Consider the following 144179-nt stretch of genomic DNA (forward strand, 5'->3'; position numbering starts at 1 on the left):
AAAAATCACGAGAAAAACACTACCCATGCACATGTAACCGGTTATGAAATCCCTCGTAACCGTTTACATGTGAAGGAGGCAGAATGGGCAGCTCAAAAACCTGGCAGCAGGGGTTTTTTCGGAAAAAATGGAAATTTGAGGGCCAAGATGATATTTTCTGGAAAAACTCAAAGAAAAAACCCCCCCTCAAAATTGAGTTTTCTATGTGAATCACAAGGAAAATAGAAAAATACGCAAAGGGAAATGCCCAAAATGCCCTCCCAAGAAAACTGGTCCAGGGGGTCCAAAAAGCTGTTAAATTTAAAAACTAAGAGCTGAACTTTGGATGCGATTTCCGATGCCAAGATGGCATTTTCTGGAAAAACATAGAAAAGAAACCCCCCCTAAAATCACATTTTCTAAGTGACTATGTGAAGAACAGAATTTATTTCCTAAAGAAAATTCCCAAAATACCCTTAGGTCAGAATATGCAACAAAAGTGTAAAATGAGTCCGTAGGAGGCTCATTTCACCAAAGAAGAATCTTTGCCTAGAAACGACCATGCACACAAACGTAACTTGCCTAGTAAGATGTGCTACAATGGTCCATGGCCCAAAAATATGGCCAAAGCAAAATATGACCCCCCAACGGCCAAAATGCCAAAAATGAAGTTTGGAATGAAAACTTGAAACCTAAAATCATGAAATGGTTTTAAAATGCCATTTGGCCCTTGGCCACACTTCATGCATGTTAAATGAATGCTAATGGAAGAAGTTCATACACAATACATGCTCCGGTGCAAAATAGCATACTAAAACGCATGGTTTTCCATATGTTCTCGTTGAAAGCAAAAATTAACATCCATGACATAAATGTAATTTCAAAAGGAGTTTGGCCATTGGCCTCATGTCATATACATAAAATGAGAATCAAAAAGTGTGCTTAGGCACACATTACAAGTCTAGAAAAAAATATACACATTTGACATATAAGGTTACAAATGGCTTTTCAAGCCAACCTTCACAAGAATTGAACCCTTCAAGTTCCCAATCATCCAAGCATGGTGAGAATCTCTAACCTTGAATCCTGTACCTAAAATATGCCCCAGTATCGTAGGGGTGAGTAACATAAAGCTACTCATAGGAAATGAGCATGCATCGACCTATGTTTTACAAGTTTGCATGATTAATTATTGCGGTTCATTCCACCTAACGTCTATGTCAAAGGTGGGACTCAAGGAGCATCCTAGCTACCTAAGATCATTTCTAGCATCAATAACCTCATTCATGAAATTTTAGCAACATAGGGTCATGCTTACACGAAGCAACAACATAGGAGTATACTTACATAAAGCAACTAACATAGATTCTCAAAGTCATCAATTTGAAATCTAGAGAACGAAAATGACAGAAGTGATCATGCCACCTAACGTCTATGTTCCGAATGAATCTATAGGATCATTCCTACTTTACATTTGAACAACACAACATGAATGTACTTGGCAACATCAAAAGCTTAGAATGATTCATTAAAATCATAAAACAATAATGTACTTAACAACATTAAAAGCTCACAATGATTTATTAAAAACCATGAACATGAATGTACTTAACAACATTAAAATGATTTATTAAAATCATAAAACATGGATGTACTTGGCAACATCAAAATCTACAAAGATCATAAAGCATGGATGTACTTAACAACATCAAAATCGCCGATAACCAAAACCACAAGTCACAATATAAACATGATTGCTAACTTGGAATTGAATGCGAAAATAAATAATAGAAGACTTGGACATCTAGACTCAGAATTCTGCCAAGATCAATGGTTGTTCCGGGCACTAACCCGCAGGGAAAACCACCCGAAGTGCATACTATCTCAATTGGGGAGAACTCATACCTCCCGCACTAAAGCTGAACTTTAGCCATATCATAGTAACCATGTCCCAAATGACTCCAAAATAAATAAGTTAACAACTTATATATATACGAAACCACATCCCATGCACAAGTAGTTTATAACCACACATTACATGCTCTAAATCCATAACAACTATAGGATGACAAATGTCGAATCTTCAGAGCGCGTTTCGTTACGTGCTATATAACATCACATGTCAAATCTTTAGTGTGCGATTCGTTACACGCTATGGCAATATAATCTAATATTGAAATCACAAATTCATGAATCCATTACAAGTCAAAAATCATGCTTTAAACATACAACCATTATCAAATACATGATCAAATCATTAATGCAAAAGAAATGAAAATTTATCAAATAACCAAATTAATTTCCCTAAGCTTCATACCTCAACCAAATGGTCCCTAATTAAAACATGTTATATAACATATCATGGTATCCACATATATTCACTAAAATCTCAAGTAGGACAATGGTACAACAAGCTAGAATTTAATTATATCATGATAATTAAACTTCTAAATTTCAAGCAACTTCAAATGGTCCCAATTTAATACATGCTAGTACACAAGTCCTAGTCCTCATGATTATCAAGTTAAAAGCTTAACTAGGCCTAGGGAACCATTAAATAGATTTTAATTAATCATTTAAGTTAAAATCTCTAGATCTTCATACTTGTCCAAATGCTCTCAAATTAAAGTATGTTAACAAACATGTTTAGACTTAATTTAAAAGCATACTACAAGTTCATTTCATGCAAGGTACGGCCATGGAAATTTATCTTTCACAAAAGAAAAATATTAAATAAAAAGCTCAACTCTTATTCAAATAATCCGTATTTAATATATGTTAACAAACATATTAAAGCTTAATTTATCATCACGCCACAATTCAAATCTAAGCTATACACATCCTTGAAATTTAAATCTTACACAAAGAAATAAATAAAACTAGCTTTCTAGATTTGATACAAGGCATACATATGAGTTGTATAATCATGGAAAACACTCAATAAAACACACAAAAAATCCTAAAACATTCCCTACCTCAATTTGAGATGAAAATCTCAAAAGCCATCAAAATGTAACGGCTCCGAATCCGACGAAACTACTAGGTTTTGTCGGGGACTACACCGTGCACATAACCCCCATGAAAGCCCCATCAAAATCACAACTTGACCTCAAAACCAAACTCAAAATTTGGCTAGAAATGGGTTCCAATAAGGGTGAAAGATAGAGCACGGCGAGGGGAACAACAAATGTTAAGGCCGAAGACTTTCCATCAAGGAAAAGTGATCCAAAAGAGGAAAGAGAAGATGGCAGTACCCCTTGGGCTGCCATGGGAGCTCCAGGTCATGCTTGAAGAGGGGAGAAGATGAAAAATGAAATATCTCACCCCCCTTTTATAGAAATCTCAAAAAGTGCCCCGAACGGGCCCCGCCGGGTCCGAAAAAGTAAAATTTGAGTAAACGTGCTCAAATGGAAAAACTTTGTGAACAAAAAAGATTCAAAATGAGAAAATATGAACAACAAAAGAAATGGTGTCGAAAACAGAGTCCCAAGCAGAAAGTTATGCCCAAAACAAGTTTGGCACAAATTGGGGCCAGAAACCCTGAAACTGGAGAAAAACGACCAAAAGGAAATTTCATGAATTTACGAGTCAACAAAAAGTGAAAATGAATCCCGTACGAGGATCCAGGCTCCAGACGAGATATTTTGCAATAACTTTCATTAATTGCACAATGGCCCCTCTAAAAAGTGAAAACTGCGAAACTGCCCCAGAATAAAAATATCTTCCAAAAGATATTTTCTTAGGTGCCCCTGAAATAAAATATCTTCAAAAGATATTTACGAAAAACACCCCAAGAAATGAAAAAGATTATGAAGAATTGTGCATCCATGCCCCTATGGACACCGAGAGTAACCAGAGTACTTTCTTGCGAAAGTAAAGATACATATTTCGAGGAAACCACTCAAGATGAAGACACGTGAAGTCAAAAACTAACTCCGGACACGAAAAGTGAAGTTTTGCCAAACAAGCGACAAACGGGGAAAAGACAGAATAGGGAAAAAGACGAAATAAGGAAAAGGACGAAAGACGCATAGTGTCTTAAAAGTGAAAATGCAGAATTCACTCGATCCTCAAAGGAAGTTGTCAATCCACGGAAAAGAGTCTCGGAAACCATTTCCAAGCACTCGAGATGACACTAAGCGACAAGAAACCAAACTCAGAAGGGAAAAAACAACGGAAAAAATTTTATCCGAAAAATCCGGGTCATTACAATTTATAGAGTTTGCAAGCTTAATATAGCTGTTAGGAGTTGAATGCACAAGGGTCGAGGAGAATAGAGCCATTGCAGTTTGAAATATGCAGATTCGACAAGAACTGGTCAACATGTAGTAAAAATCAGTCGACGTTTTTGCTTAAATCGGTCGACGTGTGTACAAACCGGTTAACGTGAAAGTTATGTTCCTAAAATTTAGTACTGCCTAGATACCGGTCAACATGAAGTTAGAACCGGTTGACGTAAAACCTGGTGCATTGATAGTTTTGACAAATGGCAGCTTATGCATATGACTTTCAGTACAGGACATCTGCACACAGCTTATTTGCATTGAAAACATTTAAGTAAATGTCTTTACAATATTTATATGTCCATTTAATTTAAGTTTACAATGTAAAAAAGGAAGTACCCCCCATTTGGATTCAATAAAAAATACTAGACAATTGAAATCCAACTAAATCAAAATGTAGAAATTTAGTTTTAGTACAAATTTGGATTTCCGACACTTTTGGTAAAAATGAATCCTTATATTGAACAATGTAAACTTAGTAAAAAATTCTAATAAAATCAGTTTAGGCTAGTTGAAATATAAAGAGTTGCTACCCGGAAAAATTATTTTGAAATAATCATTATTTCAAAAATCCATTCACACTTAGCCAAAAACGCAATTTTTCATGACGCGCATTCAGGGGTCCTAATGTCCGTTACCAACTCATGGTAATGAAGGCTTCTCATGCCTTAATTGTTAACTAATATGAATATTATGATTGATGTGCATGGTCTCAGCATTTCTAGCATAAGTGATGAGTTCTTTCAAAGCTTATGCAAGCTTAAACTAACTCACTATTTAGTAATAACTTCATGTACAATTATATATGAATGAAGTGCATTGTCTATTGCTAATATATATAAGAACATATGAATGATGATATGATATGCACGGTTCTATAAAGATAAGCTTCAAATAGATTCATAAATACTTTGACATTGAATCCTAAACACTCACCATCCTATTTACCCATTTCTTCAAGCTTTGTCCATGATCTTTAGGCTTTAAGGTAGTCTTACTTTCTTCCTTCATTTGAGTTACTTTCTTGCTCATTGTAGTCCAAGCTATCTTTGGATGGACTTTGCATTTGGTTCCTTGCAACTTCAACTCTTCTTTGTATTCATTAATGTCATTGATGTGATCTTTAATAATGGAATACTTGGAATGATCTTTATAGCTTCATTGAGGTCATTCTTTGAAAGTGAATAATCTATATAACACTCAATATAAACATTAGTTCTTAAACACCATTAATGGTTTGTTATCATCAAAACAACTAGATTGTCCTTGAATGAAATCCTTAAGGTCAACAATCTCTCCCTTTTGATGATGACAAAACATTGATGTGTTCATAAGCAAACGGAGTAGCATTTGAAAAATGCTCCCCCTATCAAAGTGCATTCATTGAAAATAATGTCATAAAATAGCATACTTGAACATTTTACAATCATTTTTGACATTTATATGCATTTACGATCATTTTAAGCTCTAAGAGATTTCTATAAATCTCCCCCTATCAACATGCTTCCATCAAAAAGGATATATCATGTAAATATAAACATAATGATATATATAACACCAAATATTTGATTGTTAAGCATTTGAATCACATCACACATATTTCTCCCCCTTTGTCATCTCAAAAAGGTGGGAGGTCTAAGCAACTTCATTTAGCATAGATCATTTAATCAAGAAATGGCAATATAATATAAATGACTATAATGTGCTTTAGAATGAAATATATTAGCAATTATATCATAAGAAGCCAATTTCATTGATAGTATGAGTTCAATGCATCATTAAGGTTCATGGCATATACAAAAGTATACCCACATATATATAAAATGAAACATGGACTAGAATAAGCCAAAAGGCAAACAACCTTTGTAAAGACAAATCTAGGAACTTAAGTGTGCTTCAATCCAAAAATAAATTTTCCCATTTAATATTTTCAAGAAAGAGGGAAAAATCATCAAAGTTATGAAAGCTCGTGAGTATGAATATAATGACCAACAAGTCATTTTGTAGCATGCTTGTCAATTTCAAGATAAGTCAATGAAGCTTAGCAAAACATGTAATATTCCTTCACAAGAGATTACCAATAATCTCCCCCTATCAACATGTTTCCATTTACATCATATATCATTCAATGATTATACAACTAATGGAACAATGAAGCAACAATAGGTAAAGTATACTTAAGATATATCATGAAATAAGTCATACTTTAAAAACCTAAATTCATTAATGAAAATGATAAGATGTATCATTTGAAGTTTATGGGTTTCCCAAAGGTATATAAGCAAATAACAAGATGTAACAATTCATGAAAAAAAATGTGAGATATTACAGCCAAGATTTGCAAATGCAAGTATGGCCAAAATCATCAATAATAAGGCCTTGATACCGAGCGATTTTCTTTTATAAGCATATGAGTGAAAGATAACAATTTTACATGGCATAAAAAATATAAAGTATATACGAGTAATGACACTACTTCTAGTTATATGCAATGATCTTCTACTAATACAAAAACATATTTTCTTTAATATATATGATTAGAGATAATTGGCTACATGATTTTCCATGTGGATGAGCTCAATAATGATCTTAAACATATTTCTTAAGAGGTGATGACAACGCATCTCATGAAGTTCTAAAGTGCACAAAATAAATACATCTAAATAGAGTAGCACTTGATATCACATTGGTCATCTAAACTTAGAATACCACGTGTTCTTCGAATGATATATTCCCAAGATTATTGTATCAACTAAATGTATAAAAATTAATTTTCATGACACTAAAGGAGTTTCAATCCTTAGAAGCAATCAAATTTACTTATCATGCTAATTTCAATTTATTTGCATGCTTGAGGTAAACTTCTTTGTACAAAATATAAATGCTGATTTAAAAACAATATCATCCATGTAAGTGTAATCAGCATAATGTCATGAGTGGTTTTGAAAATGATGAGATATATATCTATATATATTAATTTGTCAAAAACCATCACTCTTGAGAAAACCACAAAGCCTTTTGAAAAGAGCTCTAGGAGCTCATTTTTTTTTAACCACATAAGGCTATAGATCATTTTAAACATGTAATTCAAAATATATGCATATCAATTTTGAGTGATTTTTCCTAGAAAAACCTTTTAGATATAAAGTCATATGCATAAAGATGTATATTCAATTCCTTCTTTTTGGTGTAACCTTTGGGAGTACTCTATCTTAGTTACCAATGATAACTCAAGATACTTATCATGATGAGATTACACGGTAAAGGAATATGGTTAAAAGTATATCAACGTTTAAGAAAGAATTAATTCCTTTAATTTGCACAATAGAGTGTTCACCAATGAATGATCAATTAGATGGTAGTGAACAATTCTTCAATTCTTAGGAAGGCATCATAAATTCTCATTCTTCATTTTCATGAAATGGCTCTTCCAATGAGATTTGTTCCTTTAGGTTTTCAAGTGAGAACTCATTTGATTTTTCATTACCTTAAGTCCATCTAAACCTTTTCAAGACAAACAACCTCGTTTTCTATATGTATGGAAGTGACCCAATAAAGTGGATTAAGCATTTAAGATCACAAAAACATATAGATGATTTTTCAGACATTGATAATTTGATAGATTTGATAAGGTTTAAATGAAATGGCATTGATGGTCTACATGAGATAGTGTATGCTTTCCTTTGATGGCATATCTTCCAAAAAACAAATCTTTCACAAAGATTGGGCATAGTTAATCTAAAGATCATTTGAAAGATAGAAAATCATTTCGTGTTAACATGTTTATAACTCATATGATAGAACAAACTACTTTTATGCAAAAATATCAAAATCTATAATATAGACATTTTTACAATAAGTAACATTTATATCAAGATAACCGACCACATTAATTATACTATGAAAATAATCATGTACTACTTTTTATCTAGCATAATCAAGTCATATGCAAGCTAATTAACTAAAATCATATTTGTGATGAAGAATGAGATATTTACCAAAGCAATTAATTGCATTAGCTTTGGCATGATTTCTCAATGTAGTGTATCCTTCATCCTTTTGTTAGTAATGGGAAATCATGACTTAATTTCTCTTCATGTGCTTTAGTCATCCATATTTGTGAATCCACTTGTTCTTGAAGGAAGAGGTCTTTAACCTACAAAGCATACTCAAGTGGCATTCTTAGGTACCTAATTCTTTTAGAGTCCTCACTAGTTAGTACACATGATATGGTTCCTTTCAGAACTTAATTCAATAAAGCACAAATGTGGTACTCTCATTAATTAACATGCTTCAAGTAAAATTAGAATTTTAAATGTCTCTAGCATGCTAGTATATTTTTCAATTCAATAAGTATGTGTACTTATGGCAAAATACAACCTAATGAACTAATATGAAAAGAGTAATTGAGTGGAAAGTATAATTTCATATATGGATCATAATGTAAATCCATGAGCATTATCTATGATCAAATTTAAGACTTGACAAGAAGGAACAATATTCTTCCTAAGTAGGCAACATTAAATAAAGTGCCCCTTTTCGAAATCCTTAAAGGATTCAACAATTTGAAGGAAGATGCACTTCTTTCCATAATCAAATTTATTTTCCAAAGAATACTAGCTCATTTAAAAGCGAAGTTCTTTTTTTATTTTTTATTTTAATTTAAGATACACACTTTTTAGAGAAATTTTCTTCTAATTCAAGTGAAAATTTTCAAATGCAATTTCAAGTAATGTAATACATGAAGAATTATTTTACAATCAATGAAGGCATGTATTGAAACAAATTGCATAAATAATGAGTAATTGTACCAAGAAGATAAAATATCTACAATGTATATCATCTTCAATGGTCTAGTATAATTCTCATTTTAAGGATTCTTCATATATAATGATCATTGGCATAAGAATACATTTTCATTTTTGATGCTCATAGATGATTTCAACACATCATGGAAGTATATAGTCAAGCAATTTTGAGCATGAAAATATCCTTAAGCATTTACCAATTACCTTACCCTTAGAGTTGTTCCAAGGTGTGATGCTTCCTTCATAATCCTTGAATAAAGAAGATGCCATCAAGTAACCTTATAAGGAAAGGTTACAAATTCTCCTTTTGGTACCCAAATTTTCTTGAGTCCATATGAGTTAGGCAATGGAATATAAGTTCCTTTTGGAACCCAAATCTTCTTTGACCTCAACTTCTTTCTAAATGGACAATCATTAATCTTATGCCCTAATCTTTCACAATAATTGCATTTAGGATATTGAAAAGAACTATTGTCAAATGAATCATTTAAGAACTTTCACTTTTTCAAGATACTTGCATCTTAATTATAAGAATCATATCCTATCCCATTTTTGAAAAAGACACTTCTTTGCTTACCAAGCATAATACTTAAGTTCTCCTTTTCGTTGGTAAACTTTACTAAAATGTCATTTTGATCATCAATGATTTTCTTTAAAGACTTATTTTTGGAAATAAGATCAATTAATGACGACTCTTTAGAGAGTACACATTTCATTTCATTTTTCAATGACTCATTTTCACTTTAAATCTTTTCTAATTCTTGCACAAGATAATGATTTTCCTTTTTCAAAAAGTGATTTTCCATTTGAACTTTTTCATGTTGTTGAGAGAGAACATAGTTTTTCTTTTTAAAAGAAGCATATTTCACAAACATTTTTTCTAACACACCTTGTAACTCTTTAAACACATCATGCAAATCATTATGTTCATCAACTAATTCATTATAGGAAGTTTCTAAATCAAAAGATTCATGATTAGAATTTACCTTATCCTGGTCAGTTATTAGACAAAGAGCAATAGCTTTATGATACTCAACCATCTCTTTAATGCGACTTAATTCTTTGCTAGTAGCTTGGAGAGCTATACTATTATTTCGATTTGCTTCATTTTCTTCACTATATGAAGATGAGTAGGTTCTACCAAGAGAATTAGTAATGTTAGTAGAACTAGAGTGCATCTCACTAATTGATTCATTTTCATTTATGCTAGAAGATACATCTTTATCAACAATCATATGCATATATGATTATTTATTGCATATATGATTCTTTATCATGAATTGATCCAACATAGGCTAATTAAAGCAAGTTCCAAATTTCTTTAGCCGTTTTACAAAAGATAATTTTATTGAACTCATTTTTGCTCAATGCGCAATAAAGATAACATATGGCTAAAGCATTACATTGAATTAATCTATGATCATTTTCATCCCATTCACTTTTTAATTTAGGAATTTCATTTCATTCAATAACTTTGGTTGGGATATGACTACTATTTTCTACAACTTTCCATAAATCAATATCAATACTTTTAAGGAAGGCCCTCATTCTAATTTTTCAATAAATATAATCATTTCCATCATAACAAGGAGGTTTATCATTAGGTTGTCCTTCTAAGAGTGTGATACTACCATTGTTGGCCATGATCGTACTCTAAGATGGTTAAGTCCTTTAATAGAGTTTAGGCTCTAATACCAATTATTGCCCAAGAATTAACTCTAGAGGGGGGTGAATAGAGTCAATGGTCAATTTTTATAATTTATAGAAATACAATTTCTAATCAACAATTTAGCTAATTATGTAATAGTCAAGATATGAAATCAAGATATCAAAGTAAACAATTTATAGCAAAATTGTAAAAGAGATAAGGGAAGAGAAATTACAAACATTGACTCGGCGATTTTAGCGAGGTTCGGAAATTCCTACTCCTCGGCTCAAGACTCTTCTTGAGACTTCCTAATCCACTATGGCTTCTCTTTACGGGTGGAGAGCAAACCTTTACATGAAGCAAGACCTTACTTCTTTTCCTTGCTAAGAGAATAACCTTCTCTTAGTCTTCCTTTGGGTCACACCGACCCGGTGGGTTAAACCAACCCTTACAATAGATAGTAACAAGAACAATGAAGTACACAAAATATCTCTCAAAGATTAATATACAAACTTTAGCTCATAACTAGAGTATATATGAATATAAGTGAAGCTCAAACTCTATAAATGATATGAATGAGAGAAGATGATATAAGTGAAGAACAAAAGATCTAATGAACTTAATAAGATCTCTCAAGTGTAGAATAGAACAAAAGCTCTATGAAAATTCGAATTAGAGCAAAAGCCCTTTGAATCCTTAGTTAAGTCTCTCAAGATTTGTTTATGAGTGAATGAGAGAGATGAAGAGAAGATTTGAGAACAAAAGCATTCTTTAATGCAATATGAAGTCTTTCAAATGATGTCTCTTAATTATTCAGACATTCCCCACTCTATTTGTAGAGTTTGCAAGCTCAATATAGTTGTTAGGAGTAGAATGCACAAGGGTCGAGGAGAATAGAGCTATTGCAGTTTGAAATCTACAGATTCGACAGGAACAGGTCGATATGTAGTGGAAATTGGTTGACGTTTTTGCTCAAATTGGTCGACGTGTGTACAAACCGGTCGATATCAAAATTATGTTCCTGAAATTCAGTATTGCCTAGATATCGGTCGACGTGAAGTTAGAACCAAAGACAGCTTATGCATAGAACTTTCAGTATAGGATTTCTGCACACAGCTTATTTGCATTGAAAACATTTAGGGTTTGTTTGGATAAATAGGGGAGACAAGAAAAGAAAATGTAGTATTAGTTAGGAGAGAAAAGAAAAGAAAAGAAAGGATAGTAATAATTTTAAGGGAAGTTTGGATAGATAGGGGAGAAAAGAAAAGAAATAATAGTTATTCTTGTTTGGATAAGATAGAGGAGAGAAAAGAAAAGAAAGGATAGTGACCAAATTACTATCCTACCCTTGCAGGTCAATAAAATTAAAATTATACATATCATGCAATTAAATGTGTTTCTTTGGTGGTCAACTGCCAATTATATTCAAAAAAATAAATGATTAATACTTGTACGAATAGAATCAGCCTTATAGCAGCAAATAATTTCAAGAAATTATTTAATCTTCTTAAAAGTCCTCGTGTAGTTGTGATCCCTTCTGGTGATTGTATGCTAACCTAAACCCTATAAAACTGTCCCTTAATAGTGTTAAAATTGAACACATTTATAAGTGCAGTAGTATAACCAGAAATAAATGCACATAAATGAGTTGGGTTGAAACTAAAAGTTGTCAACTCCACCAAGTATAGCTTTACATTCTTGCTAAGTTATCAACATCCCATGAACTCCAGAATGAAAAGTAAAAATGAAATCAAACTAATCAATTGAGAATACTTTTGGTATTCTTAAAAGCTAGCAATTAAGACTATTTTGGACATTCTTAAAAGGGTAGTTTTTAGGATTTCTATACATACATAAATATTAGTTATAAGTATTTTGAAAATTATCATTATTTATTAATAAGAAATCAATTTTCTTATTACTCAGCTTTATAAATTCGAAATTGTCCGAGTTGTTTGCTTGCTTTCACATGGAGAAAAGAAATGAAATACACTGGGAATGTCTCAAGAACACCACAAACAGCCCCACTGGGAATGTCTCACATGGAGAATATGAAAGCTTTCATATGGCACAACATTGACAAGAATGCCTGAGCAATGAGGAAAGTGAACAACATGTTGGTGCTCACAGCAAATGCAAACCCTGATGTTCTCGTCTCCAATAGGAATGTCTCACTTGGTATCAACCAAACTAGAGGTCCCAAGATCATGTGTGCACTAATGCATGGTTTGGATGGTAAATTATCTTTCTTATAAGTCCCATATACTTTAAAAGCAACCTGTCACTAATGTATACAAAAGACTCAACCCTGCTAAATTCAAAGCATGAAATTTCTCAGATAAATGATAATAACAACTAAAACATCCCCTTAGAATAGGACAGAAGACAAAGTCTCCTGCTCCTAGATAATATCCACATATTGTCATCGGTATGCAAAATAGGAAAAGAAGTAACAGAAGAAGATATGTATACATCATCTACTAGTACAAAATAAACAGAATTAGAAGTATTATTTTTACTTGGAACTACAAGAATCTCATCATTTTTCCCATCAAACAACAATAGTAGAAGGAACACAGCCACATAGCCACCAGAATGGAACTCACAAAATGCTTCCACCACATAACAGAGACACTAGTAGTGAAAAAAAAAAAAAAAAAAAAATCAACCCATATCAAGCATTCCATAATAGATAACAAGCAGACAAAAAAATAAAATAACTTATATCAAGCATTCCAAAATAGATAACGCATTATAATGTCTCATTAAAATAAAACAAACATATGGTCTCAAAGTTAATATCCCAAAAGCTATATTAGGGTTAGAGAAACATAATATAACCAAACCTAGAAATAGTAGAAAGTTCCACCAAAAAACATCCCCAAAAGATAATATAACTAAAACCATAGTCAACGTCTAGAACCAGCGGACATCAATTCCTCCAAGAGTTGCTTGTGATGATTAAATAGACAACCAAGAAATTGTGTCATTCTAGCAAGATGGTCATGCGTAGTTAAAAAAATGAAAGCCTTTACAATTGCATGTTCCTCTATTCCAATTGCTGCCAACTCCTTCAAGATTTCTTCTTCATATTTTTTCTTTTGGTTGCACTTCTCATAAAGATTGTTGAATGTTTTCTGAAGATCATTTCCCTCTTTAAGAAGTTCATTTCCCTCTTTAAGAGATTCAGCAACACTTCTCACTACTCCAATCATTAGGTTGTCTTGATCAGTAGTCAAAGATTTCCTTTTTCTTTTTCCTTTTGAAGAAGAAGTAGAATGGGAAGGTACACTAGAAGGTGTTTCAGGAGACATCATATCCATATCTTCAAACTCAATATCCAAAAAACCTATATTATCCAAACTTGCTTCATTCCGTGACACCAAGTGATCAATACCATAAATGTTATCCATAGGATCATCATTATGAGTTAGCACCCATTCATTACTCCTCTCACTAGCACTTGCCGCTGATTCATTATTCTTCTCCTTGTCATTTGTTGCTATCCATCTTCTCCTTAGCAGTTAGGGCATTAAACCCCCTTGCCCTATCCTTGCCAAATAAATCCAACAACTTATCATAATTGGAAATTGTAGCAGTCACCCATTTCTCAACAGCTGGTTTTGCCTGTTGCCAAAACATAAAAGAGAAAAAATATATATATTATCATTATTTCAAAATGAATAAATAAATAAATAATGTATCTCTTAATAGTAAAATAATAATAGTAATAATCATAATTAGAAAACCAACCGTAATCAAATCAGCCCAAACTTCAGGTTCAGCATTCCACATTTTTGTTTCTTGACTCCAAGCAAACCCACTTAAACCATTTTTGAACAAGTCAAAACACTCGTTAAAACAAGTCTTGGTTGTCTTCAATCAATTCTTTACTTTAGCTTTGTTGATATCAATTCCAAGTTTTTGTTTCAATTCTTCAACAATTTCATGATAAGCTCTTGTTGTGAATGTCCCATTAAGCATATTTCCCTTGAGATATTGATTATGTAATGCATCCATAAATATATCATCCATTTGTGCATTCCAATCCAATCTGTCCCTCTTCGACACACCACTTATGGTTGATTCTTTACTCATTCTTATGTCTACATAATAACAAGTATAATACAAAAAAAGAGACAAAAAATAAAATGAAAATTGAAGATAGATAAAAAAAAAAATGCATGCAAAGTAGGAGTTTAATTATTAACATTCTATATCTCCAAATTAAAACAAGTACTCTAACATAAAAAGACATTAAGTTTTTTCAAGCAAATAAACATATGAAATATCACATTTGATTAGCTACATAGTCATGCCACATATGGGAAGCTATTGAATCTCTCAAGTATTCCCCCAAACTATAATCTTCACTTCTCTCAATTGGACCAGCCTCTTCATTTCGAGTTTCATTCAACAGCTCCCGGTCTACTTCAATAATAAGGCTTTCATCAAGATCCATGCCAATTAAATAGTTATGTATGATGCAACATGCTAAAATAATATCAACTTGAGTATTAACATCATATGTTGGTTCAGTACTACATCCTATGATAGGAAATCGTTTCTTCAACACACCAAAAATTCTCTTAATAACATTGCATAGTGATGTATGTCGAAGGTTGAATAACTCTCGAGGATTCTCCGGTCGACGTGAGGACCATTCTTTTAAATGGTAGCGCACACCTCTATAAAGCGTGATAAGTCCAGCCTTCAATGGGTATCCTACATCAACAAGATAATATTTCCCTATTAAGAACAATAATAATTAATATTGGCTTCCTATTAATAATTTTTTAGTTAATATTAACAAAATTTACCTTGAGGAAGTTTTAGTTTATCTCCATTTCTTTCTAGTGCACTAGCCATAACTCTTGAGTCTGAAGTGGTACCCTCCCATCTAGGTAAGACATGGGTAAACTTCATGTCAAATGAACAAGTAGCTAACACATTTATTGTTGGATAATTTTTCCTACCACGATATCTTGGTGCATCTTCGTTAGATACTCTCACATGAACGTGTGTTCCATCAATTGCCCCAATGCAATTTGAGATAAATAATTATATAAAAATTTACATGTAATAGTTGGTGAGAAAAGAAAAATTGAAGTATTGAGGGGTACAAGTAATAATCATGTTTACCTTAAAATTTGGATGAAACCTATCGTTATTGAGTATTTCTGGGGGGACGTCCGATCCATTAGGTTGCTTAAGGAACTGTCCTTCCAAGCATATTATTGCTTTTAACACACTATGAAAATGACGGCTTATGGTTTCACCAGAGCGACAAAAGAAAAATGACATTGTCCGATTCCTCACATTGTGTGATATAATGTGAAGAAACTTGGCAACTTGCTCTTCAACACTTACATGTCTTATGGGTCAAAGACCACCATCTCTCATAAACAGCTCACAGAAATTTTAAAAAGCTTCTGGTCCCATACGAGTAATGTTACGACATTTCAATTTCTGGTCCCTAAGCTCGTTCATTAGTTTATCCCGTGTTATTTGCCTTTCAATTTCTGGTTGTGTAATAGGTTTATCTATATAGTTTCTACGTTTTCAACGCATAAACCAATACACGGCAATGGCCATGACTAGAGTTGCAATTTTACATCATCTTCGTTCCCACATTATATGTAATTTTCGTATCCTATTTCGTTGTCTCTCCATCTAAAATTGTAAAATGCAAAATGATATATTAATAACCAAAAATAAATAAAATTGAAAGCAATTAAAATTGATGAATAATCTTAAATATGTTCAACTATACAATACTTGATGAATTAAAATTGATGAATAATCTTAAAATTGGTTGTAAGTTATGAAATCTTTTAAATTTTTCATTGAAATGGTTGTTTATTTGTATCTAGAGCGAACTTGGAACATATCTTCGAAGGTGATCGATAATCTTAAATATATTCAACTATACAATACTTGGACTGATACAGGGAAATATGGTACTTGGTGCTGACAAGATAAACAAGCATTTAGGATATAAAGTCAAGTAAATTTGAATCTAAAAAGAAAACCCAAGGTTCACACAGCTTATTGTGGTGTCCTTTCTTCTCTATAGAAATTATGCACAGTCTGTGTATGATCCAACATATAAAATGAAGGGATTTGTGACTTTACACTTTACAAGATACTTAGTTTTGAAGTTATCTTCTTTCATTGGAAATCCTAAAGAGTCCATATAGTTTTCACCTTTTTGACTTCACTCCTGTACCGGTCAAATACTTTAAAATTTTAAATGCAATTGTGCCAATTACCATGCCACATAAATTAAAGAACTAGTTGCAATTAAGGAATCTTATAAATTATTGTAGATCAGTGGGCTAGCCAATTAATTCATCAACTTTATCTAATGAACTTTCATAGTAGTAGTCTATGATGCTTCATGAATCATAACTCCTCCTTTTCCCTTTCAGAATTTTTTTGTCCTATAATATAAGTTATGTTGTAAAAGGAAGGAGGTGATGTGGGTGGGTAAAGAAAGTGACTCTTGATATAATATAAGTAACTGGAGACAGAAAGGTTCTTATAGAGTGGTCATATATAATAATAGACCAGAGAGAGAGAGAGAGATTAGAAAGCTTTGTACTCAGATATATATTACTAGTACTAAAAAGTTAAAAAGTAGAAGAAAATGATGGAGCTTTTAAAAGCCCTACAACTCTAACTAGGCTCTATTGGATGCAAAAAATATTTATTTTCTGGGCACATGCTCCGTAGCACAAAGGACTGCACTGCATGCATATATCAACTGTGTTTCTTCATCACCTCTCTGTGCATTTACTTATTTTTTTTGGCACTATTTTTCTCTCTAGTCTTTACTATAATTACTCTTACTTGCATTTTGTTTCATTTATATAATTTTTCCTGGGGAAAGTATATAGGAAATATTGTTGCTTTGAGCATATATTGTAGCTATGATTAAAACTTTATCATTGTTAAAAAAAATAAATAAATAAATCAAGGGACTAAGGATTTTAAACTTTTCTCTTTGATAATCCGAGAGTCGTTTGTGCGCTATAAGGTAAATATATTTTGAGTGCGGCATTTGCTTGAACTTTTGAAGAAAAAGAAAGAGGAAATAAAGAAGACAAGTACGAGTTAATTTTGAAAAAATAATTTTCAGGAACTTTAAAAGCAAAAACTGCATTTTCTGAAACCGATTTTTCTATGTTTTTCTTCTTCTTTTTTGGTTTTTAGGTAACAGGTTTTCTAAAACATTATTCAGATGAACTTTATAAATACCATTTCCAAGGAAGTATTCATGTTCATTATATTTCCTATTAACCCTCATCTTTAGTTAAAATTAAGTTAGTCTCTTCTTGATCGATTACTGTCCAACAATTAAAATCCTTAATTATCAAAATCATTATTATTAACATCATCACCATCTTCACTCCTTTGATGAAAGTGCAAAGAAATTAAAACTAGGGTTTACTAAAAATTAACAAGAAAAACAAATCCAAAAATTGATTCAAAAGCATCAATTGATTGAGATAATACTAACCTAATCTGATTAGAGGAAGATTTGTGGTGATGGCCGAAGCTGGAGAAGAGAAAAAAGCAGTGTCGCCCTTGCCCGAAGCTGGAGAAAAGAAGGAAGCAACGTCGCCTCTCAAGTTAATCGGTTTTAGGCAGTGTCGCCTCTCAATAACTATCCCTCCCTTTCTCTCCCTATCCCTCCCTATCTCTCCACTTAATCTACCCAAAACACACCCTCACACTATCCTCTCATTTTTTTTCTCTCCCTATCCCTCCAAATCAACCCTACCAAACACACCCTTAATCTACCCAAACACACCCTCACACTATCCTCTCTTTTCTTTTCTCTCCCTATCCCTACAAATCAACCCTACCAAACACACCCTAAAGTAAATGTCCATTTACTTTAAGTTTACAATGTAAATAAGGAAGTACCCCCCATTTGGATTCAATAAAAAATACTAGAAAATTAAAATCCAACTAAATCAAAATATAGAAATTCAGTTTTAGTACAAATTTGGATTTCCGACACTTTGGTAAAAATGAATCCTTATGTAGACCAATGTAGACTTGGTCAAAAATTCTAATAAAATCAGTTTGGGCTAGTTGAAGTATAAAGAGTTATTACCAGGAAAAATTATTTTGAAATAATCATTATTTTAAAAATCCATTTTTCACACTTAACCAAAAACACAATTTTTGATGACACGTATTCAGGGGTCCTAATGTCCATTACCAACTCTTGGTAATGAAGGTTTCTCATACCTTAATTGTTAGCCAATATGAATTTTATGATTGATGTACATGGTCTTAGCATTTCTAGCACAAGTGATGAGTTCTTTCAAAGGTTATGCAAGCTTTAACTAACTCACTCTTTAGCAATGACTTCATGTGCAATTATATATGAATGAAGTGCATAGTCTATTGCTAATATATATAAGAACATATGAATGATGATATGATATGCATGGTCCTATAGAGATAAGCTTCAAATAGATTCATAAATACTTTAACATTGAATCCTAAACACTTACCATCCTATTTACCCATTTCTTTAAGCTTTGTCCATGATCTTTAGGCTTTGAGGTAGTCTTGTTTTCGTCCTTCATTTGAGTTGCTTTCTTACTCATTGTAGTCCAAGCTATCTTTGGATGGACTTTGCATTTGGTTCCTTACAACTTTAACTCTTTTTTGTATTCATTTCTTTCATTGATGTGATCTTTAATAATGAAATACTTGGAATGATCTTTATAGCTTCATTGAGGTCATTCTTTGAATGTGAATAATCTATATAACACTCAATGTAAACATTAGTCCTTAAACACTATTAATGATTTGTTATCATCAAAACAACTAGATTGTCCTTGGATGAAATTCTTAAGGTCAACATGTATGATGTCTATCTTTTCAGACATAGTTGAAAAGTTTCTGGAGGTCTTTATAGATGACATATCTGTTTCCAGATCCACATTCGAAAATTGTCTCCAAAATCTGTCCCAAGTACTTCAACGTTGTAGGGAGACTAATCTTATTCTTAGTTAGAAGAAAAGCCATTTTATGGTTCAAGAAGGGATCATTTTAGGACATATCATTTCATAGAGAGGTATTAAAGTTGATAAAGCCAAAGTAGATTTGATCTCTAAATTGCCTCCTCCTACCTCCGTAAGGGGGTGCGATCATTCTTGGGCATGCCAGGTTTTATCAACATTTCATTAAAGATTTCAGCAAAAAATCTCATCCGTTGTGTAATCTACTTTTAAAGGACATTCCTTTTGTCTTTGATGAATCATGCCTGGAAGCTTTCCACAAGCTTCGCTCTCTTCTTTCTTCAGCTCCTATCATGAATCCTCCAAATTGGACTTTTCCATTTGATATCAGGTGTGACGCATCTAATTATGCTATGGGTGCTGTCTTAGATCAACGAGTAGATAAGCTTCCTCATGTTATCTACTATACGAGCAAAACTCTTTCAGAAGCACAATTGAATTATACCACTACTGAAAAAGAGTTACTTGTAGTTGTCTTTACTTTGGACAAATTTAGATCTTATCTGTTAGGTTCCAAAGTAGTGGTCTATTCTGATCATTTTGCTTTGAGACATCTTCTATCCAAAAAGGAAATCAAACCCCATTTGATTGGAAGGATCCTCTTGCTTCAAGAGTTTGATTATGGGATCCAGGATAAGGAAGGGTCAAAGAATGTGGAAGCTGACCATCTTTCTAGAATTCTTATTGAGGACATCTCAACTTCACTTCCAGTTGTGATACCTTCCTGGATGAACAGCTGTTTGGGGTTTCTTATACGGATTTGCCTTGGTTTACTGATATTGTGAACTACCTTCCAATAGGCAAAATTCCTTTATGTTAGTCAAAGTAGGAAGAAGATCGATTCTTCTCCCAGATTAAGATATACTATTAGGAAGTTCCCCAGCTCTTCAAATACTGTGCTGATCAAATCATTCGTAGATGTGTTCCTGAGAGTGAATTTCATAGTATTCTGACCTTCTGTCACATTCTAGCTTGTGGAGGTCATTTCAATGCAAAAAAAACTGCAGCTAAAATTCTTCAATGCGGTTTCTTCTGGCCTTCACTCTTTCAGGATGCATACTTGTTCTATAGGTTGTGCCTTCGATATCTACAGTTATGATCAATTTCTAGAAGAAACATGATGCCCTTAACTCCGATCTTAATCATTGAGGTTTTTGATGTATGGGGTATTGATTTCATGGGTCATTTCGTTCAGTCAAATCATAATGAATATATGCTTGTGGCTGTAGATTATGTGTTTAAAGAGGATGAAGCAGTGGCTACTAAAACCGCCGATCATGTAGTCATGGTTAAGTTCATTCAAACGAACATTTTTAGTCGGTTTGGTATGTCATGAGCTATTATTAGTGATGGAGGTGCTCACTTCTGTAATAGGTATTTCCGTACTTTAGTATAAAGATACTCCATCACTCATAAAGTTACTACTCCCTATCATCCCTTAACAAGTGGCCAAGTTGAATTATCCAATCGTGAAATTAAAAGAATTCTTGAAAAAATGGTTAAGCCGGATCGTAAAGATTGGTCTTTAAGATTAAATGATGCTTTGTGGGCTTACCAAACAACTTTAAAGACTCCGATTGGTATGTCACCTTACCATCCCGTCTATAGTAAAGGTTGTCATCTTCCATTAGAATTAGAACACAGAGCTTTTTGGGCGATAAAAAAGCTCAACTTTGATATGAACTCTGTTAGATCTAACAGGAAGCTTCAACTAACAGAGCTTGAAGAATTATGTAATGATGTTTATGAGAGTGTTAAGGTTTACAAATCAAAGACTAAGAAATTTCATAACAAGCATATCTTGCGTAAGACTTTTTAGCCCGGGAAGAAGGTTTGGTTGTTTAATATGCAATTGAAACTTTTTCCTGGTAAACTAAAGTCACGTTGGGAAGGTCCATATACGATTATTTCTGCTACACCTTATGGTGCGATTAAAATACAAGATTACAAGATTGGACAACTGTCCAAAGTCAATGGACAGATACTTAAACCCTACATAGAGGGTAATGTGCAGAGAGGCATAGTGGAGATAGTAGAACTTCATGATCCTATCGACGTTAAACTTAACATGCTATCGAGCTATTGACGTTAAACTTAGCATTTGTTTGTTGTACCGTAGTTGTGCTTTATTTTTAGTTTTTATTTCTGTTTGTGATCTAATTATTTTATAGGTTTAAGTTAATTTTTATGTCTATTTTATTCTTAGTATAGTTTAAGTTTAGGTTCAATATGAAAAAGAAAATAAAAACTAAAAAATAGAAAAATCAAAAAAATTGTCTCAATGCTCGAGCCTTCACATTAAAGCTCGAACATCAGCTACTAAAGGCTCAAGTCTGCACACGCTAAGCTCAAGCCCTCCATCATCGTTAACTTTATTTTAGTGGCTATGCTTGAGCCTCTGTACTTTAATTTATAAAGAAACCCTCGAGCCGAGGTTGAAACCCCTCGTGCCTCTTCTCATTTTTGACTCATTTCTTTCCCAAATCTCTACGAACTCTATAATTCATCATCCTCATCATTCTAGGCTTCGATTCCAAATAAAAAAGGTAAGAATCTCTCCATCCCTCTCAATTTTATATATATATATATATATATATATATATATATATATTATGTATATAGATGTATATATTTTCTATATAGACGAACTGATTTTGTCCTAAAATAATGCCCAAATCTCCTAAAAAATTACTTTTAATCTTTTATAACCCAATCTAATCATGAATCCATCATCCAACCTTGCAGAAATTCCAAATCTCATTTGTATTTGAAGAACACGGGTTCGGTAATTTTGAAGGGTTGAGGTGCAAATAGAGGAAGTTTGGGGTTATTGGGTGATTAAGAAGAAACTCGGGGTGGATTTGGAGTTATTTCTTATCGATTTTGGAGGATTTGTGGATGATTTGGCTTTGGTCGAAAACCAAGAAGCTCGAGCTCTCATAGTTGGGCTCGAGCCTTTGCTTGCAGCAAGCTTGAGCCTTGGTACTTCAAGTTCGAGCCTCAGTTACAGTAAAGCTCAAGCTATTGGATCTTAAGCTCGAGCCTTAGAGCACAGATTTGGGATTTTATTGGACAGTGTTGAGAGGTTGAGTTGGGGTGTTAGATATTAGCGATGCCTCGACGTCCGCAACAGAGAGTTATTTAGACTCCGGCGATGGCACAGGATGATGCATGGCGGTGTTATCCGCCATGAGATAGATTTTATGCTGGAGGACTTACAGCACCACAGAGATACATTTTGGATAATAGAGGCCCTACGGGCTCGATAGCTGTCTGGATTCTTACGGTATCCAGCATAGATTGCTTATCCTCGACTGGTGTGAGCATTCTACTGTATATTTTAACTACATACGGGCGATGATGCCCATGATGGCGAGGATTATTTTATCGCCACTGTCGAGGGTGTAGAGCTGACAGTGAGCAACGAGGCTATTGCACAGGCTATGGGTTGCCACCATAGATGCACGGCTGCACTACATGGCCAGTTCCCATAGATTCCCTCTAGCGTTTCTAGAAAGGCGATGATCCAAGCACTCGGCTAGGGGAGGCATTCCACCATTTAGGAGACGATCTGGAAGTCACAGCTTCTGAGATATTTCTGGTTTTTAGATATGGCCCTTGTGGCCATTGCTCACCCTATCGGACATAAGATAGGGCGATGCACAGAGATGGTGGATGCACACTATGCATTCCACGCTGGCTGCTGGGTGTCCATACCCTATGATGAGATGGGAGAGGCCCGACGCTCTTCTACCTACCACTTACATTTTCCCATGGTTGTTACCCTCCTGATGGAGATCTCGGGAGTTCCCATACTTCTGAAAGAGGCTACAGTTACAGTATTCACCCAATACCGTTTCACTCAGTGGAATAACATCTTTGGCCATATGCCTAAGACAAGGAAGGGTGAGTAGGGGGTTGACGATGAGATCCGAGAGGATCAACGGCACTTGGATGCCGAGACATGGGATGTGCCATATGTACTGCATATACCACATTATCCACCTCCACCTATAATTCTTTTTGCCGACCATGCTGATGTAGTGATGGTGGAGGAGGGCGAGGATGAGGACGATGATGAGGCCACAGAGGATGAGATGGATCTCTCCAATAGCTAGGCCCCACCTAGGTGGAGGCCCATTCCTACAGCCAAGCCTGAGAGTTCTTCTTAGGCTGAGATTAGAGTGCTATAGGCACAGGTTACAGAGCTACAGGATGGTCAGGAAGTGATGCGACAGATGCTGACTGCGCAGCAGAGCATAGTAGAGGAGTTATTGCGCCGCACTCTGTCTGCCCCTTCTACATCTACAGATACTCCTCCACCACAGATAAACTAGCTGACTAGGGCTTTTCTATAGTTCCTTTTGTTAGATAGACACTTTTGTAGACTAGGGTAGTCTTTTGGATGTATTTATTTCTTTATGTTGTATATCTGCCCTAAGTTTACTATTTTGAAAGCATTGTACTGATCTTCATCATTTATATAGATAGTTTTTGCCTATACTATCCCTGTGTTATTATTTGTGCTTCATATGATATTTTTCTACTCTTACTCCATATGTTTGATACTCTGATGTGTATTGGAGTTTGTTAACTTTGCCAGATAATACAGATTAAGTTTGGGGGTGATCTCTCCATTTACACTTCTGAGCTTCATATTGATCTATCTTTGCTGGTCTACTTGTATGGTAATATCTTTTTAACTCTCTCTTGTTCTCCCATTGAGGACAGTGTGCACAATAAGTTTGGGGGTAAGGAAATTATTGGGAAAAATTCAAAAATTTTGCTAACACAAGGATATGATATGAAATTTGATATGATATGATATTTGATGTTATAAGCATGAATTTGAGTCTATTGATTATCATATATTCTGCTGCAGTCTAATGTTGGTTAGAAATGGTTTATAAGCTAAAATATTATGAAAAGAGATTCTTGAGAATTTTGAAATCAGTTCGTGGCCTATGGTCCACTCTGTTAAGATTATCCTTGTATAATGAAATTAATCTTTGAGATGCTACGCTTTGCACATACTCACACTTGCGTGAATTCTGTGTGGTAAATGTTGGTCCTAAGTTGCCTTAAGGAATGTTTGCCTATTAATGTCAAAATGTATTGCTTCAGCCTCAGCCTCAGACAGTACTATAATAGTACATTGCAATGCTTCAACCACGGACAGTGAAGGTTCGACACTTCAATTTCAGCTACAGGTGCTCACAGGAGTACTATGATCTTTTCTCATTGACAATTCAGATATATATATGTTTGCTAAGGTACTTGCATAGCACTGCAATTGGACCTGTATTGTGTGGAATAAAGCCTCATCTCTGTCATAGTGCTGAGTAAAGTTAACTCTGTTTTTAGGGCGGTATTGTCTTTTCCAGCTATGCCCAAGAATGGGACACGTTTCAGTGGTCCTAGAGAAGAATGTGACATGTCTCAGTGGTCCTAGAGAGCTGGAATATGCATTTCTTGGAGGCTAAGTTTGGACAGAAATGGAATTCGGTACTCAAACCTATAACTTCTTGTAGCTAGGAGAACGATGAAAAATTTAGCAGAGGTGGTAGGCCTGCATTGGTCCATTACTCTGAAAATATCTGAACTGTGCTCTCCTAATCATTGGTGAAAGGTGAAAGGTGAAAGGTGTATATCCGTGGTATATGAGACCTTGAGTAATTTAGAGTCACTATAATTATGCTGCTATAAGGCTCCTTAGGGTTCAAACCTCTAAAATTCATATCGCACATTGAGTTACTCATGAGAACCCTCAAGCATACTATGTCAAGGAAGTTTTACTCTGCTATTTGATGATGATCCATGCAAAAAAAACTCATTGAATTAACTCTGAGGTGTGTTCTGTTTGCTGAGATGAGGTTGCTGTCAAATATACTGATACAAGGGCTATTTTGAAGAGTGATTTGGTGTTTCAAGCTTTTGTGGTCGATTCTGAGAGTTGACACAGGTATAATTCATCTTCTTACACTTATTCGAACTGCATTTGTGTTAAGAATATGCTGAAAATGAATTCAGATAGTGTGGTCACTAGTTAAGCTCAGGTTTCTGAAGAAATCTTGGATTCAAGTGTTATTTGATTATACTTAGCTATTTCTTGTTGATCTATGCTGCTAGCTAGTATATTTTGATGAATTGAGATTATTAAAGTTGAGTTTGTAGTAAAACTATGATATACCTTGATTTTGAGTATTCTATGCCTAAGCTATTATGTATTGAAGCAAATCTGTGCTGAGGCTATTCTGTACTGAGGGTATCTGTGCTAAGATTATTCTGTGCTGAGGCTATCTGTGCCGAAGTTATCTATGCTGAAGCTTTTTGTGCCGAAGCTAGTGTTTGCTGAACCAAGGACTTAGACTAAATTTATGATATACTCGTGTTGTGTTTGAGTATACAAAGCCATGAGCATGAGTACAACAGTGAAAGAAGACTGTATGCGGTGCTGGTGAATTGATCTCAAAAGGAATTTCCCATTTTACCTCTAGGACAACTTAAACAGTAGACTGCAGTTTTGAGGCAGTAAATTGGAATTTTGTGTTGTCCAGCTTATTTGAATTATATTTAGTGTGTTGACACTTGTTGTGAATGGCAGTGAGGCATGATCCCTCACCCCATTGTTGAGTGGCAGTGAGGCTTTACATCCTCACCCTATTGTTGTAAGCGTGGTTACTTCGGATAGGGGGAGTGCTTGGATGCACTGAAGTGTCATAGTGTGTGTGTGTGTGTGTATTAGTTAAGAAAACTAGTGTCTATTCTAGTGCATGGGTGTGTGCAGAGAGTGAGACAGCTGATTGTGTAACAAGATACATACAACTAGTGGATTGCTTATTGGCCGAGGCCAAGAACCAAGGTTTTCCCTAATTAAGAGTGTTTCCTTGTAAATCTTATATTATCTGTTCTTTGAATGCTTGTTCAGTTATGTGTGAAGGTTTTTGAAAGTAAAGATTTAACCAATTCACCCCCCCTCCCTCTTGGTTCAACAATTAGTATCAGAGCTTTGGTCTACATTGTGAGGTTCTAACAAGCCTGCAGTTGATCCCAGCAATGGATGATGGTCAAGTTATTAACAAAGCTCTAGGGTTTGAAGGTTTAAACTATGATTCTTGGAAAACTAGAATGGAAACCTTCTTAATGTCTCAGTCCCATGATGTTTGGGATGCTACCATACATGGTGTTGTAATGACCTGGTCATTTTCCTTCCTTAACTTTTCCTGAAATTTTACGGATAAATTTTTTTCCGTTGAATTTTCTTTTCTAAGTTCGGTTACTCATCACTTAGTGTCGTCTTGAGCGCTCGAAAATGGTTTCCTAGACTCTTTCCTTTGGATTGACAACTTCCTTTAAGGACCGAGTCACTTCCACATTTTCATTTTTTTGACACTATTCACTTTTCGTCTTTTTCTCGAGAATGATTTTCTTCGCGTAACCTCATTTTTTGTGCTCAAATTTGGTTCTGATTTTGCATGCATTCAGGATATTTAAATTACATGCTTTGTGCATTTTTACTTTTCTAGAAAAGTATGCTAGTTGTTTATTTTTACGTAAAAGGGCATGGATGCATAGTTTCTTTAGAAACATTATTTGTTTTTGGGGTTTTTTTGTAATTATGAAAAATAATTATTTTTCTTTTTAGGGACATTTTTGTAATTTATTTTGGTAGATATTTTCAAAAATGACCTTTTTGTAATTACCGAAAAAAGTGTGACAAGTGTCGCGCTCTTATTGGTCCACTTGTAAGCATCTCATTGGTTAGCACTTAGAAGCCTTGGATGATGACATGTGGAGGGTGGAGATTCACCCACTTGTTGGCCTAGCATTGGTGCACTTGTTGGCTTGGATTGTTGAAAAGTGTAGGCTTTAGATTAAGCCTAGAATGAACCATTGGATTAATGACAAGTGTAGGCTTCTAATCAAACTCTAACTTTTGTGTGTATGAGGGGATGGTGCAAGATTAGGTGTGTTTGACTTCCATTGACCAAGTGAGTGGAGGAATACACTAAAATGTTTTAATTATTTCATTTTACACATTAAACTTCTTCTTCCTCAGTTAGAACCCTAGCCATCATTGAAGGAAACCATTAACCTAGGCTTAAAACCTTGGTTTTGATCTCCTTCCAATCACCTTAGACCTAAAAGCTTGGAACACAAAACACTTGCCTCACCTTCCTCTATATAACCCTTGAAGGAAATTGTAAAATTCCTTTGTTTGCTTTGGATTCAAGAGGAACAATCCTCTTGTGAGGTAGGGGTGATTTAGGTTCTTAATCTAAGTGTTTTAATTGTTTTTATAACTTACAATAAATTGTTTACATGTCTTATACTTAATTTTTAAATTAATAGGCTATAGTACCTTGCATGAAATTAAGCTAGGACATGATATTCTTGAAGGCCATGACTTAATCTATAACTTGTATTAGTATAAAGTCATTTGGAGTTGTTTTTGAATCTAGAAATTTAATTATTTAGAATTAATTAATTTCAATTTAATTGTTCCACTTACTTAATTAAGTTTTTGAGTTGATATATGTGATTACCATGATAGTACCATTGGCATATAATTATTTGGAGTCATTTGAAATTAATTTAAATTCTAGAGAAATTAATTAGTTAGTTTAATTAATTTTTATTCAAGTGTTACATTCATTTAAATTGACATTTAACTTGATATATGTAATGAGTATGGTATGTTCTTTAACATATATTAAATTGAGAATATTTGAATGAGTTTAGGAAACTTTATTTAATTATTTTTGTACCCCAGAATGAAAATATCTTCCAAAAATATTTTCTTAAAAATCCCTGAAATAAAATATCTTCAAAAGATATTTACGAAAAACACCCCAAGAAAAGAAAAAGATTCTGAAGAACTGTGCATCCATGCCCCTATGGATACCGGTAGCAACCAGGATACTTTCTTTCAAAAGTAAAGATATGTATTTCATGGAAACCACTTAGGATGAAGGCACGTGAAGTCGAAAACTAACTCCAAGCATGAAAAGTGAGGTTTTTCCAACAAAGTGACAAACGGGGAAAAAACAGAATAGGGAAAAAGACAAAATAGGGAAAAGAACAAAAAGTGAATAGTGTCTGAAAAGTGAAAATGTGGAAATGACTCGACCTTAAAGGAAGTTATCAATCCAAATGAAAGAGTCTCAGAAACCATTTTCGAGCACTCAAGATGACACTATGAGATGAGAAACAGAACTCGGAAAGGAAAATTAAACAAAAAAAAAAATTTATTCGTAAAATTTCAGAAAAAGGAAAGGAAGGTGAATAAGTGGGTCAGTGTCTAGGCCAACAAGCTGGCCGCAAAAATAATATAACTGTATCAAAATAGCAGATATCACAGATATATAGAGCAGGTAAAAGAGAGATGTGAAGATCATACTGAGGAGGTAGGACGGGCTGGACGCGATCCGCATATGTCTCTGGAAATATCTCGTAGTGCAGCCATGACATTCGTACGTAGGGAAGAAATATCAGCTTAGATAGAGACAGTGTCTGCATGGATGGAGACTACAGCATCCTCCAAAGCCTGGATACGTTCTCCAAAGCCGAGTGTCGGTGTTGGAGCCTCAAGTACCACTGGATCAAGAGATTGATGTGCATCCTAAGCCTGCTCCTGGAAATGTAATGGTGACCCCACTGGAGAGTGATGCTGTAGATCCTCTGCAGGATACTGCTCCAAGTCTACATCTAAATGTACGGCAGCCGGATTGACTGCTGGATCGTCCGTTGCTGTTGGTGCGTCTGCCTCTGCTACCGCTGCTACCTCCTCCTCAGCTGCCTCCTCTATAGCTATAAGGGCATCCTCCTGCAGGCTCTTAATCAGGGCATTATAAGTCTTGTTCCAATCCTTCTGGCGAAAATAGTAGGCTCCAGACTCAGTATGTTCCCGGGGATGGAATGGGTAGTGCTGATCCCAGAGTATTTGAGTGATAAGATGGCCGAAGGGAAGGAACTTAGTCCGTTTGGGCTTGGCCTTGCTGATATAATCTATGTAGAGCTTCATTATGACGCTCCAATATAGGGCCAGAATAGAAAGCCAGTGCCCTGTGTAGAAAGCATAAAGGGCTGCCAGATAGTCACCGCGCTTCTGAATCTTGTGGCCAACCATAAACACATTTCAGTACAAGACCGAATCAAAGAACTACAGATCATCGGGCAAATAGGTCTGAGTAGCAACTGTCTCACCCTAATTGTAGTGGCCTGTAAATGCCACAACCATGTCTGCGTCAGACGGCCTCTACATCTGGGGATAGTCAAGCTGAAGATCGGGAGGGCATGCATGCGGGCATCTAGAAGATCGGGCTAGCGTTTCCACTGTAATACTGATAAGATGGCCATCTACGGTAGTGCGCAGCTCCGCCAAATTACTTGGGGTAGGGCAGAGGTTCTGGAAGAACATCCGCATAAGCCTCGGGTAAACCGGGTATGTAACTGGGGCTAGAATAGCAAAAATATCCCTGCGGTCTATATCATCATATGCAGCCCGGGTTAGGACAGACCGAGAAAAGAAGTCAATGTCGAACACCGACTCATAAGCCACTGAAAGGTCTGAATATCTCCGAGTAGGTCTATCCCTGACCCGGCCTGGCTTTGCAGGTGGCGGTGAAGAAGATGGGACATGCTCAGCCTCATCATGAGATGATGACGATGATGGAGAAGCAGAAGAGTGTAGTCTGCTGTCTGATGAGGACTGGGCTGGAGCTGGTGATGCAGGCTGCTCCTGAATATGAGAGGGCTCTCCTGGCTCTTCTATCCTCTACCTCACTCGGCGTGTATAATGCATACAGGCAACAGTCTTTACCCTAGCCATGGCCTGCAAAACAGAAAGAAAAACACTTGCAGAAGAAGTCAGTACAGGTATGAAGAATTAAAGCACAGTATATAGAAACATGTTTATCAAATAACATAGACAACACAGTATAAAGGATATGAATCTATACAAGTCATAAGGAATAAATGACATTAAGTGAAGCATGCTAAACAATATAAGTATGGAATGCATCCAATGTGGAAAACACAGGCATTGGACATGTACAAAATAGTATGGAATCACAAAAGATGGTGTGTGAAGTGTGGGATGCAAATCTGTGAAATTCGATCGATCACAAAAATGTGAGATCGATTTCTCAGATCAATCTGAGAAAAGTTCGATCGATCGAACTGTGATGTGAAATTCGAAAAGTCATAGATCTGTGACGTGGATGGCACGAGGGCCTCCCGAGAAAGCTTATGGGCCCTTCTACACAACAACAAAACAAGATTGGTCACTTTATTTGGCCCCGGACCACTAAATACATAATTTGAATCAAAATATATACAAATCTATATACATATATATACACAAATATAGAATCTTCAAATATGGCAAGGATTAAGCATGGCAACTCTAGATCTAACATGTAAAGCTCAGATTCATGAAGATTAAAACTCGAAATCAAAAGAAAAACTTGGGACATACCAAATTCAAGAGAGAGAGAGGTGGAAATTGAGAGAGATGATGAAATCAGAGATGAGAGATGATGTGGAAGCCTGGGATGGTCGCCGGAGGGTTCGCCGGAGTTGGGAAAGGTGGATCGCAGCGATGAGAGAAGAGATGGGTCTTGGATCGATCTTTGAAATCGATCTAATGTTTTAAAAATGATCTCTGCAATGTTCGATCGATTAGAAAAAAACTCAGATCGATCGAACTCAAATCGATCTGAAAAATCTTGAGATCGATCTCCCCTTACTAAACGACAAGTATTTTTTGAAATTTTTTTTTTTTTTTTTTTGAAAATTAAAAATTAAAAATTAAAAATCAAAGTTAAACAAAATATTTTTGGATTTTCAAAAATAAGATAAAAAGAAATGAAATAAAATAAAATAAAATAAAGTAAAGGAAAAATATTTTTGGGATTTTTTTTTTTTTTTTTTATAAATTTTAAAATTTTGAAGTCAAAACTCAATCAAAATCAACAGTGAACAGAACATAGATCGATCAATCCTAGATCGATCTCAAAGAGGCTCAGATTGATCGAACATGCAAAAACCTGTATACATGTTCGAACGATGGAACAGAGAGCTGAAATATACAGGTTTCCTTCGCACGATTAAACAGAAGGTGATTGGATGCAGGTATGGAAGTTAGATCGATCGAACCTCTTTTGAGATCGATCGAACAGGCACAAAATGCTCATTTTTAACCTGAAAGTGCATGTAATCCTCAATCAAAGTTCCTAGTCATGTATATGAACCCAAAACAAATATCTAGACGTCGCAAGGAATGAAAGTTAAAACAGAAATGAGGGAGAAATAGGGTTGTTAACCCTACAAAACGCACTAGTCTTTAACGTCTCTAGCAAGATGTTGGGCTCTTTTAGCCCGAATCATACATCTTGTAGTGCATCCCCTCCTTGACAAGGTGATAAGCACTTTGAACTCCACTCAATAAATGGTTCCCTAAAGAACTTGTTGGATTAGGTTCAAATGAGATTGTTCGTCCTTTGTCAATGTAATCTTTGAGTTTCCATGCCTTCTCAAAGCAAGTTTTTGAAACATCATTCTTTAGTTTCAAGGTCAAAGATGAACTTTTTGAAGTTTTGGTTTCAAGCAAGGACTCCATTCTTTCACATTCATTGTCATGACATTTTTCTATAACACTTACTTCTTCATGCTTGTCAAATGAATTTGGGGTCGGTTTGCAAATATTCAACTTCACCTTCATATGGCCAAATGAGATCTTCATTATCCCCGTCCTACAATTGATGTTGGTATTTGCAGTTGCCAAGAAAGGGCGGCCAAGGATAACGGGAATTTGGCTCTTGGGATTTGGAACCGGTTCCATGTCAATGACAACAAAATCAACCGAGAAGAAGAATTTATCAATTTTAATCAATACATCCTCAATAATACCCTTAGGCTTTTTGATGAATCGGTCGGCAAGTTACAAAACCACCGACTTCAATTTCAAAATTCCTAAGCCTAATTTGACATATACCGAGTATGGAAGAAGATTGACACTTGTTCCCAAATCAAGAAGAGCCCAATTAATGACATGGTCACCAATGATGCAAGAAGTAGTAGGTGAACCGGGGTCCTTAAATTTTGGAAGAGTGTTATACTGTAAGATTGAGCTCACTTGCTCGGTCAAGACTACTTTCCTAGGTGCTTGGCTCTTGTTTTTCCTCTTTTGAGTGCAAAGATCTTTTAAGAACTTGGCATAAGCCGGAATTTGCTTAATTGCATCCAAAAGTGGAAGATTAGCCTTCACTTGCCTAAACACATCTATGATTTCATTTGTTTTGGCCTTTTGTTTGTCAATGGAAATGGATCCTTTTAAGGCATCCGAAAATGGAGCTTTTGGCTCAAAATCTTTTTCAAAAGTTTTCTTTGAAGTTTCTTCAACACAAGAATTTTTTAATTTATTTTTCAAATCGATTTTGAACTCACTTTTGAAATCACTTTTGAACACTTTCTCATTTGAATGATCATGCATATGCAATGAAGAAGGAATAGGATGTGAAACAGGATGGGTGTCAACTCTTGGTTGCACCGATTCGCTCTCTTCATTGGACATACCCACTTGGTTGTCCACAATCTTCCCACTTCTCAAGGCTGTCACTACATTGACATGCTCAATTGTGTGACCTTCTAATGAGGAATGAGTCTCCACAATGCATTGTTGCTTTGGTGGGGCATTCAAAGGCATTTTCCCTTTCTCTCTAGCATTTAGAGTACTAGCTATTTGCCCTACTTGGGTTTCTAGCTTAGCAATGGATTGAGAATGAGAGTGAAGTAATTGAGTGTTCGTCTCTAGAGTGCCCAAAGCAGTTAAAATTTTTTCCTCAAAAATGGGACTTCTAGAATTTCCTTGAGAGTATGATTGATTTGGAAAATGAGAATTAGAGAATTAGTTTCCATGTGATTGATATGACGATCTAAATCCTTGAGATCCTTGGCTTTGCATTGGAGGTGGAATATACTTCCATTGAAAACCACCTTGGGGAGGGTTTGAGCCTTCCCCTTGGCTTTTCCAAGAGAAATTCAGGTGATTCCTCCAACTAGAATTAAAATGGTTTTCATAAGGATTGTTCCCTTGATTAACAAATGTTGCATTGACTTGTTCATGATGCTCATTTTGGACATGTCCATGGGGATAATTGGAAGTAGAATGTAAGACACTAGAACACGTCATGCACGATTCATTAGATGGATGATAAACATGATTAGGGGAGGAAGACACTTGGTTTGCCGAGTTTTGGTTGATCAAAAATTGATCAAACCTTTGAGATAAGGATTTCATCTTGGCAACTATTTCATTAGAGTTGTCGACTTGATATAAGCCAACATTCTTCCTTCCACTTGAATTTCTACCATTCTTGGAAGATAATGATCTATGCATTGAATTCTCGCTCATGCTTTCACAAAGACGCCACACATCATCCTCATGCCTTTCAATATAAGAGCCACCCATGGAAGCATCAACCATTCCTTTGAAATTATCCGACAAACCTTCAAAGAAACATTGAACTAATTGCCATTTGGGTATGTCGTGGTGTAAACAATTCCTAAGTAAGTCATTTAGGCACTCCCATGCTTCATGAAATGTTTCCCTATCCCCTTGTGAAAACTCTCGAATTGAGGTTCTCATGGCATTGGTCTTAGGAACAGGATAGTACTTCTTCAAGAACTCTTGTTGTATTTCTGCCCAAGAAGTTATCGAAAAAGGCCTAAAATTGTTGAACCAATATTTTGCCTGGTCTTTAAGGGTAAATGGAAAAAGTTTAAGTCTTAAAACCTCTTCTAGCATGTCCGTGTATTTCATGGTGGAACACATTTCAAGAAACTTATCCAAATGCTTATAAGGTTCTTCACTTGGAAGTTCATGATAGTTAGGAAGCATTTGAATGGTTTGTGGTTTAATCTCATAGTGATGTGCTCTAAATGGTGGCAATTGAATGCATGTAGGTGCATTATATTCATTTGGCACATAATGATCACGCAAAGCAAGAGGGGGATTTACAATTGGTGGTGCTACATGAGCACCTTGATTGCCTTGGATTATGGGAGGTTGTGGAGCATACATTGGTCTAGGCATTCCCAATGGGACTTGGCCTTGTTGTTGTGGTGGGTGAATGAATGGCCTTGGCATGCCTAATGGAACTTGGATGTTGTTATGATGCATATTGGGGTGGAGGATACCTTGTTGGTCTATGTGACCAAGGTCCTCCACATGGTCCTCATTATAGTCTTCCATTGATCAAATAGAATGACTAGAACTACCATTTCCCCTAGGATTTTGAATAACGGATTCAAGATGAAAATTAAGTGGGACAAGAGTAGGATTTAATGATCTTCGACCATGCATGCACACACAAAACACAAACAAGCAACGAATAGTAAGCAATCACTTCACTTTCGCAACAAATCAATCAACAAACTTCCTTTACATACAATGATCCCATACTCCCATGCTTTCAATAATTATGCAAGAAAAGTAAATTGCCTCCACGCGGGCTCACGATTTATCTAGGAATGTAAAAACAAGCCTCCACGCGGGCCGACAATTTAACTAGAGATTGAGTTTAGGAAGAGCTCACAAAGGGTCCTTAAGCACTTCAATTTAATTTTTCAACTTTCGCTTTGCAATTTTTAGATTTTTAGCTTTTTCCTTTCTTTTGCTTAGTTCCTTACTTAGAATGCTCCCTCGCTCACTTTCCTTAGCCCAATGTACCTAGTCAAACAAGAACCAACACAATAAGTAATCAAAAATAAAAATAAAATAAAGACATGATCAAAAGAGTAATAATTCCTAATTGTTTCCACAATACGACGTTGCCTAAAATCAATCCTCGGCGACGGCGCTAGAAACTTGGTGGTTACCGTCACATTGCACCCAAAGTTTACAAAGAGATAAACTAAGAGTGTAAGTGTGCAATGTGGCCAAGTTTTAAATTTATAAATGCCGTTACTACCTCTAACTAAAAATAAAGCTAGGAAGAGTAGGGATCGTCCCAAGGGATTGGTGGGTCGTGTTACTATGAAAACAAGATTAGGGTTAGTAGGTCGAGCGATCAAAATGTGGTTGGTTTGGTTAATTGAACAACAATTAAGACTAAACAAGCTCAATATAAAACAAGTAATTAAAGGATAGAGAAAACAAGAGAGAGAGGTCTTGGGACTTAGAGGTCACCACTAAGCACCACCTTTCTATACACTCAATTCATAATTAATGAGGGAGAAAACATATGTTGTAACAATAGTGAGTGTGTGTGGTTGTTTCAACAAGTATGGATGACCAATTAAGTATATATTGTCTAAACAACACAATGAATAGCACAATATATCAAACTAAGCCATTAATCCTTCCTTTAAGCTCACAATCCAAACACATCACCTGATTAGAGAAATATACTACTTGTATTCATAACTATGGAACATCAAACAACAAGCATGGATTGTCCTCCCATTTAACAACTAAGGTAACTACACTACATCTAAGCTAATGACATGAAAATTAAACTAATTAAACTAAGGGAGAGGCACAATCCATCAAGAAATGAGTCTGAACCATCAAATAAACTACAAAAGCATTCTATTAAGCACTATGTCTTGACAATTTCTAGATCTATAGCATCAATACACATAGACATGCATCAACAACACAAAAGCTAGAAATAAACACATGAACATCTATTCTAGCATACATAGACATATGGATAGAATGAAATGATCAATTGGAAAAATTAAACCACACAGATCATTGAATAAACAAGATCTATGTATATAAAAATGTCAAAACATGTATTACAATACAAAATCCCCTCAAAAATACATAAATCAAGGTAAAGATGGCATGCTTAGGGCTAACTCTAGCCCCAAGAGGATGTCTAGCCACTCATGGATGGTGTCCTCCGACCCTCAAGGGCTATCTCCGTGGTAGAAATGCTCTTCTTCTTGAGGTAGATGGAAGACTTTCCAAGAATGTGTCTCTAGCCTCCTCTTCTCTTTTCTTCCTCTCTAAGAATGATATCAAATGTTGCATCTAAAAAATATATATATGTAAAAGTGGCTTATAATCCTTATATAGGTAGCTCAAATGTCACGCCCAATGGTCTGGGCTCGTACACAAGGGCTCCTCCAATGATTACACCATGAGACAACTTTTAATGAGCTGGAAATTGATTTAACTCGCACTTGAGAGGGTCGATCGATCGAACCTATGCTGAGATCGATCGAACCTATGTTGAGATCTATCAAACTTTGGCTAGATCGATCCTCCCATGGTGGCGACTTTTTAGATAAAGACAAATCTGAGATATTTTGGGATATTTTCGGAAAGAGACAAAAGTGGTAGGTGGGGTGGTACAACAGGATAAAATGGAATCTTTTCGATCGATCTGATAAATGATTGATTGATTGAACATTGTGAGATCTTTGGATAAGGACAAAAGAGCTTGGATCTATCTTGGAGTACAAAGATCGATCTATGTCAGATCGATCGAACTTTGCTGAACTTCCACCACTTGCTTCATTTTGCTTCCACTTTGCTCCTTTCTTTCATTCATTTCAAGATTGGTTCAATTATGCTCTTATTTGACTAAATTAGCTTATTTTGGGGATAAGTGCTTGAAAACGGAAATAACATGAAATCAATCCAAAGCGGGAAAATAAGATAGATAAAGGTCCTAGAATACCTAAGCTTAACAAGTTTAAATGCGCATTTTTCAGCACTCATCAGATCTCACCATGATAATAATGACAATGAGTATTTGAAATTATAGTTTTGTTATGACCTTTCATAATCGCTTTTCTCATTAGCTACTTAAAGTCTCATTAATTACTCTTTCTCTATTCTTAAAGAATTAAACAAAACTCACCTTTTAAAGACAAAACTACCCTTTAAATCCTTTTTCATTACCTTTCTTATATCTCTTCTCTCAATCCATATACGTGTAGTATGTATATATTTTTTACTGCCTTTATTTCTTTCCTTTTTATTTCAATTGTCGCCACTAGTTATTTTTTTCCTTCCTTTTTTTCTTTATTTCCTTTTTTTTTTTTTCTAAATTGTTGTTGCCATTAGGCTTTTTTTCCGTCCTTCCTTTCATATATATTTTTTTTAAACCAGAACAAATAAGAACAGTGGAATGTTCACCAAATTTAGAAAAAAATTTATTAAACCAAATTGTTATTAAATTTTAAACCAGAACAAATAAAAATGGGGGAATGTTCACCAAATTTATAAAAAAAAAATTTAAGAACAAGGAAAAGTTCACCAACAAGAAAATTTCCACTAGTGAAAAAATGCTAGAAAGCAGAGCACGATTCAGGGCCTACAATAGGTTTGAAATAAACAAGCTAGGAAACCATCAGGGCCAGGGGCCTTGTCTGGATGAAAATCTATAATGACCTCCTTTATTTCTTCATGAGTAACTTCAGTGTCAACCTCCATAACATCTTGTAAATCCAACTGTTGATGATGAACAAACTTCATTTGAGAAACTTCTCTTCTGAGATACATCTGTTGATAGTATCAATGTCAGAAGAAGACTGCCCATTATCCTTGGTAATGTGAGTAACAGCACTCTGTTGGGGATAATTAACTCCCTTCAACCCACTCAACGGTCGGCTGTTATTGAGAGTTAAATCCCTCTTTCATCCCACATTGCAGAAGCATCATCACATCACATCAACACAAGCATATATGGAGATAACAATTATACACATCAACACACAACACAATATTTTACATGGTTCACCCAACTCTTGGGTTACGTCCATGGGAGAGAGAGATTTCACTATTATGAATCAAGGAAGATAATATACAACCACATGTCAAAACCCCACTCACTCACTCATTATCTCTTTGAGGTTACATGTATACACTCGGGAATTACATATACTCTCCCCTCTCCTCACAACACTCACCCTTAAACCCCTTACATCTTTTTTCTCTTCTCTTTCTCTCTCTAAACCCCTCACACCTGGCCATCTCTATTCATAGAGTCTTCAAACTCAATTCCTTGTTAGACAAAAATTCCCCAACTTACCTACAAAGAGTTACCATAATGATCACAACTCTAAAATAAAAGCATAATGGGATACAATTTCTTCCACAAATTTTAGCCTTCCAAAATGAAAAAGGAAACTAATTTTCTGCACACAAATTTTAAGCCACAAACCCAACAATCTCCACCTTGGCTCAAAATTCAATCTTTACGTGCTTCTCCATAGCTCTACCTCGAACAAGGATCTCTTCATAGCTCCACCTCAACTGAAAATTTCTCCACCTCAAATAAAGCACTATGATGAACTTGAGAAACACTCTAACAATCTCCACCTTTTCTCAAATTCATCATTCTTCATTTTTTTCTATCTTATCTATCCACCTCGTTGGTGTTCAATTGCTCACACATGGTAACCCACCAATCTTCAACTCATCTTCATCAATTACTTTTCTGGCTTAAAGTAACAAACCTCTCCTCTTCATATTCCCATTTGCTCTTTATCGGGCTTAGAGCAAACCCCTTCATTCTTCACACCCCTTGCCCCATCTTGAGAACTAGCACTCACTCTTAACTTGTCCTCAAAACTTGTTCCTCGTGGGCTTCACCTCTATCACCTTTGCCCCATCTTGAAAACGAGCATCCTTTGGCTTGTCACAAGACTTGTTCCTCATGGGCTTCATGCCATCACCTTCTTCATACCTTTGTGTCATCGTCAACTTTGATTGAATCTCCATAGCACCTCATTGTCATCCTTTGCTCTGACAAACTTCGCAGCAATCTTCTTCTATTAATCTTCAGGACCAATCACAGGCTCTGACCCACCATCGGCTTTGAAACCAGTTGTTAGGGATAATTAACTCCCTCTAACCCACTCAACGGTCGGCTATTGTTGAGAGTTAAATCCCTCATTCATCACACACAGCGGAAGCATCATCATATCACATCAACACAAACATATATGGAGATAACAATCATACACATCAACGCACAACACAATATTTTACATGGTTCACCCAACTCTAGGGTTATGTCCATGGGAGAGAGAGATTCCACTATTATGAATCAAGGAAGATAATATACAACCACATGTCAAAACCCCACTCACTTACTCGTCATCTCTTTTGAGATTATATGTATACACTCGGGAATTGCATATACTCTCCCCTCTCCTCACAACACTCACCCTTAAACCCCTTACATCTTTTTTTTCTTCTCTCTCTCTCTCTCTAAACCCCTCACACCTGGCCATCTCTATTCATAGAGTCTTCAAACTCAATTCCTTGTTAGATAAGAATTTCCCAACTTACCTACAAGGAGATACCATAATGATCACAACTCTAAAATAGAAGCATAATGGGATACATTTTGTTCCACAAATTTTAGCCTTCCAAAACCAAAAAGGAAACTTTTTTTCTGCACACAAATTTTGAGCCACAAACCCAACAATCTCCACCTTGGCTCAAAATTCAATCTTTACATGCTTCATCATAGCTCTACCTCGAACAAGGATCTCTTCATAGCTCCACCTCAACTAAAAATTTCTCCACCTCAAATAAAGCACTATGATGAACTTGAGAAACACTCTAACAATCTCTACCTTTTCTCAAATTCATCATTCTTCATTTTTTTCTATCTTATCTATCCACCCCGTTGGTGTTCAATTGCTCACGCATGGCAACCCACCAATCTTCAACTTATCTTCATCAATTGTTTTTCTGGCTTAAAGCAACAAACATTTCTTCTTCATATTCCCCTTTACTCTTTATCGGGCTTAGAGCAAACCCCTTCATTCTTCACACCCCTTGCCCCATCTTGAGAACTAGCACTCATTCTTGACTTGTTTTCAAAACTTGTTCCTCGTGGGCTTTACCTCTGTCACCTTTGCCCCATCTTGAAAACAAGCATCCTCTGGCTTGTCACAAGACTTGTTCCTCATGGACTTTATGCCATCACCTTCTTCATACCTTCGTGTCATCATCAACTTTGATTAAATCTCCATAGCACCTCACTATCATCCTTTGCTCTGACAAACTTCGCAGCAATGTTCTTCTATTAATCTTCAGGACCAATCAGAAGCTCTAACCCACCGTCGGCTTTGAAACCAGTTGTTGGGGATAATTAACTCCCTCCAACCCACTCAACAGTCGGCTGTTGTTGAGAGTTAAATCCCTCCTTCATCACACACAGCAGAAACATCATCACATCACATCAACAGAAGCATATATGGGGATAACAATCATACACATCAACACACAACATAATATTTTACATCGTTCACCCAACTCTAGGGTTATGTCCATAGGAGAGAAAGATTTCACTATTATGAATCAAGGAATAAAATATACAACCACATGTCGTGTAATGACCCGGATTTTCACGGATATTTTTTTTCCGTTGTCTTTCCTTTCTGAGTTCAGTTCCTCTTTGCTTAGTGTCGTCTCGAGTGCTCTGGAGTGATTTCCGAGACTCTTTTCTATGGATTGACAACTTCCTTTGAGGACCGAGTCGTTTCCGCATTTTTTGTTTTTCGACACTATTCACTTTTCGTCATTTTCCCTATTTCATCATTTTCCCTATTTTGTCTTTTCCCCATTTGACACTTTGTTGGCTTAACCACACTTCTTGTGTTCGGAGTTGGTTTTTGACTTCATGTATCTCCATCTTGAGTGTTTCCCACTACATACGTATCTTTACTTTTGCAAGAAAGTACTCTGGTTACTCCCGGTGTCCATAGGGGCATAAATGCAAAGTTCTTTGAAATTATTTTCTTTTCTTGGGGTATTTTCGTAAATATCTTTTGAAGATATTTTATTTCAGGGGTTTTTAAGAAAATATTTTTGGAAGATATTTTCATTTTGGGCCATAAGTGCAGTTTTCACTTTTTGGAGGGGCCCTTGTGCAATTAATGAAAGTTATTGCAAAATGTCTTGTTTTGAGCCTGGACCCTCGTATGGGATTCATTTTCACATTTTGTCGAGTTGTGTACTCTTGAAATTTCCTCCTGGTCGATGTTTTCCAGTTTCAAGATTTTTGGCCCCAGTTTGCGCCAAACTTGTTTTGGGCATAACTTTCTGCTCGGGACTCAGTTTTTGATGCCGTTTCCTCCATTGTTCATATTTTATTATTTAGAATCTTTTTTTGCTCACAAAGTTTTGCCATTCGAGCGCGTCTGCTCAAATTTTACTTTTTCGGACCCGACGGGGCCCGTTCAGGGCACTTTTTGAGATTTCTATAAAAGGGGGGTGAGATATTTCATTTTTCATCTTCTCCCCTCTTCATGCACGACCTGGAGCTCCCATGGCAGCCTAAGGGGTGCTGCCATCTTCTCTCTCCTCTTTTGGTTCACTTTTCCTTGATGGGAAGTCTTCGGCCTTAACGTTTGTTGTTCCCCTCGCCGTGCTCTACTTTTTCCCCTTATTAGAATTCAGTTTGACCATTTCTTGAGTTTGGTTTTGAGGTCAAGTTACAATTTTGATGGGGCTTTCATGGGGGTTATGTTCACGGCGTTGTCCCCAACAAAACCTAATAGTTTCGTCGGATTCGGAGCCGTTCCATTCTGATGGCTTTTGTGTGTGTTGTATTGAGTGATTAGCATGATTATACAACTTATATATATGCCTTGTATCAAATCTTGAAAGTTATTAATTTTTATTTCTTTGTATAAGATTTAAAATTCATGATGATATATAACTTTGATTTGAATTGTGGCATGCTAGAAAATCTAGTTTTAATATGTTTGTTAACATATATTAAATTGGGATTAATTGTATAAGAATTGCACTTTTTATTTAATATTTATCTTTGGTGAAAGATTAAATCCCATGGCCATACTTTTCATGAAATGAACTTGTAGTATGCTTTTAAATTAAGTCTTAGCTTGTTTGTTAACATACTTTAATTTGAGAGTATTTGGACAAGTATGAAAATCTAGAGATTTTAAATTAAATGATTAATTAAAATCTATTTAATGGTTCCCTTGGCCCAATTAAGTTTTTTACTTGATAATCATGATGACTAGGACTTGTGTACTAGTATATATTAAATTGGGACCATTTGAAGTTGCTTTGAAATTTACAAGTTTAATTATCATGATATAATTAAATTCTATCTTGTTGTGTCATTGGCCTAATTGAGATTTTAGTGAATGTATGTATATACTATGCTATATTGTATAATATGCATTGATTAGGGGCCATTTGATTGAGATTTGAAAGTAAGGGAATTTAATTAGTTTATTTTATTAAATTCCGTTTCTATTGCTTTAATGATTAAATCCTAAAATTGGCATTGATGGTATGTTTGAAGCATGATTTTAGACTTGTAATAGATTTATAAATTATGTTTTCAATATTGGATTATATTGTTATAGCGTGTAGCAAATCGCACACTGAAGATTCGACATGTGATGTTATTATAACGCGTAACGAATCGCGCTCTGAAGATTCGACATTGTCATCCTATAGTTGTTGTGGATTTAGAGCATGTGTTGTGTGGTTACAACCTACTTGTGCATAAAGGTAGTTTTGTGTACTGTTTAATACGTATATAAGTTGTTAACTTATTTATTTTGGAGTTACTTGGGACACTGTTAAGCTGTGATGGCTAGGGTTTGGCTCTAGTACGGGGACAAGTATCCTCTAAGTCAAAAGTTCGCGCGTTGGGTAGGCTGCCTGGGGGTTAGTAGCTCCAAATTAGCCCTATAAAGTTCGCGCATTGGGTAGGCTGCCTGGGAGTTAATAGCTCCAAATTTGCCTTGTCTTAGCAGAAATCTGAGCTGTGATGTCCAAGTCTTCCACTATTTGATTTCGCATTCAATTCCAAGTTGACAACCAATGTTTAATTGTGACTTGTGGTTTTGGTAATTGGCGATTTGATGTTGTTAAGTACATCCATACTAAATTGATATATTTAGTTGATTTCACACTTTTAGATTGCTAGTTGATAACTTAGAGAATCTATGTCTTGATGTGTGGTATTAGATATTCTAATTATGCTAAATTGTTATATTTAGTTGATGTTGCATTTTAGACTTCAAGTTGATAACCTTGAGAACCACTATGTTGTTACTTTGTGTAAGCATGCTCCTATGTTGTTGCTTTGTGTAAGCATGACCCTATGTTGTTAAAATTGAATGAATGAGGTGATTGATGCTAGAAATGATCTTAGGTAGCTAGGATGCTCCCTGAGTCTTACTTTGACATAGACGTTAGGTGGAATGAACCACAATAATTAAATCATACAACTTGTAAAACTTTAGGTCGATGCATGCTCATTTCCTACGAGTAGCTTTATGTTACTCACCCCTACGATACTGGGGCATATTTCAGGTACAGGATACAAGATTGGAGATTGCAATTGCTTGGGTGATTTACTGAGTTGAGCTTCTTTAGAAGCATTCTTGTTCACATGCAACTGTTAACATGTTCATGATTTGTCTATGAAATGTAATTTTTCTAACTTGGAGGTTTGACATGTCAAATGTTGTAAATGTATTGTAATAAGGCCATAGGCCATTGTAGCACATCTATTTTATTATATTACATACATTTGCATGCTCACTTTGGCAAACAATACCTTCCTTGATGAAACAAAAACCTAAAGTTGCATATTTTTTTATTTGACCCTATTCTGTTACAGGGGCATTTTGGGTATTTTAAATTGATTTTTTTTCATTTTTACTCAATAGTCATGTAGAAAACTTAATTTTGATGGGGGTTTCTTCTTTGTGTTTTTCCATAAAACATCATCTTGGCCCTCAAAAATCAATATTGTTCCGAAAAATCCTTGCTACCAGGTTTTACAAATTTTTAGTACAAATGTAGTTGGTACTATTCACCGACTTTTTTTTGAAAATCGCCATGACCGATCCAAAACTTCCGGAGGTCTTGTGAGTGCATTTTAAGATTGTATTTTCAATTTAGGTAATTTAAAAACCTCCCGAAGCCCTATTTCCAAAACTTGGGCAGTAGCTCGGATTAGTTTTTTTTTCCTCTTGACCTGATTTTCTTGGGGGCATTTTGGGCATTTTACGATGCATTTTTTTGTTTCCATTTGCAATCAAGGTAGGAAACTTGATTTTAGGGGGGGTTTCTTCTTTGAGTTTTTCCAAAAAAGTCCGTTTAGATGCCTGTTTTTACTCTTAGTTGCAGCAGTGGTGGGTTGTCCTCGTCGGGCCGCCACGACATCATTTTTGTTTTTGACCTTTCTCCCCCGTCCGGACTCCAAATTGAGTAAAAAAAATTTTGAACTTAGCTAATTTTTCATTATCTTTCCAGCGATGTGCTCGATAGCACATGAATCCACTTTTTTTCAAAATGACCATTTTGCCCTTAGGTTCTTTTTGTCCGTTTTTGAAACAACACTTCTGCATTTGTTTCCTTTGGGTTCCGTAACCTCATTGAGGGTCACATTGGTGTCTTAGAGACGCATTGTATCTCTAGAGACCGTTGTTTCACCTTTCGTTTCTACATTTCGGATCCATTATCAGGTCATCTTTTAGTCATCACTGACGCACCGGGTTTACAAAACTTGGGCCGTCACATGTCAAAACACCACTCACTCACTCATCATCTCTTTTGAGGTTACATGTATACACTCGAGAATTACATATACTCTCCCCTCTCCTCACAACACTCACCCTTAAACCCCTTACATCTTTTCCCTCTTCTCTCTCTCTCTCTCTAAACCCTTCACACCTGGCCATCTCTATTCATTGAGTCTTCAAACTCAATTCCTTGTTAGACAAGAATACTCCAACTTACGTACAAGGAGTTACCATAATGATCACAACTCTACAATAGAAGCATAATATGATACAATTTCTTTCACAAATTTTAGCCTTCCAAAACGAAAAAGGAAACTAATTTTCTACACACAAATTTTGAGCCACAAACCCAACACACTCATGTTTCTGTGTTGTTTCATCTTTTGATAAAAGAAGGCAGAACACCTATCATTTTTTGAAAGTCATAGAAGCCAGGTAGTCATCTCTTGATTGCTTCTCTAGAATAAAGTTTTCATCTGTAGGAGATGACAACAACTGTAATTGAACATCTTCCAATTTTTTTTTGGCCTAAATGACTAGATCTCCCACACTACCATAACAATTTTTATTCCACTCTTTAATGGCCTTCTTAACATTTCCAAGTTTCTTTAATAAGATATGCATAGGACTGCCCTGAACAATAACCTCCCAAGCCTATTGAACTAATGGTAAAACTGCCTCTTGTAAACGCCAAACTTTGAATATTTTAAAAGGTTTAGGTCCACTAGCAAATTGATTAAAAACATGAACCAATACACCATAATGATATGAGCAAAGTGCAGTAGAGTAAGATACCTTAGTCCCAGGGAATTTATCTAACCAATTTGCATTGATGAAAAATGCAAATTGCACCATGTGATCATTACAATTGTGATAACCATTTTTGTGCCTCTCTTCATATATGTAAAACAGAACAAATTTTGAAGGACTAGAGCTGAAATAATTAAGAATTCATTATCGACTTCTGTTGCAAATTAAAAAAAGAGTACCTATGCACTATGTTCCGGTTCACTGATAAGGAAGATAGAGTTGGGGTGGGGGTCTACGAAAAAAAAAAAAAAAAAAAAAAAAAAAAAAAAAAAAAAGATTTATGCTAATGTTGTCACAATAGATTAATGGATTACAGATTTCAAAACTTGATCATGAATTTCAGGTGGCTACTATGGGTTACTGTTGTGATGAATCATATCCATTCTTAATAAACAAGTAAAAAAACCATAGAAACAAAAAAGGATTATAAAGTTGAGGCAGATGCATATTACCACTGGAGAATTCTTGTATGTGAATTAAATTTCTACTCCATCAGAAATTCAACATCGAAGTACAACAAAGTTATATTTGTAGTCGTGTAAGTTACCTACACAGTTCCTTCTTTATCATCTACAACATTAACAGTATAAATAGTATACAACATCAACAATCTGTTTCTATCCATCCATGACCACAAGGTTACCACCTTCAGATGGACCAAAATCCTCTCCAGTCAAACAGTGCTCCTATTCTCACTGGTTTTCACTGTAATGGCACTGTAGCAGCGATAAAAAAGTAAAAAGGTTAAAATCTGTATTTATGGAAATATAAATTATATATGGATTATACGCATAATATATACGTATATCAGAACAGTATTGCAGCCATTTTGAAAATTAAAATTTCAAAAGCCCGCCCTTTATTGTATCTTCTTCTCCCAAAGCCCCAAAATAGAATCGGATTTTTATTTGTTACCAAAACAAGAGAAATGTCTCATCTATTTCCAAGAATTTGTTCTTCTTTTTTTCTTTACTTCCATAGATAATTGTTTCCAAAGAAACAGAGCAACTGGTACATACTGTGAATTCTCGGGTACATGAATGGCTGGAAAAGAAAAGTTATAAGAAGGAAGAGAGAGAAGAGAAAGACTCCGAAAGTGTCCGGCATAAATTATTTGGATTTACAAAGATAAAGACTTACCTATTTTCAATATTGTAAATTAAAGTAGTTTCCAATATATTAGTTTTTTTTTTTTTTTCTGAGTTTGTTGATGTATTTATAAGTTTCTTCCTTATCTGAACCACTATTAAAGGCTATATATATATTGTATTGTATCTGAACCCTAATTAATATTGCAAACAAATATTACATTTATTGTTCTTATGATTATTTAAGTTCGTATTTAAAAAAAAAAAAAAAAAAAATTGGTTCCTTTTTATTTAATTCTGAACCTTAATTAATGTTGGAAATAAATATTGCATTTATCATTGTACTGATTCTTTAGGATTGTATTTTGAAGAAAAATTGTTAGCCCTTTTTAAAGATTTTCTAACCATAATTAATGTTGCAAACAAATATTGCATTTATTGTTCTTATGATTAATTGGGTTCATATTTTGAAGAATAATTCTTAACATTTTTTTATGACATGTGAACATTAATATTGGAGAGGGATTTATATTTTTAAGTATCATTTTATAGTTGATAATTAATAAATGGATAAGAAATTGTTCAAATTTAATTGCTGATACATACTAGAAAAGAGTTGGAATATACTTTGTTATACAGAATGGACCATATGTTTTTGTTTGATATTGTTTGTAATGGTAATTGATAATTATGAGTGGTCGTAATAATTAGTAACTTAACATAGTTTTAATATTTAAGAAAATACTAGCCCCCATAAAGATTAAAAATTTCATGCCTTAGTTGGAAAAAGTAAAACAAAAAATTAAACTGTCACATTATTGTACGAAATTAAATATATTCATTGACTTTAATTTTTTCTATAGTCTTATGCTAACGTTATAGAAAATGGATTGGCTTTGGTTTGAATTTGGTTTGTAATTGAGGGCCTTGGATTCTTGATACATTGTGTTTGTTCAATAATCTTAATGGGTCACAAAATTGTAGTCATAGATTTGATGAGATGAATGCAATTTATAGTTGTGGTAAAGGCAAAAAGCAAAATTGGGGAGCAACAAAAGCACTTACAAAATCCCCAATAGCCTCAAGGGTAAAGATACATGTAAATGAAAATTTAAGAGGTTAAAACCAACCATAGAGCTAAAGAGTCACAATAAGATGAACTCAATGAAAGGAACAGTTTAGGTTGAGGTACTTTTCTCCCCTTACCGTTTTCCATGTAGTTTCATTAGTAATACCATTTGTCAATTAAATTATGCACACGTAATAAATCACATTATTATGTTACAGAATTTCACTGAAGCCCTTGTATCCGGAGAGGCAGGTGGTAGTTAAAGTTGACCAATCCCTTACTACCTATTCGTTATTATCAGTATTATTGCAACTATAAGAATTTTCATATGTGATGCCACCACCACATGTAATGCAAAATAGACAGTTTTCAAAACCGGCTTACAATTCCCCTATTAATGGTAGTGAACTCAATACTCCATTAACTAATTAGGCAAGTGTGCTATTAAGGTGGAACATGCATTTAACAATGACTCCAAATGTAAATTAGATTGCATTTTGTCCCATCATCATATTCAAAGATACCAGATGTAAAAAATTGCCAATTGACTGGCAGAATGCCAACGTCCCACATGCCAATTTCGGAGATGAGCCGACCAATTCAACGACGACTCTTTGATTCTTGATAGTCAGTCCAATATGTATTTGACTTTAATTTTATAATGTTGTTCATTTACGTCTGCGTACTTGTAGCCTTTTGGAATTTGCGTGAATTGTTTTATATGGTATGTACATTTTGGTATATTTGGAAATGTAGTGGTTGACCGACTTTTGATAATTTTGTGTATTATGCATGTATTGAAATTAGATTTTTCTTTCCATGATTAAATGCAGGTGACTGACCTATTTAAAGTGAGGCAAAGCATTGACATATTAACACAATGCATTTGGCATATAATACCATTTATTGCTCCTGATTTTAATTATTCCTTTTAAGTCAACTCATCAATTCAAGTAAAATTGTTTTACAACATAACTTTTTAAACTTATACGGGCCGATATAAATATATTTGCACAAATCATCCAAACTTATAATTTCATAGTTACATGCCTAAGTTATACATAACATCCTAATAAATTCATACCGAATAGAGTAGTTACATCCACACTACAAAAATAATTCAAGTGTTATCTAAACATGACTTAACAAATAATTCAACTGTTATCTAAACATTGTTCCATTATTTCTAGGAGTTATATACTTTTGCAAGTATATTTGTACAAATCATCCCAACCTTTACTTAAATAGTTTCATCCATAAATTATAAATAACATTCCAAATATATTCGTACGGAACATAGTAGTTAGATACATTACTTCAAAAATAATTTAAATACATTTGCAAAAATCATCCCAACCTTTATTTAAATAGTTTCATTCATAAGTTATAAATAACATCCTGATATATTTGTACCAAACATAACAATTACATCTACTTCAAAAATAATTTAAATACATTTGTAAAAATCATCACAACCTTTACTTAAATAATTTCAATCATAAGTTATAAATAATATCCCAAAACATTTTTACCAAATATAGCAATTGTATACACTACTTTAAAAATAATTTAAATACATTTGTACAAATCAGCCCAACCTTTACTTAAATAGTTGCATTCATAAGTTATAAATAACATCCCAATATATTCATATGGAACATAACAGTTACATACACTTCTTCAAAAATAATTCAAATACATTTATACAAATCATCATAACATTTTCATTCATAACTTATAAATAACATCCCATATATATTTGTACTAAACATAGCAGTTGTATACACTACTTTAAAAATAATTCAAATACATTTGTACAATCAAATTAACATTTACTTAAATAGTTCCATTCATAAGTCATAAATAACATCCCAATATATTTGTATGGAATATAGCAGTCACATCCACTACTTCAAAAATAATTCAAATACATTTGTCCAAATTATCCCAACATTTATTTACATAGTTTCATTCATAAGTTATAAATAACATTCCAGTATATTTGTACCAACATAGCAGTTACATACACTACTTAAAAAATAATTCAAATAAATTTGTACAAATCATCACAACCTTTACTTAAATAGTTTCATTCATAAGTTATAAATAATATCCCAATATATTTGTACCAAATATAGCAGTTGTATACACTACTTTAAAAATAATTCAAATACATTTGTATAAATCATCCCAACCTTTATTTAAATAGTTTCATTCATAAGTTATAAATAACATCCCACTATATTCGTACGAAACATAGCAGTTACTTACACTACTTCAAAAATAATTTAAATATATTTACAAAAATCATCATAACATTTACTTAAATAGTTTTATTTATAAGTTATAAATAGCATCCCAATATATTTGTACCAAACATAGTAGTTGCAAATACTACTTCAAAAATAATTCAAATAAATTTGTACAAATCATTATAACCTTTACTTAAATAGTTTCATTCATAAGTTACAAATAACATCCCAATATATTTGTACCAAACATAGTAGTTGTATACACTACTTCAAAAATAATTGAAATACATTTGTACAAATCATCCCAACCTTTATTTAAATAGTTTCATTCATACGTTCTAAATAACATTCCAATATATTCGTATGGAATATAGCAGTTACATATACTAATTCAAAAATAATTCAAATACATTTGTAAAAATCATCACAACCTTTACTTAAATAGTTTCATTCATAAGTTATAAATAGTATCACAATATATTTGTACCAAATATAACAGTTACATATACTATTTCAAAAATAATTCAATTAAATTTGTACAAATCATCACAACCTTTACTTAAATAGTTTCATTCATAAGTTATAAATAACATCCCAATATATTTGTACCAAACATAACAGTTATATATACTAATTCAAAAATAATTCAAATACATTTGTACAAATCATCCCAACCTTTATTTAAATATTTTCATTCATAAGTTATAAATAACATCCCAATATATTCGTACGGAACATAGTAATTACATACACTATTTAAAAAATAATTCAAATACATTTGTACAAATCATCCCAACATTTATTTAAATAGTTTCATTCATAAGTCATAAATAACATCATAATATATTTGTACCAAACATAGCAATTGCATACACAACTTAAAAAATAATTCAAATAAATTTGTATAAATCATTATAACCTTTACTTAAATAGTTTAATTCATAAGTTATAAATAATATCCCAATATATTTGTACTGAATATAGCAATTGCATAAATTACTTCAAAAATAATTCAAATACATTTATACAAATCAACCCAACCTTTGCTTAAATAGTTTCATTCATAAGTTATAAATAACATCCCAATATATTCGTACCGAGCATGGTAATTGCATACACTACTTAAAAAATAATTCAAATGCATTTGTTCAAATCATTTTAACCTTTTGTATTAGAAAATCTCAGTCTTTGCTTTGGATGTGTGCATACTTTAATTGTTACAAGGTTTTAAAAATGTGTCTGTTGGTAATCTAGAAATCCATACATATATATATATATACATATATATATATTCCCTTTTCCCAATGAGCGAGGGTTGAGAGGGGAAGCATCAATTTTAGCTTCAACCATCATTATTAAAAAAATTCCATCTTCTTATTGCTCCACTATTGTAAATTGTGATTCTTCAATGTGCAAAAAAAGGCAAAGAAACTTCTTTTTTGGCAAACTATTATTTAAGAGAACAAAACATATACTATGTCCAACCCATAATTCTGAAAACAAATTTCCAATGACCAGAAAACAAAGAATTTATTTGTAACAATAATCAATATTTAAGAGTCGGTAAATGGTTTACATGTTTGAACCCACTCATCACGGTGGGATTTTGAAAGGTGAGTTAAGAATTTGTTTTATCTATGAAATAGGAAACTGTCAAATAAATTCACAATCTCATTAGTTCTACAATCATATTTATACCTTACAAATTTAAAATAAATTGAAAAAGTGACACATTCTTTCCATTGCCAAATGTTGTTCATATATTAGCTTGTGTTCCCGGACTCTAGTGAAACGCTAGAAGAAGAACAACCATTCTCTATTGTCATTGGCTTATCGGGTGAGCAAAGAGCTTTTTGAGAATTGACAAGTTCCTCTTATATCTGGAAAACAAGTAAAGAATTGACAAGTTCCTCTTTTGAGGCTCTTCAAGGTGCTCATATACTGGCTGTCAATATCACTCTTTGAAACACAAGTGGAAGAACAATCAGAGTCTATATTAAGTGTATCCTCATAGGGTGGAATGCTTGCCAAAGTACTACTTATATGTGCATTCATCGAGTTCTCAAGGAGTAAGCTTAGATCACGCTGCGAATTTTCTGGATTTGATTTGGTTCTCCTTTTTAAATTGTTACTATATCTTTACACATCCTGTAGTTTGTCCACAAACATAAATAACACCAAGTGCAGTGCAATATGTGCTCAAATAAAATAATATTATTAGAATTAAATGATGATATATTAATAATAGTCACCATTAATTATGGAAATAGAGATTATGTATACTAAGGCAAAGTATCAAACAGGTGGTGAACTAAAATATCAGCCTGACAAACGAGTACTTAGAAAATAACAACAAATACAGAATTCCATTTCTTTAAACAAACATATGCTAGGAGAATCGATTTTGGAGCAATCTCACCGAGAAGAAAGATGATCAAATGATCACTTCATAACTTGTTCTTCAGAATTCTCAAGTGGCAGTAATTGCTGCCGCATTTTAAAATCTCAATTTCAACCACCACTTAAATTCATACTTGAAGCATTCCCTGCTCAAAATTTTTGCAAAAATCTATGCTTCTTTTATTAATAAACTTTCAACTGCTTTCCAAAAAAAAAATATTCACCCACTCTATACTAAATAATTGTCTAAGGAAAACCATGGCAAAGTCTTCATCTTTCTTAATATATGTTGTCTTCTTCAAGTAATTGGCATAAAGTTTATGTTTGGTAGCTAAGAAAGTTGGTGAAATGAAAAAAAAAATTTATATTGAAGTTGTATTCTTGGGTTCCACCAAGAAAATTGAAAGTGTATTTCCTCTCAACCAAGAGGGTTGTATTAGTTAAAGTAGAGTGGAGAATTAACTTTTTCTTCAGTTCCAAACAACAAGATTTTTAATTTCATCCACAACCGCAAACCCACATAAATTTAGGAACCAAGTGAATAAATTAAACACATAGCAGCAGTAGCTGAATTAAAGAATAATCAAAGTGTCTTAGCTGGCAATTCTACGACTAAATCTAGATAATTACAAAATAAATAAATATAATAAAAAGACTCAAAATTCATATTACATTAATATTGATTTTTTCCACTAAAATGGGTTTTGTTTGAAAATTAAACAGAGAAAAAAATCCATTTCACACAACTTGATTTGAATGATGGAGATCTAAAAAAAAAAAATTATTATGTGAAGAGATTAATTGGGAATCAGAACAGAAATTAGATGTGAAATAGAGGAAGAACAATAATACCATATATGGAAAGGGAATCGTCTTTGATGATCTTGGAAGGTGGCCTCCAAGCATTCCAAAGAACTAAACGATGGTCTAACCCTAATTATGGAGATGTATAAAAAAAAAAATTAAACAGAAAAAAAAAATCCATTTCACACAATAGGATTTGAATTATGGAGATCTATATAATAAAAAATAAAAAATAAATAAATAAATTATTATTTGAAGAGATTAATTGGGTCTCAAAATAGGAATTAGACGTGGAAATAGATGAAGAGCAATAATACCATAGATGGAGAGAGAATCGTCTTTAATGATGGAGAGAAAATCGTCTTTGATGATCTTGAAAGGTGGCTTCTCCAACTCCAAGCATTCCAGAGAACTAGACGATGATCTAACCCTCCCTAACGTTTCCTCTCTCTTTCTCTCTCTAAAACTCTCACTCTCTCTAAAACTCTCACTCTCTAGAAGTCTAAATGACAAGGGCAGATTTGACTTTTCCCTAAATAACATAAGGACCCTTTGGTAAATTTATTTATTTAGATAATTGTTAAAGTATTTCGTTGAATTATGGAGATCTATATAATAAAAAATAATAAATAAATAAATAAATTATTATATAAAGAGATTAATTGGGTCTCAAAATAAGAATTATATGTGGAAATAGATGAAGAGCAATAATACCATTGATGGAGAGAAAATCGTCTTTGATGATGGAGAGAAAATCATTTTTAATGATCTTGGAAGGTGGCTTCTCCAACTCCAAACATTCCAGAGAACTAGACGACGATCTAACCCTCCCCAACGTTTCCTCTCTCTCTCTCTCTAAAACTCTCACTCTCTAGAAGTCTAAATGACAAGGGCAGATTTGACTTTTCCCAAAATAACATAAGGACCCTTTGATAAATTTATTTATTTAGATAATTGTTAAAGTATTTCGTTAATATAATTCAAGCGTATATATACATGTGGGGCCCATTGCGGTTAAACATTTGTTACTATAATCAACAGTTTTTTAATTCACGTAACCTAATCATTAGGCCACACATCTGAACCGGCCTAACCCCTATTTGACAAGAGAGGATTTTTGTCCCCTTCAGATATAGCCAGACTCCCAGAAGAATCATGAAGAGGTTTGTCTCTGCTTGCGACACACACCACACCGGCTAATAAAACGTCGTTATACCAGATTACTACATATTCAGAGTCTTAGCATTTTGTTACATGAAAATTTAGAAGTAATCTAAGAATTTGCTTCTACCATGAAAAATTATAAGTTATTATCTAAAATTTTGTCAAACAACTAATGTGGCACTGTTGTAGATAAAAATGAGAAAAAATCAACTAAAGTGGTTTGTCCATATGTGCAGCAAAGACTAAAAACTGCACCAATGAGAAAGAATCATGTGGTCTATATTGCGAGTAATATAGGAGGAGAATTTTGAGATAATAAGAAATTATAGCGTACAGTTCAACTATTTTTATGTTGAACTGCACGCTTAGATCAGTCACACTAATTCTTTATTACCTGCTAAGTTAAATGTTTCTTTCTTTCAAACTTACCCTCACAGTATAAGTCATTAAGTCAGGTCTAAAAAAAACATTCTGAAAGACCATTTCAACCTTGTTTAAAAGTTGTGTTTGAACAAGAACTTTTCTAGATACTTGAAAATTTTTCACTAGCTACCACACAATTATCAATGAGAAAAATGTTCATCAAGAGGGTAGACGACGACCAAGTCCCTTGATAACTAATTCCCTTAAAGTTGTGTTGCGCCAAAAATTTATCCTTTTCATGAACCAGTGGAGACTGTACTATCAAGGGCCATTAATGAGGTGAATGGATGTAATTTTGTCCGTGGCTGTGCAGAACTCTAAACAGAAACAATAAAGTACGAGTACAAGGTTTTAAAGTAGATCCATTTATGCTAAGTTGTTGTTGTTGCCTTATGACTTAAAATTTGTAACACAGTTGGCTAATAAAAAACAAAGAATGCAAGATTTGAGTGAATAATACATAGAGGATTTTCTAAAAAGAGAAACAATGTGGAAGGATAAAGGCACACTCTTAGTTCTGAATAGGGTGGATGAAAACATTATGTAAAACAAAACTATATTATTTATATTTAATTAGAGAGCAATTAAGGGTCTATATAGTAAGAGGGAAAAAAAAATACAAGAATTTGCATGCTAACGACCGTCAATGATTGTAAAGGTTACATTGTTCACAGAATATTTCCTCTGGCTTTGTTGAGAAGACCGTACATTTGCGAGACCCAGTGTTTCAGTAAATGCAGGTTGCTTTGGAGTTGGAAGTTTTCCAACTTCACTACTAAGCATGAAAAGAGCAGTATTTATAGTAGGCCTATCAGTGACGAAATCTTGCACGCACAAAAGTCCTACATGTATATATCTCAAGATCTCTACTCGGAAGCATGCATCAGAAATTGTTGGATCTATTAGCATTGCAATCCTATCTTCATTCCACAACTTCCATGCCTAGACACAGTATAGAGTAACTCAGACACACATTCCATAACCACGAAATGTTAAAATTAGAAAGATAAAAAGGAACTGCATGGAGTAACTCAAGCAATAGTTAAAGTGAACTTACAAATCCCAGAAGGCTTAAAAAGTGCTCATCATGATAAAAGCTAGTGTTCTTTTGCCCACTTAAAATCTCTAACAACAATACCCCAAAGCTAAACACATCAGATTTTTCCGAGAATCTCCCTTTCATTGCATATTCAGGGGCCATATAGCCGCTGCATTGTGTCATTACAGCCCAAATGATAAAAATATTTGAGTTGAACTCTATACCATGAGAAAAAAGGATTATAACATGAATGATTAACCATTTTGGACAAAGCAAAGACTACTTACTAAGTTCCAACAACCCTTTTAGTGTTTGCTTGGTCCTGGTTCCCTCCAAAAATCTTTGCTATGCCGAAATCTGAAATTTTTGGATTTAGATCTGCATCCAATAGAATATTACTAGCCTTCAAATCTCTATGAATAATCCTTAATCTGGAATCCCTTTGAAGGTAAAGTAATCCTCGACCAATCCCTTCAATAATGTTGGCACGTTTTCTCCAATCTAAGAGTTTTTGCTTGATTGGATCTGAGAGAATATTGAAAAAAAAAAAAAAAAAAGGTTAAATTGATGTTAGGACGGAATTTAAAGTTTTAGTAGATCAGTATGTTCACAAACAATTCTGTCTTCTCAACACAACGAAGTTTCTACTGATGTTAAGGTTATGAAATTGAAATAACTAGAAAATAATTATGTCTTCTCAACAAATAAAGTTTCTACTGATGTTAAGATTATGAAACTGAAATAACTAAAAATAACAAGAAGAGCTTCTACTGCTGTTAAGGTTGTGAAACTGATATAACTAAAAATAACATCAAGAGCTTTTATCATGAACCAACCAAAGAGAAATGCATCCAAGCTTTTATTTAGCATGTATTCATAGATCAACATCTTTTCTTCTCCTTCCACACAGCAGCCAAGAAGCCTAACAAGATTGCGATGCTGGAGTTGGGAAATTACCACAACCTCATTCATAAACTCCTCCTGCCCTTGTCCAGAGGATCTCGAAAGCCGTTTGATAGCTATATCTTGTCCACTTGGCAATTTTCCCTGAAATTAAAGATGAAAATGATTTTTTTTTTTTTTTTTGGGGGGGGGGGGGGGGAGGGGGGGTGTTACTACCTTGTACACTGAACCAAAACCACCCTGCCCAAGCTTATTGGCCCCATCAAAATCATTTGTTGCAATTGCCAACTTCTCGAAACTGAATAGAGGTAGCTCTTCAAGTTTAATTTGGTTCTGATCATCTCCAAGCATGCCTTCATTTGAATAATCTGCATCGACTTCCCCTATTTTAAATAACTTACCACTTTTTTTTTTCCTTCCTGATTCAGAATTTAGTAATCGGTAATCCATATAATAACTAGAAATATGTGCTAATAATATATTAAGCTAATTTTAACGAGCATATACCTCGTGGTCTAGCCATCCACCTCAAGGAGAGATAGATACAGATTGCAATGGTTACTGATCCTATGAGAACTGCAATTGCGATAACTAGTTTTGTGCTTCTCTTTTTTTCTGTAAAACACAACAAACATTGAGAAAGTACTTGAGTTAATATGGATTTAACTCAAAGAACTGAGAATTTAGACAATTTCCATGGCTCTCCTTTTCTGTGGGCAAATGGGAAAATTTATTACACTTATACTATTAAAAAAGATTTAACCCTTTTCTAAATCAGTCCACGGATATCAGGTGGCTAACACGTTAAGTATGTGCATTGGTTTATTTTCTAGTGCTATAGTATACAGACGACATGTAAGGCATGCCAATAAAAATCTGCCCATTCCATGGACCACTCCGCCAATATGCAAGACTACCATTCCAAACATATACTTCTGGAATATTCGTAGGATTGACGCAAAAAGTGTACCTTCCACTGGATGGAACTAAAGGGCTTTTCCATGAGGTCAACTGAGTCTTCATTCATGTAAACTCGTTAGTACTAATTTTCATCTCCTGCAAGAAAGAATCAGAAGGGTGTTCAAAACTCTCCCATACTATGTTTCCATTGGAGTCATCTCGCAGCATAAGGTTCCAGAATCTGAAAGCTGAGCACTTGAATTCACCGAAGCATTTGGAACATCTGATGACCAAACACACTGTTTCTGTGCATTCAGGACCACAAGATTGCCATCCTCGGATATTGTCACAATACCGGAGGAGTCATTCAGAAGTGTATTTCGATTCAGCGCATCAACCCAAACTACAGCCTTGGCAGAGATGTTGTACCAGATACCAACATACCGGTTAGAGAGTACTTGAGTTAACATGGATTAGAAAAAATTGAGAATTTAGGCAATTTCCGTGGCTCTCTTTTTCTGTGGGCAAATGGGAAAAGGTATTATACTTGTGCTACTAAAATAGACTAACGCATTTCTGAACTAGTGTACAAATGTCAGGTGGCTAACATGTTTAGTATATGCAATGGTCCAAATTCAAGTGATTTATGCATTTTCTGAATCAGTAAGTAAAACAAACAGAATAAGCAAAAGAGGATGATGAAAAAAAACTTACCAAGTTCTAAATGTGCAACACGAATGTAAAGATCTGCTCCACCGTCGGAAAATTTTTGTATGTCAATCAAGTCCCCACTCCACTCCATACAACCAATGCCACTACGATATGCAAAAGCTATACAAGAGCAATCATTCAAGCACTCGCTTTTGCACTTGTCTTCTGAGAATGCAGTTGACAACTTGGCAAAGGTGGGCACTTTCATTGTCTTTAGCTTCAGAAACCCATCTTATTTGCCCTTTTCACCACCAGTACTGTTGTTTCTCTCGCACTGCAATTGACTCCTCCTTAGACATCCACCGGACCAATTTCCTTTACTCCATTCCTCCATATTCTTTGGATGAAACCCTTGTAAACAGGTGCAAATTGTTGAACCCTGCACAATATTGCAGCTTCCAAATGGACCACACTTGCCATATACATCACATTCAGTATGTTGAGCCGACCACATAGTTTCCCAAGTCTCCATTCCTTGTTCCTGATATTTCTGAACTAGAATTCCATCAGGAGTTAAGGTAATGTATGACACAGAGGACTTATTTTCATAACTATATCTTATTTTATCATCTACAACTTCAAATCTGTTATAGTATACAGCAAACATGTCAGGTATGCCAATAAAAATCTGGCCATTCCATGGACCACTCCGCCAGTATGGATCACTACCATTCCATATATATGCTTCAGGAATAATCAGAGGATTGATGCCACAAGTGAAGCTTCCAGTGGATGGATCTGAAGGGCTTTTCCACGATGTCATCTGAGTCTTCTTACTTGTACCAATTTGCATCTCCGGCAACAAAGAATCAGAAGGGTGTTCAAAACTCTCCCATATTATGTTTCCATTGGAGTCATCTCGCAGCATAAGGTTCCCAGAATCTGAAAGCTAAGCACTTGAATTCACCGAAGCATTTGGAACATCTGATGACCAAACAATCTGTTTCTGTCCATCCAAGATTACAAGATTGCCATCCTTGGATATTGTCATAGTCCCGGAGGTGTCATTAAGAGGTTCATCTCTATTGGTAACCCATACCACAGCCTTGGCAGAGGCGTCGTTGTACCAGATACCAACATACCGGTTAGTAGAATTAACACTAGCGCTAAAAAATCCCAGTTTGAAGGTGGTACCACTGGACACAATAGTTTGAGGGTCATGGATGGGTTGAGTTGATGTAATTGTGTCTATGGCGGCGCAAAATTCTATACTACAAGAACAGTAAAATATGAGAACAGGGATTAGAAAAAGAATCATTAAACTTTGACGTACCATGGCTGTGTTGAGTGCTTCTTGTTTGGTGAAGACGGAATGTGTGATCTCTTCTCAACTATTGCCAAAGGACTTCAACTCTCCATTTTATTAAAGCCCAAAACTTTGAACCAAATGGGGAGGCGGCCACTATATGGAGGACGCACAGCTGAAAATTCAATTTATCAGCTTTGAATTTTTAAAGCTAAAAGATGCTTCATAACCTGCCTATCTTCAACTTCTTTGGAAGATTCATGTGAAAGAAAGCAAATTAAGGAAAGAAACCAAACAAAAGAATGAAGTCATCCATGTGATCGAGAACTGTGATATTTTTTTTTTTGGGGGTAAATTGCAGTGACAGCCTCCACCCAGCCTATACAACTTAAGTTGTCATCTTTGAATAATGACATCTTTGAACAATGACACCCAAAGACACCCCAATCATGATACCTTTGATCACCTAAAATGACCAAACTAGCCTAAGTGAATATACATCCACATGTATATAATTTTCTATCAACCCAGCTCCAACACCACGTACCATCGCCAACATCACCCACCACCGGCCCCAACCTCTTTCTTTTTCTCCACTCACCGGCCACCACCACCGCAACCTCCACAACCACCCCAACTTAGGCCCACCACCACCCATCTTCACCTTCACCTTCACCTCCACCACCACCACCACGAATCAGCCAACACCAGATCCGAACCCGAGACCACCTTCACCTTCACCTTCACCTTCGCCCTCATCATCAACCACATACCCAACCTCTCAATCCTCACCAAAGCCCGAGGACATGACCATGGAAACCGATCTTGATCCGACCATAGAGCAGTTGCAGCTGTTGAAGGCATCATCTCCTTCTCACTTCACTTCTCATCACAGGAGAGCGAAACCTGTGTGTATATATGTACGGGGTTTCGGATTGGGGGTTTGAGAGATACTATGTGTCCGTCGCCGGATCCCGGTGAGGTTGTGGTAATTGAAGGGATATTTGAGGGTGTGTTAGAGGAGGAAGGAGGTGGAGGGACGCGGCAGCGCGCGGCAGGTGGCGTTGAAGGAAACTGGACATGTCTCTGTGTTGGGTTTTTGTGAAAATTATTGTAATGTATATGTGTCAGTCTAATGTATATTATTATGTACATGTTTTTTTTTTTTCCCCGAAAAATAAAGCAACTGATATAAATAGTAGTAAAAATGTACAAGACTTCAGCCAAAAATCCCACAAAGGGACAAAGCAAGCCCAAAACGGGGAAGGCAAGGAAAGCCCACTAAAGGACAGCCCAAACAAAAACCTATAGGATAAACAAAGAAACTGCAATTAAGGGAAGTCAAGGAAAGCCCATTAATGGGCATGCTCCGGTTAGAAACCCCTAGCCTGTAAGGATATGTCGACGGCAGCGACGAATGATGATCTCAATCAGGCGAACGAGGAGGAGGATGATAACAAAATGGAGGGAGGTTCCAATTGCAGAGAATGCATCTTGAGCTTGCACAATCTTTAAGAAATCCAAGCCTGGGAAGAGAGGGAATTGTGGAGCAAATTCTAGCAAGGACCAGTCTCTGTGATGATTCTTTCTGATGGAAGATCCTCTCATTACGTTTATCCCAAGTATGGTAAATGATTGAGGAGAAGCACAATTTGCGATACAGATTAGCTGCTGAGGAATATTTCCAACACAAGCTTACCCAATGAACCAGGGTATCCCAATTAGATAAAAGGGTGCAAATATTGCATTTGTCCTTGATGTATCTCCAAAGAGAAGAGATGAAAACATAATTGAAGAAGAGGTGATCATGAGATTCTTCTGAATTGTGACAGAGGGCACAAATGTTATGATGTTGAGACATTGACTTAGAATCCAAAGTTGGCAATCTAGATTACATTGCCAACCAAAGGTTGAACTTCATCCTTGGGATCACATGGGAATGCCATACCAGATTGCTCTATGTGATTATAGGGAAGTGGCCTTCTAAGAATATTTTGGTGCTCCTAAGAGTGTAGATCCCTGCAGGTGATGCAATCCAAAATTTCTTATCACTTCTTGAGGGACAAGGTGGTTGTAAAGACAGTAACTCTGGAATTTGGTTTGTTAAACATGAAGGAAAGGACCAAGTAGAGTTCACAATAAAGGAGTCAACAGTGATGGTATCAGAAAAACCAGCAGTGATTGTATTAAGAGGGAATCTTATGCGAAAGATCCTCCAGGAGCCAGTTGTCCCACCAAAATGCAATGCCCCTACCATTCCCAATGGTATGCTTGATTAGCATCCTTGTAGTGTGCCTTAGCTGGAGAATCTTCCTCCAACTCCAATAGCAAGGCTGAGGAAACTTGAGGGTCCATAGAATCCTTGATTTGATGAGATAAGTCCTACACCATGTAATCCAAATTCTCTTTGAGTTATTTGTTTGGATGTCCCAAATATATTTAAGAATTGCAGCTTTGTTGGCCAGCTCCAAATTTGGAATTCTCAAACCCCCAGCCTTCTTGGGCTTGCAAACTTTGCTCCAAGCCACCTTAGCTCCTATTGCTTTCAACTCTGGACCAAACCATAAGAAGGACTTGAAAATTTTGTTCAGTTCATTTAAGGCTCCTTTTGGTAGAATGAAGGTACTAAACTAGTAGAGTTGGGTTGAAACCAACACAGATTTGATGAGTTGTAGTCTTCCTTCATGGGATAAGGATCTAGATGACCAGTGGTTAATCATGTGGGTAATTCTATCAATAAGGAGACTGCAGTGAGCTAACTTAAGGTTTGTGGAGATCAAAGGAATTCTAAGGTATATGACAGGAAGAGAGCCAGCCTCAATGCCAAGTGTGATGCTCAATACCAGAGACGAAAATTGTGCTCTTGGTAAGGTTAATCTCTAGGCCTGACATGGAACTGGTCTAAAGCACATTTGAAAATGGATACAGAAGTGATATCCCCATAGCTTAACAATAGCAAATCATCAGCATAGGAAAGGTGTGTGATCTTTAACTCTTTACACCTCCAATGATACTTGAATGTGTGGGCTCTCTCAACATAGTTCTTGATGATTGAAGATAGTACATCCATTACAATCACAAAGAGGAGGGAGGAGATGGGGTCCCCTTGTCTCAATCCTCTTTTACCCTTGAAAAAGCCATGGAATTCACCATTAAGTGCAATGGTGAAGTATGGTGCGGAGATACAAGAGTGGATAAGGGAGATAAATTTTTCTGGGAATCTAAGCAAATTGAGGCAGCTTATGATATAAGTCCCACTTCACAGAATCAAAAGCCTTTCTGAGGTCTGTTTTGATTGCATATCTAGCTGGAGGGCTGTCTTCATGGTAACATGTGATAACCCGAATTTTTTTTAAGACTTTAATTTATTTATTTTATGATTTTTAGTTGTTTTATTTAATTTTAAATTGGAGATTCATGATTAAGCTATTTGATTTATTTTTGTTGCAATTGAAATTATATTGTTTTTCTTAACCTGATGGAGATTACAGCAAAATGGAGCAGCAGGTGGACGAAATTATGGGAAAAGAAATGGGTTTTGAACTTTTGATGTTTTCGTGGGGTCCACTAAGGAGCTTGATGTGGTCTTGTATGCATTTATATATATATATATATATATATATATATTGCATCTGCGTTGATATAAGAAGAATGAGTGCTGCCAGCTGAACATTTAGAGAAAAAAAAGAAAGAAAAGAAAAAAGGAAAAAAAGAACAAAGAAAAGTCAAAAAAAATTGGGGGTGGGACCCACCATTATTACACTTAAATGCTAGGAGACCATTTTTTTAGTCCCATTTTGCTCTCACCCTGGCGGCAACCTCTTTTCCTCTCTTTTCTTCTCTTTTTCTTTTTCTTTTCTCCACAAATTCAAGCTTTGATTTCTCCCTCATTTGTGGTATTTTTTGGGTGCCGTTTGCGGCAAATTGGAGAGCACAGCGAGATCTACGGGTGGGTGTAAACAATTCCTTGTTTGACCAACTCTAGAGATTTCGAAATTTTGAACCCATTTGGAGGTTTTTGAATCTTTGGAGGTAGGGGTTCCTAATTCATGTTATCTTGCACCTTTGTGAATTAATTCCTATAATTTGTTGCCTAGCATGTTACTTGTGTTGATTTTTCCTTTAAGGATATAAATTTTTGTTAATAAAATGTGTGATTATGTGTTCTATTTGATGCTACATGAAATCGCATACTTGAATGAGTTAAATTCATGATTTATATGCCTACCATGCTAGACTATGGTTGAATGAAAGCATGTTGTAATTTTTTTGGAATTTCTTGTAAAGCATGCTATGTAATTTAATTTTGAATTAGTTGTAGAATGATGATTATTGATATGGCATGATGCATACATGCATGTCATTAGGCATGGAATGGGAAATAAATGTTTTGGAAAAAAAAAAAATTGGGAAAATAAGTTTTGGAAAAGTTTTTTTGAAAAACTCGGACGCCAAGGGGGTACCGAGGGTCCATGGTGTTAATGTAGCCTAGAGGGAATTAGGAAGATCGCCCTAGTGTGGTTGAGGTATCTAGGCCCCAAATGACATCGCGGGGTTACCGAGGGTCAGAGATAGTAGCCAATCCTTCTCTCGTGTCGCCAAGGGATTATCGAGGGACGGGTTATATTAACGGTTTGAAAAGTGAGGAAATGAAAAAGGTTTTGAAAATGGGGAGCAACATTGCATTCCATAACATGGCATGATTTTTTTATGACTTGAATTACTGTTGTTAATGTTGTGGTTATATTTTTCTTGGAAATAACATGATCCCGATTCTTTTTCCTATTCCTTGATTGGATTCACGGGGTCACAAGAGGTGTATCTTAGGCACCCTTACTTAGCCATTGTACTCACCCCTTTATTATTAATATTTTTCAGGACACGGGAAGGAGATGGCGGATGACCATCCACCACAAGTTTAAACAGGATTAGAGATTTATAGTTTGCTATTTTTGTTTTAGAACTTTAATATTTTGTAAATGTAAATCTTGACTATTCTGTAAAACTTTAGTATAATTTGTATAATGTTGTAAATTATAGATTTTTTATATCAACTGTATTTCATGGACTGTAAATTGATGTAATTAGAGTATGTTCCTTGTAAAGGAATATGGGACTAGGTAGTGGACTGACACTTCCATGTTTTTTGAAGGAATTAGAGGAACAGGATTCTTTTTATATGTATGTTGTTGTTTTGGGAATGTTTTATATTATTTATATTGTACGTTGGGACATAATAGATTAGTTTAAGGCCAAGTAAGGCTATTACATTTTTTTTTATTTTTTATTTTTTTTATACATTTCAACAAGTTGTGGTAGGACCCTTTTAGCAGAGGTCATGCTGAATATTTTTTTTTTTTTTTTTTTTTTTTTTTTTTTTTTTTTTTTAACTGGTAACATATTGGGTCGTTACAAAATTGGTATCACAGCGTTAGGTTCAAATACCTTTCGGACGACGAGTAATGGCTTGCCTAGTAGGGTAGAGGGTTGACTTGTATTGATTACGTGTTTGTGTTTATGTAATTCCCATTTTTTGAAGCATGCTTACTTGCTACTTGTTTATATGTTTACAGTTTTGAAGGCATGCCTATTTGCTAAGTGTTTGCGTAATTTAAATGCTAAAACTTGTGTTACATGGCTATGCATGTAAAAGTATTTAAAAGTATGTTATACATGATAAGGTGAAAAGTATGTGATACATGACGATGGCAAGTAGTAGGCACGGTTGGTGCAATTTTCTTTCATAATAATGTGACAAGTAATGAACATGGTATTGTGGGCTTCATTCATTTTGTATGCATATATATATATTCTTATGTATATATATATACGGTTGGCAGTAGGATGGTTGCTAGTATAGTAAAGTACTTGTCACGGTATAGATGGTTGTGTAGGTTTTTGACTTGAGTAGACGAGGAGCTCAGTTGCTTCAGGGTTGTTTGGGTGCCGGTTCTTATCGAACGAGTGGCTTGGACTTCTAGCTCGTGGATTGAGCTATTTAGTAAGTAGTCATTTTGATTTTCTTGTTGCATTTTGTGCGGTGCTTAGAGCACAACTTCAAAATCGGTTCATATTTCATGGCATAGTGTCTTTGTTACGTGTGAGTTTCATGCATGGGTGGATGGATTTTTGTGACTGTGGAAGTCAGGTGTACGAGTGAGGGTTTCGAGGGGGAAAGGTATGACCTTAGGAGGTTAGTGTTGTGACTTGGGTCATGGTTTAGTACGGAGGTTCTTTTTGAACCGGTTGTGGTAGGTGTGACAGAAGTTGTTTCGGTTACAAGTGTAGTCTATGGGTTGTAAGAGTCTGTTTTAGATACTGGTTATCGATGAGTGATTCCGATTTCAGATAACTACAGGAGTATCCGGGTAATTGACTCTTAGTGAGTTAATTGTATGGCTCAGCGGATGAGCGGGATTATAGGTTGTCACGGTTGTCGAGAGAGCCTCGAGGTAAAGTATTGTGATCAATTTTAGCTGTGTAGTGCAGGGTTGAGCAATAAGGCAAGTAGTATGGGGTCATTAAATTGCTGGTCGGTTACGGATGAAGTGATAGATGGTGGGTATTGTGTCCCAAATGGACTATGTTTTAGAATTTGGAAGCTGTGGACTAGGGTTGTATTTTGTTTGCATCTAGGGTATTAGGAGATAGTGTTTGTTGTTTGAGGATCCGAAGAGACAGACTGATGATTAAAATGATTGGGACAAGGTTGATCTTGTAGGTTTAGTTGGTAACCCCATTTGATTTTTGTCAAGGCCAAGGATGGTTTAAGGAACGGGAATGAGGATAATAACGATGTGGAACTTAGGGTATAAAGTTTTCTTGTTTAGATGTGTAGATTGCTTAGAAAGAGTGGTTTGATGTTGTCGGTTAAACGTTAATGATTGATTGCATCGTTGATGGTTTTCAGAATAATATTAATAATAATAATAAATAAAAATAAAAATAAAAATAAAAAAGAAAGAAAGTTGGGTGTTGAGCATTCTAGTTTTCGTGCATATTTTCCCTTAGAGATGTGTCAGCATGACATTACCGTATGGAGGTTCTTTTCTAGTGGTAAATAGTGGTCATTGTGGGGAGTATCGAGAGTGGTGTTTACTCTATTGTGATAATAGTGTTATCTTGAGGATGTTGGAAGAAGAATTGCTTGGTAGTGGCTTGATGGTTCGGTGGGATGATAGTTTTGAACTGTTAATTTGGATGAGTGGCAGTGAGGGTGTTAAGGTGTGATGTTTAGTGATGATGAGCAGAACTGTTTAAGGTATGATCCGGATGTGGTTTAGGATTGTTAGTGTTATCGTATGTTGTCAGGTAAGTGATGGGATTGTGTGCCAATTAAGGCAATTGTGGTCAGTTTAGTCTTTAGAACCAGAGAGAGGTGTTGCCATGTAGGCATCTTTTTCTTTTGAAGAATTAGTGGGTTGTTGTGACTGACGTTACGGGTCTTATGCGTACGGTGATCGAGGCAGTGTTGCCTGGGTAGGTAGAGATGAAGTGGATGGTAAAGTATCGTTTTATGGCGTAGAGATTCTCGGTTGGGAGTAACTGATTCTAGATAAAACAGGACGCGGCGTCCAAAAAGCTGTGATCGTTTTTAGTGTTGGTATGTTGTGGGCATTGACGCTCTTATATGATGGTTGTGTTGTGAGTTGTATCTTAGTACTCGACGAATGAGTAGTATGGATCTGATTGATTTTGTTTAGCATGTGTATCGCAGTGTATCGTATGCGAGGTTTCTATATTAATAGTGTACGACGGTTTGTTGGTGGCGAGGTTGCCTAGAATTGAAGTCGTAGTCCCGCATGTGTTTCCAGTTGGTTATTCCCTTTATGTGTGGAGAGTTCAATTCATCTCGGGTGGGATTGGGTGTGGACGATTGGTGTGCAACGAGTGGTAGGGTGTCGGGTGCATTCAGGTGCGAGTCGTCAGTCTCTTGTGAGAGTGGGTTCATTACCCTTTCCATTTATTTTAGTCCTAGTAGGGACGTTATTCGTCTTGATCCATTTAGAAGTTGTGCGCGTCCGTTGGTGGACGGTCCTGTGTATGTGGTTTGTTGTGTTGTTTGAGATCATCGGTAAAGGTTTGATTAATTTAGCTGACTCACTTCCACGGAGGGAGATAAAGTCATTGGTTCTTAGTGGTGCTTGTTTTGAGAGTGGTTTCGACGGCACGAGTTGATGAATAGGGATTGTGTTTCTAGTGTTTGGAGTTATCCTTGATGGCTAGGGGATGTGTCATGAACAGTAGTTTGAGGATGATTAGGTGATGTAATGTGAGTCATGTACTCAGGTGTTTTTATTGATGTTTGATTTGAGTAGTGTCTTGAGGACAAATGTTGCTATTGTTTAAGTGCTATGCAGCTAGAGAGTGATTGCGTGATTCCATTGAGGAATAATAGAAGTGATTGACTTTAGTTTTGAGGTTTCAGGTATGAGATGGTCGTATTGTGTGTTTTGAAGAAGTAAGAATTGAATCGAAGGATGTTATGGAGTCGTTTACCTAGTCTGGGTGCTATGAAATCATTAGAGAAATTTTATGTTGATCGATGATTGTGTGCTGTGTCATTTTTAACTTATTAGGGGATTGTGTGACTATAGTATGATTGGGATTTTTAGAGTAGGTATGTGACTGTATAGTAGTTGTGGTTATGTAGAGCGATGGATGATAGTGAGTGAATCTCACGGTTGTTTTGTGGACTGTGTGTGACTATGTTTGAAGTTCAAACCTTAGGACAGGAATGACGTCTGTGCTGAGATCGGATCGAGGATAAGGATGGCCTGGCCAACCATTTCTCTTGAATCGGTCCCTCTTTAGTGCGATGTCGGGTCAAAGGTCAATGATTGTTTCGACTTGTCAGGGACAACAAGAGCATGGTACTGTGCGTTGTGTCGGTGTAATAGTGTAGATTCAGATGGTTTGTCTCGGGTAACGAGGTGCGTTAAGTAGGACCATGTGTCCGATAAAGGGTTTGCGGTACGATCATTGATTATTGAAATTCTTGTTTTGGTTTTTCCTACAAGGACTTTCCGTCTCACCACCTTCCAGTTTCAGGTACCGAAGATAAACGAGGATTGCTTGTTTCGGGCTTAGGTGGATGAGTTGGCATTGAGAGATTTAATTTATTTATTTAGAGAATTTTTTATATATTTGAGGAAATTGATTTTGTATAAAAGAGGACATTTTTCTTATGATAATGGGATTATATTGATGTATTTGTATCTAAATGAATTGAGGATTTTATTAGCTTATACCCAGCCGGAATTGTGAGTGTAATGATGATGTAGACAGGTGTGAGTGGATGAGTGTATAGTACTGGTTAGCTACCACTTGTAGCCGGGTGTGTGTGGGCAGATGGCGTTCACTGGTAGCTACTGGGATGGTTGGTTAGTGTGATTGGGCAGGTAGCTTGGGTTTGTTATTGTTTTTTTTAGAGGGCGGATAATGCATTGACTACCTACCACAACGGTTACAGAGTGTGTGGGCGGGTGACTAGCACTGACAGTTACCACAACGTCCTACATATCACGGTATCTCACATCGCCTGGGTAAGGATTTAGATTTTGTTTTGTAATTATTGGTGTTTTCGGGTATACGAAGACTGTTGGATCAGAATTTTGGGGACGCAATTTAAGTGGTGGAGAATATGATAACTCTAATTTTTTTTAAGACTTTAATTTATTTATTTTATGATTTTTAGTTGTTTTATTTAATTTTAAATTGGAGATTCATGATTAAGTTATTTGATTTATTTTTGTTGCAATTGAAATTATATTGTTTTTCTTGACCTGATGGAGATTGCAGTAAAATGGAGCAGGTGGACGAAATTGTGGGAAGAGAAATAGGTTTTGAACTTTTGATGTTTTTCGTGCGGTCCACTAAGGAGCTTGATGTGGTCTTGTATGCATTTATATATATATATATATATATATATATATATATATATATTGCATCTGCCTTGAGATAAGAAGAATGAGTGTTACCAGTTGAACATTTGGAGAAAAAAAGAAAGAAAAGAAAAAAGGAAAAAAAAAAAAAGAAAGAAAGAAAGAAAGAAAGAAAGAAAAGTCAAAAAAAGTTGGAGGTGGGACCCACCATTATTACACTTAAAGGCTAGGAGACCATTTTTTAAGTCCCATTTTGCTCTCACCCTGGCAGCAACCTCTTTTCCTCTCTTTTCTTCTCTTTTTCTTTTTCTTTTCTCCACAAATTCAAGCTTTGATTTCTCCCTCATTTGTGGGAATTTTTTAGTGCCGTTTGCGGCAAATCGGAGAACACGGCGAGATCCACGTGTGGGTGTAAACAATTCCTTGTTTGACGAACTCTAAGGATTTCGAAATTTTGAACCCATTTGGGGGTTTTTGCATCTTTGTAGATAGGGGTTCCTAATTCATGTTATCTTGCACCTTTGTGAATTAATTCCTATAATTTATTGCCTAGCATGTTACTTGTGTTGATTTTTTGTTTAAGAGTATAAATTGTTGTAAATAAAATGTTTGATTATGCCTAGCATGCTAGATTATGGTTGAATGAAAGCATGTTGTAATTTCTTTGGATTTTCTTGTAAAGCATGCTATGTAGTTTAATTTTGAATTAGTTGTAGAATGATGATTATTGACATGGCATGATGCATATATGCATGTCATTAGGCATGTAATGCGAAAGAAATGTTTTGGAAAAAAATAAAAAAATAAAAAATTGGGAAAATAAGTTTTGGAAATGTTTTTGTGAAAAATCCGGACGCTAAGGAGGTACCGAGGGTCTATGGTGTTAATGTAGCCTAGAGGGAATTAGGAAGATCGTCTTAGCGTGATTAAGCTATCCGAGCCCCAAATGACGCCGCGGGGTTACCAAAGGTTAGGGACAGTAGCCAATCCTTCTCTCGGGGTCGCCAAGGGGTCATCGAGGGATAGATTACATTAACGGTTTGAAAAGTGAGGAAATGCAAAAAGGTTTTGAAAATAGGGAGCGACATTGCATGACATTGCATTCCATAATATGGCATGGTTCGTTTATGACTTGGATTATTATTGTTGATGTTGTGGTTATATTTTTCTCGGAAATGGCGTGATTCCGGTTCTTTTTCCTATTCCTTGTTTGGATTCAAGGAGTCACAAAATGTGTGTCTTTGGCACCTCCTACTGAGTCATTGTACTCACCCCTTTATTATTAATAATTTTCAGGACACTGAAAGGAGGTGGCAGACGACCATCTACCATAAGTTTAGACGGGATTAGAGATATAGTTTGCTATTTTTGTTTTAGAACTTTAATATTTTGTAAATGTAAATCTTGACTATTTTGTAAGACTTTAGTATAATTTGTATAATGTTGTAAATTATAGAATTTTTATTTCAACTGTATTTCATGGACTGTAAATTGCTGTAATTAGGGTATGTTCTTTGTAAAGGAGTATGGGACTAGGTAGTGGACCGACAATTCCATGTTTTTTTGAGGGAATTGGAGGAACGAGACTCTTTTTATATGTATGTTGTTGTTTTGGGAATATTTTGTATTATTTGTATTGTGCGTTGGGACATGATAGATTAGTTTAACGCCAAGTGAGGCCATTACATTTTTTTTTTTTTTTTTTTTTATGTATTTTAACATGTTGTGGTAGAACCCTTTTTAGCAGAGGTCATGTCGAAATTTTTTTTTATGACTGGTGACATATTGGGTCGTTACATAACCTCTCAAAAGCTCATAAGCAACTAGGATAGGGTCAATGATTTTCCTTCAAGGAATAAAGGCAGATTGAGATGAGTCAATACTGTGTGGGAGGGCTATTTGTAGCTTGGAGGCAAGAAGCTTGGCATGCATTGTAGTAGAAAATAGGTCTATAATCATGTTGAGAGGTAGGGTTTTGAATTTTTGGCACAAGGGAGATGTATTTTTGGCACAAGGGAGATGTAAGTATTGTTTACTACAATGAATTAGGGATTCACCAGCGCGTTTTTATGACTGCTGGTGTTGTCTAATAATTACTAGGTATATATGTACTTTAACCATATTGTAGTAGAAAATATGTCTATAATCAGGTAGGGTTTTGAATTTTTAGCACAAGGGAGATGTAAGTATTGTTTGCTACAATAAATTAGGGAACCACCAACTTCTTTTTATGATCGCTAGTGTTATCTAATAATTACTAGGTATATAGATGTACTTTAACCAGCGTTCGCTAAAATGAATGCTGGTAAGTTCAAAATTTAGTCAAATTTTTTATTGCGAAAAATTTGACGCACTAATATTATTTCACTTTACTATTTACTTAATTTACTATTTGTTTCTAACTTTACCAATCTCATCCAACGTTCCAAAACTTCAGCCCTAGGCTTTCTCTTCAGCCTCCCCAATCGCCTCGGTCTCTATTCTCGTTCTCAACTCTGAAGTTGCCCTCTCACTGTCTCTGCAACTGCAAACTACAAAATCTACAAGAATCAGAAGTTCAAAACCCATATACTTCAGTTTATCTATCTGTCGGCTAGGTTCAAAACCTATTACCTATATCAAAACCCATATCTGTCGATTTCTCACCTGCAACATCTCTCGCGCTCTCCATCACTGGTAAGAGCTTTGTCCTACTTTGCAATTTGTATTTCACTTTCCCATAGTCGTTTTGCAATTTCACTTTCCCATTTCGTTTTGCCCTAACTGAGTCCCCTTTCTTACACAGCTCTCTCCTTCAGTGCCGTTGACAAAAGGTACCCAAAATTATACATTCAATGTAAACTCACCGAACCAGTGTCCCAAATAACTATATGAAACTTACAGGAGGCAAGTCTTGGTAGCTTCTCTAAGTATCAAGGATGGGCTTTGTTTACTTCTCCAGTTCCCAATTACCTGTTATGGTGGGTAACATTAACTAGTCTTTGAAAAATAAAAATTAAAAAAGATTTTGTGAAATCCAACGGGACTTTGATCGGACTCAAGTTTTATTGTTGTAATCAAACAAGTGGTAAAAGTCTCTTCCTCACCATTCCCGTCCCTCTCAATCCTCTCCTCTCCTCTCTTGATACTTCGCATTTTTTCATATTTTATATTTCTCTCTCATACATATCCCTCTTTTCGTCTAACCTCATACATATCTTCATCTCTGTGTTTTAGAGCCCATTTCGCCTAAGTTCTGCGGTTAGGGTTATAGTTGTGGCAGCTTTGACGATTAAGCATGCTTCCTCACTCATCAGGTAGCTTACTCCTTCAATTTATCTTCTTATTTTTTAATTATTTGCTAACACTTCTTTTATTTTATTTATTTTTTTTTTTTCAGGTTTTTACAAACTTTCTTCAAATTCTTCCACTTTCTGTTATTATACTGTTCTGATTTTATTTTAGGATAAGTTTTTCTGATTTTGTTTTTCATAAATAAGTTTCGATTTGAATGCAAATAAATTTTTCAGAAGTTCTGTGACAGTTTAAAATTTGACCTTTTAATATAGGTTTACTTGTTACAAGGGGAGAAGCTATTTGGAATGAGTAATGTCGGTAAAGAGTAAGTTATTTTCTGTTTATTTTTTTATTTCTGTTTCATTTTTATTTAAACGAGGTGAAGATCATTTTGATAAATTATGTAGCTGCTAATAGAGACATGACAGTAAGGGATTGATTGCAACTGTCTGATAGTTTTAGGGAGTGAGTTTCTATAGTTTACTCTAGTTTCTGCCATGCCTGAAATATTGATTTATGTGGGAAAGAGTCTAAAGATTAGCATTAAAGTGAACTTATTGCCTTTTTAGTTGAATGGTGTTTAGTTCAAAGGATTTCATGTAATTTTACAATTTGAAGATATATTATTTTAAAAGGATCTCAAAGGAATGAATAAATGGATGTTCACAATGAACTTTATATTTTGACAGTATTATTCCTCTGAACACTTGCATATTCAAGAATGAATTTTTGAGTTCTTAAACATGTGAAATTATGAATTATTGATCTACCCCTAAATTTCTTAATTTGATTAGTCTTTAATTTCTTATATGTTAAATTTCCATTATATTTTATTGTAATACCCCTAATTTCTTATATGTTAAATTTCCATTTATTATAATATGCAGTTAATGAATTTATATAAAATGTAGGGTATTTCAAATCAAATGGGCAGGAGTTGTTGAACTTGAACTTCAAGATAAAGTTAGAAAAAAGAAAGTTCAAAGATTGGGTTGTGGTTGTGCTTTCCGAATTTCCTTGGCCGATGTGAAAACTTCTAGTACATTTTGATGGGTTCTTTTGAGGAAACTTGTGGTTGTGTTCACTACTTTTGCGAAAAATTATTTTCATTGTGTATACTTCTTTTGTAAAAACTTGGTGTTCACTACAGCTTTATCTTTTAGTAAACAATTTGGATGGTATTTTGATATTGGTAGGTTAACTTGTGGTTGCCTAAATCTATTAGTAAACATTTGGATGGTAATTGTTTTATATATAAACATGTTTTTATAAATGGGTTTCTTTAGGGAAAAGAAAAAAACCAAAAGAAAAATAAAAAATAAAACTAGGTAATCACCGGCGTTCATTAAATGAGCGCTGGTAATGACTAAATACTAACGTTCATTATATGAGCAATGAACGCTGGTAAAGGCTTCATACCAGCGCTCTTTAAGGTAAGGACTTAATACCAACGCTCATTAAAAGAGTGGTAATTCAATTAACTGCGTTTTTTTAGACTTTCATCAGCGTTTTTGAGTGCTGGTGAAAGGCATAATTGTTGTAGTGTTGTCTCAGTTAATAACTTGCCATTGCTAAAAAATTCAGTGACTTGCCATTACTAAAAAATTCAGTGATGGCCTTGATAACTGATCTGCCAACAATATTCCATGTTTTTCGGAAGAAAAAAGAATTGAAACCATCTAGACCAGGGGATTTATCCTTGTTGAGCTTTAACGTATAGCTTTGTATATCCATGCGAGATGGAATCTCATTAAGAAAAGTGTGCAGCTGAGGAGGCCAAGATCTGTTTGATGAGGAAGTGCTGAAGATCAGAGATGTGGTGACTAGATGGAGAGGAGGTTCCTAGCAGTTTCTGAAAATGGGAAACAACCTCCCTTTCAATACCCTCCCAATCCTCAATAATTTGCCCAATGTCTATGGTGAGAGAGAGAATCTTCTTCTTCTTGTTTCTAAATGATAAAGATTTATGGAAATATGAGGAAATATTATCACCAAGCCTCAACCAAACCATTCTAGAACTGTTTTTTTTTTGGTAAGTCAAACCATTCTAGACTTTTGCCTTAACATATCCTCTTGGTCTCTAGAAAGTCTTAGATAATCAGTGATGAGGGCTCTCTCCATTTGTCTGAGAAGGGGATCACTTGGAGAAAGATCAAGGTCCAGTTGACAGGAGTCAAGTTCCAATTTGACAGCATGCAACTTGGAATCCACTTCAGAAAAATCCTTCCTGCAGTTTGCCTCGAGAATTGTTTTAAGCAATTTCAGTTTTTGGACCACTTGGAACATTGATGTTCATCTGATGTAGGTGGCCCAGACTACATGAATTGAGGATGTGAACGGGTCATGTGAACTCCAAGCATTTGAAAAACCCATAGTTGTTAAAGGCTCAAGGCGCATAAAAGCGCAAATGCTTCCTGGAGCCTGAGGCGCAAGGCGAGGCGCGCGCCCGACTGAAGCAAGGCGCACGTTGGAAAAAAAAAAAAACAAAACCCACCCAATAAAGTATTAAAGATGCAAATCATGCAATAGTATATAGAAAGATGTAAAAGTCAACTAAATGAATTACTTAAGTTAAATATTCAACATAAAGATGCCAAAACCAAGTAAATCAAGTACTTGAGTTCAAAACAGTGAATAATCAAACATATTAACATAAAGATGCAAAAGTCAACTAAGGAGAAGTATAAGATAAAACAAAAACAAACATAAGCATCATTCTTACTAAGAAGACAAAACCAATGAATCTAAATATCATTCTCGTCATCAATAAGCATAACATCATTTTGATCGTCACTAAATGATTCATAATTCTCAGGATCCTCTTCTATCTCATCTGAATCATCCTCATCCTCATCCACAAGTCGAACTGAAGAACTTCCTGCTCCCTTTGTTGGTAACCGTGAACTAGGACTAGATTTTGATCTAGTAGACCGTTGCGGCCTGCTTGCCTCTCCGATACCAGCAAAATTAGCAACATCACCCCATGTCAAGGAATCATCTTCATAGACTAGATCATGTTCTGCATCAGAATCATCCATCCTCCCCGTCAACCACTTGTTGCTCTCATCAATGTCATTGAGTAAAATGGGATCAAGAGTGTCACGCATATTATATCGACGCCTCAATGCTCTATTATATTTGATGAACACTAAATCATTCAACGTTGTTTGAGCGAGCCTATTTCTTTTCTTGTTATGAAGCTGCAATAAATTCAACTTTAACTAGTAAGTATAAAAAATTAAAATTTTAATTTTCAACAATTAAATTACAAACCTAGTTAGTAAATACTAAATAGTATATACTTACATGCTCAAACACGCTCCAATTTCGTTCACAACCAGAAGAGCTGCAAGTAAGGCTTAAAACCTTTATAGCAAACTTTTGGAGAAGTTTTGTTGACTTGCCATAAGCTTCCCACCAATTAGCTATTAAAAAAAAATTAATAATGATGTTTAGCAACTTTAGCTTCATCTTTCTATCGACTCTATTGTCAAAATAATTTTAACACTTAGCTATATTAACTTAATATACTTTACCACTTTACCTGGTCCTCGTGTACTTCTCTGTCTAATAGCAAAGGGATTACCAAAGAGGCCCTCATCTTTAGAATATAAGGACAGCTCTTCAGTAATTTTGTCTTGGTCTTTGACATCCGGGACTAACCTTGCAATGCATGCATACAAACCCTTTGCAATCTCTTCATCTTCTTCAATTTTCGAATTTGAATAAAAGTATTCTGGGTTCAAATAATAACCTGCTGCATGCAAAGGGCGATGAAGTTGAACATTCCACCTCTTATCAATTATTTCAAAAATATCTGAGTATTTATCTTCTATTCCCCCAAATGATTTTGCAATGGCTTCTTTAGCCCTATCCATAGCCGCATAAATGTATCCCATGGGAGGCTTTCTCTCGCCATTAACTAATCTCAAAACCGGAATAAGAGGACCGGAAACCTTAAGGCTAAAGACAATGTTGTTCCAAAAGGAAGGCATCAAAACATAAGAAGCAACTTTTTTACCGGCTTCCTCTTTCGCCCATTTACTACGATTCCATTCTTCTGAAGTAAACATCTTTCTCAAGTTATTCTTTTGCTTGTGAATACTTGATAATGTGATGAAACATGTAGCAAATCGAGTCTTAGCAGGCCTAAGCAACTCCTTTTTGTGAGTAAAGTTCCTCATAATGTTCAACAACTTTGGTCGCATATAAATATAACTATTCAACTCCACTGCCCTTTGCATTGTTCTAGAGATGGACGGTATTTTCCCAATGTCTTCCAACATCAAGTCTAAGCAATGAGCAGCACATGGGGTCCAATACAAATGTGGGTGTTCTTTCTCTAACATCCTCCCTATTTGAAACCAAACGGAAAAAAGAAAAAATGATATAAAGAGAATGAGTAAATCAAAGTTGATTTAAATTATATATTTGTAAAGAATGTAAACTCTAAAAGTTATAAACATTGAACATTCTTACCGGCATACTTATTGCTTGACTCACTATCTGTGACGACTTGGATGACATTTGCTACTCCAATGCGGTTCACAAATTTATTAAGTAAGTCAAACATCTTGTCACCATCCTTTGAAAAAGAAGAAGTATCTATCGACTCAATAAACATGGTTCCCCTTGGACTATTTATTAGGAAATTAAGCAATGTTCTCCCTCTCTTGTCTGTCCACCCATCTGCCATTAATGAGCATCCAAATTTTGACCACTCTTCCCTATGGTCATTCATCAAAGCATTGGTATTATCCAATTCCTTCATAAGCAAAGGAACTCTCACCTCATGATAATTAGGTGGTTTCATGCCAGGACCATATTGTCCAATTGCTTCAACAACCTCGGCAAAGCTATCATACTTAACAGCATTGAATGCAATTCCTGCATCATACATCCACCTTGCAAAAGCAGCACACGCTCTTCCTCTCAACTCTTTCTTGCATGCATCATTAATGGCTGTTTGTTTTCCCCCCTCCTTTCTTTTTTGTACCACAATTTCCGGTCTGGGAGTGAAATATAAATCAATCGGTCCCTTTTGCTTTTGCATCTTTGAGGAATTGACACTAGCACTGCCTGCACTAGCTACCCTTTTTCCCCGATTGCTAACTTCCATGACATCATCCTCATCCTCTCCATCAATGAAATTAATCTCATCACTAGGTAACAAATTCATTTGTTCTTTTTCTTCCTTTTTCTTACTCATGTACTCTTTGATTTCTTCTCTAACACTAGATGGGCATCTTGTGCATGCACTCACATTTCTATATCCTCCAGCTAAGTGTTGCTTAGCCCGATAAATACCTCCTTTTGTAACTTTTGCACAGAAGTTACAAGTGACGGCATTTGTATCTTTCGGATTCTCCAAATGTGAGTAATTCCATGCCGGATCCTTTCTTGAACCTTCACTAGGCATCTTTTAAAGTTCAAACTACAATCAAGTTCAATAGAAATTATGTACGCTGCAAATCAATCTAATTTTCTATAACTATAAGCACCACGATTCATTCTATAACTATAACAACTAAACATACTTTCAATAATAAAACCTAATTATATTATATGAAAATAATATAACAGTAAACAGTTGCTATTTACAATTTGCGATTGTCTTTTATAATTTAGACTTTAGAGTACACTTCACTAATTATTTCATTTTAACACGTTAGAATGATTCAATGGAACAAATACAGGCATACAATTTGGCTGCAATTGTGATTAAGCAAAGTAACTGCAGAATGTTGGCTCAAATTGGGAAATAGATCCGTCACAGACTCACAGTCACTCTCTACGTGGAGAGAGCTGATCGATCGGTTTGGAGCTAATTTTTATGGATTCAGTATTTCAGTGTTAAGTAACTTAAGTTTGATGTTAATAAATTTGACTTCAATTTGGTGTTAGTTGTTAACTGGACAACTTCTTCTCTCTATCAGTCTATCTCTCTGTATTTGGTATTTTGGTGTTACGTAAATTCTGTATAGATTAGAAGCTTTGTATTCCTCTGCAAATTTTACAAGAAAATCAATTAAATACCTTCTGATTTCAATAATTTTTTTTTTTTTTGGGTAACCCGTAACCAAGAAAAAGAATTACATTATATCTTTCACATACAGGCTACAACAATCCAAAAAAAAAAAAAAAAAAAAATAGCAAGTTTAGCAACTGTTATTTTAAGATTAAAATAGCAACATAATAAATTTGTCACAGTCCAGAGTCTCCACTCTCCTCTCCCCGGCCCCTTCATCAATTCCATCCATATATAACAATTTCTTTTCATAAAAAAAAAACATGTGATCTTAATTGGTCATCAATTCCTAAATAAAAGAAAACTTAATATATGAATTAATCTATAAAAGTAAAAAGTTTCTTTGAACAGAGTCCAGACTCAAGAAAAAAAATAAAATAAAAAAATAGAGAAAAAAAAGAAGAATAATAAATAAATAAATAACTGCCAAACTCAACTCTACAGTCGGTCGAGAGAAGAAAAGAAGAAGAAAAGAAAAAAAAAAAAACTGAGACAGATCACAGATCCGAGAAGAGAAGGAGAGAAGAAAAAGAGAAGGAAGAGGAGAGAAGAAGAAAAGAAGAAGAAGAGAGAGAACGTACCGGCAGAGTCGCGGCGCCGCCGACGGCGTAGATCCAGCAGATCCGACACAGATGACAGATCCGAGACCGAGAGTAACTGTTGTCCAAGTCGTCGCCTCTGTGACCTCTGTCTCCGACTTTGTTTTGGTGTTTGTTCTTCTTTTGTTTTTTGTTTTTTTTAATGTGGTAACAATGTGTTACAAAAGTAATAAAATAGAAACAATAAAATAATAAAACAAATCAATAAAGTCAATAAACAAACAAAAGTTACAAAAGAAAACAGTTAAAATATTACAACTTCCATCAGGCGCGCCTTTATATCGCCTTTAGCCTTGCGCCTGTAGAGAAAAGGCGCTCGCCTTCTGCAACCCATGCGCCTTAAGGTTCTAGAGGCGCTGAGATGGCGCCTGGAGGCGCCTTGCGCCTCAGGCGCGCGCCTCCGGCGCCTTTGACAACTATGGAAAAACCTGAAGGTAATGCACTTGTTTGGGATTTTGAAGTCCATTGTGACTAGAATTGGACTGTGATCAGATATGCCTGGTGGGAGAAACTTGCATTCAAAAAGAGGAAAAGAGCTGGTCCACATTTGATTGACAAGAGCTCTATCTAGCTTCCTAGCAATATAGGCATTTCCTAAACTCCTATTGCACCATGAGAAGAGGATTCCACTGAACTTAAGGTCCTTTAACTCTGCCTGTTGCAGACATTCTTTGAAATCAAACATTGCTGGACACCACTTCATTGAGCCTTTATGAGTTTCACATGCATTTGGGATGACATTAAAGTCTCCCATTAGCAGCCAAGGTGAATGAGAGAAAAGACCTGCATGGTGGATTAGGTTCTCCCAAAGGTACTGCCTTTCATTTACACTATTAGAAGCATATATGAAACTTGCAAAGAAACTGATACTGTGACCTATGATTGAAATTTTACAGTGAATTGCTTGCAAACTGATGTCTATGATTGAGAGATCAATGATACTAGGGTTACACATAACCCAAATTCTGCCTAGATGTGAATAGTTGTAATTGTGAGCAATGTCCCAGTTGGGAGCCAATAATCTATGGATTGCATTCACATTAGGTGGAGCAATTTTGGTTTCCACAATAGAGACTAAATGTAGCTTCTTGTCAAAGATAAGTCCCTTAATCTCTGACTGCTTAGAGGGTTGATTCAACCCTCTAATATTCCATGTTGCAAAGTTTATCATTTAAAGGGTGGAGGAAAAAAACCTCCAAGATGTCTTTGGCCACTGGTTGATCCATTTGACATCAAATCTGAGCTGCTACATGACTTTCTTCTAGCATCCTTCTTAAAGTTTCTGACTGTTATCTTGCCTTTGTTGACAGGTTGGTCTGAGTTATCTGGTTCACTCAATGAAGAGACAACAGGGCTTGAGCAGATAGCCTTATTACAGTCAAGGGTGTGGGATGGTGGAGTTGGATTCAAGATTTGATTCAAACATCCTGCTAGGATGGTTCCTAATCTCTGAAGTCCAAAATTTTCCTCTACTGGGGAAAAGTAATGGGGGAAAATGATGAGAGTTGAGATTTGGATGGGATGGTAGAGTGTGTGGCTGGCATGGAGGATATGGTTTTCTGTAACGGTTGATTAGGTGAGGGACTGTTGAAATGTGAGAAGTTTAGTTTCTTAATGCAAAGGGGGGAGTGGTGAATGGTATGTGGAGGATTGGTGAGGTGATGAGGGAGAGGTTGGAGGAATAATGTTAACCTGAGCTAGGGGATGTCGTTGAATTTGGGATGATGTGGAGAATTTGTTTGTAGTAATAAGAATCGAGGGTTGGATAGCAGTGGATGGGGCAGTTACTAATGCCTTCTTTGGTTTTTTTTTTTTTTTTTTGTGACTGTGATCCATGTGGTGCTTGGTGGATTAGTAGGTGTGGAGTGATCTGAGCAACATACACTGATCACATTATTCTATCACATCAACAGTAAATAGTAAGGGGTTCCATACTTCCATCCCACCCACAGTCTGCCCATTGGGTGAGAAGACTAGTTATGAATCCAAGACCAAGTTCTATTTATTTTCTTGTGAAAACCATTTTTGTGCCTTCATATATGTAAAGCAGAACAGAACAAATTTTGAAGGACTGGAGCCTGAAATAATTGAGAATTCATTATCGATTTCTTTCGTAAATTAAAAAAAAAAAAAAAAAGATTTATGCTAATGCTATCACAATAGATTAATGGATTATGGATTTCAAAACTTGATTGTGAATTTCAGGTGGCTACGTTGTGATGAATCATATCCGTTCTTAATAAACAAGTAAAAAAACCATAGCAACAAACGAGGATTATAAAGTAGAGGCAGATGCATATTACCATTGGAGAATTCTTGTATGTCAATTAAATTTCCACTCCATTGCATACAACCAATGTCACTATAATATTATTCAAGCACTCGCCTTCTGCAGTTATCCTCCGTGCAGCTGACCACTCTACGAAGGCCAGCACTCACAGTTATTCTTTGCCCTTTTCCTTTGGATCATGTCCTTGTAAACAGGTGCAAATTGGTTAATCCTGCATATTGCAGCTTCCAGATGGACCACACTTGCCAGACAATTTTTTGAGCCAATTCTTCTCTGCAATATCGAAGTACTTTGACACAAAAATTCCATCAGAAACTCAACATCGCAGTATAACAAAGTTACATTTGTAGTCTTGTAAGTTACATACACAGTTCCTTCTTTATCATCTACAACATTAACAGTGTAAATAGTATACAACACTAACAATCTGTTTCTATCCATCCATGACCACAAGGTCACCACCTTCAGATATAGCCAGACTCCCAGAAGTCTGCTTGCGACACACACCACACCAGTAAATGAGACGTCGTTATACCAGATTACTACATATTCTGTGAACCAGTGGAGACTGTACTATCAAGGGCCATTAATGGGGTGAATGGATGTAATTTTGTCCGTGGCAGTGCAGAAACAGTAAAGTACGAGAACAAGGTTTTAAAGAAGATCCAACTATAACAAGTTGTAGTTGCCTTGTGACATAAAATTTGTAACACAGTTGGCTAATTAAAAACAAAGAATACAAGATTTGAGTGAATAATACATAGAGGATTTTCTCAAAAGAAAAACAATGTGGAAGGATAAAGGCAAATACTTAGTTCTGAATAGGGTGGATGAAAACATTATGTAAAACAAAACTATATTATTTATATTCAATTAGAGAGCAATTAAGGGTCTATATAGTAAGAGAAAAAAAAAATACAAGAATCTGCATGCTAACGACCGTCAATGATTGTAACAGTTACATCGTTCACAGAATATTTCCTCTCGCTTTGTTGAGAAGACCGTACATTTGAGAGACCCATAAATGCAGGTTGCTTTGGAGTTGGAAGTTTTGCAACTTCACTACTAAGCATGAAAAGAGCAGTATTTATAGTAGGCCTATCAGTGGAGAAATCTTGCACGCACAAAAGTCCTACTTGTATATATCTCAAGATCTCCACTTGGAAGCATGGATCAGAAATTGTTGGATCTATTAGTATTGCAATCCTATCTTCATTCCATAACTTCCATGCCTAGACACGGTATAGAGAAACTCAGACACACATTCCACAACCATGAAATGTTGAAATTAGAAAGATTAAAAGGAACTACATGGAGTAACTCAGGCAATAATTCAAGTGAACTTACAAATCCCAGAAGGCTTAAAGAGTGCTCATCATAATAAAAGCTAGTGTTCTTTCGCCCACTTAAAATCTCTAACAACTGTACTCCAAAGTTAAACACATCTGATTTTTTCGAGAATCTCCCTTTCATTGCATATTCAGGGGCCATATAGCTGCTGCATTGTGTTATTACAGCCCAAATGGTAAAAATATTTGAGTTAAACTATATCCCATGAGAAAAAAGGATTATAACATGAATGATTAACCATTTTGGACAAAGCAAAGACTACTTACTAAGTTCCAACAACCCTTTTAGTATTTGCTTGGTCCGGTTCCCTCCAAAAAATTTTGCTATGCCGAAATCTGAAATTTTTGGATTTAGATTTGCATCCAATAGAATATTACTAGCCTTCAAATCTCTATGAAAAATCCTTAATCTGGAATCCCTGTGAAGGTAAAGTAGTCCTCGACCAATCCCTTCAATAATGTTGGCACGTTTTCTCCAATCTAAGAGTTTTGCTTGATTAGATCTGAGAGAATATTGAAAAAAAAAAAAATCGGTTAAATTGATGTTAAGACGGAATTTAAAGTTTTAGTAGATCAGTATGTTCACAAACAATTCAGTCTTCTCAACACAACGAAGTTTCTACTCATGTTAAGGTTATGAAATTGAAATAACTAGAAAATAATTCTATCTTTTCAACATAATAAAGTTTCTATTGATGTTAAGGTTATAAAACTGAAATAACTAAAAATAACAACAAGAGCTTCTACGGATGTTAAGGTTATGAAACTGAAATAACTAAAAATAACATCAAAAGCTTTTATCATGAACCAACCAAAGAGAAATGCATCCAAGCTTTTATTTAGTATGTATTCATAGATCAACATCTTTTCTTCTCCTTCCACACAGCAGCCAAGAAGCCTAACAAGATTGCGATGCTGGAGTTGGGAAATTACTACAACCTCATTCATAAACTCCTCATGCCCTTGTCCAGAGGATCTCGAAAGCCGTTTGACAGCAATATCTTGTCCACTTGCCAATTTTCCCTGAAATTAAAGATGAAAATGAATTTTTTTTTTTTGGGGGGGGGGGGGGGGGGGTGGGGGGGATAAATTGAACCAAAACCACCTTGCCCGAGCTTATTAGCCCCATCAAAATCATCTGTTGCAATTGCCAGCTTCTCAAAACTGAATAGAGGTAGCTCTTCAAGTTTAATTTAGTTCTGATCATCTCCAAGCATGCTTTCATTTGAACAATCTGCCGACTTTCCCTCTTTTAAAAAATTTCCCACTTTTTTTTTTTCCTTCCTGATTCAGAATTTAGTAATCAGTAATTCATATAATAACTAGAAATATGTGCTAATAATATATTGAGCTAATTTTGACGGGCATATACCTCGCGGTCTAGCCATCCACCTCAAGGAAAGATAGATACAGATTGCAATGGTTACTGATCCTATGAGAACTGCAACTGCGATAACTAGTTTTGTGCTTCTCTTTTTTCCTGTAAAACACAACAAACATTGAGAAAGTACTTGAGTTAATATGGATTTAACTCAAAGAACTGAGAATTTAGACAATTTCCATGGCTCTCCTTTTCTGTGGGCAAATGGGAAAAAAAGATTTAACCCTTTTCTAAACCAGTTCACGGATATCAGGTGGCAAACATTTTAAGTATGTGCATTGGTTTATTCTCAAGTGATATTTGCTTATCTGAATCAACAAGTAAAATAAACAGAAGCAGAAAAAACAATACCAAGTTCTGAATATGCCACACGTATGTAAAGATCTGCGCCACCATTGGAGAATTCCTGTATGTCAATTAAGTCTCCACTCCATTGCATACAACCAATGCCACTATAATATCCATAAGCTAAACAAGAACAATTATTGAAGCACTGGCTTTTGCAATTGTCTTCTGTAGCATATACCGACGCAGCAAAGGCTGGCACTTTCACTGTCTTGAGCATTAAAAACCCATCTTGTTTGCCTTTTCCACCACCACAATTGTTTCTCTCACACTGCAATTGCCGCCTCCTTGTACATCCACTCGCCCAATTCCCTCTACTCCATTCCTCCATATCCTTCGGATCACCCTTGTAAACATGTGCAAATTGGCAAACACTTCGCATTGCAGCTTCCAAATGGACCACACTTGCCATATGCTTCACATTCAGTATTTTGAGCCACCCACATAGTTTCCCAAGTCTCCTTTCCTTTTTCCCGGTACCTCCCCATTAGAGTTCCATTAGAACTTAAGGTATAGTATAACTGAGAGGACTTATTTGCATAAGTGTAACCCATATATACATTTTCCCTTTTATCATATACAACTTCAATTCTGCTATTGTATCCAGACGACAAGTAAGGCACGCCAAAAAAAATCTGCCCATTCCATGGACCACTCCGCCAATATGGAAGACCACCATTCCAAACATAAAATTCTGGAATATTCATGGGATTGACGCCAAAAGTGTACCTTCCACTGGATGGAACTGAAGGGCTTTTCCATGAGGTCAACTGAGTCTTCTTACCTGTAAACTTGTTAGTACTAATTTTCATCGCCTGCAAGAAAGAATCAGAAGGGTGTTCAAAACTCTCCCATATTATGTTTCCATTGGAGTCATCTCGCAACATAAGGTTCCCAGAATCTGAAAGCTGAGCACTTGAATTCACCGAAGCATTTGGAACATCTGATGACCAAACAATCTGTTTCTGTCCATTCAGGACCACAAGATTGCCATCCTTGGATATTGTCACAATCCCGGAGGTGTCATTAAGAGGTATATCTCTATTGGCAACCCATACCACAGCCTTGGCAGAGACATCGTTGTACCAGATGCCAACATACCGGTTAGTAGAATTAACACTAGGGCTAAAAAATCCCAGTTTGAAGGTGGCACCACTGGAGACTATAGTTTGAGGGTCATGGATGGGTTGAGTTGATATAATTGTGTCTATGGCGGTGCAAAATTCTATACTACAAGAAGAGTAAAATATGAGAACAGGGATTAAAAGAAGAGTGATTAAGCTTGGTCGTACCATGGCTGTGTTGAGTGCTTCTTGTTTGGTGAAGATGGAATGTTAAACGGTTGCCTCCTTTGTATTGACAAAAAAAGCCCAAAACTTTGAACAAATGGGGAGCCGGAATTCCTCAGCCACTGGAGGACCCACAGCTGAAAATTCATTGTTCTTTAATATATCAGCTTTGACAAATTAAGAATGAAGCAACCAAACAAAAGAATCATGTCATCAATGTGATCGAGAACTTAATTGCATCAGTCGACATTTTGGACCTAGTAATTATGGATAGAATACGAAATAGATATGTCACAAAATAATAATATAATATAATATGTGTGACATTTTGGACCTAATTTTTTATTTATTTATTTATTATTATTATTAAATAGAGATAGAAAACAATATCAGTGAAATGCTTTCCAATTTTTTCTTTCTATTTTGTTTCCTCATCTCCTGCAACGAAGACCAAAGCTTTCCAATTTTTTAGATCTATCCTAACCAGCACTAGAGCTCTTCCAACCAAAACTTATGGTGTGTTTGGTAGGGTTGATTTGGAAGGATAGGGATAGAAAAGAAAAGAATTGATAGAGTGAGAGTGTGTATGTTTGGGTGGGTTGAGTGGAGAGAAAATAGAGGATATGGAGAAATAAGGAGGTATATCCCTTCCTATTCCTCATTTTGTTTCTCTCCCAAATTGAGAAGATAGGGAGAGAAATGGTAGTGGAGTACGTGATTAATTGGTAATACTAAGAATGCCCTCCACAAATCAATATACCAAAAAATTATTCCATTTATGTCCCAATTATATATCTATCTTAAAAGTCTTTTATTTTATCTCCTCAAATTCTGCAAAGCAATTAACCATGGCCATTTTCATCAATCAAGCCGGAAATAGACTACCTTGAAGGAAGCGAGTACTGGGTTCATTTCTCTCTCTTAATTTCTTGCGTTTCAGCTTAATTCTTTTGTTTAATTTGATTGGTGATGAGAGAGAGAGAAATTAGAGAGGCTCTGGCTGGATAATGGGAGGAGGAGGAGGTAGGAGCTAAAAAAATCCCAGTTTGAAGGTGGCACCACTGGAGACTATAGTTTGAGGGTCATGGTGTTGGGAAACGTGCAAGTTTTTAAAAAACTTTTGAGGGATTTGTAATCATAAATCTTGATTCATCACATAGAGACAAGTTTTATACAAAGATAAATAAAAGATGATACATAATTCAATAAACAGATTGAATACTTACATCAAAGGTCTGAGTAAACCTTTTCAACTTTCCTCTAAAGTGAATGTTCTCACTTATTGTAGATCCCTTTAGCAAGATCCTTTCTCCTTCTTTTTGATTATTATCTTCCCTTTAGGAATCACCAATATGCCTTGATGAATGACCTTGGAATCTAGGCTGGTGGTAGCCTCCTTTAGAAGAGAAAACAAAACCCTAAAATCTAGAGAGAGAAAGTGTATTCCTTTTTCTTGTTCTCCAAGTCACACCAAAAATATACATGAACTCATGTATATATAGGCAAAATAAAATTAAGAATAAGGAAAAAATAAATCATTCTCCATCTCTAATTCAACTTTCTCAATTCTAATATGACTCCAATATCAACTTGGGCTATTGGTGAGAATCCTTTTGGGCTTACTATTTTCTTGGTTCCTATAAATTAATAATTAGTCCGGTCCATTAAACCATGGACCCAATTCAATTAATTCATAAATTAATTTCTACTCCACTAAAAGAAATTAATTGCACTCCAATTAAATAGTAAATAACCTTTAAGTCAATGTTGCACTTTGACCCCTCTATGCTTAATTATTTATCGGATAATTAAAGCCATCAATCCGACAACATAATTAATATAATTATTTTTTTACCTTTGATTATTTTCGGCTCGATCACAATAAAATATTTATTTGACAAATAATAATAATAATTTATTAAATAAATATATATAAAAAACATTTGTCTAAAACATACGAAGGCCTTCGAATTTAATTTGTGATCAACCATAATCAAAACAAAATAAATACAAATAGCACTGATGCAACTATTGAGAATATAGACCTCTAATTATTAATTACATAACTACCCAAAGTGTCGATCTAAGGATCCTAAGGTATCCGCCGAACAAATCAAAGTAATTATTAATTAATAAAAGAGTCTATACTTCTCTCATGCTTGAGAGTCAAAAACCATGACTGTGATAGAGAGCAATTACATACGACAGCTCTCGCAATATATCTCAATCTATCATGGACTTGGTTTAAGTCTTAAATAATTAAATGTCCATCCATAATTACCGACTTTAAACCATTTATGATTACTAATTTATAACATAGTATTAATTGCCATTACATACATATAAATATATTTTTTAATCAAGTGGACACAATCAATTCCATAATGAATCGAACAAATAATACATTCCATTCACCAATTGTATAATGCTTTAATAATAATATCTAGATAAGGAACCATGACTTTTACAATCCAAAATTAGAATTTGCTATGCTAGGGCACACATATCCTAACAGCTCCCACTTACACTTATAGCCAATTCGAATGACGATCAAACATCTTGATCGGTAAAGCCTTTGTGAATGGATCAGCAAGGTTATGTTCCGATGCAATCTTGGCCACAAGTATATCTCCTCGCTTTACTATATCACGAACCACATGATGTTTTCTCTGAATGTGTCTTGTTCCTTTATGAAATTTTGGGTCCTTGGTTTGGGCTATAGCTGCACTATTGTCGCAATGAAGCGTCATAGGCCAATCTATGTGCTCCACAACCTCCAGTTTAATTAGAAAGTTTCTTAACCAAACAGCTTCTTTTGCTGCCTCAGAGGCTGCAATGTATTCTGCTTCCATGGTTGAGTCAGCAGTACAACCCTGCTTGACACTCTTCCAACTAACTGCTCCTCCATTGAACTTGAACACATATCCAGATGTAGATCTCCTGGCATCTGGATCTGATTGAAAATCAGAATCCGTATATCCGACTGGAACCAGATCATCACCTCCATAAATGAGCATTAGATTCTTAGTTCTTCTAAGGTATTTTAAGATATTCTTCACAGCTGACCAATGATCAAGTCCAGGATTGGACTGATATCTACTGACAATCCCTACAGAGTAGCAGATGTCCGGTCTGGTATAGACCATGGCATACATGAGACTACCAACTGCTGAAGCATATGGTACCCGCCTCATTTGCTCAATTTCCTTATCAGTCTTGGGAGATTGATCATTAGAAAGAGCCAACCCATGTCTAAATGGCAAAAACCCTTTCTTAGAGTTTTCCATTCCAAACCTGATCAGAACTTTGTCAATGTAAGACTCTTGAGACAAGCCTATTTTCTTTTTAACCCGATCTCGCATAAGCTTGATCCCAAGAATATAGCTTGCTTCTCCAAGATCTTTCATCTCAAATTTATTGAACAACCGCCTTTTAACTGATGACAAAGCCTCTACATCATTACCAATGAGTAAGATGTCATCAACATATAAAACGAGAATCATGATGACATTACCCTGTTTTTTCTTGAAACGCAAGGTTCAAACACATTTTGTTCAAAGCCAAATAATTTGACTGCCTGATCAAAACAAATGTTCCATGTGCGTGAAGCTTGCTTAAGTCCATAAATAGACCTATTCAACTTACATACACAGTCCTCACGGCCTTTAACCACGAAACCGTCTGGTTGCCTCATGTAGATGTCTTGTTCAAAATGGCCATTTAAAAATGCCATCTTAACATCCATCTGCCATATCTCATAGTCATAATAAGCACTAATGGCCAAAAGAATGCGAATAGATTTGAGCATTGCAACTGGTGAGAATGTATCCTCATAATCAATACCTTCACGTTGAGTGAAGCCTTTGGCAACCAGTCTAGCTTTGAATTTCTCAACATTCCCATCCATTCCTCTCTTTCGTTTGTAGATCCACTTACAACCAATGGGCTGAACCCCACTAGGAAGTTCTACAATATCCCAGACTTTGTTAGAATACATCGATTCCAACTCTGATTTCATGGCATCTTTCCAACGATTCGCATCTATATCGGTCAACGCTTCCGTATAGCTTACTGGGTCCGACTCATGCTTATTGAGGACGGCCTCATAGACCTCACCCAAAAGTGTGAGTTTTTCGGGTTGGATGATAGTCCTCCCACTACGCCGAAGGACCGGTGTAGGAATCGATGTACTAGATGATGGTAATTCAACAAGGACTTCTTGTGTCTCATCATTCTCAGTATTTATATTAGGTGTGTCCACAGGGGCTATATCTGACGTGCCAACCATCTCTTCTAACACTATCTGGCTACTAGGTTTGTGGTTCATAATATAATCCTCCTCCAGGTAAACAGCATGAGTGCTGACAATAACCTTATTGTCCCTGGGATCATAAAATAATCCACCTCTAGTGCCCTTAGGATAGCTAACAAACAAGTATGCATCTGATCTTGCTTTCAACTTGTGTGCCTGTTTCTTTCGCACGTGTGCTGGACACCCCCATATATGCATGTGATTTAAACTAGGTTTATGTCCAAACCACAGCTCATATGGCGTTCCTGAAACAGACTTGGATGGAACACAGTTCAAAATATACATCGCTGATTCTAAGGCTAATCCCCAAAATGATAGAGGTAATGTAGCAAAACTCATCATAGATCTAACCATGTTAAGTAAAGTTCTATTTCTCCTTTCTGCCACTCCATTCCGTTGAGGGCAGTCAGGTGCGGATAACTGGCGCACAATACCCTCATTGACCATATGATCCTTGAACTCCCCCAAGAGGTATTCACCTCCTCGATCAGATCGAAGTGTTTTGATAAGTTTACCTAATCTACGCTCCACTTCCTCCTGAAACTCACGGAATTTTCCATAAGTTTCTGACTTGTGTCGCATTAGGTAAATATATCCAAAACGTGAATAATCATCAATGAAAGTGATGAAGTACTCAAACCCTCCTCTCGCTTGGGTGTTCATGGGACCACACACGTCTGTGTGCACCAACTCTAATTGTTCTTTGGCTCTATATCCTTTGGCTGAGTAAGCCCTTCGAGTCATCTTTCCTTCAATACAGGATTCACAAGTTGGCATAGGTTCCTCTGCCTCACAAGGTAATAAACCTTCTTTAACCAACCTTTGAATCCTATTTTGATTGATGTGACCCAATCGTAGATGCCAATGATACAATGAATTTGGAGAAACTGCTTTTCTTTTAACATTCAATCTAGATGAAGTTGCATTTAATTCATAATTTTGCATTTGATATGAGCTAGGAGTTAAAACATATAGATTATCTTTCAATGCACCAGAAGTTATAACATAACCATTTAATTTAATTAAAGCATTTTTTCCAAAAGTAAAAATATAATTTTTGCAAACCAACGAAGAAACTGAAATTAAATTGTGCCTAACATTTGGCGCATAAAGACAATCTTCTAAAATAAGACTCCTCCCACTATCAAACTGCATATGAACTACTCCCACTGCTTTAGCTTCCACCTTGGCATTAGATCCCATATGCAAGTATATCTCTCCTTCATTGAGGCTTCTGGACTCCTGGAATCCCTGTAATGAATTGCAGACATGATTAGTGGCTCCAGAATCTATGCACTAGGAATCTATAGATTCAACCATATTACATGCCTCAACAATGAATATACCTTTTCCTTTGCCTTGTGTGCGAAGTATTCGGCAGTTAGGTTTCCAGTGACCCGGTTGACCGTAATGGAAACACTTTCCTTCGCCTTCAACCCGCACTTTCTTCTTTCCCTTATCCTTTTGGATTACTTTGTTTGGCACAACCACAGTTTTGGCACCATCCTTCTTCTTTTTCTTGCCCCTCCTCTTGGGCCTAGAAGTGGATGGTCCAGCAGACTGAGTGTAGTTGATAGATGCACCTTTGCTTTTGTTTATCCCTTCAAAGGTTACCAACTCATTCAATAGTTCAGCGAGTGTGTACGCAAGCTTATTCATATAATAATTAACCCTAAAAGAGTTAAATAAGTCTGGCAATTAAGCGATAATCATGTCAACCTGAAGTTCACCATCCAAGTTGCATCCAAGGATCTCCAGTTCATTTAAAAAACCAATCATTTTTAAAGCATGTTCCCGAACTGAAATACCTTGGACCATCTTAATGGTCATCAAATTTGTCATAGCATTTTGGCGTGCACTCTTACCAATTTGCCCAAACATTTCCTTAAGGTTAAGCATGATGTCTGCAGAAGTGAGATATTGAAGATGTTGACTTTGGAGTACATACGAGAGTGAAGTAAGAATGTAGCACCTAGTCATCTCATCTGCTTTATTCCATTTCTTAAAAACTTCATGCTCCTCAGGAGGATCCTCGGGCAAAGGTGGAGAAGGTCTGGGAGTAGTAAGCACATAATTCAACCCCTCATATGTGAGTACAATATCTAGTTGCCTTTTCTAATCGATATAATTAGGTCCAGTTAATCGATTTTCTTTTAGTATGTTTGCAAGTGGACTGAATGGACTAGTCATGATAAATCTGAAAATAAAAGCATTCATACAATAAATAAAGTGAATAATAATAATCATGCAAGTATAAAATAATTAATTAATTGTGGGTCCCTTAACCACATTGCATGAAAAATCGGACAATCAATATGCCAATAACTTATCCGGTTGGCGGAATTCATTATTACTTATTGACAAGAACAACTTATTATTTCCATATCTCTTTAGACAATGCCTTATCTATATATGAAATAATTCCCGATTTGATTTAGCCTTTCTAAAATCACCTAGTATAGACCACTCCGTTGGGGAGCTAATACTATTGATTTTAGATTGAGTATATAACATAATTAATGCTCCAACGAAAAAATAAATATTAAATATATTGCCATTAATAGCTTAGACTCTTTAAATCATGCGTAGGGCCTTATTTTTAAAGATCTAACTATAATGGTTATTTAATAAATATATTTTCGTGAGACAACCATTCTTGTAATTTAGACTCTTTAAATCATGCGTGGAGCCTTATTTTTAAAGATTTAATCACAATGGTTATAATTACGAAGGCCATGGGGTAACGTATAAAAATCCCCGCTCCCACTCAATTTTTAATAATATAAAATTAGGGTTTTCAATACATGATTTAATGCATGCAAAACGCCTTGATTTTAATCCAATTAAATTTAGAAAATATATGGATTTTTAAATGATTCACCAATATTTAATTTGAGGCAAAAAATAATTTACAAAAATAATTTTTTTCGTTTTCCAATAAATGCCCTCAAATTAATTAGCAATCTAATCCAATTTATCTTCATAATTTAATTAATATAAATCAAGCCATTTAAATAAAAAATTATGGATCCAATGCATGAACAATTATAATAAGCATTAAATTATTCCATGCATCAAATAATAGACAGAAGCAATATAAATGGCCAATGGATTCAGCTTTTAACATTTAAAAACTATTCTTGCTGTACGGGCGTCCTTCAACTGTCTGTAAACACCCATAGGAACTTGTACGCGTCAGGAGAAGCAAAACACCGCTTGGAACGAGCCCGGAGGACCCCACACGGGCTGGCACGCGCCTAGGGCAGGCTGCAAGACTCGGCACGCGCTCCCACGCGCCCCTACGCGCCGGCACGCCCTTGGGGCGCGTGGGACGCGCCCTCACGTGCTAGGCGCGTGGGACGCGCCTCCACGCGCCTTCACGCGCATGGAGGACAAAACCTCCATGGCTGGCGCGTGCAATGCACGCGCCAGCATGTGCCTTCTCCTGGCGCGTGTGGAACACGTGCCAGGCTCACCCATTCGCGCCGCATCTGATCCGGGTCACCTCCGACGCCTCTTCTCGCCGCCGGCGAAGCTCCGGCCACCGGAAAAATGCCGAAAAAATTCCAAAAAATCCGAAAAATTCCAGAAAATTAAATTAAGCCTCAAAAAAATTCCAGAAAAATTCCGAAAAATTCAGAAAAATTCCAGAAAATTACTGAAGTATAATTTAACCTTTTCGGACCCTCTTGAAGTTTCATAGCATCCTTGATGAATATTACATGGCTTTAATAAATACTTACAATTTGAAATACAATGGAAAAAATTAAATTACATCATTAAATTTTCAAACGGCTAAAAAAAAGCCTTAATTACATTCATCCAAAAATAAAATTACATTCTATAAACCTATAAGCTTCATCCATGCCCCAAACATACATCATCATCCATTCACAATTATACATACATCATCATGTATTAATAAATATCAACATAATAAATCATACATCAACATATATCAATAATTTTATATATGTATATATAATTTGGATCCATGAATATGATTTTTATAAACACATGTTCTCTAGTAATGAATCAAATCATGTGCTCTGATACCACTGTTGGGAAATGTGCAAGTTTTTAAAAATTTTTTGAGGGATTTGCAATCATAGATCTTGATTCATCACATAGAGACAAGTTTTGTACAAAAATAAATAAAAGATGATGCATAATTCAATAAACAGATTGAATACTTACATCAAAGGTCTGAGTAAACTTTTTCAACTTTCCTCTAAAGTGAATGTTCTCACTTATTGTAGATCCCTTTAGCAATATCCTTTCTCTTTATTTTTGATTATTATCTTCCCTTTAGGAATCACCAATATGTCTTGATGAATGACCTTGGAATCTAGGCTGGTGGCAGCCTCCTTTAGAAGAGAAAACAAAACCCTAAAATCTAGAGAGTGTATTCCTTTTTCTTGTTCTCCAAGTCACACCAAAAATATACACGAACTCATGTATATATAGACAAAATAAAATTAAGAATAAGGAAACAATAAATCATTCTCCATCTCTAATTCAACTTTCTCAATTCTAACATGACTCCAATATCAACTTGGGCCATGGGTGAGAATCCTTTTGGGCTTACTATTTTCTTGGCTCCTATAAATTAATAATTGGTCCGGTCCATTAAACCATGGACCCAATTAAATTAATTTATAAATTAATTTCTACCCCACTAAAAGAAATTAATTGCACTCCAATTAAATAGTAAATAACATCTAAGTCAATGTTGCACTTTGACCCCTCTATGTTTAATTAATTATCGGATAATTAAAGCCATCAATCCGACAACATAATTAATATAATTATTTTGTTACCTTTGATTATTTCCTGCTCGATCACAATAAAATATTTATTTGACAAAAAATAATAATAATTTATTAAATAAATTTATATAGAAAACATGTGTCTAAAACATACGAAGGCCTTCGAATTTAATTTGTGATCAACCATAATCAAAACAAAATAAATACAAATAGCACTGATGCAAATATTGAGAATATAGACCTCTGATTATTAATTACATAACTATCCAAAGTGTCGATCTAAGGATCCCAAGGTATCCGCCGAACAAATCAAAATAATTATTAATTAATAAAAGAGTCTATACTTCTCTCATACTTGAGAGTCAAAAACCATGACTGTGATAGAGAGCAATTACATACGACAGCTCTCGCAATATATCTCAATCTATCATGAACTCGGTTTAAGTGTTAACTAATTAAATGTCCATCCATAATTATCAACTTTAAACTATTTATGATTACTAATTTATAACATAGTATTAATTGCCATTACATACATATAAATATATTTTGTAATCAAGTGGATACAATCAATTCTATAATGAATCGAACAAATAATATATTCCATTCACCAATTGTATAATGCTTTAATAATAATATCTAGATAAGGAATCATGAGTTTTACAATCCAAAATTAGAATTTACTATGCTAGGGCACACGTATCCTAACACATGGATGGGTAAAGTTGATGTAATTGTGTCTATGGTGGTGCAAAATTCTATACTACAAGAACAGTAAAATAGAAGAAGAGACAGCAACGCATAATGCTGAACTTGAGGACTTCCATGCATCAAATATTCAACACGGCAGGAATAGGAAGAAGAAAGAGAAAGGTAGTGGTCAGAGTCAACGTAAACTGAAACCGCGTTATGTATTGGCCCTTTTATTTTCCGTATTCCTTGCATGACAAATCACTTCGCAGCTTGTGTCTTTGGCGCTTATTATATATACACATTTGACATCGACGAATCCCCTCCAACGTGACCTATCCCATAATTCAAGTTTGGCTTGACTAATAATAACCTATTCGAAGAGCCAAAGACCCAGAACTTGGGACAGTAATCCATATGCGTATCAAAAAAATGTTCTATAGGGTAACAGTTTGTTAATTACCAAATTTTGGGTAACACAAACAATACAACCCAGAACATGTGGCCTCAGAACATTAAGTTTCAATATAGCAATATGTGTACCTTGAAGTTTTCTCGGTTGGAAAATCACGAAACTTATTAACCCTCCAATCCAACCCCTTCAGAATGCATTCAACCATTCTAAATCAAGCGTGATCTCAAGATTAAACTTTGTTCTACCGAGCCTTTAGCACAAGTGATATCTTCTCATTGGAGCAATAGCAGGAATGTATGTCTTATCCAAAAAAATGAATAAATAAATAAAAAGAATTTCCAAAAAATTGAAGGAAAAAGGAAAAGAAGATTTTGCAACATATAACAACAACATAAATCCCACTTAAATTTTGTACACAATTCGGAGGTTCACAGGCTGTCATCTTTCTAGTGCCTATGAAAATTGTGGCTATGGGATTTGTTTTTAGTCAAACCCATTTTCTTGACATGGTTGTGGGCCGCTTATCTGTCCAGTCCTTTGCCCTCTTGGTTATTAAGCATTCTTTGTGTGCTGATCAAGATGGGATTTTTAGTTTGGGCCTTCGTGGCATTTCTAGTAGATGTTGGAGTGTGCAGAGCAAGATGGCATTTCTAGTAGATGTTGGAGTGTGCAGAGCAAGATGGACCTTTTTGGTTGTGGCTTAGCCCAATTAGTAGTGTGTATGCTACATGGGTCCGATGTTCAGTTAGGAGTAGTTTTATGCCCATTTTTGTGGCTTGCAATTTATCATTCCGAGTCGCCTATGGGTCTTATTTTTGGTTGGGGTATGCTTGTATGGGTGTAGGATCTTTGTGTTCATATTTTGTGGTGGCTTTGTTTATTATCTGTCATATGCCTTTGTGTGTTGTGTGTGTTGTTGGGTTGAGCTTTGTAGATGCCGATTGGCTGCTTCTTATTGTCAGGATAAAATAATAATAATAATAATAATATATTTATTATTTTATTAATTTATTATAACAATTCTAGTGTTAATTTATTTATTTATTTATTTTTTTTTCTGGATAAATTATAGTGACACCCCCGCCCAGGTTTGCCTAATCTACATGTAGATACACATGAGTTATTTTGTCTAAAATACATGTAAATATACTTAAAAGTTATTTTTGGACAATGACACTTCTTAAGTTTGATAAACTAGACAAAGACACCCCAATCATATACCCTTTGACCACCTAAAATGACCAAACTACCCTAAGTGAATATACAACCACGTGTATACAATTTTCTATCTACCCACACTCCAGTACCACCATCGCTAACATCACCCACCACCTCTTTCTGTCCCTCCACTCACCGGTCACCACCGCAACCACCACAAGCACCCCAACTTAGGCCCACCACCACCACCCACCTTCACCTTCACCTCCACCACCACCACTACCACCACCACCACGAATTAGCCAATACCAGATCCGAACCCGAGACCACCATTCACCTTTACCCTCATCATCCACCACATACCCAACCTCTCATTCCTCACCAAACTTGACGATTGGTGGCGCAAAGCTCGAGGACCCGACCATGGAGCCCGATCTTGATCCGATTATGAAGCCCAGTCACACCTCACGCGCAGAAACGCCGAGGACAGGACCTCTAAAGTACGAACCGGTCACTAACTCATTCGAACTCAAACGTAGTTGTAGCTGTTGAAGGTATCATCTCCTTCTCACTTCACTTCTCATCACAGGAGAGCGAAACCTGTGTGTATATATGTATGGGTTTTCGGATTAGGGTTGTGATACCCCCGGATTTTCGAATGCGGGTTGGCCAGGCCTACGCCCGAACACCCGAGGATAATAAAAACAAATAGGTAATAATCGAACACAGAGTACAAAATAAATAAATAAGAATAAATAAATTTCTGAAAGAAAACTAAAATGATAATCCATTACTTGAAACATCAGAATAAAATTTCATTAAATAATAAATTTTTCTGATACAATTAATCCTCCAATAATATAACTTGGGAATCCATACTGTGTGGACCTCTAGAAAATCTCAAACCAATAATCAATAGTAAACAACTGTCTACAACTAGATACTGAATCATAAAGGAAACTCCTATGTAGATAATTCAGAAGAATGAAGTAGATGATCTCTACCCACCACGAACAATCCTTACTCCTGATGAACACCTGAAAAAAAAATGGTGGGGGGCCCACAAACAAGTCCTACTCTACTACAGTCCAATCAGAGATCCGATACACGTATAAATCCTAGTTAATCCAACAATAACTAATATAGTCATATATATATATATACACACACTATGGAACCTCACTGGGCTATAGGGCGACCTCAACCTGAATAATAGGCAACATGCAAAACGCACATATAGTGGGCATGAATACATAGACCTACTAGGGCACATAACGATCCACTATATCCAGCTACACATCCCTGGCAAAATACGCACCCTAACCATGATTCTAAGACTCAAGCTCACATCATGGCACATATCCATATATATATATATATATATATAATACATCTTGTCTACAACATAAAATAAAATTCAGTATGTCATCCAATTAATTTAATGGCTTGACATTAGAATAAGTAGGATTAAACTTTCTAGTTAATCCACTCCATTATAAATCCGAATAGGTAGGACTTAACCTTTTTAGTTAATCCGTCCCTAGAATGCCACCATCCCATACTGGTGCATTACATCCATACAATCCAATTATTGATGAAAAAAATAAAACAATAAATCAATAAATTCCAGAATCAAGCATAATAAAAATCAGATAATAACATGATCATATTATATTGTCAATGCATGATTAAAATCATATAATATCCATATTGATTGCTAAGGTAAATTTAAGCAACTAAATCATCCATTATCAACATGCAAATTCAATTAGAATTTCATACTGATTAAATCTTTAGCATAATAAAATCAGAAATAACACATGATTACATTATACTTCTAACATAAGATTAACACCATCCAATATCCATTTACATTGCTAAAGTAATATTAAACAAAATAAATCATCCATTAACAATATGCTAATTTAATTAAAATTCCATATTGTTTAAGATATTAGCATAAGAATATAAATTATGCTTTTAAGGACTTTAACGAGTCCATTTTAATTATTTAAAACCCTTATGATCATCTAAAACAACCCTGGAACCCCAAAATCCAGCAACAGTATCAAAAATAGTCATCCCGTAGAAGTCCCAGCATGAGAGCATGCTCCCAAAACAAGGGAGCAGGCTTTGTCCTCGTGGGAGCCGGCTCCCTCTAAGTGGGAGTTGGCTTTGCCCATGAGGGAGCTGGCTCTCTCCCCTGAGAGCCATAGCAAATCATTAGGGAGCCGGCTCTCGACCTGTTCTACCCCTTCTTCTTCATTTCCGGCATTCTCTGATCATTCCGATCATCCTCGTTTAGGTCCCTAACCTTTTGTTCTAAGTTCCAGGCGATCCCCATTAATTATATAAGGTCTTTGTGCATCTTTTACACAAATTAAAACAAGTTATCATCCAAGAAATTTCAAGATCAAACAATTATGAATATAAACACATCAACTCTATTTTAACTTAATTTAAGCATGCATACAAGTTTAATATCTGATTAATCCTGGAATTAACCTAGGTATGTATAGAACACGAAATCTAAGGGAAGGAGATAGAAGAAGAACTTGCCTCTAAGGTTTTTGGTTCAAAACCTCAAACTCCTTCTTCTCTAATTTTTTCGGTGACGTAGCTGCCATCACTGACCTCTATTGCTCGAGCCCTAGCCACAAACAGACTCTCCTTCTTCCTCTTAGGGTTTGGCCTACAACCCTTAGCCGCACCACTCTTCTTTCATCTTTTTCTTTCTCTTGGTTCTCTCTCTTTTCCCTTTATGTTCTCACGTCTCTTTCTATGTAATATATATATTACGTTAATAATTTTAGCCCCTCACACAACATATACTAGTATATATATATAGGTTACAAATGAAACCCTAATCCCACTTCTAATCCAAGTCTAATAATAAGGAAATACAAATGGAAAATAAAATATACATAATCATAGTACGTGATATACATATATTAAAATATAATATATAATTTATAATTATATATAAATCTGACTATCGTAGTATAACTATTACTACCATTAATAATTAACAACATTATTAATAATAATAATAATAATAATAAAATAATAAAATAATCCTTATATATATATACATATAACTATATATATATACATACAACCATCCATGGGTAAATATCCGTATATTACTATTAATAATAATAATAATAATAAAACATTCCTTATATATATATATATATATATATGTAACCATCCATGGGTAAATATCCGTACCCATTAATCATCCTGTCCAAGTAGTCCATGTGACCCCACTGATTGGTTCATTACTACTATCCAAATAATTACACATCATCACATCACATTTGGACAAACAATAATCATACAACAATTAATTGAAATACACCATTTAAGCATACAAGTTAAATTAAACAAATAACACAAATAACACATAGACAAATAGCCAATTAATTAAGTAACACTTAATTCAATTAAACACATAAGCAATTATCATAATAATCAATTAAACAATTAAAAATGCAATTAAAACAAATAAATAAATACCAAGACTATCCTTTTAAAATCAGGGGTATTACATTCTTCCCCCCTAACAAAAGGAATAATGTCCTCGTTCTTCCATTATTTCTGGAAACTGTGAGTGAATTACATCCTCCTATTCCCAAGTAGACTCAGCCTCGTTATGATGGTTCCACTTAACTCTAATGTAAACACTACTCGAATAATGTCCATAAGAGAACTTGCTCAATTCATTGCTCTTAACCCAAATGGAATTAAAATCCCAATGAAATATCGATAATTTCTACCAACTATCCACTCCTGATTAGTCCTACTCCCATTTGATTAAGAAGTGGCAAAAATCTCCAATGCCATCCGCTTAGCAATTTCCCATCTCTCTAATAAGTGTCACATTTAGAGACAATTATGTACATATCCCTACCCGTACATGCTCACTAAAACTGATATTGAATGTCTTAATGTAACTTATAACCATCTGAGTGCATCGTAAAATTTTGAATTTTACATCGCATTCAGTTCGACCTCCATAACATCATTTGCAGAATCTATTAATCCTTCTCCAGTACCTTAAACTTTGTCTGAGTAAGGTAACACCTCCTTCAGGGTCAGTTCCGATATTCTAGGTTAATCTCTTTAATTACCTTGGTAATAGCAAGTGTCATTATTATACATGCTATAAGTTCAACTGATTTCTCAACAACTACCCGAAGGTTTAATTACCATATCAGTTGTTAAGAGTATCCACTTCCATAATCACTTCCACTAGATGGAACTTAATGCAAAGTGTGAATCACCACTTCGATCCATCTAAGCCGTCTCATGATCCATTCTATTCGTATAAACTAATATCCTACTAGTTCAAAATAGACAAAATTTTACTGATTTAATTTATCAATCAATCAGTTGTTAATATTGGCATTCGCGGTTGCCAAGAAAGGACGGCCAAGGAAAACGAGAATTTAGCTTTTAGGATTTGGGACCAGTTCCGTGTCAATGACAACGAAATCAACGGGAAAAAAGAATTTATCAATTTTAATCAAGACATCCTCAATGATACCCCTAGGCTTTTTGATTGATTGGTCGGCAAGTTGTAAAACTACCGACATCGGTTTCAAGTCTCTTAAGCCTAATTTGACATATACCGAGTATGGAAGAAGATTAACACTTGCTCTTAGGTCAAGAAGAGCCCAATTAATGATATGATCACCAATGATACATGAGGTGGTAGGTGAACCAGGGTCCTTAAACTTTGGAAGAGTGTTATACTGCAAAATTGAGCTTACTTTCTCGGTTAAGACCACTTTTCTAGGTGCTTGGCTTTTGTTCTTCCTCTTTTGGGTGCACAAGTCTTTCAAGAATTTGGCATAAGCTGGAATTTGCTTGATTGCATCAAAAAGTGGAAGATTGACTTTCACTTGCCTAAACACGTCCATGATTTCATTTACTTTGGCCTTTAGCTTGTCATTTGAAATGGATCCTTTTAAGGCATCCGGAAATGGAGCTTATGGTTCAAAAATCTTTTCAGAAATTTTCTTTGAAGTCTCTTCAACACAAGAAGTTTTCAAATCATTTTGCAAATTTCTCTTTTCAAAATCATTTTTCAACATATTCTCATTTATATGGTCATGCACATGCAATGAAGGAGGAATAGGATATGAAATAGGACGGGTGTCAACTTGTGGTTGCACTGGTTCACTCTTCATTGGACATACCCACTTAGTTGTCCACAATCTTTCTACTTCTCAAGGTAGTCATCGCATTGACATGCTCTACTGTGTGACCTTCCGATGAGGAATGACTCTCCACAACATATTGTTGCTTTTGTGGGACATTCAAAGGCATTTTTCCTTTCTCTCTAGCATTTAAAGTGCTAGCTATTTGCCCTACTTGGGTCTCTAGCTTTGAAATGATTGAGAGTGAGAATAAAGTAATTGCGTGTTTGCCTTTGAAGTGCCCAAAGCGGTCAAAACTTTCTCTTCAAAAGCGGGACTTCTAATATTTCCTTGGGAATATGATGGTTGATTAGGAAAATGAGAATTAGAGAATTAGTTTTCTTATGATTGGTATGATGATCTAAAACCTTGGAAACCTTGGCCTTGCATTGGAGGTGGAATGTACTATCCTTGAAAACCACCTTGGGAAGGGTTTAAGGCCTCCCCTTGGCTTTTCCAAGAGAAATTCGGGTGATTCCTCCAACTAGGATTGTAATGATTGCGATAAGGATTGTTCCCTTGATTCACAAATGTTGCATTTACTTGTTCATGATGCTTACTTTGCATATGTCCATGGGTACAATTGGAAGTAAAATGTAAAACACTTGAACAAGTCATACAGGTCTCATTAGATGTATGGTGAGAATGGTTAGGGAAGGAAGATACTTGATTCGCCGAGTTTTGGTTGATTAAAAATTGATCAAACCTTTGAGATAATGATTTCATTTTGGCAGCAATTTCATTAGAGTGGTCAACTTGATGTAAGCCAACAATCTTCCTATCACTAGAATTTCTACCATTCTTCGAAGATAAAGTACGATGCAAATAATTTTCACTCATGCTCTCATAAAGACGCCGCACGTCATCCTCATGCCTATCAATGTAAGAGCCACCCATGGAAGCATCAACCACGCCCTTGTAATTATCCGATAAGCTCTCAAAGAAATATTGAACTAATTGCCATTTGGGCATGTCATGATGTGGACACTTCCTAAGCAATTCATTAAAGCATTCCCATGCCTCATGAAATGTTTCCCCATCCCCATGTGAAAATTCCTTAATTGAAGTTCTCATGCCATTGGTCTTAGAAACCGGATAGTACTTTTTCAAGAACTCTTGTTGCATTTTTGCCCAAGAAGGTATTGAAAAAGGCCTAAGATTGTTAAACCAATATTTTGCCTTGTCTTTAAGGGTGAATGGAAAAAGTTTAAGCCTTAAGACCTCTTTTGGCATGTCCGTATATTTCACGGTGGAACATACTTCAAGAAACTCATCCAAATGCTTATAAGGTTCTTCACTTGGAAGTTCATGATAGTTAGGAAGCATTTGAATGGTTTGTGGCTTGATTTCATAGTGGTATGCTCTAAATGGTGGCAATTGAATGCATGTGGGTGCATTATATTCATTAGGCACATAGTGATCTCTTAAAACAAGGGGAGTGTTGGCCTAAGGATTTTATCTAAAGGTCAATCTTATGTTTTGATGATTACAAACCATTAATGATGTTTAAGTACTAATGTTTTCATTGAGTGATATATAGTTGATCAATATTCAATCCTCAATGTTGAGCTAGAAGATCCATTCCAAGCATTACAAATACTCAAGCTATGGATTCAAGGAAGTCTTAAAAGTTGCAAGAGATCAAAGGCATATTCAATCAAAGAAAAACTCGAACTTCAAAGATCATTCAAGCATTTCAAAGAAAGAAAACAAGTCTTCATCAAGCCTAAACGATCATGGTCAAGAATGAAGAAAAGGGGTAGATAAGATGGTGAGAGCTTAAGATTTAATGTCAAGGTATTTTTGAATTCATTTGAAGCTCATCTCTATAGGACCATGCATATCATACATCATATGCTCCTACATCATTAGCAATAGACTTTGAACTTCAATACACATATATTTAACATATGAAGTCTTTGCTAAGAATGAGTTAGTTCAAGCTTGCATAAGCTTTGAAAGAACTCAACTTAAGCTAGAAATGCTAGGACCATGCACATTATTCACAATACTTATTTTGGTCTCTAGAAAGAAAAGGAAAAGGCATTGAATTTTATATTTCATCTTTAAAGCCTTTATTGCCATAATTTGGTAAATGACTCTAGGACACAATGCATTTGAAATTTAACATCTTCATATGTCCCTAGACTCCTAGAAATAGGCCTTGAACTAAATTGAATCATTCATCAAAGTCCTAGTTGCTAGAAAAATGAATATCTCAAAAGAAGCAATTTTCAGCCTAGAAAATTTCCAGACCAGCTTGCACTCAAAATGCTATAACTATTTGTGTAGTTGGAATTTTTACATAAGGCCAGTGGAATTAGAAAGCTGACTTCGAGCTCTTGAGTTTAGACTCAAATTTCACCTAAAAAGGATTTGAATTGAGAGAGATATAACCATCACAAGATGACTGATTCTGCTCTGCGAAAATTCTGACCAGGTTGCACTAAAATGGCCATAACCATTTTTGTGTTTAGAATTTTTGAGCAAGGCTAGTGGAATTAGAAAGCTTACTTCAAGGTAATAAATTAAGACTCAAATTTCACCTCATTTGGAGTTTTATGGACTGAGTTATGTCCATCTGAAGTCATGAAGTTTTTCTGTCCAAACCAATTCAGCAGTAGCCTTCATGAAGCAAGAGCCACCCCTATAAGAAATAGAGCCAGCTCTCTTAAGGCTAATAGAGCCTGCTCAATGAAAAATTAGAGAAGGCTCAATGAGATGGAGAAGGCTCCATGAAATAAAAGAGAAGGCTCAATGAGATGGAGAAGGCTCCATGAAATAAAATAGAAGGCTCAATGAGATGGAGAAGGCTCCATGAAATAAAAGAGAAGGCTCTTTTCAATTCTAGTAGGCTTTTTAACGAAGGACTAATGTTTCCAACCAAAGAGCAGGCTCCAAAGAAATATAGAGCAGGCTCTCAAAGCTAGGGAGCCGTCTCTCTTGTTTTACAGAGCAGGCTCTTTCTAAGGAATAACTGAACAAAGAGACGGCTCACTTGTTTTAAAAGCAGGCTCTTTCTGGGTTTTGAACTGCAACGGAATTATTTTCATTAAATGTTTCCCAACAACCTGTAACAGCTATATTGAGTCTCAAAATTCTATAAATACAGAGGGCTAGCATGCTAAATAAACGACTATTATTGAGAGACATTATATTGCATCAAAGAGAGTTGTTGTTCTCATATCTTCTCTTCTTCTCTCTCATTTCACGCTTATTCTATTTTTGAGAGATTCAATCAAGCATAAAGATCAAAAGGGCTTTTGCTCTTGTCTTAATCTTCATAGAGTTTCTGCTCTATTATACTTCTTAAAAGAGCATTCAAGAACATTCATTCAAGTGCATCCCAAGAGAGCTTTTTGCTCTACCATTATACAGAGCTTTTGTTCTGCATTTTTTTTTCTCATCATCTCTCATACATTTCATACTTAGAGTTTGAGCTTCACTTGACTTCATATATACTCTATTGTGAGGTTTGATTTGTATCAGTTCTTTAGAGGATTTCTTGTACTACAAATTCTATCTACAAATCTGCTGTAAGACTAAGAGGAAGAGTTTTCCTTAGCAAAGAAATTGTAAGGGCTGGTGTGGCCTATGTAAAACTAAGAGAGGTGGTCTCTTAGCAAGGATATTGTAAGGGTTGGTGTGACCCAAAGGAAGACTAAGAGTGGTTTTCTCTTAGCAAGTAGTTACTTCTAATCAAGGTTTGCTCTCCACCCGTAAGGAGAAGCTATATTGGATTGGGAAGTCTCAAGAGGGATCTTGAGCCGAGGAGTAGGAGTTTTCCGAACCTCGCAAAAATCACCGTGTTATAGTTTGCAATTTCTCTTCCCTTATCTCTTTTATAATTGTGCTATAAATTGTTTACTTTCATATCTTGATTTCATATGTTGATTATTGCACAATAGGTTATATTGTTAATCAGAAATTATATTTCTATAATTTGCGAAAATTGGCCATTGACTCTATTCACCCCCCCTCTAGAGTCAATTCTTGAGTAACAGGGAGGATTAACAATTGGAGGTGCAACATGGGCACCTTGATTGCCTTGAATGATGGGAGGTGGTGGAGCATAGATTAGCCTTGGCATTCCCAATAGAACTTGGCCTTGTTGTTGTGGTGGATGAACAAATGGTCTCGGCATGCCTAATGGAACTTGCATGTTATCATGATGTATATTGGGGTGGAGGATACCTTGTTGGTTTATGTGACCATGGTCCTCCACATGGTCCTCATTGTGTCCTTCCATTGATGAAATGGATTGACTAGAACTACCTCTTCCCCTAAGGTTTCGAGCAATGGATTCAAGATGAAAATTTAAAGGGACAAGAGTGGATCTCAATGATCTACGACCATGCATGCACAATGTAACATAACCAGCAATAACAACAATCAACAAACTTCCTCCGCATTTAATGTTCCCATACTCCTATGCTTTAACAACAATATGCAAGAAAGGTAAATTGCTTCCACGTAGGCTCACGATTTATCTAAGATTTGAAATATAAGCCTCCACATAGGCCGACGATTTAACTAGAGATTGAGTAAGAAAAAGCTCACAAAGGTCCTTTAGCACTTCAACTCCAAATTTTTAGCTTTTAGCTTTGCAATTTTTTTAATATAATTTTAGACTTTTTCTTTGCTTGCTTAGCTCCTTTGCTTGGATGATTCTTTGCTTGTTTCCTAGCTCAATACTCCTAGTTAAACAAGAATAAACACAATAAGTAACAAAAATTGAAAACAAGGTAAAGACACGATCAAAAGAGTACTAATTCCGAATTGATTCCACAAATACGATGTTGCCAATCAATCAATGGCCGGCAGCGGCGCCAAAATTTTGACGGCGGCCGTTCCTATACGCCAAAATAATGTAGTGAATATGCAGTTCAAGAAAAGCCTTTTGGGTCAAGTTTAAATTTATATAAACCACTACCAACACTACTACTAACATAGCAAGAGTGAGTAGGGATCGTCCCAAGGGATTGAGGGTCGTACTAGGTTGAGGAATCAAAATTAGGGTTAGTAGGTCGAGTGATCAAAATAGTGGTTGGTTGGTTAAATTAAGCTAAGATGCAATTTGAACTAAAGTAAACAATAATGCAATAAAGAGAATGAAAGAGAGAGAGAGAGAGATCTTGGGATTTAGAGATCACCACCAAGCATAGCTTTTCTACACCTTTAATGAATGATTAATGAGGGAAAAAACATGTATTGCACCAAAGTGTGAGTGTATGGTTGTTCCAACAAGCATGGATGACAAATTAAGCATATATTGTCTAAACAACATGGTGGATAGCACAACATATCAAATTAAACCATTAATCCTTTCTTTAAGCTCACAATCCAAATACATCACAAGGTTAGAGATATATGTCACTTGCTTTTATAAGTATGGAACATCAACAACAAGCATGGATTGTCCTCCCATTTAACAACTATACTACAACTAAGCTAATGACATGAAATTAAGCTAATTAAACTAAGGGAGAGGTACAATCCACATATGCAAAATGAGCATCATGAACAAGTCAATGTCGTAATTGTGAATCGAGGGAACAACCCTTATGGCAATCATTATAATCCCAGGTGGAGAAATCACCCCAATTTTCCTTGGAAAAGTCAAAGGGAAGGTTCAAACCCTCCCTAAGGTGGTTTTGAAGGAAAGTACTGTAATATTTTTGAATTTTGCCATTTTTCAGTTTTCTGAAATTTTTCGTTCATGCAAGGACATTCGCGTCTTTTCTCGTTTTGCGTGCTAGACATTGTGGAGTGAGCCGGTTGTATCCAAGAGTTAGTTGGGATATTTCATTGAGTCCAGGACTCTTTGAAATGCCAAGGTTGCCATTCTTGCATTTTTTCTGTTTTTTGGGCCGAACGGTTCCGTGTGGGACCCGCTTTCGGAATTATTGCATACAGGGATTTTTAGTTGGGCCCATTTGCATCTCATGCATCTTATTTATTATATTTATGTGGATGTGAATTATTAAATGTGTATATATAATTGTGTGGTGTAAAAAGGAAAAAAAATAAAAGAAAAATAAATTAGTTTTTGTGGTGGGACCTACCACCACTTTAAGTGGCAAAAGGCCACCATTGGCCTCACAGATTCTCTCTCTCTCCCGTAAGTCTCTCTCTCTCCTCCTATTTCTAGAGTTTTTCTTTTTCTTTTGGTTTCAATCTTTAAAATTAGATTTCTCCCTCAATTTTGGTATTTTTGGGAGCCGTTTGCGGTAAAACGGAGAGCGCGTCGAGATCTTCGATTTGATCGGAGCAAAGGTGGTTTTGGTGCACCCTAAGAATTTCAAATTCTAGGGTTTGGATTGGGCAAATTGGGGGGGGTTTTGCAATTCTTGAGGTAGGGGTTTCTAATCCACAATTTTCTTTGACTTTTATGAGTTTTCTTATAAAAGTTGTTAAGTTGTTTACTAAATTATGAGTATTGCTTGTGGTTATAGACATCTTATGTATAATGATTTTGACAAAGTGTATAATGCGTTGAAAGTGATAGAAATTGCTTGTATTGTTTACTGATTTTGATTATATGCACTTGAATTCTTAAATGTCAAATACTATGTTGTCAAAATTATTAATTGAGAGTTTATTAATTTAATTTTTCCAAAAGCATGTAAATGCGATATAGATGAATTGTATGGAATTGTGAACTTGACATGGTATGGTAATCAAAGCATGAAGCATTCATGCATTGCATTGGGCAAAACAGGAAAATTTGTTTTGAAATGAAATGAAATAATTTTGGGAAAATTGTTTTGAAAAGTGGTTACGAAAACCAGATGCCTAGGAGGCGCCTAATGTTCCGTGGTGTTAGTATAGTCTAGAGGGGAGTATGGTTGAGCTAACTAGGTCGCATATGATGCCTTGGAGGTGCTTTGTGGTCTGCATGACATTGCATCTCATTATCATATATGGTGTGTTTGGGATTTGATGACATTTATTATATACTTGTCATTATGGTTGTTGATATGTAGTCCCCATGGTATGATCACGTTTACCTTTTTCCTATTCCTTGTTTCGATTCATGGGGTCACAAGAAGCGTGTCTTAGACACTTCCTACTGAGCTTATGCTCACCTCTTTATTATTAATATTTTTCAGAACACGGAAGGAAAGTGACGGACGACACTCCACCACAGGGTTCTATGGGTTAGTGGACTATTTTGATATATTTTGTGGCTATGGTCTCATTTTATTATTATTGCTATTACTATTTTTTTTTTAAAAAACCTTGGGATGATATGTATATTATATATTGATGTAGGAAAGGAAAGTAGTGTCCTTAGTTAACCTCGGGTTCAGATAAGAACCCGGTTAGTGATTCGGACCCTCAGGTTCAGGTCGTTACAAATTTGGTATCAGAGCAATGGTTCGAAAACCAGTAGGACGACGGGTAAAGGCCTACCTAGGGTTGTGTGGAAGGTGGATTGCATTGTTTATGTGCTTATGTGTTAAAGTGTTTGTTATCTGAGAAGCATATTTACTTGCTTAATTGCTTATGTGTTTACAGTTTTAAAAGGCATGCTTATTTGCTAAGTATTCACATGCTTAAATGTTTAATTGCTAAAACGTGTGTTATATGGCCATGATGATGAAATGTATAAATAATTGAAAACATATTAATTATAATATGATGACAAATGTGATTTAGGTGGTAACGACAAGTGGTAGGCACGGTGTGTGTGCAGTTTTATTTTAAATGATAATGTGGCAAGTAGTGAGCACGGTAGGTGCAAGCATGTCTCGTATGGTATTGTGATGGTCATTAGGCATTGTCATGCAAGTATTTTTTTTAATGAAAGATGGGGTGTTTAAAAAAAAAATTAAATGATGGGACATGATTGTATCATGGTATAGGATACGGTTATTATATATATACATATATATATATGTATATGTATACATGTATAGGAGTATGCGGTTGAGCATGGATGGTTGTGTGGGTTTTGAATTGAGTAGGCAAAGAGCTCTGTTGCTCCAAGGTTATTTGGGGTGCCGGTTCTTATTGAACAAATGACGTGGACTTCTAACTCATGGATTGACCTATTCAATGTGTAGTCATCCTAATTTTTCTTATTACATTTTGTATGGTGCTTAGAGCGCGACTTTAGAACGGGTTCATATTTCATGGCATAGTGTCTTTGTTGTGTGTGAGTTTCATGTATCGGTGGATAGGTTCCTGTGACCGTGGAGGTCAGGTGTGCGAGTGAGGGTTTCAAGGGAGAAAGGCATGACCTTGGGAGGTTAGTGTTTGTGACTTGGGTCATAGTTTGGTGTGGAGATTCTTTTAGAACTGGTCATGGTTGGTGTGACAGAAGTTGTTTAAGTCACGAATGTAGTCTATGGGTTGTAGATGTATATTCGGGTGTTTTGGTGCGATTTAAGAAAGTGTGTTGGTTACGGTTAGTTGAGGGGTGATTTCCCATTTCAAAAAGTTGTGGAAGTGTGCTACGGGTAATCGACTCTCGGTGGGTTGATTACATGCTCAGTCGATGAGCGGGGTTCTGGGTTAGCACAACTGTCTAAAGAGTCTCGAGGTGGAGTGTAGTGGTTAGTTTTAGTGGTGTGTTGCAGGATTGCACGATAAGGCATATAGTATGGGGTCGTTGAAGTGCTCGGTTATTTGCGAATGAAGTGATAGATGGTAGGCACTGTGTTACCAAATGGACTATGTATTGGAAGTTGAAAGTTGTGGGCTGGAGTTGTAATTCAAGTTGTGTCTGAAGTATCAGGAGATAGTGCTTGGTGTTTGAGGATTCAAAAAGGTAGATTGGTGATTAGAATGATTAGAGTGAGGGTGATCTCGTAGGTCTAGTTGGTAGCCCATTTAACTTTTGTCGGGGCCAAGGGGGTTCTGATGAATGGGGAAGAGAGGAAGTAGTGACGTTAAACCTGCGGTATGAAGCTTTCTTGTTGAGGCATGTATATTATCTTAGAATTGGTGATTAATTACATTGTAGATGGTTTTGAGGAGATAGTTGAGTGTTGAGCATTCTAGGTTTTATGCTCATTTTTGTTTTGAGGATTTATCGGCATGGCATTGCTGTATGGAGGTTCTTTTATAATGGTAAATAGTGGTCGTTGTGGGGGAGTATCGAGAATGATGCTTATTCTCTTGTTATGATGGTGTTACCTTAAGGATGTTTGAGGATGAATTGTTTGGTAGTAACTTGATGGTCCAGTAAGATGAGAGGTTTGAGTGTCATTCGAGGATGATGGTAGTTGACGCGTTATAGGGTGATGTTTAATGCTGATGAGCAGAATGGTGTGAGGTATGATCCGAATGTGGTTTAGGGATTATGAGTTATTTGTTATGTGTTGTCAGTTATGTGATGGGATTGTACACCAGTTGAGGCGATTATGGATAGCTTAGTCTTTAGAGCCAGTGAGAGTGTTGTTACTATATAAGCACCTTTTTCTTTTGAAGAGTCAGTGGGTTGTTATGACTGAGGTCACAGGTCTTGTGTGTACGGTGATCGAGGTAGTGTCGCCTGGGAAGGTAGAGATGAAATGGATGGTTAAGTGTTATTTTATGACGTAGAGGTTGTCGGTTGGGAGTGACTGATTCTAGGTCGAACGGGATCCGGTGTCTGAAGGTTTGTGATGGTTTCTAGTGTTGGTATGTTGTGAGCATTGATGCTCTTGTCCAATAGTTGTGTTGTGAGTTGTATCTTGTACTCGATGAATGGGTGGTACTGATCTGATTGGTTTGGGTTAGCATGGGTGTTGCAGAGTATCATATGCGAAGTTTTTGTGTCGATAAGGTATGACGGTCCGTTAGTGGCGAGGTCGCCTAGAATTGAGGTTGTAGTCCTAAATGCGTTTCCAGTTGGTTCTTTTCCTCGTGTGTAAGGAGTTCATTTCATCTCAGGTGAGAGTGGGTGTCCATGGTTGGACGATTAGTGAATAACATATGATAGGGTGTTTGGTTCATTCAGGTGCAAGTTGTCGGTCTTTTGTGAAAGCGGGGTCGTTACCCTTTCCGTTTGTTCTAGTCCTATGACGTCGTTTGTCGTATGTCTTTTTCCTCCATCTAGGAGTTGTGTGTGTCAGCGGATAGATGGATCTGTACGTGAGTTATTGTGCTGTTAGAGTTCACCGGTAAAGGTTTGGTTGAATGGGTCAACTCACTCCCACAGAGGGAGTTGGAGTTTTTGGTTTTGTGGTGTTTGTTCTGAGAGTGTTCTTGACAGGTGGTGTATGAGGCACGAGTTGCTGATTAGGGATAGTATGTTTCCAGTGATTAGTATTAGCGGTGATAGCTAGAGAATGTGTCGTGAATAGCAGTTTGAGGATGATTAGGTGATGTGATATGAAACATGTACGTGGATGTTTCTATAGGCATTTGATTTGAACGGTGTCTTGAGGATAAATGTCGATGTTCCTTGAGAATTTTGTGATTAGAGAAAGTGAATGTGTGATTCTGTTGAGGAATAATAGGAATGATTGACTTTGATTTTGAGGTTTAAGGCATAAGATGATTGTATTATGTGTTTTAAAGAGGTGAGAATTGAATTGAGTAATGTTATGAGTTGTTTATCTAGTATAGGTGTTATAAAGAAATTAGAAATCTCTCGTGCTGGTTAATGAATGTGACGTTTGGTTCCATGTAATTTTTAGCTTGTTACGAGTTGTATAATTAAAGAATTATTGAGATTCTTAGAGCTGGTATGTGACTATATAATTGTTGTGGTTGCATGGAGCGATGGATTGATTAGAGAGTGGATCTCGTGGTCGTTTTGTGGACTGTGTGGGGTTACATTTGAGGTTTGGACCTGAGGACAGGAATAACATCTGTGCTGAGATCGGATCGAGGATGAGAATGGCCTAGCTATCCATTTCTCCTGAATCAATCCTTCTTTAGCATGACGTCGGGTCAAGGGTCAATACTCATTTTGATTTGTTAGTGACAGTGAGAGCAAGGTTTTGCATGTTGTGTTGTTGTGGTGGTGTAGATTTAGATGACTTATCTTGAGTGATGAAGGGTGTTAGATGATACTAAGTGTTCGATAAAGGGTTTGCAGTACGATCATTGATTATTAAAGATCTTGTTTTGAGGGTTTGTGACTTGGGTGTAGGATAATTTGTTTTATTATTTTGGTGACTCATGATTATGTAGTTGTTGGGAGATTCATTATTTAGTTATCTTGAGGTGGTTAAGTGTAATGATTGTCGAATGGTGCGGTTGGTGGTCGCTTGTACCAATATATGATGGTGTAGCTGTGTGTTAGATGTGTGGAATGACCCGATTAGTTTCCTTCCTTTCATTTTTCCTCAAATTTTACGGATAAATTTTTTCCGTTGTCATTTCTTTTCTATGTTCAATTTTTCATCACTTAGTGTCATCTAGAGTGCTCAGAAATGATTTCTGAGACTCTTTCCTTTGGATTGACAATTTCCCTTAAGGACCGAGATATTTTCACATTTTCACTTTTTGGACACTATTCACTTTTCGTCTTTTTCCCATTTGTCACCTTGTTGGCACAACCTCACTTTTCATGTTTGGATTTGATTCCAGTTTTGCATGCATCCACGATATTTAAATTGCATGCCATGTGTATTTTTTACTTTCTTAGAAAAGCATGCTAAGTGTTTACTTTTCTTGTAAAGGGTATGAATGCATAACTTTTTTTGTAATGTTCTTAACTTGTGAGGTTTTAGTGTAATTAAATAAAATAATTATTTTTCATCTTAGGGACTATTTTGTAATTTAATTAGAAGATATTTTGAAAAAGGACCTTTTTGTAATTTTTGAAAAATGTGACAAGTGTCACACTCCTATGGAACCACTTGTTGACATTTCAGTGGAACCACTTGGAAGTTTAATCTCTTGACACATGGAGGATGGAGATTCACCCCTTTATTGGCCTAGGATTGGACCACTTATTGGCTTGGATGGTTAACAAGTGTAGGCTAGGGATTTAGTGTAGGAAAGAGCCTTAGATTAATGACAAGTGTAAGGTTCATTTTAGGTCTTGCATTATGTGTGTGTGAAGACCATGGTGTAGACTCACATAGTGAGTGGAGGAATGCTAAATCCTCCACTCATCACCTTTTAATTCATCTTCCTCACCACTTTGTTCTCAAACCCTAACCTAGCCTCCATGGAAGGAAAAGCTTGACTTAAGGCTTTGATTTTATTTTTGGCCTCCTTTCACTCACCTTAAACCATAAAGTTTGGAATACTTTTTGTTCCCCTCATCCTCCTCTACATAACCCTTGAAGGGTTTGCCATTTTATGTTTATTTGCCTTGGATTCAAGAGGAACAATCCTCTTGTGAGGTAGGGGGTGTTATAATTTATTTTCAAAGTGGTTTTACTTGCTTTTGTATGAAATATAAGTTGTATGCATGTCTTTTATTAATTTGAGAAATTAATGATGTATCATAGCTTGCATATAACTCATTTTAGACTTGATATATGACATGGCCATGACTTGATCTTTGTTATATATTAAATTGGAATGATTTAAATGAGTTTTTAAATCTAGAGATTAAATGAATTTAATTTGATTTAAATTTTAGTTAATTGTGTTTTGTTTGTATTCCATTTTAGACTTTATATATGGTATAACCATGACTTAGTGTTTGGTATATATTAATTTGAGATCATTTGAACAACTTTTGAAATCTAGAGATTTAATTGATTTAAATTAATTAAATTCTATTTGATGATATCTTGCTCATTTTGCACTTTTGATTTGATATATGTAATGAGCATACTATGTTGTTTAATATATATTAATTATAGGTTATTTGAATTTGATTTGAAATCTAGAAAATTTAATTATTTTGTTTAATTAAATTCTATCTAATGGCTTCATCGATTTGTATTTTAGAAGTTGTTTCTATATTCAAATCATGGACTTGGACTTGTTGTGTATTCACTTGGTTGTGTTTTGAGCATTGGATAACATTGTTATTATATTTATATTCATGAGAACATATTTTCTTTATGGAATATATTGTTGCCTTGTGTAATGAATTGCACACTTTGTAATTGACATTATATATGTCATTTTAGAATTTAAACTCTAAGGCATGGATTGTGTGGTTTCAACCTACTTGTGCATGGAAGGTAATTTCGTGCATTATATAAATTATGTATAAGTTGTACACTTATTTGATTTATTTTGGAGTCTTGGGACATTGTTACAAGTGATATGGCTAGAGTTTGGCTCTAGTGCGGGAGGTATGAATTCTCCCCAATTGAGATAGTGCATACTAGGGTGGTCTTCCCAGTGGGTTAATGCCCGAAATAACCGTATTGATCTTGGTTCTTTTCGAGACGTGATGTCCAAGTCTTCCACTATTTAATTTCGTATTCAATTCCAAGTTGACAATCATGCTTAATTGTGACTTGTGGTTTTGGTTATTGGCGATTTAATGTTGTTAAGTACATTTGTGCATTATGGATTTTAAGGAATCATCGCATGTATTGATGTTGTTATGTACATTTATGTTAAATTGTCATATTTAGTTATTTTCGCACTATAGATTTCAAGTTGATAACTTTGAGAATCTATATCTTGTTATTTTGTATAGCATGCTCTTGTGTTGTTTGGAATTGCATGAAGGATGTGACTTATGCTAGAAATGATCTAAGGTAGTTTAGGATGTTCCCTGAGTTTCACCTTTGACATAGACGTTAGGTGGCATGATCCTTTTGAATTGTTTCACCTTAAGGTAATAATCTTGTAAAATGTTAGATCTATGCATGCTCATCTCTTACGAGTAGCCTTATGTTGCTCACCCTAAAGTTACTCGGATTTGTTCAAGTACGAAGACTTGGTTCGTGATGTTCATCATTACTTGGATGATGGTGCACTTGAAGGTTTTAATTCTTGTAAAGGTTGGCTTGAAATGCCACTTGTAGCCTTATTTGTCAAAATGTGTATATTTGATTCTAAACATATATTGTGTACATGAGTACAGTCTTTGCAATGTATTTGACATATATGAGATGAGGCCGGAGGCTAATGACATGTATTTTGTATCCTATGTAATTTTTTAACTTCATGAAATATTATGAAAATATTAAAAAATGTTGAGTTATTATTTCACCATGGTTGCATCGGGTGTGGGAATTCCAATTTTATTCTTTCATAGAGTCTCATTAATCATGTATGAAGTATGGCCAATGGCCAAACGGTAATTTGAAACCATTTCATAATTTTGGATTTCAAAATTTCCAATGCAAGTTCATTTTCGCCTTTTCTTGCCGTTAGGGGGTTGGATTTTGCATCGACGGTATTTTTAAGCCATGGACCATTATAGCACATCCTAATAGGTAAGTTACGTTTGCGTGCATAATCATTTTCAGGAAAAACCTCTTTCTTGGTGATTTGAGCCTCCTATGGACTCATTTTGCATTTTTTTGCATAAATTGAGTACAAGGGCATTTTGGATATTTCACTTGAAAAATAAAAACATCTCTTGACATGGTTATATAGAAAATGTGATTTTAGGGTGGGTTTCTTCTTTGTGTTTTTCAAAAAAACATCGTCTCGGACACAAAAACCCCATTTCAAATTCAAATTTCTGGTAAAAAATTTTTTTTTGCTTGCTATCAGCCTCATCTAATCGATTAGATGAGCCATCTAATCGATTAGATAGTCTTCCGTGGATTTCTAGCATTCTGTTTTGGCATTTAATCAATTAGATGGATCATCTAATCGATTAAATGGTCCTGAGTTGCATCTTTTGACCATTTTCTTCATTTGATTATAACTTTGTCATCTGGACTCCAAATTAAGTGAACTTTTTTTGAACTTGACTATTTTTTCGTCGTCTATCCAATGGTGTGCTTGGTTGCTCCCAGATATTCATGGATAATTATCAGTTTACCCTTTTATCCTTAAGTGTTCGTTTTTCTTCGTCTTGTCGTTTCTCCGTCGTCTGGACTTTGAATCATGCGATTCTTGAGTCAATCTTGATTAGTTTTTTATTTTCTTTCCAGTGGTGTGCTCGGTAATACCCGAATCCATAGTTTCAAAAATGATTATTTTGCCCTTGGGGCCATTTTTGTCCCGTTTTTCTTGCTTTCCACGTCTGCTACTTTGTTTTAAGTTACGTGATTTCATGGGAAGTCACGGATGTGTTTCGAGAATGATATACATTCTAGGGACGTCATTTCCATGTAAAATGACTATTTTGCCCCTGGGGGCTCAATTGTTATTTTCTTATCTTTTGCTTCCGTGTCAGTTCTCATTGAGTTCCACGACATCATGGAAGGTCATCAAAGTGTCTTAGAGGTGTGTTGTGCCTTGGGAGACTATTATCTTGTTTCTTGTTTTCGCATTCTGGATTCGTTATCAGACCTACGTTCGGTTCATCACAGGACACGGCTTAAAAACCAAAGACGTCACATGGCGAGTATCAGTGTGACAGAGATGTGTGGATCTGAGTTTGAGTTTGATTGTGAGATGGATGGGGTTCCTCGTTTGTGGTCTTGTATATCCTTTGAAGGATGAGTTGAGATAGGATATTGTCATGTTCAGGAGTCTTGTGATCGTTCTTCTTTCAGGCTCTAAAGCCTTGTGTAGCAGAGTAGAGGGGACCAGTGTTGGTTTTAAGTCGAGCGTAGAATCCAGCGAATTGTGTATGATGATGTGAGTGACGAGTATCCTCATAGGGTGGTGAGCATTGGGTTTTTTTGATGACAGTGTGTGATTGCCAATTGGCATCGGGTGTCAAAGGCAACAAGGTTGTTGAGTTCTTAGTCTCGGGGTTTGGTAAGGTGTTCTCGGAAGGTATGTGGCTATGGGTTTCCTTCTTTAAGGAGGGTAACTTTCGAGGACGAAATCTTTTAAGGATGGTAGATTGTAATATTTCTGAATTTTTCCATTTTTCATTTTTTTAGAATTTTTCGTTCATACAAGGACATTCTCGTCTTTTCTCATTTTGCGTGTCGAACACCGTGGAGTGTGCCGGTTGTGTCCGAGAGTTGGTTGAGATATTTCATTGAGTCCAAAACTCTTTGAAATGCCAAGGTTGCCATTCTTTCATTTTTTCGTTTTTCAGGCCAGACGGTCCCGTGTGGGACCCGCTATCGGAATTGTTGCGTATAGGGATTTTTAGTTGGGCCCATTTGCATCTCATGCATCTAATTTATTATATTTATATGGATGTGAATTATTAAATGTATATATATAATTGTGTGGTGTAAAAAGGGAAAAAAAATAAAAGAAAAATAAATTAGTTTTGGTAGTGGGACCCACCACCACTTTAAGTGGCAAAAGGCCACCATTGGCCTCACAGATTCTCTTTCTCTCCCGTAAGTCTCTCTCTCTCTCCTCCTATTTCTAGAGTTTTTCTTTTTCTTTTGGTTTCAATCTTTAAACTTAGATTTCTCCCTCAATTTTTGGTATTTTTGGGAGCCATTTGCGGCAAAACGGAGAGCGCGTCGAGATCTTCGATTTGAGCAAAGGTGATTTTGGTGCACCCTAAGAATTTTGAATTCTAGGGTTTGGATTGGGCAAGTTGGGGGTTTTCATAATTCTTGAGGTAGGTGACGGTGGCCGTTCCTATACACCAAAATAATGTAGTGAATGCACGGTTCAAGAAAAGCCTTTTGGGTCAAGTTTAAATTTATAAAAATCACTACTACCACTACTACTAACGTAGCAAGAGTGAGTAGGGATCATCCCAAGGGATTAGAGGGCTACTAGAAATGGAAACAATGCTTAGGGTTAGTAGGTCGAGTGATCAAAGGTAGATTGTTTGGTTGATTATACTACAATTAAGATTAAGCAAGCTCAATATAAAACAAGTAATTAAAGGACAGAGAAAACAATAGAGAGAGGGGTCTTAGGACTTAGAGATCACTACTAAGCATCACTTTTCTACATACTCAATTCGTAATTAATGAGGGGAAAAACATATGTTACAACAATAGTGAGTGTGTGTGGTTGTTTCAACAAGCATGGATGACCAATTAAGTGTATATTGTCTAAACAACACAATGAATAGCACAATATATCAAACTAAGCCATTAATCCTTCCTTTAAGCTCACAATCCAAACACATCACATAATTAGAGAAATATACTACTTGCATTCATAAGGATGGAACATCAAATAACAAGCATGGATTGTCCTCCCATTTAACAATTAAGGTAACTACACTACATCTAAGCTAATGACATGAAAATTAAACTAATTAAACTAAGGGAGAGGCACAATCCATCAAAAAATGAGTATGACCCATCAAATAAACCACAAGAGCATTCTATTAAGCACTATGTCTTGACAATCTCTAGATCTATAGCATCAACACACATAGACGTGCATCAACAACACAAGAGATAGAGATAAACATTTGAACATCTATTCTAGCATACATAAACATATGGATAAAATGAAATGATCAATTGGAAGAATTAAACCACACAAATCATTGAATAAACAAGATTTATGTATATAAAGATGTCAAAACATGTATTATAACACAAATCCCCTCAAAAATACATAAATTAAGGTAAAGAAAGCATGCTTAGGGCTAACTCTAGCCCCAAGAGGATGTCTAGCCACTCATGAATAGGGTTCTCCAACCCTCAAGGGCTATTTCCATGGTAGAAATGCTCTTCTTCTTGAAGTAGATGGAAGACCTCCCAAGAATGTGTCTCTAGCCTCCTCTTCTCTTTTCTTCCTCTCTAAGAATAATAAAAAATTGTATCTATCAACTCCTTAAAGCATATGTATAAAAGTGGCTCATAATCCTTATATAGGTAGCTCAAATGTCACACCCAATGGTCTAGGCTCATACACAAGGGCTCCTCTAATGATTGCACCATGAGATAACTTTTAATGAGTTGGAAATTAATTTAATTCGCACTTGAGAGGGTTTGATCGATCGAACCTATACTGAGATCGATCGAATTTGGCTGAGATCTATCAACTTTGGCTAGATCGATCCTCCAATGGCAGTGCCTTTTTGGATAAGGACGGATCTGAGATATTTTGGGGAAAGAGACAAAAGTGGTAGGTAGAGTGGTACAATAGGATAAGATAGAATCTTTTCGATCAATCTGAGAATTGTTGGATCGATCGAACTTTGTGGAATCTTTGGATAAGGACAAAAGAGCTTGGATCCATCTTGGAGATTCTAGATCGATGAATTTTCGATCAATCGTAGTATTCTTGAGATCGATTGAACATACTGATTTCCACACTTTGCTTCATTCTGCTTCCACTTTGCTCCTTTCTTCCCTCCAACTTGAGTTAGCTTCTTTTAAGCTCTTATTTGGTTGAATTAGCTTATTTTGGGGATAAGCACCTAAAAGGGACAATAACAAGAAATTAGTCTAAAACGGGAAAGTAAGATAGATAAAGGTCCTAAAATACCTAAACTTAATGGGTTTAAATGCGCACTTTTCAGCGCTCATCACACCTCAAACTTAAATATTGCTAGTCCCTAGCAATAAAGTACAAAGTAAAGGAATGAAATGAACATCTATATAACTATGAATTTAGAAAGCAATAAATGGATAAATGCCACTTTCGTAGGGAACATGATTGCATTTATCGTATGCAACAAGCCTTTTAAACCCTTAGGTTACCCCTAGTGGATGAGTGAAGTCTCGTGAGGGTTTCCAGAAATGATATCCACAAATATTAAGCTCATTCTCACTAAAGAGGCACCAATATTGCAAACAAGCATTGGGAGAAAACTACCTCAAGTATGCAATTTTTCAACCCTTTCCAAGTAATCTCCCAAAATCTCAACACCAAGCAAGCAAGTATGGTCCTCCACACATCAAGAAAATAATCATGCAAATCAAAACAACACTAGAATCCTTTTTGAGTGGACCAGCATCAAGCATGTTGCTATCTAAGTCAACTAAAGAAATGATCATATCCTTACCATCAAACTAGCACACAAATCTAGTCCCGATCATCAAAACAAAGAGTGGACCTTTTATTAAAACTTTATTGATCTAGGTGCGTTTATTTTTTTCACTTGATTTTTTTTTTTTTTTTACACTAATCCTAAGGATCAAAGATGGAAGCATGGTGCAATGTGTTGACCTATTAAGATTTCTAGCGATCCATGAGGTCGATGACTCCCAAACCGGATAACTTTAGGGCAATAGGTGTTCAAACACCCCTGAGAACTTACAAGCTCAAATCTACTAGGCTACAAATAAAAATAACCTCCATCTAATCATTTCCCATTTCTCACCTTTTGACAGAAGTCCTCACTTTTTTTTTATTGCTTTTGCAACTTTTTTTTTTTTTTTTTTTGAATAAATAAGTTCAATTATTAACCTAGAGTTTGGGCCCTCCACCTTTTGCCCCGAGAAATTCAGTGCTTGATGAGGCTAGAATCCCGGCTACTCAAAGAAAAGGGTTTTTTATCCATTTTTGTTAAAATGAAAGCTTTCAATGCACTACTAGCCCAATTAAAATATAACCAATTCAATAATCAACAAAGCATGTACCCCACAAATGAATGCTAGTGTGCGCTTGTGCTACTATAGAATCCTAGAGTGAATCTCAAAACAATCACAAAATCAAGATGATGTGGACCACAAGTGTAAGCAAGATATCAATCTTTCAAAAAATTTACTCCTAAATTGCATCCACAAAGCATACAAGGAGTATTGGACTCTCAAGTGAAGCAATTTTTAAATTTTAAGCAATATAGTCCTCAAAAGATCAAAATCTTAGCTAACATCAATCTCAAATCTCAATCATGCATTTAAAGTTCAACTTTAAGTAGAATGCAATAAAGTCACCTTACCTCCAAACTTAAACCACACATTGTCCTCAATGTGTAATGAGAACAATGGAAAAGATAGAAAGAGTATACCATGGTGGCAAAAACATGAAGCCCGGTAGTGATCTAATTCGAAGGACGTCTCCCCCAAACTTGGAATCAACAACCTATTGGAATAACTACACTAGCAAACTCACATCAATATCAAATGGGATAAGAATAACCAAATCAAACATTCTAAGGCAATATAACACAAGACGAAAGAGCTATATGAGATCAAGCCCAATGGAAAATATGAAAGTAGCATGACTACACATAAGGGCACAATGGTGAAACAAATTTTTGTATTTTTCATTTTATAATACAAGTATATACAAAATGCAAGAGAATATAAACAATGATTGCTAAGTTTAACGTCTCTAGCTAGACGGAGTGCTGCTTTGAAATATCGATATTTGATTTTATATATATATATATATATTCTTTTCCTTTTTTTTTCTTTTTCTTTTTTCTTTTTTTTTGAAAGCTTCAAATCGATCGAACTAAGATCGATCGAATCTTAGATCGATCGAACATGTGAGATTCTGTAGACTATTTTGAACGATGCATAGGGAGGCCTTTTTTATGGATCTCAAAATTTTTTTTATGTGTGGAGTGAAGGTCGATCCAAGAAAAAGTTGGATCAATCTAGAAACTTTCAGATCGATCCGAAGAAATTTTCAAATGATACACATAGAGCTGATTTATGCAGGAAATTTCAAATTGATGGAATAGAGCAATGATTGGATGTAGGGATGGGTTTTCCATCGATCGAACCTCATTTGAGATCGATCGAACATGCAAGAATATGCAAAAAATTGAGCTTTCTCTTGAGACCAATGAATGCATCACTATATCTATTCATAGACTGGATCTACCAAAAGGGCAACTTCTATATGTCTTTGAAAAACTTGTCCTTCAATAAAGGGTTTTAACCTTTGCCCATTCACCTTGAATGTGTTGCCATTTTTTAAACTTTGAATTTCAACCGCCCCATGCGGTGCAACGGAGATGATCTCATATGGACCTTCCCATTTGGTTCGCAACTTCCCGGGAAAGAGTTTTAACCTAGAGTTGAAAAGCCAAGGTTTTTGACCCGGCTCAAAAGATTTCTTCCTAATATGTTTGTCATGAAAAGCTTTGGTCCTCTCTTTATAGAGTTTGGCATTGTCATAAGCATTGTGCCTCAACTCTTCCAACTCATTTAATTGGAGTAATCAGTTCTCTCTGGCTTTGTCAAGGTCAAGATTGAGCTTTTTAATTGCCCACATAGCCTTGTGTTCTAGCTCAACCAGAAGATGGTAAGGCTTTCCATAAACAAGTCTATAAGGAGACATGCCGATGGGAGTCTTATAGGCCGTTCGGTAAGCCCATAAAGCATCATTCAACTTACGTGACCAATCCTTCCGGGTTGTATTAACCGTTTTCTCAAGGATATGTTTGATTTCCCGGTTTGAAACTTCTATTTGCCCACTTGTTTGAGGATGGGAGGGAGTGGTGACTTTATGAGTGACGGAGTACTTAAGGAATAATTGCTTTAAGAATTGATTGCAAAAATACTTTCCTCTATCACTAATCATGGTTCTTGGCATACTAAAATGAGTGAATATGTTGGATTTAATGAATTGCACAACCACAGAGTGGTCATTGGTTTTGGTAGCACAAGCCTCCACCCACTTAGAAACATAGTCAACGGCAAGCAGAATGTATTGATATCCATAAGACATAGGGAAAGGACCCATAAAATCAATGCCCCAAATGTCAAAAATTTCAACAAAATGAATATTTGTTAAGGGCGTCATATCTCTTCCCGACATTGACCCCATTTTTTGACATCTTTCACATTCTTTGCAAAAATTGTAGGCATCTTTATGAATGGCAGGCCAAAATAACCCACTTTGAAGCACCTTCAAGGTAGTCTTCTTTGCATTAAAATGCCCACCGCATGCAAGAGTATGGTAAAACACAAGCACACTTGGAATTTAACTCTCGGGAATGTACCTCCTCACGATTTGATTTAGACAATATCGAAACAAAACAGGATCTTCCCAATAGTAATTTGGGATGTTAGCAAAGAAATGTTTCTTCGCTTGCTTTGACCAATTGGTCAGAAGTTTGCCAATTGCCAAAAAATTCACAATATCGGCAAACCAAGGCATTTGTCCATTAGAAACTTGGAATAGTTGTTCATCCGGAAATGAATCATGAATAGGTGGACTTGAGGAAGATTCTACCACTAATCTTGAAAGATGATCGGCAACCACATTTTCGGTGCCTTTCTTATCTTTGATTTCAAAATCGAATTCTTGAAGAAGCAAAATCCACCTTATTAAATGAGGTTTTGTTTCCTTCTTAATCAAGAGGTGCCTTAAAGCAGCATAATCAGAATAGACAATGACTTTTGACCCTAAGAGGTAAGACCAAAATTTGTCAAGAGCATATACTACGGCAAGTAATTCATTTTCGGTAGTGGAGTAATTCAATTGAGCTCCGGAAAGGGTCTTGCTTGCATAGTATATAGCGCATAGAAGTTTTCCTACCCTTTGCCCCAAAATTGCTTCCATGGCATAATCAGAAGCATCACACATTATTTCAAATGGTAATGACCAATTAGGAGGTTGCATAATAGAAGCAGATGATAATAAGTCACGCAATTTATGGAAACCATCAAGGCATGCTTGATCAAAGACAAAAGGAGTTTTCTTGGCAAGAAGATTGCACAAGGGTCTAGCAATTTTGCTAAAGTCTTTGATGAAACGGCGATAGAAGTCGGTATGACCTAGAAAGGAGCAAACTTCTCTCACCGTAGAGGTGGAGGCAATTCAGAAATGAGCTCAACTTTCACTTTATCCACCTCAATTCCCCGTTTTGAGATGACGTGACCCAAAATAATACCTTCTTGAACCATGAAATGGTTCTTTTCCCAACTAAGAACAAGATTTGTTTCACGACATCTTTTAAACACTAAATTTAAATTTTTGAGGCATGCATCAAATGAAGACCCAAAGACAGAAAAATCATCCATAAAGACCTCTAGATACTCTTCCACCATATCCAAAAAAATAACATCATACACCTTTAAAATGTGGCAGGGGCATTGCACAAACAAAATGACATCCGTTTATAAGCAACTATACTGAAAAGACAAGCAAAGGTGTTTTTCTCTTGGTCTAAGGGGTCAAGGGCTACTTGATTGTAACCCGAATAGCCATCAAGAAAGCAATAGTATTGTTGCCCAGCCAATCTCTCTAGGATTTGATCAATAAATGGCAAAAGGGAAATGATCTTTCCTAGTGCCGGCATTCAATTTTTGGTAATTAATGCATATTCGCCATGAATTGGTGGTACGCTTAGAAATTGCCTCACCTTTTGCATTTTCAACCACTGTAATCCCTGATTTCTTGGGAATGACTTGAGTTGGATTCACCCATTTGCTATCAGAGATCGGATAAATGATACCGGCATCTAAGAGCTTAACTACTTCTTTCTTAACCACTTCTTTCATGTTTGGATTTAATCTCATTTGGGCATCTTTAAAAGGTTTTGCATCTTCTTCCATAAGAATGTGATGCATACAAATGGAAGGGTCAATTCCTTTTAGATCCGCCACACTCCACCCGATAGCTTCCTTATTTTCCTTAAGCACATTCAAAAGAGAATTCTCTTGATCTTTTTCAAGATTTGAAGAGATGATGACCGCAAGAGTCTCTTTCGGGCTAAGGAAGACATACTCAAGATCGGGAGGGAGAGTTTTAAGCTCGAGAATGGATGGAGAGACTAGAGATGGAACCGGTGGAGTGCTAGATAGTGGAGGAAGAGGTTCTTTTAGATTTTTTCAAGGTGGAAAATCCAAACTTACAATGGATTCCATTAGATTATTAACTTCATTCATTGACCCTTTATTATCAAACCCACAATTACTATACATTTCAAGAAGACAAGATGCAAAGGGGATCCTCAGAAAGAAGAGACGAAAAATTTTCCTCAGTTGGTTGTTTCATGACCATAGTGGGAATAGATCCCTCAATAACCTCATCCAAGACATCTATGAGACAACACTCGTCTTCATCTATGGGATGTCGACTTCTATTGAAAACATTAAGCTTAACCATCATATTACCAAAAGAAAGGTCCATGACACCGGATCTACAATTAATGATAGCATTTGCAGTAGCTAGAAATAGCCTTCCTAAGATAATAGGGATGTGATTGGTGGGATTTACAACTGGTTCGGTATCAAGAACTACGAAATCAACCGAGAAGTAAAATTTGTCAACCTTTATGAGTATGTCCTCAATCATTGCCCTAGGTGTTTTAACGGATCTATCGGCCAATTGAAGCACCACTGAGGTTGGCTTCAATTCATTCAAACCTAGTTGGACATATACGGAGTAAGGAATCAAATTGACGCTTGCCCCTAAGTCAAGAAGAGCTCTACGAACTTCATGGGTTCCAATTACACATGAGATAGTCGGAGCACCGGGATCTTTGAACTTAGGTGGAGCGTTACGTTAGATGATGGAGCTCACTTGCTCCGTTAGGAACACTTTTTTAGGGCCTTGTCCCTTGCTCTTCTTCTTTTGTGTGTAAAGGTCTTTCAAAAATTTTGCATAGGGGGGAATTTGCCTAATTGCATCCAAGAGAGGAAGATTTATATTAACTTGTTTGAAGACTTCCATCATGTCATGGATTTTTCCCTCTTGCCTCCCAAAAGGTGAAGTTTCTTTCAAAGTATAAGGAAATGGAGCTTTTGACTCATAAGACTTTGCAACTTGAGGGGATGATGAAGAAGGTTGAGAATTACCTCTAGGGCCATGCTCATCTAAGGAAGTAAGAATATGATTAGAAACGGGGATGGGTGTCAACTTTGGTTGCACCGGTTCACTATTTTCATTTGGTTGTTCAACACAATTGTCAACTTGTCTACCACTTCTCAAAGTAGTAATTGTTTGCACTTATTCTTGGGAAAGACACCCCGATGTGGAGTTTGCTTCAGCAAAATGTTATGCTTTTGGGTTCCTTTCGGGTTGGCTAGGCAATTTACCAATTTCTCTTGCATTCAATGCATTAGCTATCATCCTGATTTGAGACTCAAGCTTTGATATCGATTGAGAATGAGAATGCAAAAAATTGGTGTTCATTTCCAAACTACCCAAAGCTAATAAGACTTTATCTTCAAATGTGGGGTTGCTAGAAAGTGCATGAGGGTGATTAGAGCTACTTTGAGAATTATAAGCTTAAGGATGAGAGAAATGGTTCATTCTTTGATGAAAAAAAGAAGAAGAGACGAATCCTTTTGAGCCTCCATTTCTTTGGTGAGGAGGAACATATCGGTTTTGAAAATTTTTAGCTTGAAAAGGATTTAAATGCTCACTTCACACTGAAACATAAGTATTTGAAAGAAGGTGAGCAAATGTGGCATTGACTTGTTCATAATGTTCATCGAGCACATGTCCATGGGGACAATTAGAAGTAGTATGCAATATACTTGAACAAGTCATGTATGGCTCACAAGAATGATGAACTTGATGTTTAAGAAGAGGAGATGATTGTTTTGCCAGTTTTTGACTCAATAAAAATTGATCAAGTTTTTGAGTTAGAGTTTTGACCTTGGCAACAATCTCCATTGGACTTCCAATTTGACACACTTTCAAATTTTTCTTTCTGTTATTAGAATCATGACTCAACCGAGAAGTGTGACATTTATGCAATGAATTTTCACTCATTTTCTCAAAAATTTGCCAAACATCATCTTCATGCTTCCCAAAATATGATCCTCCATATGAGGTATCAACTATGTCCTTGTGAGTGTCGGATAGGCTTTCATAGAAATATTGGACAACTTGCCATTTTGGAATACCATGATGTGGACACTTTCTTAGCAAATCATTTAATCTTTCCCAAGCCTCGTGTAAAAGTTCTCATTCCCTTTGAGAAAATTCATGAATAGAAGTTCACATAACATTGGTCAAACTCACGGGGTAAAATTTCTTCAAAAATTCATTTTGCATTTGTAACCAAGAAGTTATTAAATTTTCCCCTAAGTTGTTGAACCAATGCTTAGCCTTATTTTTAAGAGTAAAAGGGAAGAGAAATAACCAAAGAACTTCCTCCGGGATATTCATATACCTCACGGTGGAGCATATTTCAAGAAATTCATCAAGATGTTTATATGGCTCCTCACCATCTAAGCCATAAAAGAGTGGACACATTTGAATGGTCTCGGGCTTAAGCATGATGCAAGTTGGTGCATGATATTCATGAAGATTATAATGATCACGAAGGATCATTGGAGGAATTGGAGCTTAAACTCCGGGAGGAAATTGGTTGAAAGGAGGATGCTCCATGAAGTTCGGGTCTAAATAACCAAGATGACCCTCTAGATTTTCTATTGATTATGATGATGGATTGGTTAAGACTGCACAAAATTCAAGAAACATAACAATGAAATCATCTAAGCAAGCACTTCGCCCTTGCAACAAATCAATCAACAAATCTCCACATACAATGATCCCATGCTCCTATGCTTGAACAATATGCAAAAAAAAGTAAATAGCCTCCACGTGGGCTCATGATTTATCTAAGAAACAAAAAATAAGCCTCCATACGGGCTGACGATTTAACTAGAGATTGAGTCAGAAAGATGTCACAAAGGGTCCTTAAGCAACTTCAATTCATTTTCAATTTCCAAGCCTTGCTTTGCTTTGTATTTTTTAGATTTTTAGTCCTTTTTGTGCTCAGCTTAACTCCTTGTTTTGAATTCTCCTTTGCTCAACTTCCTTCACTCAATTCACCTAGCCAAATCAGAACAAACACAATAAGTAACAAAAAATAAAAATAAAGTAAAGACACGATCAAAAGAGTACTATTCCTAAATGTTTCCAAAACACGGCGTTGCCAATTCAATCCCCGGCAACGGCGCTAAAATTTGACGGTGGCCGTTCCTATACGCCAAAATAATGTAGTGAATGCACGATTCAAGAAAAGCTTTTTGGGTTAAGTTTAAATTTATAAAAATACTACTACCACTACTATTAACGTAGCAAGAGTGAGTAGGGATCGTCCTAAGGGATTGGAGGGCTACTAGTAATGGAAACAATGCTTAAGGTTAGTAAGTCGAGTGATCAAAGGTAGATTGTTTGGTTAATTATACTATAATTAAGATTAAGCAAGCTCAATATAAAACAAGTAATTAAAGGATAGAGAAAACAAGAGAGAGAGGGGTCTTGTGACTTAGAGATCACTACTAAGCATCACTTTTCTACATACTCAATTCATAATTAATGAGGGGAAAAACATATGTTGCAACAATAGTGAGTGTGTGTGGTTGTTTCAACAAGCATGGATGACCAATTAAGTGTATATTGTCTAAACAACATAATGAATAGCACAATATATCAAACTAAGCCATTAATCCTTCCTTTAAGCTCACAATCCAAACACATCACATAATTAGAGAAATACGCTACTTGCATTTATAAGTATGGAATATCAAACAACAAGCATGGATTGTCCTCCCATTTAACAACTAAGGTAACTACACTACATCTAAGCTAATGAGATGAAAATTAAACTAATTAAACTAAGGGAAAGGCACAATCCATTGATAATCGCCGAATATTGCATATTCAAGCGCCCTTATTTGCATTACTTAAGTCCATTATTTGATTATTTTATATAAATTATCTTTATTTGCATGTTTTTATATATTTTCAGGTTTTTTTCCCAAAAAGGAATAAAAATGATGTTTTGATGAGTTCTTGAATATCAAAGTGTGCAATGCTGAAGTTTACAGCCTGGCAGCAGTGGAGTTTGACTTTGCTCGTCCGTTTTGACCCAACAAACTTGAGAACTGGACTTCGATTAAAACATGACATACTTATAGCTTTGAATTATCTATCAAAATCATCAAATGGTTCATCATTTGGAGTTCAGAGCAGGGAGTTATGGCCGTTTTACCAAAGGTACGCTGAGCTGAGGAACACCCGCGGGCGCCCGCCAAGAACGCGTGGGTGCCCGCCAAAACGGGCAGAATGTTTGTGCATCCACGGGCACCCGCCGTTCTGTGGACTAGCAAACATGGGCCTCCATTTTCTTCACCAAATGTTATCCCCTTTTTTAGGGGATTGCTCTAATCTTGTCTAGGGCTTTTAGGACCACAAATTTGGGGGTGGATGGATGGCTAAGGATATATATTAGAAGGTGGTTACATTATAAAGGGATATCTCTCATTTTTTGTAAGGTTCTAGAGAGAGAAAAGAGTGTTCTTGAGAGCTTGGCTTGTGGGTGGCTCCTAACCACGAAAATGGAGGGGGTTTTCATCTCTTCTCCTTCTTCTCTTGCATCCATAAGCAACTAACTCCCTATCCTAGGGAGGTGATGAAGACATTCTTTATAAGCATGCTATAATCTTGTTTTGATTTGGGGAATGAAGTGTTTATGTAATCTTTTCATATTCTAGAGACTTACACATGTTGTAAATGTTCTTCAATTTAATAAATGATTGTGTTAAATGTATTATGTCATCTTAGATTGTATGTTTTCATGATTATAGGGCTTACATCTCTTTAGTGAGAATGGAGATGAGAATATGAAATGGTTTTAATGGCATGTTGTATGGAAGATTTGATAGTCCATAGCTTAGGGTCTCCCTTTTGATGGATTATTCTTAGCTTTTGACTTTATGTGCACTTATCACACAAATTGAGGACTTTGATGGTTCATTGCTTAGGAAGGATATTTCATGCTATACCTTAGTTTAGATAGATGAATTATACCAACCTTTGATGGATTATACTTAATTCTTGAATGTGTGAACTTCTTGAAGATATTGTAGTTGTCTTGCATTCCTACATATTATGGTTACATGTATATTTTGTCCCCCAAGTTATTTGCAAGCAAGCATGTTTACATAGTTGATGGTGAATTCACTTCCCTAGACCTCTCTTTCTAGATTTCTTCCTCTTAAATTTCTTGCATTTATTGCTTTAAACACATTTCAATTCTAGTGACTAAGTGACAAACCCACAAAAATCTATATCCCACTTTCATCAAACTAAAAGTGATTTTAAACACCTTAGTTGCCATAAGCTAGCAGTCCTAGTGGTTCGACCTACCTGACCAATAGCCCTATTTTACAATGATTTGTGCTATTGCAAAGGTTGATGCATAATTGACAACCGATCAATTTTTGGCGCCGTTGCCGGAGATTGCAAACGGTTTTGTGACCGAGGTTTTAAAAATTACCTTTAGCTTGATTGTGAATATTTTATTTTGTGTATAGTTTTTGTTCTTGTGTTTTTGTGTTTTGTGTGTTTCTGTATGATCCTAGGAACTCAAAACTCGCTAAGGAGAAGCTGAAAATCTGAAATCTTAAGGACTCCCGGTAAGTTTTTCAAAATTCTAGTTTCGACATTGTGAATATCTTGCATGTGTTAAGTTAGAGATTTTTGAATTGTGAAGCCCTTGTCGAGGCTATTCCTGTTTTACTGTTTTATAAAGCATCGATCCTTGTCATGGCCATTTATTTTCTGTCTTGTTGATAATTGAGGAGAAAGGGATCATTGCATGTGGATGTTTTGGTGAAGGGTTGTTGTGTATCTTATTTGTGTTGTATATATGTTATGTGTGAATTTTTTTTTTATATATCTTAATAAAAGGTTGAATTAGTCCTAAATGGAGGGTAATTTTCCTTCAACTCAATTTTACACACCATATGAGTTTTGTGGATTCTGTTCTAGTCATACACATCATACAAGAGATTGTCCTCTACCGGGACAATTTTTAGAATTTTATCTAGAGCAACCAAATGAAAATTTCTTTGAACCGGGCAATGATCCATACTTCAATGGTTATGACTCAGGTTGGGGAGATTATCAAAACTAATTGTGGCATGACATGGGAAATTCAGCCCCACAATCTCATAGGCAACATTTTCAAGCCAATTTTCAGCCCCATAATCATTATTTCCAGCCTTTATCTCATACACCCTCTCAATTTGAAGAAGCGATTGCCAATAACAACAAAGAAATGATGGAGTCTATGATGGACACAAGCAAATATTGGCTTCCCTTGCTAGCATACAATCCACAATAGAGTTTATCAATCAAGTGGTACCATACCACAAGTCCCAAGTTAGTGCAATGATAGATGACCAAATATCTCAAATTCAACAAAGGATTAATGCTAAAAATCATGAAGAGGAGGAAGCATGTTCATTTGAATTTATGGCTAATCCAAAAGAGAATTCTATGAATGATGAGTTTACTTCTAGTAACTTCCATCATGAAAATGATCAAGTGGTTATTACATGTGAAAATGATGAAATGGTGGTTGAAGATCAAATTGTTGCCATGCAAAAAATTGAAGAATTTGTGGTTCAAAATGAGGAAATTAATGATGAAGAGATTGTCTCCCTTGAAAATCCAAAACAGCCTCTAAACAATCCTTTGCTTGATACACCTCCTCCAATGGAGGATCCTCTAAAAGTTTGCTTGGCTCATTTCAATTGTGAGGATTTTGATTTTGACACTTCTATTTGGGAGGTAAATTCTTTGCTTGATATTCTTCCACCCATTCACTCTCTTCCTTGGGCAACATCAAATGTATCTCTTTCTTGGGAGCTTGTATCTCTTCCCATTCCCTCACTTGAGTTCTCTCAAACTGTTGAGCCCGAACCACCGGATAAGTGTAAGGAGGATGTTGAAAGTGTGAAGGATATTTTTTCAGAAATTCCCACGCCAAATCTAACCCTTCACCAGTCTTTGCTAGATGTGCTCTCACTTGATCCACCTTCCTATAATCTAAATCAGCCTCATAATCCAGAGTTCTTCATTGAGGATAAAGAGTGGGTTGAGGTCTTTCCTTTACCTCTTTTTATTTTTTTTCTTCAATCTTTTTTTCTTCCATTTCTAAAAGAACTTTCTTATTTGGGGAAGTATAACTCTCTAGAGAGACTTGGTGTAGGGTAAAACCTACTTTGAGATTCGTTGTTAGATTTTATTTTATGTTATTTTAGATTTTATTTTATTTTATTTTAATTTTTAGATGTTTTGATTTTACTAGATAATTTTTTTTTATTTGGTTTCTTACATTTGTGAATATGCTTAGTTTAGTTTCCTTTGCACATTTTTAGTTTGTTTTTGTGTGCCTATGCTTTTATACTTGTGTGCTTTAGTGTTGTTTTCATAGGTTTTTATGTCCAAGTTTGGGAGAAGATCATTTTGGCATCTCTTCATGGGATTGCATGCGGCTACAATGTCAGAGTTGCCTTACTCACTTGGTATTATTGTTCCTTTCACCCCCCTATGCTATTTAATTATACATCGTTGTCTTCACACATTTAGGACAATGTGCCATTCAAGTTTGGGGGTATAGTGTATGGTATTGTATATTGTAGAGTGTTTGCATTTGCTATTTTGTTCAAATAGATTTGTATAAAACTGAAAATTTAAGAATTTTAGAATTTGTTGGAGATTGAAGCATGTGTTGAATACTTTGTGTATAGATGTAAATGATAGTTTTGAATTTAGGAAAATCTATTGAACATATGGATTCAAAAAGGTTTGTATAAATGCTTCAATTAGATTATCTTTGAGTATCATACTCTTCTATGCTTCACACTGCACAGATGCACACCGGAAACTCAATTGTGAGGCATGCAACCTGATTGACCTTGACCATGACTCAGTTGATTTGAATTGATAACCCTAATGAATGGATATCTTTGGCATGAACTATTAAAAAAAAAAAAAAAAAGTTGAAATAAATAATGATAATGACCAGTTTAAGTTCGTAGCCTTGCTGACTCGAGTTATTAAGCCCTTAGAGTGTCTTTACACTTAGCACCCTAAAGCCATCTGGTTTGGGAGTTGCTGGCCTAACACTTGCTACATGGGTTAGTTAGAAAGCTTAAGGGACTTAGGCATTGCACAGTCATTCACGAAATAAAAAAATAAATAAATATGATTCGTTGGAGTTCGTAGCCTTGCCAACTCGAGTTATTTAGCCCATGGAGTGTCCTTACACTTAGCACCCTAAAGCCATCTGGTTTGGGAGTTGTTGGCCTAACACTTGCTACATGGGTCGGTTAGAAAGCTTAAGGGACTTCGGCATTGCACGACTATAATATGTATGTAAAAAAAAAAAAAAAAAAGAATGTGTATTTTGAATAAATCATGCCTTAGAGACCTCATTTAAAAGGGAAAGTCAATGATTTGAAGACTTATGTTTTGAAATTGAAAAAATAAGGTAAAAGCCACATATTAGGAATCCGGTTCACTTTCAATGAAGCTTGAGATGATTTCTATTATAGATATGACAATTGAAGTATTTATATAGACTATAATGTTGATACTTGAGAATTGAAAGATGATTAGCTATTTTGTTCTATCAATGCTTTATATACACAAGGTAGTCTTCATAATGATTCTATCTCCAATGTTTTCTATGTTCTAAGTTTGAAAATGAGCTTTGTGCATCTTCATGCACCATGTTCGATGTTTGTGGGTAACATTCCTGTTAAACCCTCACGAGACTTTACTCGTCCTCTAGGGACGCCTAGGGGTTTAAAAGGCTTGTTGCATATGCTAAATGCAACCGTCGCTCTCACGAAAGAGGAGATTTGTTGTCATTTCATTAAGTGTTTTCATTCTAGTTTTGCTAAGGGACTAGCAAAATGTAAATTTGGGGGTGTGATAAACGCCGAATATTGCATATTCAAGCGCCCTTATTTGCATTAGTTAAGTCTATTATTTGATTATTTTATATAGATTATCTTCATTTGCATGTTTTTATATATTTTCAGGTTTGTTTCCCAAAAAGGAATAAAAATGATGTTTTCATGAGTTCTTGAATATCAAAGTGTGCAATGCTGAAGTTTACAGCCTGGCAGTAGTGGAGTTTGAATTTTCTCGTCAGTTTTGACCCAACAAACTTGAGAACTAGACTTCTATTAAAACATGACATACTTATAGCTTTAAATTAGCTTTCCAAATCATCAAACGATTCGTCATTTGGAGTTTGGAGCAGGGAGTTATGGCCGTTTTACCAAAGGTGCGCAAAGTTGAGGAACACCTGTAGGCGCCCGCCAAGAACCCGCGGTTGCCAGCCAAAAGGGGCAGAATGTTCGTGCATCCGCGGGTGCCCGCCCTGCTCTTATGGGCTCCCGCCGTTCTGCGGACCAGCAGACATGGGCCTCTATTTCCTTTACCAAATGTTATCCCCTTTTTTAGGGGATTGCTCTAATCTTGTCTAGGGCTTTTATGACCACAAATTTGGGGGTAGATGGATGGCTAAGGATATATATTAGAGGGTGGTTACATTGTAAAGGGATATCTTTCATTTTTTGTGAGGTTCTAGAGAGAGAAAGGAGTGTTCTTGAGAGCTTGGCTTGTGGGTGGCTCCTAAGCACGAAAATGGAGGGGGTTTTCATCTCTTCTTCTCCTTCTTCTCTTGCATCCATGAGCAACTAACTCCCTATCCTAGGGAGGTGATGAAGACATTCTTTGTAAGCATGCTATAATCTTGTTTTGATTTGGGGAATGAAGTGTTTATGTAATCTTTTCATATTCTAGAGACTTACATATGTTGTAAATGTTCTTCAATTCAATAAATGATTGTGTTAAATGTATTATCTCGTCTTAGATTGTATGTTTTCATGATTATAGGGCTTACATCTCCTTAGTAAGAATGGAGATGAGAATATGAAATGGTTTTAATAGCATGTTGTATGGAAGATTTGATAGTCCATAGCTTAGGGTCTCCCTTTTGATAGATTATTCTTAACTTTTGACTTTATATGCACTTATCACACAAATTGAGGACTTTGATGGTTCATTGCTTAGGAAGGATATTTCATGCTATACCTTAGTTTAGATAGATGAATTATACCAACCTTTGATGGATTATACTTAATTCTTGAATGTGTGAACTTCTTGAAGATATTGTAGTTGTCTTGCATTCCTACATATTATGGTTACATGTATATTTTGTCCCCCAAGTTATTTGCAAGCAAGCATGTTTACATAGTTGATGGTGAATTCACTTCTCTAGACCTCTCTTTCTAGATTTCTTCCTCTTAAATTCCTTGCATTTATTGCTTTAAGCACATTTCAATTCTAGTGACTAACTAACAAACCAACAAAAATCTATATCCCACTTTCATCAAACTAAAAGTGATTTTAAACACCTTAGTTACCATAAGCTAGCAGTCCCAATGGTTCGACCTACCCGACCAATAACCCTATTTTACAATGATTTGTGCTATTACAAAGGTTGATGTATAATTGACAATCGATCATCCATTAAGAAATGAGTATGAACCATCAAATAAACCACAAGAGCATTCTATTAAGCACTATGTCTTGATAATCTCTAGATCTATAGCATCAACACACATAGACATGCATCAACAACACAAGAGATAGCGATAAACACTTGAATATCTATTCTAGCATACATAAACTTATGGATATAATGAAATGATCAATTGGAAGAATTAAACCACACAAATTATTGAATAAACAAGATCTATGTATATAAAGATGTCAAAACATGTATTACAACACAAATCCCCTCAAAAATACATAAACTAAGGTAAAGAAAGCATGCTTAGGGTTAACTCTAGCCTCAAGAGGATGTCTAGCCACTCATGAATAGTGTCCTCCAACCCTCAAGGGATATCTCCATGGTAGAATTGCTCTTCTTCTTGAAGTAGATGGAAGACCTCCCAAGAATGTGTCTCTAGCCTCCTCTTCTCTTTTCTTCCTCTTTAAGAATAATAAAAAATTGTATCTATCAACTCCTCAAAGCATATGTGTAAAAGTGGCTCATAATCCTTATATAGGTAGCTCAAAGTCACACCCAATGGTCTAGGCTCGTACACAAGGGCTCCTCCAATGATTGCACCATGAGACAACTTTTAATGAGCTGGAAATTAATTTAATTCGCACTTGAGAGTTTGATCGATCGAACCTATGCTGAGATCGATCGAACTTGGCTGAGTTCTATCAAACTTTGGCTAGATCGATCCTCCCATGGCGGCGCCTTTTTGGATAAGGACAGATCTGAGATATTTTGGAGAAAGAGACAAAAGTGGTAGGTAGGGTGGTACAGCAGGATAAGATAGAATCTTTTCAATCGATCTGAGAATTGTTGGATTGATCGAACTTTGTGGGATCTTTGGATAAGGATAAAAGAGCTTGGATCCATCTTGGAGAGTCTAGATCGATGAACTTTCGATCGATCGGAGTATTCTTGAGATCAATCGAACATGCTGATTTCCACACTTTGCTTCATTCTTCTTCCACTTTTCTCCTTTCTTCCATCCAGCTTGAGTTAGCTTCTTTTAAGCTCTTATTTGGCTGAATTAGCTTATTTTGGGGATAAACACCTAAAAAGGACAATAACACAAAATAAGTCTAAAACGGGAATGTAAGATAGAAAAAGGTCTTAAGATACCTAAACTTAAGGGGTTTAAATGCGCATTTTTCCGCACTCATCAGTAGGGGTTTCTAATCCACAATTTTCTTTGACTTTTATGAGTGTACTTATAAAAATTGTTAAGTTGTTTACTAAATTATGAGTATTGCTTGTGGTTATAAACATTTTATGTATAATGAGCATGACAAGGTGTATAATGTGTTAAAAGTAATAGAAATTGCTTGTATTGTTTATTAATTTTGATTATATGCACTTGAATGCTTGAATGTCAAATATTATGCTGTCAAAATTGTTAATTGAGTGTTTATTAATTTAATTTTCCCAAAAGCATGTAAATGAGATATGGATGAATTGTATGGAATTCTGAACTTGACATGGTATGGTAATCAAAGCATGAAGCATTCATCCATTGCATTGGGCAAGAAAGGGAAAATTTGTTTTGAAATGAAATGAAATAATTTTGGGAAAATTGTTTTGAAAAGTGTTTGTGAAAACCGGACGCCTAGGAGGCGCCTAGTGGTTCGTGGTGTTAGTGTAGTCTAGAAGAGAGTATGGTTGAGCTAACTAGGTTGGATTTGACGCCTTAGAGGTGCCTTGTGGTCGTGGATAGTTAGCCAATCCTCCTTTCGTGACGCCTTGGAGGTGCCTTGGGTCGGATTACACTAACGGTTTGGAGGTTAAAACAAAAATGTTTTGGAAATGGGGAACGGCATTGCATGACATTGCATCTCATTATCATATATGGTGTGTTTGGGATTTGATGACATTTATTATAAACTTGTGATTGTGGTTATTTATATGTAGTCCCCATGGTATGATCCCGTTTACCTTTTGTCTATTCCTTGTTTGGATTCACGGGGTCACAAGAAGTGTGTCTTAGACATTTCCTACTGAGCTTATGCTCACCCCTTTATTATTAACATTTTTTAGGACACGGAAAGAAAGTGGCGGACGACGCTCCTTCACAAGGTTCGATGGGTTAGTGGACTGTTTTGATATATTTTTGTAGCTATGATCTCATTTTATTATTGTTGTTCTTACTATTTTTTTTTTAAACCTTGGGATGACACGTATATTATATATTGACATAGGAAAGGACAGTAGTGTCCTTAGTTGACATTGGGTTCGGATATGGACCCGGTTAGGAATTCGGACCCTCGGGTTCGAGTCGTTACAAGTACTTTCCGCCTCACTTGCAAAATCAAAATGTTTAAGGCTATCGTCTGCCTTATCAAGCTACCAATGTGAACCAATATTTAAATTCTCAAGTTCCCAATCAACCATCTTATTCTCAAAGTCATCTTAGAAGTCCTGCTTTTGAGGAAAAAGTTTTATCAGCTTTAAGAAACTTGGAAGCAAACACTCAATTGCTTCATTCTCACTCATAATAAATTGCAAAGCTAGAAACCCAAGTAGGGAAAATAGCTAGCACCTTGAATGCGAGAGAAAAAAGAAAAATGCCTCTCAATCCTACACCTAAGCAATAATTCATTGTGGAGACAACTTTCCCAACGGAAGGTTCTTCACTTAAGCAAGTTAATGTGGGGACCACTTTAAGAAGTGGAAGGGTAATTGACAATTAAGTTAATGTTTCTAATAAAGAAAGTGAACCGGTGCAATGACGAGCGCGAGCGAGTACCGTTCCTACACGCCAAAATTGATGTAGTGAATGTGCGGTTCAAGGAAAGCCTTTTTGGGTCAAGTTTAAATTTATAAAAACCACTACCAACACTACTACTAACGTAGCAAGAGTGAGTAGGGATCGTCCCAAGGGATTATGGGGATTAAGTAATGTCAGAGTTGATTGTGGAATCGCAATTAAGGCTAGTAGGTCGAGTGATCAAACAATTGGTTGGTTGGTTGATTAAAGAGCAACTAGATTAAACTAAGTAATAGCAAAAGAGTGCAATTAAGAGTAAGAAAGAGAGAGAAGAGTCTTGGGGTTTAGAGATCACCACCAAGCAATGCATTTCTATATTATTGACAAGTGATTAATGAGGGCAATTAGGGTGTTGAAATATTAGTGTGTGTGTGTATTTGGTCGATTCAACAAGCAAGGATGACTAGTTAAGCATGTATTGTCTAAACATCATGTGAAAGGCACAATATATCTAAGCAATGAAGCATATATTGTCTAAACAACATGTGGAAGGCACAATAAATCAAACCAAGTCATTAATCCTTTCATTAGGCTCACAATCCAAATACAACACAAGATTAGAGACATATGCTAATTGCATTCAAAAGCTTGGATCATTAAACAACAAGCATAGATTGTCCTCCCATTCAACACTACACTACAACTACACTACTAGCATGAAAATAAACTAGGGGAGAGGCATAATCCATCAAGAGATAAGCATGAACCATCAAGAGAATCACAAAAGCATTCTTTTAAGTACAATGTTTTGACAATCTCTAAATCTATGGCATCAATACACATAGACATGCATCAATAACACAAAATCTAGAGACAAGAACATAAACATCAATTCTAGCATATATAGACATATGAATAGAATGAAATGATCAATTGGAAGCATTAAACCATATAAATCATTGAATAAACAAGATCTATATATATCAAAGTGTCAAAACATCAATTACAACACTAATCCCTCAATAATACACAATATTAAGATATAGAAAGCATGCTTGGGGCTAACTCTAGCCCCAAGAGGATGTCTAGCCACTCATGGTGATGATGCTCCAACCCTTGAGGGCTAACTCCATGGAAGAGGTTTGCTCCTTGTTGATGAAGATCTCCAATGGTGTCTCTAGCCTCCTCCTCCTCTAAACTTCCTCTCCAAGAGATGATATGAAAAATAATAATGTTTTTTTGGCTCCCTTTGAAAAAGCAATCCTTATCCTTATATAGGTAGGTCAAAATGACACCCAAAATGAGCTGGGGTCGTGCACACAATATTCCCTAATGATTGAATAAAGGACAACTTTCAATGAGATGGAATTTTAACTTTTTCGCACTGGAGGAAGTTCGATCGATCGAAAGTAAGTGAGATCGATCGAACTTAGGTTGGATCGATCCAACTGGCTGAGCTCTTTGGAAAGAGACAAATCTGAGATATTTATGGGAAAAATTTATGGGAAAAGGACAAAAGTGGTTAGTGGGTGGTACAGGTGTGGATAGAATCAATCATTTGGATAAGGACAAAGGTGTTCGATCGATCAAAGAATGATGTTGGATCAATCGAACTTTTGGACTTAAGTGCTTTAGGTCAAGACTTGGATCTATCTTGAAGTACTGAGATCGATCATTGTTCGATCGATCGAACCTTGAACTTGGATCGATCATTATTCGATCGATTGAACCTTGAACTTGGATCGATCGAACTTGCTGCTTTGCTTCATTTTGCTTCTTTCTTTCTCCACTTTGCTCCTTTCTTTGTTTAATCTCAGAATTGCTTTAATTAAGCTTTTATTTGGCTGAGTTAGCTTATTTTTGGGATAAGTACCTGAAAATGAAAAAATACGAAATTAATCTAAAACGGTAAAGTAAGATAGATAAAGGTACTAGAATGCCTAAGCTTAAGGGGTTTAAATACGCACTTTTCAGTGCTCATCACACCCCCAAACTTAAATATTGCTAGTCCCTAGTAATGAACTAGAAAGTAAAGGAATGAAATAAACAACTATACAACTATAAACTAGAAAACAATAAATGGATAATGCCACTTTCGTAGGGAGCACGATTGCATTTAGCATATGCAACAAGCCTTTTAAACCCCTAGGTTACCCCTAGTGGACGAGTGAAGTCTCGTGAGGGTTTCCAGAATTGGTACCCACAAACATTAAGCTCATTTTTTCAAAAGAGGTACCAATATTGGAAACAAGCATTGGGAGAAAACTACCTCAAGTATGCAATTTTTCAACCCTTTCTAAGCAATCTCCCAAAATCTCAACATCAAGCAAGCAAGTAGGGTCCTCCACACATCAAGAAAATGATCATGCAAATTAAAACAACTTTAGAATTCTTTTGAGTGGACCGGCATCAATGTGTTGCTATCTTAGCCAACTAAAGAATTAATCATATCCTTACCCTCAAACTAGCACACAAATCTAGTACTGATCATCAAGACAAAAAGTGGACCTTTTATTAAAGCTTTATTGTTCTAGGTTCGCTTATTCTTTTCACTCAATTTTTTTTTTTTTTTTTTTTTTTTTTTTTTTTTTTTTTTTTTTTTTTTACGATTAAAGATGGAAGCATAGTGTAATGTATTGATCTATTAAGCTTTTTAGCGATTCATGAGATTGAGCGTTAGGTCAGTGACTCCCAAACCAGACGGCTTTAGGGCACTAGGTGTTCAAACACCCCTACGGACTTACAAGCTCAAATCAACTAGGCTACAAATCATGACAACAACCATCTAATCATTTCCCACTTCTCAATTTTTGAGAGAAGTCCTCACTTCTTTTTTTTTTTTTTTTTTGAATAAACAATTATTAACCTAGAGTTTGGGCCCTCCACCTTTCGGCGCGAGAAGTTCAGTGCTTGATGAGGCTAGAATCCCGGTTACTTAGTGAAAATGGGTTGTTATCCACCTTTATCAAGAATGAAAGTTTTCAACGCACTACTAGCCCAATTGGGATATAACCAATTCAATAATCAACAAAGCATGTACCCCACAAATGAATGCTAGTGTGCGCCTGTGCTAGTGTAGAATCCTAGAATGAATCTCAAAACAATCACAAAATCAAGATGATGTGGACCACAAATGCAAGCAAGATATCAATCTTTCGAAAAACTTACTCCTAAATGGCATTCATAAAGCATACAAGGAGTATTGGACTCTCAAGTCAAGCAATTTTTAAATTTTATGCAATATAGTTCTCAAAAGATCAAAATCATAACTAGGTATGGACCAATCATAGAAATATCCCTCAAATACACGAGTCATGCTAAAATTTTGAATTTAAAACTATCATTGTAGAGTATCATTCCCCCCAAACTTATATTGCACAATGTCCTCAATGTGCAAAGAGTACAAAGGAAAGACTATACCAGTGTAACTGAGCAAGAATGATCAGGACTGAAGTATCCGAAGTGGGTGGCATAGCCCCCCCAAACTTGGGATGAACTGTGGTCCTGAAAATTGGCACTTGGATAAACTTATCAGATAACAAAATGGGATAATCAGTGCACAATGAACATGCAAGTGTAACTGGGATAAACAGATAACGAAATGAGAGAGGTATAAAGGTGATCCTGGAATTTGGGTAGCACTCTCTCACTGAAGTCACTGTGATGCACCTGATGGAGTCAAACATACAGATATGAGAATACAATCATATGACATCCATAGCAAAAATAGATATATAAAATAGAGAAAGTGCAGGTACAACAAAAATATCAAAGCCGACAGACCGGCTGTAAAAATAATACAGTGACAATAACAAAGTATCAAAAGGAGAGAAGGATCATAAGATAGAAAAAACTAGGACCTCAGGAAGATGAGTTAGGACGGGCAGGTCTGGCTCCGCAGATGTCTCGGGATAGATTTCTGAACATAGTCGCGACATCCATGCGGAAGGTAGCGAACTCCGCTCTGTGGGCCGTGAGGTCAGCTCTGATGGCAATAACAGCGACTTCGAGCGTCTGCAGATGCACTCCAAAGCCAGGGGTCAAGTCTGGTATGGATGAGTCAGAAAATAGCTCCTGAGTCTGCTCCTGCTCGTGGATAGGTGACCTTGCTGGAGAATGCTGAGCTGCGTCATCCGCTGAGTGCTCTAAGTCAATGTCTATATCAATATCATCATGCTCGGTAGCTGGATCGACAACGGCGCCAAAAACTGACCGGGTCCTCTTTTACAAGGGTCGCGATGTCAAGTCAAGCTTAA

General features: G+C 35.8%; 2 protein-coding genes and 3 pseudogenes across 2 annotated transcripts; 1 reads left to right on the forward strand and 4 right to left on the reverse strand.

The window, feature by feature from the left end:
• Positions 1 to 15009: 15009 nt before the first annotated feature.
• LOC132270975 (uncharacterized) lies at positions 15010 to 15587 on the reverse strand. Its single transcript, XM_059772192.1, has 2 exons — positions 15539 to 15587; positions 15010 to 15443 (listed from the first exon to the last, which is right to left on the reverse strand). The coding sequence occupies exons 1-2, from the start codon at positions 15585 to 15587 to the stop codon at positions 15010 to 15012; spliced, it is 483 nt and encodes a 160-aa protein (XP_059628175.1).
• Positions 15588 to 55959: 40372 nt separating this feature from the next.
• On the reverse strand, positions 55960 to 60989 carry LOC132270982 (G-type lectin S-receptor-like serine/threonine-protein kinase At1g11330; annotated as a pseudogene).
• A 15019-nt stretch (positions 60990 to 76008) lies between these two features.
• LOC132294980 (uncharacterized) lies at positions 76009 to 78741 on the reverse strand. The gene is made up of 4 exons (XM_059793043.1): positions 77765 to 78741; positions 76830 to 77639; positions 76592 to 76710; positions 76009 to 76485 (listed from the first exon to the last, which is right to left on the reverse strand). Exons 1-4 carry the CDS (start codon positions 78702 to 78704, stop codon positions 76030 to 76032), a joined length of 2325 nt encoding a protein of 774 aa, XP_059649026.1. The 5' UTR covers positions 78705 to 78741; the 3' UTR covers positions 76009 to 76029.
• Positions 78742 to 82967: 4226 nt separating this feature from the next.
• Positions 82968 to 86572, reverse strand: LOC132270991 (G-type lectin S-receptor-like serine/threonine-protein kinase SD1-13; annotated as a pseudogene).
• A 17512-nt stretch (positions 86573 to 104084) lies between these two features.
• Positions 104085 to 104183, forward strand: LOC132282878 (small nucleolar RNA R71; annotated as a pseudogene).
• Positions 104184 to 144179: the final 39996 nt, after the last annotated feature.

This window comes from Cornus florida, unplaced genomic scaffold (assembly GCF_030987335.1).
Source record: "Cornus florida cultivar Cherokee Brave unplaced genomic scaffold, ASM3098733v1 CherokeeBrave_3.0.0_Hap2_Chr01, whole genome shotgun sequence".
Taxonomy (NCBI): domain Eukaryota; kingdom Viridiplantae; phylum Streptophyta; class Magnoliopsida; order Cornales; family Cornaceae; genus Cornus; species Cornus florida.

Excerpts from the sequence above, each read along its gene's own strand:
- LOC132270975 (XM_059772192.1), bottom strand. The coding sequence starts at position 15,587 with ATGGCTAGTGCACTAGAAAGAAATGGAGATAAACTAAAACTTCCTCAA. Across the intron at positions 15,444-15,538 it reads TAAACTAAAACTTCCTCAAG|GATACCCATTGAAGGCTGGA; the intron begins GTAAATTTTGTT and ends TTGTTGATGTAG.
- LOC132294980 (XM_059793043.1), bottom strand. The coding sequence starts at position 78,704 with ATGCCTAGTGAAGGTTCAAGAAAGGATCCGGCATGGAATTACTCACAT. Across the intron at positions 77,640-77,764 it reads GTCAAGCAATAAGTATGCCG|GGAGGATGTTAGAGAAAGAA; the intron begins GTAAGAATGTTC and ends GGTTTCAAATAG. Across the intron at positions 76,486-76,591 it reads ATTGGAGCGTGTTTGAGCAT|CTTCATAACAAGAAAAGAAA; the intron begins GTAAGTATATAC and ends AATTTATTGCAG.